Below are 144,179 nucleotides of genomic sequence, written 5' to 3' on the forward strand. Positions count from 1 at the left end.
TCAGGAAGTGATACAACCATAAGAGGCCCAATCTAGCATCACCTCCCAGCAGAAAGAAATCTCCTCTTCACCTCCTTCAAAGCAAATCACCCAATAGCTCTAAACTCAAACCAACAACACTTCCTTACATTCACAAGATTCCAGCCTTCCTAGACCTCATGAGAGAGCTCTATATATAGGAGTTTTGGAGAAAGGATGAGTCAGCTTGAGAGCTGACTAGTGTCCTCTCTCACTTCAGTTATTCTTCAGTTCTTGAGTCCACTTGGAGGTTCTTGCTTCCACTTGGAGATCTAGACCCTCTTACTCATCACCAGTCGAATTCCCTGATCCAAGTGTCATTTTGGAAGCTTCCTGGGCATTGACACCTTGAGGAATGACTGTGCCACTTGTCCAAGTACGCTCAGCGCAGGTGGCCTTCTTTGCAGTTGACATTCAGTGCAGGTACAGAGTGGAGCAGTTGACATTCAGCGCAGATGCTTAGTGGAGCAGTTGACATGATCCAGAATTTGCTTGTTTTTGAGTGTTTTCAGGTGGAGAACTGATATTCAGTGCTGTGGTTTGTTGACCTTGTTCCTCTAGGGGTAGGAACAACATGTTTAGGGACTTTGGATCCCTTAGATTATGGACATTTCATGCTTCATGCTGTAAGGCACAAAAATGTCTATAACACATCCTTGTAACACTGTCATGATTGGAAAATTCCAAGCCTTACCTGGAATCAGTTGCTACCCATTTCATCACTCGTTCCTCAAAAGACGAGTCCTCTTTAAGCTCTTTTCAAAGGACTCGCTAAATATGAAAAGATAGCCGAGCTATTAGCCTCTCCAGCTCGTTAAAGGGACCGGAAGTGCTATCTCTCCTCTAAATTTTAATCTTTTTGGATTTGAGAGATTATTACACAAAAAGATCGAGCGCTTGTTTTGTTCGGCTCGTTAAAAAGATCGAAAATCCATCCCTTCTGTATTGTTTTATACTTTTTCGGACTTAAGGGATTAGATGACGAAAAAGGAATATTGGAGTTTACTTTACGTACCTTTTCATACTCTCTAAAATTGAAAAGGACCGAGTTATCTTTGTCGTTAAACTCATTAAAGAACTAATAGCGACAAACTTGTCTGTGGCAGGCAAGAACGAGTTTCACTATCACTAAGCTCGTTAAAACAAAGCGATGGGTTCGCCCGAAGGGCGGATTATAGAACAAGCATATGTTATCCTCCTCAAGCTTGACAAAAATAAAGAGGTACTGGTCAGCAATGACTGGGGAAAAATTGGGAAGGAAACTTGAAGAAACGTTTTTAGTAGCAAGTCGCTCTTGAACATGACACTTTCATTCCACATCCATGTCGGGTTGGGTTGTTTCATTCACCAGTCACATCACCATGGTCTACTCACACCATCCATATCTGGGTTAATGCTACCAATCCATCATGTCAGTGTCGCCGATATGTTCAAGAGAAGTCATTCAGAGAGTTCGCCCTGATCCACCCACCACAATACACTTATGCTCCATCCATTCATGACCGCCATCCTGAACCTCATATCGTCAGTCAGTTTTCACCTCCATAAAATCATTTGCTCCTTTCCGTGTCACTAATGTGGGATTCATTAAGGCCCTCCTGTGACGGATTGCTTCTTGTCGACATCAGCTCATTATCCAAGAAGTCGATCTAGGAATAGCCCCTTCAGTACTTTGAAGCTTGCATGCCTTAATGGCAAGTTTCTCACTTTCGACGATAGGTTTACATCATTGGCCTTCGACCGAAAGATTTTGCATGGTGTTTGACGCCAAGTCATCTATTCACACCACGTAGATTGTACTGCAGTACCTTGAGGGTCATCATCATTATCGGTGATTCCTCTCGCGCTTGTTAACAACTTACATTATTGGCTGGTAATCAAGCGATGTCTTTCCATGTTCGACTCCAGATCACTTTTCACATGGATCGACTTGTACTTTGAGTGAAGATCGGAAGAGATTGAAGACCCCGGATCTAGTTTCAGCCATCCGGGCTGCGATATATTCAGGAAAATAAAAACATCAGATGTACAGCATTATGGCACAGATAATCATCCAATCAGGATGATGGCTCTACCAGAATCATCAGTCTATTTTCAGACAGTTATCTGTCCTATGTACATGAGTATGAATTTATAACGCTGAGCATGGGAATGCCCGCCTCAGCTAGATCATGAAAATGTTATGAAGATAATGTATTGTGTTGTATCTTATTACAGGTCTCCTCTTGGCTAGTAAAGAACTCTGGATCCTCATTATAAAGCATTTCACCCGACATTTTTGAAAAAGAAGAAGAAAGAAAAATATCGACCTCATGCTTTAGGGGGCAGCTGTTATAGATATTTTTGGGTCCTACAACCCCAAGCGACAAATATCCATAATTCAAGGGATCCTTAGTCCCTAAAAGTGTTGTTTCAACCCCTAAAGGAGAAAGGTCAAAGGATTATAGCTCCTCCCAGAAAGTCCTTCATGAAAAACCACTCAAAACTGGTCAATTCAGGATAAGAGCACTTGCTCCATGGTCTAACTGCGTTTAAGAGCAGGTGGATACACTGTGGACCTGCGTTTAAGAGTAGGTAGCCCTTCTACAGGGTGCGCTGAGCGGGAAAGTGACAAATGGTAGTGTTGGTTTGCAAGGTGGAAAGGCATGGAATCTTCCATAACTCTCTCCTGTGACACTTGCTACTCAGAATTCGACCTTGGATGAGTCATAGATGCTCATTCACCAAGTGGAAGCATGGACTATCAGTGGGAGGACACTAATCAAAAACAAAGAAGCTGACTCATTACCTTGTCAAATGGCTATAAATGGATCCCTTTCCATGAGATCCAGAGGTTGGAATTTGGGCTTATTGCAAGGAAGTGCTGATAGTTTCTTGAGGAGATCTTTGAGCTTGTTGGGTGATTGCTTTTGTATGAGGTTCTAAGGGAACTCTTTCATGTCAAGAGGATGATGCTGGGTCAGAATAGTTGGTTGTAACTCTCTTGACTTATTTGATCAATAAAGCTATTCTTGTTCCTTCCATTTACTTGTGTAATGTGTTTATGTTTATACATGTGAATGGCTAATCTACACTGACCCTAGATTACTTATATGATAGATCTTTGTTCTTGCATAGTATCTGGTTGCTTTGATTTCGCAGGTATTCCTAAAAGCTGGGCATATAAGCGGACAAGAACCGAACGGCTACAAGAAGGAGGAAGAATCAAGTAAGGAGTTCAAGCGGAAGACACAGGTTGGCCCCTTCTTTCTTCTTCTATCTATTCATATAAAAGGAAATCAAGTTAGACTTTATTGTGGTTTTGTTTCTAAGGCCCTACCATACCTTAGTGGGATAGAGTAGATCCGTGTGGACACTAATCCCTGTAACAAGAAAGATTCATAGAAATCTTCTTTGATGCCATTTTCCTGAAAAATAGAAACACATAAATTAGTAAATACCGAAATCATATTAACTTAAATCCACAACGAAAATATATCATAAATTTTTAATTTGTATAATCAGATAATTGAAATTAAAAAGATATTAACACTAAGAAATTCGTCCACCACCGTGAAAGCATGCGGGTCATCAAGGTGGGTGGGCGGGCGGGCGAGCGGACGCGGTGGGTGGGCAGGTGGGTGAGCGTCGGCTGGGCGGGCGAGTGGTGCTAGGTGGGCAGGTGGGCGGGCGGGCAGGTGGGCACCGTGTCAGCGGGCAGGCGAGCGAGCACGGGCACTGGGTGGGTGGGTGAGCAGGTGGTTGTTAGGTGGGTGGCAGGTTGGTGGGCAGGTACCGAGTGGGCAGGAAAGTGGGCACGGGCACCGAGTGGGTGGGCACGGGGGCGGGTGGGCGGGGGCAGGAGGGTGCAGGGGGCGGGCGGGGGGGGGGGGGGGCGCCCGATGGGCGGGTGGGGGGGTGGGCGCCCGGTGGGTAGGTGGGTGTGGGGGTAGGCGCCAGGTGGGCGAGGGGACGGGTGGGCGGGCGGGCAGGTGGGTCGGCGCTCGAGCATCAGGTGGGTGGGTGGGCGCCGGGTGGGTGGGCGAGCGTGCTGGTGGGCCACCAGGGTGGCATGGGGTGGGGTGCTGCCCCTCACCCCGCGCCACCCCGGCGGCCTGCCCGCCCGCCCGGGGTGGTCGGGCAAGCCGTCAGGATGGGTGGAGTGGGGCGTTGCTACCCACCCCACGCCACCCCAGTGGCCCGCCGACCTGCCTGGGGTGGCCTATGATTCTGGGATTCGCCCAGCCACCCCAAGCGGGCGGGCAGGCCGCCGGGGTGGCGCGATATGGGGTGCCGCCCGTCACCCCGTACCACCCTAGCGGCCTGCCCGCCCGCCTGAGGTGGCCGGGCAATTCTCGGAATCGATTGGCCACCCCCGACGGGTGGGCAGGCCGCTGGGGTGGCACAGGGTGGGATACTGCTACCCACCCCGTGCCACCCCAGCAGCCTGTAAGCCCGTCCGGGGTGGCCCGGTGATTCCAAGATTCGCCCAACCACCTCGGGCGAGCAAGTGGGCTGTCGGGGTGGCACGGGGTGGGGGTGTCCAGCTTTACTGGGCCCACCATGCTCACGATGGACGTATTGGTTAATTTGGCTCACAAAAAGTATTAATTAAAAAAAAAAACTACTTCATTAAACTAATTTCATATGAAAATTTTCAAGGAAAAAAATTTAACTAAACTTTTCATTGCGAGAATTCTTTGTTGAATATGTTGTAGATAGTAATGTAGCTGCTCCACAACTTCACTCCAAGTCTTTCAACGAACCTTAGAAAACCTTGATGTAATGTGAGTAATATTGATAATGGACTTTAATATATAGGTGAAATTACGGATATGTTTTACCATGCGGTGAATGCAGGATTAATTAGTTTTAAAAAAAAATTAACATGTTAATTTTTTTATGGCGATGAAGGAAAATATGATAAAGCTAAGGGTGAATGTGGGATTAATTTGTTTCAGAATGTATTAAAAAAAAAAAACATTCAATTGTTTAGTAGATATTATATACTTTGACTATTAAAATAATTTAGGTAGAAGTTGTAGTTTACAATTTTAACTTTAATGATTTATTTCATAAAAAAAATTAGTTTACATTTTTCATTAAATTGTAGAATAAAATAATGAAGAGAAATAAATCTCACAAACTTTTAGGAGGGAAATATTTTTGCGAAACATTTTGTGGGGGGGGGGGGGAATTTTTGGAGGGAAAATTTCATTCTCTAAGCTATATAATATCTTTAGGAGACTCTCCATTTGTATCATTCAACATATTCTATTTGAAAGGGATGGATTGTCCTGATAGTGAAGTTTCGATTTATACAACATCAACATCTTCATCGCATAACAACTCTATTCATATGGATGAATATAGCGGGAAGTCTTCCACTATGAATAGAAAGTCAATTCTTCCACTTAGTCCTGATCCTAAGGACTATGAGAGTAGCACTGATGAAAGAGGGGATGGAGAATTTCAAATAAATAAATAATCACAGATTCCACTTAGTCCGAATTCGAAGGACTATGAAAGCAGCAGTGATGATGAGTTTGATGACAAATTTCAAAAGAATGGAGTGTCACAGTGTCCACTTAGTCCTAATTCTAAGGACTATGAGAGCAACAGTGATGAAGAGCATGATGGTGAAGTTCAAAAGAATGGAGTGTCACAGTGTCCACTTAGTCCTAATTCTAAGGACTATGAGAGCAGCGGTGTTGAAGAGCATGATGACGAATTTCAAAAGAATGGAGTGTCACGATGTCCACTTATTCCTAATTCTAAGGACTATGAGAGCAGCAGTCATGAAGAGCGTGATAACAAATCTCAAAATAATGGAGTGTCAAAGTGTCCACTTAGTCCTAATTCTAAGGACTACGAGAGTAGCAATGATGAAGAGCATGATGATGAATTTCAAAAGTATGGAGTGTCACGGTGTCCAATTAGTCCTAATTCTAAGGACTATGAGGGTAGCAGTGATCAAGAGCGGGATGATGAATTTCAAAAGTATGAAGTGTCACGGAGTCCAGTTAGTCCTAATTCTAAGGACTATGAGAGCAGAAATGATGAAGAGCGTGATGAGGAATTTCAAAAGAATGGAGTGTCATGGTGTCCACTTAGTCCTAATTCTAAGGACTATGAGAGCAATAGTGATGAAGAGCGTGATGATGAATTACAAAAGAATGGAGTGTCACAATGTTCTCTTAGTCCTAATTCTAAGGACTATGAGAGCAGCAGTGATGAAGGATAGGATGACGCACTTAGTCCTAATTATATGGACTATGAGAGAAACAATGAAAATGCAAATGAGGAAGAATATCCAATCAACATTGAGTCAAATTTTCCATTGAGTCTGAATTCTAAGGACTATGACAGTAGCATTGAAGAAGGGGAAGATGAAGAATATCCTCCAAGTCATTATTTGAAAAGCACAGCTGATATTCCTCTTAATAATGATGAAAATCCTTATACAAATGATGATCCAATGATGGAGATGTTGCCAAGAAATATTGTATCGAGGAGTAGAAGCAGACCTTTTCATATCAATGCAAGATGTTCTAGTTATACAAGGGGCAGAGGAGAATATCTGACAAAAAGAAGTTTTATCAGTGCACTCATTTCAAGTGAATGTTGCCAAAAAGATTGCTTGAAACATATGGATTTCAAATTTTCATTAGAGAGTAGGAAGAGATATTTGTCAATGAATAAAAGCATGCAAAATTCATATTTAGTTGGGTGCACGCAATCTACATTGTCAAGTTATGATTATCATATTAAGACTTTATTTATATGTAGAAAAGCTTTCAAAGTGATTCATTTGATTGGGAATTTTCGTCTCTTGAGAATTCAAGAAAATTTGGAAAAGGATCCCACATTTTATTCAGAAGCACGTCATAAAAGACAGTTTGGGCCATTATCAAATACTGCAATGTCTTGGATGAAAGATTTCTTTTCAAAGCATGGAGAGTGTATGCCAAATAGAGAGACAATACATATTCTAGATAATTTTTCAAGACGAGAAATCTACAACTTATACAAAGAATATGTAGAAGGTGCTGAGGGACATGGCTGGTTTATTACATATCAATATTTTGTGAAGGTATGGAAGAAAGAATTCAACAATGTCTGTATCCCTAGGAAGACAAGGATGGGGATTTGCAGTACATGTGCTTCTCTTAAATCAAAAAGAGAAAAATGTGAAGGGTCAGAAAGAGGTAAGCATTCATAACTTTAACTTTTAAAATTGTATATTCATCAAGTATGAACACATATTTCTTAATGGCTTTATTTTGTGTTGTGTAGATTCAGTTGTCAAAGAACTTCAGGAGCGTCACGAACAACAAACAAACGAAAGGAAGAAGTTGTACAAGCTCGTTAAAACAAAGCGATGGGTTCGCCCGAAGGGCGGATTATAGAACAAGCATATGTTATCCTCCTCAAGCTTGACAAAAATAAAGAGGTATTGGTCAGCAATGACTGGGGAAAAATTGGGAAGGAAACTTGAAGAAACGTTTTTAGTAGCAAGTCGCTCTTGAACATGACACTTTCATTCCACATCCATGTCGGGTTGGGTTGTTTCATTCACCGGTCACATCACCATGGTCTCCTCACACCATCCATATCTGGGTTAATGCTACCAATCCATCATGTCAGTGTCGCCGATATGTTCAAGAGAAGTCATTCAGAGAGTTCGCCCTGATCCACCCACCACAATACACTTATGCTCCATCCATTCATGACCGCCATCCTGAACCTCATATCGTCAGTCAGTTTTCACCTCCATAAAATCATTTGCTCCTTTCCGTGTCACTGATGTGGGATTCATTAAGGCCCTCCTGTGACGGATCGCTTCTTGTCGACATCAGCTCATTATCCAAGAAGTCGATCTAGGAATACCCCCTTCAGTACTTTGAAGCTTGCATGCCTTAATGGCAAGTTTCTCACTTTCGGCGATAGGTTTACATCATTGGCCTTCGACCGAAAGATTTTGCGTGGTGTTCGACGCCAAGTCATTTATTCACACCACGTAGATTGTACTGCAGTACCTTGAGGGTCATCATCATTATCGGTGATTCCTCTCGCGCTTGTTAACAACTTACATTATTGGCTGGTAATCAAGCGATGTCTTTCCATGTTCGACTCCAGATCACTTTTCACATGGATCGACTTGTACTTTGAGTGAAGATCGGAAGAGATTGAAGACCCCGGATCTAGTTTCAGCCATCCGGGCTGCGATATATTCAGGAAAATAAAAACATCAGATGTACAGCATTATGGCACAGATAATCATCGAATCAGGACGATGGCTCTACCAGAATCATCAGTCTATTTTTAGACAGTTATCTGTCCTATGTACATGAGTATGAATTTATAACGCTGAGCATGGGAATGCCCGCCTCAGCTAGATCATGAAAATGTTATGAAGATAATGTATTGTGTTTTATCTTATTACAGGTCTCCTCTTGGCTAGTAAAGAACTCTGGATCCTCATTATAAATCGTTTCACCCGACACTTTTGAAAAGGAAGAAGAAAGAAAAATATCGACCTCATGCTTTAGGGGGCAGCTGTTATAGATATTTTTGGGTCCTACAACCCCAAGCGAAAAATATCCATAATTCAAGGGATCCTTAGTCCCTAAAAGTGTTGTTTCAACCCCTAAAGGAGAAAGGTCAAAGGATTACAGCTCCTCCCAGAAAGTCCTTCATGAAAAACCACTCAAAACTGGTCAATTCAGGATAAGAGCACTTGCTCCATGGTCTAACTGTGTTTAAGAGCAGGTGGATACACTGTGGACCTGCGTTTAAGAGCAGGTAGCCCTTCTACAGGGTGCGCTGAGCGGGAAAGTGACAAATGGCAGTGTTGGTTTGCAAGGTGGAAAGGCATGGAATCTTCCATAACTCTCTCCTGTGACACTTGCTACCCAGAATTCGACCTTGGATGAGTCATAGATGCTCATTCACCAAGTGGAAGCATGGACTATCAGTGGGAGGACACTAATCAAAAACAAAGAAGCTGACTCATTACCTTGTCAAATGGCTATAAATGGATCCCTTTCCATGAGATCCAGAGGTTGGAATTTGGGCTTATTGCAAGGAAGTGCTGATAGTTTCTTGAGGAGATCTTTGAGCTTGTTGGGTGATTGCTTTTGTATGAGGTTCTAAGGGAACTCTTTCATGTCAAGAGGATGATGCTGGGTCGGAACAGCTGGTTGTAACTCTCTTGACTTATTTGATCAATAAAGCTATTCTTGTTCCTTCCATTTACTTGTGTAATATGTGTTTATGTTTATACATGTGAATGGCTAATCTACACTGACCCTAGATTACTTATATGATAGATCTTTGTTCTTGCATAGTATCTGGTTGCTTTGATTTCGCAGGTATTCCTAAAAGCTGGGCATATAAGCGGACAAGAACCGAACGGCTACAAGAAGGAGGAAGAATCAAGTAAGGAGTTCAAGCGGAAGACACAGGTTGGCCCATTCTTTCTTCTTCTATCTATTCATATAAAAGGAAATCAAGTTGGACTTTATTGTGGTTTTGTTTCTAAGGCCCTACCATACCCTAGTGGGATAGAGTAGATCCGTGTGGACACTAATCCCTGTAACAAGAAAGATTCATAGAAATCTTCTTTGATGCCATTTTCCTGAAAAATAGAAACACATAAATTAGTAAATACCGAAATCATATTAACTTAAATCCACAACGAAAATATATCATAAATTTTTAATTTGTATAATCAGATAATTGAAATTAAAAAAATATTAACACTAAGAAATTCGTCCACCACTGTGAAAGCATGCGGGTCATCAAGGTGGGTGGGCGGGCGGGCGAGCGGACGCGGTGGGTGGGCAGGTGGGTGGGCGCCGGCTGGGCGGGCGAGTGGTGCCAGGTGGGCAGGTGGGCGGGCGGGCAGGTGGGCACCGTGTCAGCAGGCAGGCGAGCGAGCACGGGCACTGGGTGGGTGGGTGAGCAGGTGGTTGTTAGGTGGGTGGCAGGTTGGTGGGCATGTACCGAGTGGGCAGGCAAGTGGGCACGGGCACCGAGTGGGCGGGCAGGCAGGGGGGTGGGCGGGTGGGTGCCGAGTGGGTAGGCGGGCGGGGCGAGTGGGTGGGTGGGCACGGGGGCGGGTGGGCGGGGGCAGGAGGGTGCGGGGGCGGGCGGGGGGGGGGGGCGCCCGATGGGCGGGTGGGGGGTGGGCGCCCGGTGGGTAGGTGGGTGCGGGGGTAGGCGCCGGGTGGGCGAGGGGACGGGTGGGCGGGCGGGCAGGTGGGTCGGCGCTCGAGCATCAGGTGGGTGGGTGGGCGCCAGGTGGGTGGGCGAGCGGGCTGGTGGGCCACCAGGGTGACATGGGGTGGGGTGCTGCCCCTCACCCCGCGCCACCCCGGCGGCCTGCCCGCCCGCCCGGGGTGGTCGGGCAAGCCGTTGGGATGGGCGGAGTGGGGCGTTGCTACCCACCCCACGCCACCCCGGTGGCCCGCCGACCTGCCTGGGGTGGCCTATGATTCTTGGATTCGCCCAGCCACACCAAGCTGGCGGGCAGGCCGCCGGGGTGGCGCGAGATGGGGTGCCGCCCGTCACCCCGTACCACCCTAGCGGCATGCCCGCCCGCCTGAGGTGGCCGGGCGATTCTCGGAATCGATTGGCCACCCCCGGCGGGTGGGCAGGCCGCTGGGGTGGCACAGGGTGGGGTACTGCTACCCACCCCGTGCCACCCCAGCAGCCCATAAGCCCTTCCGGGGTGGCCCGGTGATTCCAAGATTCGCCCAACCACCCCGGGCGAGCAAGTGGGCTGTCGGGGTGGCACGGGGTGGGGGTGTCCAGCTTTACTGGGCCCACCATGCTCACGATGGACGTATTGGTTAATTTGGCTCACAAAAAGTATTAATTAAAAAAAAAAAAATACTTCATTAAACTAATTTCATATGAAAATTTTCAAGGAAAAAAATTTAACTAAACTTTTCATTGCGAGAATTCTTTGTTGAATATGTTGTAGATAGTAATGTAGCTGCTCCACAAATTCACTCCAAGTCTTTCAACGAACCTTAGAAAACCTTGATGTAATGTGAGTAATATTGATAATGGACTTTAATATATAGGTGAAATTACGGATATGTTTTACCATGCGGTGAATGCAGGATTAATTAGTTTTAAAAAAAAATTAACATGTTAATTTTTTTATGGCGATGAAGGAAAATATGATAAAGCTAAGGGTGAATGTGGGATTAATTTGTTTCAGAATGTATTAAAAAAAAAAAACATTCAATTGTTTAGTAGATATTATATACTTTGACTATTAAAATAATTTAGGTAGAAGTTGTAGTTTACAATTTTAACTTTAATGATTTATTTCGTAAAAAAAATTAGTTTACATTTTTCATTATATTGTAGAATAAAATAATGAAGAGAAATAAATCTCACAAACTTTTAGGAGGGAAATATTTTCGCGAAACATTTTGTTGGGGGGGGGGGGGGGGGGGGGGGGAATTTTTGGAGGGAAAATTTCATTCTCTAAGCTATATAATATCTTTAGGAGACTCTCCATTTGTATCATTCAACATATTCTATTTGAAAGGGATGGATTGTCCTGATAGTGAAGTTTCGATTTATACAACATCAACATCTTCATCGCATAACAACTCTATTCATATGGATGAATATAGCGGGAAGTCTTCCACTATGAATAGAAAGTCAATTCTTCCACTTAGTCCTGATCCTAAGGACTATGAGAGTAGCACTGATGAAAGAGGGGATGGAGAATTTCAAATAAATAAATAATCACAGATTCCACTTAGTCCGAATTCGAAGGACTATGAAAGCAGCAGTGATGATGAGTTTGATGACAAATTTCAAAAGAATGGAGTGTCACAGTGTCCACTTAGTCCTAATTCTAAGGACTATGAGAGCAACAGTGATGAAGAGCATGATGGTGAAGTTCAAAAGAATGGAGTGTCACAGTGTCCACTTAGTCCTAATTCTAAGGACTATGAGAGCAGTGGTGTTGAAGAGCATGATGACGAATTTCAAAAGAATGGAGTGTCACGATGTCCACTTATTCCTAATTCTAAGGACTATGAGAGCAGCAGTCATGAAGAGCGTGATAACAAATCTCAAAATAATGGAGTGTCAAAGTGTCCACTTAGTCCTAATTCTAAGGACTACGAGAGTAGCAATGATGAAGAGCATGATGATGAATTTCAAAAGTATGGAGTGTCACGGTGTCCAATTAGTCCTAATTCTAAGGACTATGAGGGTAGCAGTGATCAAGAGCGGGATGATGAATTTCAAAAGTATGGAGTGTCACGGAGTCCAGTTAGTCCTAATTCTAAGGACTATGAGAGCAGAAATGATGAAGAGCGTGATGAGGAATTTCAAAAGAATGGAGTATCATGGTGTCCACTTAGTCCTAATTCTAAGGACTATGAGAGCAATAGTGATGAAGAGCGTGATGATGAATTACAAAAGAATGGAGTGTCACAATGTTCTCTTAGTCCTAATTCTAAGGACTATGAGAGCAGCATTGATGAAGGATAGGATGACGCACTTAGTCCTAATTATATGGACTATGAGAGAAACAATGAAAATGCAAATGAGGAAGAATATCCAATCAACATTGAGTCAAATTTTCCATTGAGTCTGAATTCTAAGGACTATGACAGTAGCACTGAAGAAGGGGAAGATGAAGAATATCCTCCAAGTCATTATTTGAAAAGCACAGCTGATATTCCTCTTAATAATGATGAAAATCCTTATACAAATGATGATCCAATGATGGAGATGTTGCCAAGAAATATTGTATCGAGGAGTAGAAGCAGACCTTTTCATATCAATGCAAGATGTTCTAGTTATACAAGGGGCAGAGGAGAATATCTGACAAAAAGAAGTTCTATCAGTGCACTCATTTCAAGTGAATGTTGCCAAAAAGATTGCTTGAAACATATGGATTTCAAATTTTCATTAGAGAGTAGGAAGAGATATTTGTCAATGAATAAAAGCATGCAAAATTCATATTTAGTTGGGTGCACGCAATCTACATTGTCAAGTTATGATTATCATATTAAGACTTTATTTATCTGTAGAAAAGCTTTCAAAGTGATTCATTTGATTGGGAATTTTCGTCTCTTGAGAATTCAAGAAAATTTGGAAAAGGATCCCACATTTTATTCAGAAGCACGTCATAAAAGACAGTTTGGGCCATTATCAAATACTGCAATGTCTTGGATGAAAGATTTATTTTCAAAGCATGGAGAGTGTATGCCAAATAGAGAGACAATACATATTCTAGATAATTTTTCAAGACGAGAAATCTACAACTTATACAAAGAATATGTAGAAGGTACTGAGGGACATGGATGGTTTATTACATATCAATATTTTGTGAAGGTATGGAAGAAAGAATTCAACAATGTCTGTATCCCTAGGAAGACAAGGATGGGGATTTGCAGTACATGTGCTTCTCTTAAATCAAAAAGAGAAAAATGTGAAGGTTCAGAAAGAGGTAAGCATTCATAACTTTAACTTTTAAAATTGTATATTCATCAAGTATGAACACATATTTCTTAATGGCTTTCTTTTGTGTTGTGTAGATTCAGTTGTCAAAGAACTTCAGGAGCGTCACGAACAACAAACAAACGAAAGGAAGAAGTTGTACAAGCATAGAAAGAAGTGTTATGATAATCTGAATAAATATTTGGGTTTGATAATTGATGGTATGGACCAGAAGAAAACAGTTTTACCACATTTTGTTCGTACACCCAAAAATTTACAGGAGGAAAAGTTTATTCAATTTCACTTGGTCGATTGTATGGTCTTCAATGGGAAAATGTTGCCAAGGGTGTACTTCACAGCTCCAAATATTCATAATGATGCAAATCTGACCATAACCATAATTCATGATGTGCTTTCTCATTGGTTTGGTAATCTTCTTAAATTTTTGTATCTACAATTGGACAACACTTGCCATGAAAACAAAAATCAGGTTGTTTTTGGATATCTAAACATGCTTGTTGAATTGAGAATTTTTCAAAGGGTAAAGGTTGGTTTCCTTCTTGTTGGGCACACTCATGACCATATTGATCAGATGTTCAGTCGTTTTTCAATCAAATTGAGGAGGAAGGAAGTTGGGAGCTTGCCATCACTAATTGAATGTATTAAGAAATCATACATGCTAGAGCCTACTTTTTATGTGTTGGAAGAAACTGCTAACATGCGAAGGTTTATTCTGGGATCATATGGTGAGGGGAAAAACATTGAACAACTTAATGACATTAGCTTCCAACATCAATTTCATATCAAAAAAATTGATGGGAAAACACTAATATGGGGCAACAAGTATTCAACTACTGTAGAATGGGCACTGTCATCAGGTTTTCAGTTTTTGAAGTTCATTCTAGATCATCCAATATTCGCATCAAAAATATTGTTATTACAATCAGTTGGTGAAGTTCATAATGCATGTAGATAAAATAGAGATATAAATTATTCTGATTGCCTGGAAGAAATTAAAAAATGTATTAGATATACACATGAGTACTTTGATATTGCTGATTCGGTTTGGTGGGAGTCATTTTTCAATAATCAAAGTGATATCGTTTAAACAACAACAAATGAAGATATACCTTTCAAAAATCCATTTATTTGGCCACAAAATGTGTCGAATGAACATGAAGAAATAAACATTGTTGAGCAGCAACAATCTCAAGGTATTACTAATTCTTAACAGGCAAAGGAAAGAGAGATGTATATTGGTTCCAGAAGATCTCGTGCACAACTTGAAACCATGGAAGACCTTTACAAAGGTTCAGTATAGGATATTAAGGAGGGTTGCATGATCACAGTGCTAGCAGATGGAGATCACAATGGCTATCCATTCTGGGTTGCTAAAGTTATAAAGGTCTTTACAGAAAATGAGGATGTTACAAGTGTTGAAGTACATTGGTATGCCACAAATACACACCCATTCAGTGGTGTGTATAAGCCAGAGATGGTAGTTTACAAAAAAAATGGCGAAAAGAGAAAAAGAAAGGGTACAAATATAAATCGCCTCCACACAGACATATTAAAATTGGAGGATGTTGACATACTTGTTTATGACTTCAATTTAACAAAGAGAGGAACTCTTCGCTTCAAGACGATAGAGATTCTGAAAAGGTTGTTACCAGAAGGAACAGTGTTGAGATGGGAGTCTGCTGAAACCAGTCGTAGATCTAGAAGAATTTTGAAACCTGAAATGATGGGCTTGCATGTGGACTAAGATGGAGCACTAGTTGATGAAAGAGAAGAATATGGAACATCTTCATCAGCATCCAGTCACTCATTTGAAGATGTGAATTCTAATGGTGTGCAAGAAAATATGAGTGACTTTGAATAATTGTTTAAGATAGTTTATATAATTGATGTATGCATCGTATCTTGAAATAAAATTTATGATTTCTATATGGTGTTAAATGAGAAGTTATGAGGCATTTTTATTTGTTGGATTATATGTCTTAATTATGATAATTTTTATTGTTTAAAATATCTACAATGCAATGTTAAATTAGAGATATAATGTATGTTTTATTCAATATACAAATAATGACTTTTGAATTCATTTAGTGATGTAATTTGTTCATAATGTCATGGTTTTTTAATTTTATAGTTGAAAAAATTTCAATTTCTTTTGTATCTAGCATGTTATAGTCGAGAACAGGTTGAATTTATACTTAGGAAAGAAAAATGATATTCTACGAAAAACATTAATGTGCTTTTTTCCCTCATAAACAACTTTGTTTGAAACATAAAAATTTGGTTTTACTAGCATTTTTTAAACATTTTAAAGATTGACCCTAAAAAAAATCATCGTTCTAGTATCATCACCTTTTTGTTTTCAAGCTGTATTTTGCACGAAAATTTCGTTTTCACTGCCATTTTTAAAACATGCTCAAAATTGACCCTAAAAAACAAAAATCATCGTTCCAGTATACACACTTTTCATTTTTAGCACTGTTTTTGATGTTTTTTAGGGTTTTTTGACCAGAGTTCCCGTTTTGAGTTTATAGTTCCCATTTCCAATTTTACATTGTTTTCTCCATGAGATTTGACTTAACTAAACAAAGAGTGACTATGCCTGGATTGTTGCCTTGGTAATGTTGAAATGTCCTGCAATCTTTGCCTGTGACAAGATGCAATAACCCTAATTGGACAACACTGAAACTAGCTCAATTCAGTGTTTCACTGCCATGACCAATTCCTTCATTTTCCCATAGCAGCTATGCTGCAATAGTCTCACATGGAGCGAGGGTTAATTTTCACATGGACATCTCTCTTTTGACAATGAAGGCAATGTCCTAGGCTCTCATCTAATATATGTTCCTAAGATATATTAAACTTATGGTGTATGAGTTATCATCATTCTTACTCCTTAGTTATATTATATGTGCTTCCTGTCTTTGTGCTCATGGCTGAAATAAATAACTCTCCATTGAATTTCTATTAGCATCATTCATAAACTCTTGATTGATTGATGCTCTATGAAATGCATCGGTTCTGAGTTACTCATGATCCACTTTCTTGTTGAGTGAGCTAAATTTTTTATTTTTAATATATTTTTGCCTTGTACTATTTCTTATGACAGATGGCATATGATATGTAGGAAGCTTTTCACTCTATAGAAGATATTCATGGCCTTGTGTATGGTCAAGAAGATTCCTAAACCTCAAATGACAACAATCTTCTATTCAAAGTTAACAAAGATATTTTTGATATTAGAAAGTCATTTGTATCATGCTTATGCATGGTACAAGCTCTATTTCCTCCAGAAAAGCTACAATAAATACTTAGCATAAAAGGATTTGTAGTTGATGGCATCATCTAGATTGTTGGTTGCCGTTGTGAAATGGGATGAAGGAAATGTGTAGAAATATCATATTCTAGAAACCATTTATCTTTAGTTGGGAGTTTACCCATATTGCCCATGATGTAAATAGTTATAATGTCATGTTGAGTAGATTTTTTGCACACCTTTAAGAAGGTATCACTATCGAATGGGAGCTAGAAATCTAAAATGTTATCTATTGAATTAGATATAGGATTATATTTGTCCAAATGGGAAGGTTGATATAGTTTTATCTTGTAGGAATTAATTATTGGAGAATACCATATTGCAGAGGAAGCTTTGGGTTGAATGAAATTTCATGAACCTACTATAGAATATGTGAGCTAAATTATTTTTATTTTTAATATATTTTTGCCTTATACTATTTCTTATGACAAATGGCATATGATGTGTAGGAAGCTTTTCACTCTATAGAAGATATTCATGGCCTTGTGTATGGTCAAGAATATTCATAAACCTCAAATGACGACAATCTGCTATTCAAAGTTAACAAAGATATTTTGGATATTAGAAAGTCATTTGTATCATGCTTATGCATGGTACAAGCTCTATATCCTCCAGAAAAGCTACAATAAATACTTAGCATAGAAGGATTTGCAGCTAATGGCATCATCTAGATTGTTGGATGCCATTTCTATGATGCCCTATGATCACAGGCATGGGGCTCACCATTTTGAGCTGGAGAATGAGAAAGAAAGAAGTTCAAGAATGGCTAGTCTTCTAAGTTTTGGGATTTAGTTTGGATTCTAAAATGGATACCAGAGAAGTGGTAAGTTATTTCAATGAAAGGGCTTAAGTTCATCTATCACTGTTTGAGATGTTTGCATTTGTATAGGTTTTTCTAGTATAAGTATTATATTTTATGCTTAGTTCAAGGAGTTTTCTTCCAATATGTCTAATAATAATATGTTTTTTGGGCAGTTCTCACGCTCAACACTTCTATCTGAAGTGGTAAGTAATAGGTACAAAGATCATTAAAGAGTTTATTTTTGAAATTAAGTCTTTCCTTGATGTTGTTGAGAAGTCAGAGCACACATATATTCTTCTAACCACTTTTTATGCTTGTACGTGTTACCTCCCATATGTCTTTCCATATGTACCTTGTACCTTGTTACCTCCCAATGTACCTTGTTACCTCCAAACTTGCAAGTAAATTGTTACCTTCCATATGAAGAATTATCATCCACTGAGACAGAAATCAATGTTTCACCTGCCAAAGGTCCTAATGTTCAATCAAAAGCAGTACCCATAGCAGGAACTCCACCTCCTGTCCTAGATCTTCTTGGTTATTTGATAGGTTTAGGCAATGCACTTGTCCCTAGAGATTAGTGAGCAGTAGGCTCTGGGTGGATATTAGATGGTCAATTCCATTTCATTTTGTAAATAAAAAATGGAAAAAATTGGCTTTATTGTTGTTAGATGTGAATTGTATTTACTATGATAAGCGTCAACCTGATTAAAGCAACTTGTGATATTCAGTTAATGCTTTGTGCAGGGCTCCATTGCTTGTTTTACTTGCAACATCAGTATGTAAAGGCCTTCATATCAATGGGAAATTTATATGGCACGATGGTCAAATTTTTTATAGCTTGAAGCTTTAGAATAACTCTTCTGGTCTTGCAGCTGCTGGACCTCTACACGTACAGTTCATAAAATGTGAAAATAGTTGAGATATTAGTTCTATTTACTGTAAATATTGCTAGTTTAATAGGATGCAGATGCACATCTATTTTGAGTTCTTTTCCTAAGTTTCGTTCCTAGTAAATTAGGTGCCACCATTGCAGCCTGGTAGCTCAGCACACACACTGTTACCAATGGTACTATTTCAAAACATATCTCCTGGACTGGAAAATGATCTTTTCTAGGTGGAAGCAAAAAATAATCAACAACTTGTTTGGTATTTTAATGATAATATTTCATTTGAATTTTTCTTCACTGAGGATGGCAGGATGGAGCATGCAAAATTTTAGGACGTAATAATGAATGATAGGATCTAAATTTTAAGATTTGGAAGTTTTCTTCATTGAGGATGGCAAGATGGAGCGTGCAATGTTTCTGGAGGTAATAATGAATGCTAGGACCATTCCCTCTCTGCCACTCTGCCTGCGCCTTCGACTCTATTGGATTTTTAGGACTTTTGTGTCAGAAGGACTGGGCAGGATGGACAAGTCCAAGAGATCAAAAGGGGAAGAGGAAGAGAAAAAAGCCGGTGAGCTTGTTCTCTCCATTGAAAAGCTGCATGAAATCTAGGATGAGCTTGAGAGGGTAAGTTCTCATGCACTTTGAAAACTGTTTTTTGGGGTTATTTTATTTTATTTATTTATTTTTAAACTGGTTTTTTTCTTATCTTTTTTTTTAGACATTTTTCCCATTCCTTTCACTATGTATTACTTTTTTGATTTATTGGTGCATCTGTGGATTGATTGAATTCCGTAAGCAAGAGGTGAGAATATAATTGCATAGCCTGCCTTATATAGAAGTAGGCGAACTCCAAACTCGGATTTGAAAACCACCTACACTCCCAACCAAGGTCAAGTTTTGAATTTTTCATGTATTAAATTTACAGGAATGACATCATCAATCATGCAAAGACCAGCGCCACGAGGATGACATATTGTGGACAGCCTATTGGGCAGATGAGTTATTCTTTTTAAGATTGAAGTGTTTAATCATAAATGTGATTTTTTTAGTATTTGTGACTGTTCAAAAAATTTAACTTCTATCATGGGACCCACTAACCCTTTAGCATAATCTTGTAAGCAACTTTTTTTCCTAGTGGACTTTTACCATGTGAATTTAGGTATCACATGTCGTTTTATACTTTGGAAGGAAAATCTAGTGTGGTTATATGAAAATCTTGTCTATATGGTATACCTTTTAATTATTATTAATAATAAGGTAATCTTGCATTGAATTTAGGTATCACATGTAGCTCTATACTCCGAAGGAAATATATGTGTGGTATATTTTTTAATTATTATTAATAATGAGGTTTTTTTATGTAAGATAATAATAAGTTTGTTTATGTAAGATAGGTTTTGGTAGTCTTGTCAATAAATGTTTTTTTTTTTTTTTTGAGAATTTATTTCAATAGAATCACTCGATTCATTATTTTCCTAGAAATTTATTTTTGTGGTTAATATTATTAAAAATGTATATAGTTTTTGATACACGTGGTTAATATTATTAAAAATGTATATAGTTTTTGATACACGTGGTTAATAATATTAAAAATGTATATAGTTTTTGATACACGTGGTTAATAATATTAAAAATGTATATAGTTTTATCTAGTATCAAGTGCTTTCATGTAATAATATTAGTTGTGATGAATCTCTCAAATCAATTGTGATGAATCTCTCATACTACTTTATAAACTATTCATTTGAACTTAAGTTGGGATGGTGGAGAACCTATGGCATCCCTCCTTATATTTTGTTTCAAGTTGAAAAGAAGTTTCATAAAGCCTTTCCTTTGACCCCTATGATTTTGTTTTTTAGGAAGGAGTTTGAGATTGTAAGTGTTGTAGTCATTTTTAAAATTTCATGAATAAAGCTAGCCTTGATGATCTCATCCACAAATTAAGGCATTGTGTTATGTAAGCTTATATATGATTTGTAATTATTAGCACAAGACACCATTAAAATCATGTCAATAGTTGGCATCTTCAATATACAAGTCTCAATAAAATCTATTCACATGTTGGAATTAAATCCAAGGATTATAGAAAGAAAAATGTGATGGGATGGATGATCAAATTCATGTATACTTTGCAAAGAAAATATTGCAAGATATTTCAAAGATTAACAAGGTGTCACAATCATAAGATAACCTTGTACTTGTTGAACCACACATTGTATGTTGAAGGAGAATGGTACTTTTAAAAACCATTAGAAAAGCCTCCATGTACCACTCATAAATTGCTATGCTCTTGACCTACGAGAAATTCCAGAATACCAAATATGCAAATAAATACAACCTATAAGATAGAAAAAAATGAGAAAAACAACAAGTATTTTATTATTAAGAGATGAAAGCAGTGTTCACTTGCCTCTTCGAGGGGGCAACCTCCAACATAGCAAAGCTCAATTACAAAATAGGACTTGATATATCTCAATGGGGAGTCTCTATACTTTATATAGGATTCATAAATACAATACCATGGGTCATTACCATGGTTCTCTCAATACCATCTATCTAATACCATGGCCCGTTTGCAACTAACTGTGGTCCCTTTCTTAAATGTAGGTCAACCACTTACAATTATTAATACAAGATTTATTGATTCTTTGACTAACTATAACTATGACTCGACCCTATTACATAAATAAAGGGGTTAGGGTTGGACCCTAACATAAATCCCAATGAAGGTTCTTGCAATCCTTATACAATGGTTGGAAAAGTAATTAGCGATGACTTGATTTTCAACCAAAATAAATAAAAAATGGGAATTTATCTAAATGACAAGGGAGTATTAATCCCAACTAATTATTTCCAATGGAAGTTCAATTTCATGGTTTGAAAATATCATCTAGAAATTTATTATTCATGGAATTCCATTAAAATTTACAAGCATAGAACCTACCCAAATTTGGAGCCCCATTTCAAATATCAAGCATTATCCACTACCCCAAAGTTGTAAAATATTCACATATTCTTGTTTTTCTACTTTCATTTTACATTTTGAATTAGTTTTAGGATTAATAACATTCCCTATGGCTTCCAAAGAAATATGTTGTTCCTTCTAAAAGCCATTTCTCACAACCCAAAAGATGAGAGCCTCGTTCACCATGAACTATATATTTTCACAACCTACATTACTAGGGAAACACCATACAAGATTTTCAATGTAGCGTTTGGAAAATTCTAGGATGCTTGTGATTGAATTCCCACCTAGGATTGTGTCTCTCTATGTGCCAAAATTGATAATCCTTCTCAGCAAGCCATGATGTCCATTGATTATTCTTGAATTACTTTTCCTATAACTACTACATTTATCTATCAGATGTCGATACTATATAAGACTGTTGCACACTTGGACAATGCAAATCCTTCATCGCAATATTTAAAACCATAAAAAAATTCAAGATAAACACTGATTGCCTCATTGCCTCTGAAAAGGAGTCCCTCTTCTTGAAATTATCTTTCCTTTCCAAGCTTTTTCCTTTCCAAATCCTTCTAGGGAAGCAATTTTGGTTCTCTCATACTAGAATATGATGATGATGATATTGTAGATGAAGCTACCTTGGGAATGATGGAAAATATTTTTTGCTAACTCCCCAATTAAAAACACACTATGAGAAACATAAATACCATGCTTATATACATGTTAGGGATTTATTTAGTAGATAAATATAGTGCATAAACACTACCTCTTGGATTTATATCTTGAGCATATCATATTATCCTTAATAGTGGAAGTAATGTTTCTTGAATATTTTACTTAAAAATTGAAATTGCAATGGACACTAATGGTGAGAATACTATCAAAACATTATAGAGTATCTTAAGAAATCCTACTTGCCTTATAGGGCTCTACTAACATGCAAATATTTTATGATTGGATCATTGCTTTCTATTTAGTCTAAGAAGTTTATGATTAAGAGCTTTCCAAGATCTATAAAACCACAAAGTTAAAATAAATTACTCATGAAGATCACAAAGTATGCTAGCCTAATTGAGAATACATATTGTTCACTTTATCTCTTAGCAAATGCAAAGATGTATGTTAATCTGGTTGCTAGAGACAAATCCCTAATTCATAGATCTAATTATAACTAGAATTGTGATACCTTCTCCATAAATTTCTAAAGAATCTTAGCTATGCCTTAAAAATATACCTCCAAGCATTAATTTTGTACAAGATATTACTTATTGATTTTGGGCTTGGGATGAGAGAGATAAAAGAGAGATTGACCATTCTCAAAGTAAACACTCACTTTTCCATACATAATGTCCCTTTTCTACCTCGCACCATGTACCAATTTTTTCTAATAATATTATAAAGCTTGTCATGTGCATAAATAGGGCATATATCAAAAGGTATAATGGACCAATGAGTTAGGAAAGCTTCCATAGGGCATATCTTGGAAAGTATAGAAAATCAATGGATAAAAGTTTTACCTCATGTAACATGAATATCTTACTTTTATCTCCTCAAATTTTCATTGTCTAAAACATCACAAAATGGGAAAATGACTCATTCACTTCCTAAACCAAATTTTTGCTCCACTTTTAAAATGTCAATAGTATTCCCTAGGTTCTTTTGCACACTTTGAATCTCTTTGAGCTTAGATGTTTTTCAATTATACTCAAGTCACCCCTACTTGTAAAATTGGGTGAGCTAACTCATACTACATGGCTTAATCAACTTGACATAATATTATTTCATATGTCCTCATTGTTTTGGAGTTAGCACGAGCAACATATATCAACATATACTGTTGGAAATGTCCAAGAATAATCATTTGAACCATATATCCTATGCTCCCATTTAAACTAGGTATTTAGAGTAAAAATGAATTCAAAGATAAGATATCCAATCTAGGCATCAAAAGCCCAACAACAATATTTCCAACAATTTTCATCTTACAATCTTTATCTTCAACATCTATAGTCTTCCCATATCTTTCACATTAATTAAAATAATATTTCCAGCAATCTTTGTTGGAGAAATGACATGAACCCATGATTTCCACAATTTCTATCTTGAGGACCAGGCTTAAATGGATATCAGGCACATTAATGTCAACTAAAGAGCAACTCCTAAACATGAAATACTTTAGGATAGTTTTTTTGGGATTTTTACCCATAACATTAGGAATTGCCCATGGTAAAAGTAGGTCGTTTGTTTGAGTTGAGCCTAATGTAAAACCATAAATAAGGATGCAATGTTTTATGATAGGTATGGCTAATAAATGGACCATGCGAAATAAACATTCTTGTAGATTAACTCTTTTTGTCAATTTACAACAAGTGCACCAAGGGCCTGGTTTTGTGAAGGCTTCTAAGGTTAACAGTATTGGGGCATTTGGGCCTAATAAAGTATTACAGGTGATTAACATTGAGTGCGTGCTTAAAATTTATATATTAATAATTTGTTTTAATATCAATGTTAAAGATAAAGTGCAATAATTATCATTCTATATAAATTTTCAAATTGAAGTATATAAATTTCTAATATTAAAAATCGCTTAGTCTAACAAGGCCGAGGAGTTGCCCAGAAAGTTATGGAAATTCCGATTATATTTAGAGAAAATACGGCAAGGAATTTTGTAAAGCCAAATTATAATTGTTAAACTTCAAAATGTTTTTGATGGTGTTGAATCCATTTCCACCATCAAAAACACCATTCAAACATTGCCTCTACAAGATTTTTTGAATTTTTTTTGGGTGGATTCAGGCCACTTTTTGCCGCCCGGGCAATTCCTTTGCCTCCTTAGACGACTCCATTAAAAATTCTAAAATATATTGATAAATTATAACTACTAACTTGTATTTTTTTAAATATCTATTAATAGTTTATAGGATTTTAGATAAATAGTGATAGATGTATATGACAATAACATAGCCTCACCATTTCCAAACTTAAAAAAAAAAATCATATAATAGTAAATTAATAAATAATTTTATGAAAATTACTTTAAAAACTTAAATTATATTATCTTAATATTAATATTTTACACTATATTAATATTAATTAATTTAAAATACAAAATTGTATTTTACTCAGTTAAATTTCTAAAATAATTTAAATAAAATATACAAAACACAATCTTAAAATTTATTAATCATTTAATAAATAATTATTTTCTTTTAATATAAAAAATAAAATAATATATATATATATATATATATATATATATATATATATATATAATTATTTTCTTTTAATATAAAAAATAAAATTATATATATATAGATATATAGATATATATATATTATTTAATTTCTATCTAAACTATATAAATAATATGTTTAATAAATAATTATTTTCTTTTAATATAAAATTTATTATATAAATAATGCAGAACAACAATTATATAATACGTGAAATCTGAAATTTTAAAAGATAAAATTAATTAATTATGAAATAAAAAATAAAATAATGAAACTTCGGAAGTGCAAATTTAAACTTATAGTGTGAGTTCTCACTGCTGCAGTAACCGTCAACGGAAAGGATGACATTAATTGGTTGAAGGTTAACTTTCATGTTTTCATGTTTTAATGGGGTGGGTAGACTAGGTGGAGGAGTTGCCTTGGAAAGTTATGGAAATTCCGATTATATTTATAGAAAATATGGCAAGGATTTTTGTAAATCCAAATTATAATTGTTAAACTTCAAAATTTTACGTGTCTTAGATGTTTTTGATGGTGCTGAATCCATTTCCACCATCAAAAACAGTATTCAAACACTATCTCTACAAGATTTTTTGAATTTTTTTTTGGGCGGATTTGGGCCACTTTTGGCCGCCCTGGAAATTCCTCTGCCTCGTTAGACGACTCCATTAAAAATTCTAAAATATGTTGATAAATTATAACTACTAACTTGTATTTTTTAAAATATCTATTAATAGTTTATGGAATTTTATATACACAGTGATGAATGTATATGACAATAATATAATATAGCCTCACCATTTCCAAACTTAAAAACAAAAAAAATCATATAATATTAAATTAATAAATAATTTTATGAAAATTACTTTAAAAACATAAATTATATTATGTTGATATTAATATTTTACACTATATTAATATTAATTAATTTAAAATACAAAATTGTACTTTAGTCAATTAAATTCCTAAAATAATTTAAATAAAATATAAAAAACACAATCTTAAAATTTATTAATCATTTAATAAATAATTATTTATATATAGATATAAAAATTAAATAATATATCTATATATATATAGATATATTATTTAATTTCTATATATATATTATATATATATTATAGTGTGAGTTCTCACAGCTGTAGTAACCATTAACGGAAAGGATCACATCCATTCATTAACCATAATGTGCATTTCACCCCAACCGGGCCACCCCAAAACAACTTATACCACCCAAAACAAGACCTTGTATGTCAGATTTATTTGCACGCGCAATGTGACAGAGGAGTTCTTCTTCTTGGATTTCTTCATGCGCAAAGGGGCAGAGTTATTATGCTTGGGCGGAAAAAATTTTGAAATCTTTATTATTGTTACGGTGAAAAAATTAAATATTTTTAAAAACAATCTTTGTTCTGATTAAAGGGAAAAAAGAATACAAATTATCCTTAATTATGGAAGTAGTGTTGCACATAGACGGTGAGCTTGTTCTCTCCATTGAAAAGTTGCAGGAAATCCAGGATTAGCTTGGGAGGGTAAGTTCTCATGCACTCTGAAAACTGCGTTTTGGGGTTACTTTATTTTATTTATTTATTTTTAAATTAGTTTTTTTCTTATCATTTTTTAAAACAATTTGCCCATTCCTTTCTCTATGTATTATTTTTTTGATTTACTGGTGCATGTGGATTGATTGAATTTTTTCCTTGCCTGTGGATTGATTGAATTTTTTTCTTGTCTGTGGATTGCTTGAGAATGATTGTTACAGTGCTTAAGAGTAAGAGCGAGTTTGAGGAAAAGAGCGGTTTTTTCAGTAAACCCACACTTCATATTCATATTCTTTCAGTCTTTTGGATATGGACATTTTGATTGGTTTACATATATTGTGGACATTTTGATTGGCTTACATATATTGTTTTTCCAATAGTGTCTCGCTCAAATTATTTCAAAGAAAAATTTAAACTAGAACATCAGGTTTTTAACCATATCCATTTATTGTTTGGGCGTGAGTTGGTAAAGCTAGGGGTTCAACAAATGTAATATTTTATGTGATAATTCTTGATCAGTTACAGTCTGCCTGTTTACGATTAGATTCATAATGACCTGGTGCCCTGAGGTTCTCTCAATGTAGTATGACGCACTCCTAAATCCCTTTTGGTCTCAATTACAGTCTGCACGTTTATGATAAGGTCATAGTGGCCTCGTTACCTGGGGTGCTCTTGGCCTCGTCACTGCCCCCAAAGGATCTAACAAGGTTGCTGGACTTAATGGCAAAAGCTCGCAATTCTATTCGGCAGCTGCCGTTAGGGAAGGGTAGACCTGCCTTACCTATATGGTTGTTGACAGTTGGCTTATTCTTGCCCGAGCGGGCCGCCCCAAAACAAGTTATACCACCCAAAAGTTGTATGTCAGTACACCGTGTGGGGATTACGGGGGCGGGCCCAATGCAGACCCGAACCCCACTCATATATTACTGATGTAACTACTCAGATTTATTCACACAGCTGGGCAGACGAGTTATTTCTGCACGCGCAATGTGACAGACGAGTTCTTCTTGGATTTCTTCACGCGCAAAGGGGCAGAGTTATTTTGGTTGGGCGGAAATAAAAATTGAAATCTTTGTTATTATTAGAGTGAAAAATGTAAATATTTTTAAAAATAATCTTTGTTGCGATTATTTTTACTTTAACTATTTTTTTATTTTATTTTCAAAATGTCAATACTTTCTAAAAATACTTAAAAACAATGAAAATCCCTCGTCACAATATTTAAAACTCTAATAGTCTCATTACTTCCTAAAAGCAGTCACTCTTGAAATTGTCTTTCCTTTTGAAGTTTCCGTCCTCTCAAAGCCTTCTAGAGAAGCAATTTTGGTTATTTCTTTCGTACTAGGATATTGTAGATGGAGCTATGTTGGGAATGATGGAATATAGTTTTTGGCTAATCCCCCATTAAAAACGCATTATGAGAAATATAACTACGCTTATATGCATGCATGTTAGCCATTTATTTGGTATAAGCATATTTGGATCTATATTTTGAACTTATACAAATTATCCTTAATTATGGAAGTAGTGTTCATTGACTATTTCATTTAAAAAGAATAAATTCAATGGACCTTAACCCGATTGTCCAATGGTGATAATTTTGTAAAAATATTAGAAAAACCATGAAGAAAGTCTACTTGAATTATAGGGCTCCACTAACATGCAAATATTGCATGATTGAATCCTGTAATATCCCAACATCAAAATTTTAATGAGATATGGTACACTCTAGGTGTTCTAATGAAATTCTTGCACTAAAAACACCTAACACAATAAAGATCTAAGAATGCAGCCTCTTCTTTATGTAAATAAATAGAAACAAAATTACATGCCCACACAAGACCTACTAAAGCCCGTGCCTTGGCATGTATGGCTACCCACAAACAAAGAAATTAAATATATTGAAGCACAATCGTAGATCCTAGATGGATCCACTACACAAATTACTCCCATGGGTTTTCATACCTAGGATCAACTAGAACTAGCTTTGCCAAGTTCACAACAAAAGCCAAATAGGTAAATAACTCTCCTATCCCATTTTATAGGCTTGATTGACTCTTTAGAGACTTTATTTTATTTTTTTCCCTCAAAAAACAAAGGCAAATACAATGGGCCAATGCCATGAGCAACTGGCACATTAAATACCATGGGAAGATTCCATCCACTTTAACCATATCCAAATCTATATATATATATCTATATCTATATATATATATATCTATATATATATATATATATATATATATATATATATATATATATATAGATATATATATATATATATATAGATATATATATATATATATTACAAATCCTCCCGCCCAAAGATTGTTTGCCCTCAGGTAATCCACTTCTATCCACAAAAGAAGCATTTGTATATTGATACCAAGATCCCATACAACCCAATGTGTTATTCCATGCCTCCATTCTAAATGATCATGAATGGATCCTTCGATACCTGAATCCAAAACAATCCTTTGGTCAATCCTACCCCCAATGGATTCTCCTAGATCCCAATGCCACCTAAGTCTTAGGACATGTTGGTTATGACACCACCTCAGCCCTCCATCATTGCTTGTGCTTGAAGGCCCAAGTTGCAATATGCCCTTGGCTAAGAGTATCCTGTCAATAGAGTTCCAACTCATAATCTCTTGTAAATCCATCTCGTGGGAAGTATATAATGCATGAATCACACACGATATAAATCTACCATGCTGATGTTGCCTAAGCACAACTCATCTTGCTCCACCCGATCACCCATCATGATCCATTTGTATAACTCTTCCTTGCTATCCCTAATGTATAATGGCAGGTTGGTAGAGCTGCAAGCCTTATCTATGTGCTCTTGTAGAGGGCTGCTCTGCAACTCTCGAATGTACTTCTCTTCCTGCCTTGTGAGGGACTTGAGTCATTCCTTAACATTAGACAACTAAGTCATTGATTCAACACATACCCCTATGAGGCTCTCAAATTTTCTATTCTCCTGTAAGATAGTGTCTCAGGCTACCCCGACTCTCTACTTCAACATCGTAAGATCTGTCTTGAAATGCATGATCCTTTCCCAAAAGTCCTCTACTAAAAATTCTTGTGCCCTGTAGAATGTCTCTATATTTGATTGCACCGGATCCCCCATGACCACAACTTTAACTTGAACCTTTGTTTGACCCTCCAGAAATGGCTTATCCTGCATACTATATTTGTCATGATACCCTGCATGATCATGCTCATCCTGTTAGTTTATTATTATTGGCTCCTCATTTGGTTCTCCTAGAATATCTTCTTCCTGGCCTTTTTCACATCTGGGGATAAGTTGTCCACCCTCTTTGATTTTCAAACATGGATGTATTCGTGGACTGTTATCTATACCTGATTGCCCATATTCTTTATGGATGTTCTCCTGGATATCTATAAACTCAACTACCTCATCATCAAGAGGAATTCCCTCCTTCCTTTCTCGATTTACTTTGTCAAGTTGATTGATTATCATCCACTTGTCCTGTAAGCTTCTCTGAAAAACATGGTGTTGTTGCTCACCATTTGTACTTGACTCCCTGGATCCTTCATAGGTTCTCTTCTAAAAACCGGTGAAACCGACTATGGATGAATCTTCATGATTTGCCCTTGTTTTCCTCTTATCACCTGGACATGAATGGTTAAGGGCCCAAGGTCCCTTGCAGATAAAGCATAGTCCTCTCATCCTTAGTTCATTCTCGATGCATATTTTTTTCTTGCTTCCTCCATCAATCCTTATCAACTCCTTCATAGTGAGCACCCTTTTGAGTAATTTTATGTTTTTCCTCACAAACTTCTCGACTAGATCATAGGATCCCTGTGGTTCCTTCCTCCAGATGGTCAACAATTTACATCTTAGTATCTTGCAGATGTGAGCATAGCCTTCTAATAATATAGACACAATCTTTTGCATGATTGTTTTGACATGGTCTGAATGAGCTGATGTAATAGTGGTGTAAACGTTATGGAGCAACTAAAAGATCCACTCATCACATTCCAAATTCAGTATGAATGTGCCAAAGTTGAATTTTGCCATGACTGTTAAAAATTCTACATAGGTTCTAAAGGTAGGAAGCATGATGTTATTCAACCCTTTAAGGCCTTCCATTATCAACTACAATATCTCCCTCATAAGATCATTATTATAAGACAATACTGGGGATGTTAAAGCTATGATCTTGCTGAGACAAGAAGCAATTGTGAGCTTGATCTCTTCACAAGGATGCTCTGAGAGTTTAGGTTGTATGCAAGCATATATGGCTTGAGATTCCAACTGAGTTTCCTCCATTCTGGTTGCCACACCTCTAAGAGCCATGTGTCTAATTCCTCCAATTTTTGAAGGTCTATGGTTGACTTTGTTCGTTGCAATTAAGATCCAAGTGCAAAGAACTTAGCTCCTCTTCCTTGTCCTTCCTTCACTTCCCATGGGCATTTTTGTTGCATAATGGCATAGACCATTTTTGAGAAAGACTTACTATTCTATTATAAAGTGGTATTGCTAAGAAAAGGCCCCATGCTTCTTTTATTTTATCTAGAATTTTGTCCAAAATTTTATGAGTGTTTTCTAGGGAAAGTCCCATCTCCCCTCATACCAAAGCATGAATACACTAATTCTTCAATGGATTTCACCCCAAGATAAGGTAAATACAAACTTGATTGGTAATAATAAGATGATTGTACCACCTCCTTCCTTTCCTATTCCTTTTTTTTTTAACACAAAATCTCCTTTCAATCGTCAAACTCCAAAATTTGACAAATCCCTTGTCAAATGTTAAAACCAATCAAAATTTTCAGAACTATAAACATGGTTTAGTCCATAACTCGCCATCTTTCATTCTTCCACACTGAGATTTTTGAGCGAAAAATCTGTCTAGATGGAAAGAGAATCAATTTTCAAGTAAAGACATGGATCTTCATATGCTAATCAAGATTCTGTGGACCCAATAATTATGCCCTTGCGAGTGATCAGTGGATCATGTGCGACATTGAATTTGATGTTAGAGGTTTCAAATGTATAGGCATAAGACTATATTCGACAATGATAAACCTCTACACGAATCCAACCACATAACGCAACATATTATACAACGAAAAAAGACATAGCATTACTTTATTTAATTATGGTGATCCACCACGAAATATTTTGATGAAATATAATTTACTCGATTCCTCAAAAACACGGTGTCTTTGCCTCTATGACTAATGTGTGAGTGATCTTGATGTAGCGAGATCAATTTATCTAATGTAATAAAACAAATACTTTGGCGTGCACCTGAAGAGGACCATGGTTGGCTGCTTGACCGACGTTACGGTAAAAATAATCTTGTCTCTGCTATTAAGAGTGATGACAACTTTGGCTCTCGTAATGAATCGATGGTCAATGCCAGAACTTAAGCCTATGAAACTTGCTCGTCTCCTTCCTGTGCTTTGAGGGTTGTGGTGACAGATATGGGGACACTCAACTCCTTTCTCTGCTCAAACAGTTGTTGTGATAGTGTTTTGGCAATGTGACCAATGCTCAAGCTATATCAACTAATCAACATACAACACTCATACTCCCTTTCGCCTTCCATTGAAATGAATCAGAGGCCGAAACCAATCTAAAGCCTCTACTCATTAGATGTCTTGGTGTTCATTTTAACACACAAAATTACCATCATTGCGACCTCGACTGCTACTGAGAAACATCACCCTTCAGATCAACAATGTGATTGTTTGGTTATGAGTGCCTTGAATTCCCTTCTGTTAGTGGTATAGTCCCATGCGATTGATTTGATGGGTCTACGTGATTTTCGGCTGACCTCCTTGCTTTAGTGATTTGAATACTCCCTTTCGTGGTGAGGTGCCTCCCGGAAGGTGAAATGGTGGAGCAGACCATTCTTGACCTAATCCATAGCTCAGCAATGTCGGTAGACTGTTTTGATGCAATCTATGCCTATGGTTATTGGTTCTATCCTCAATGGCCCTCAGATTCACTTGCTAAAGAAAAAATATTCCGCCCTCTCTCCCTGTTTAACTCGGTCCCCTTTGATGAAAGTGTTATCACCAAAAATTGATCATCTAGCCTAATTTACTAGATGGATCAAAGTACACCATGTAAAGTCAATTTTACCATAGTAAATTTTCTTTCATTGTGAGAAATTACTTAATAAACCACCTTTGTTAATTAATTTATAATGAAACCTATGAAGAATAATTAAATAAATCACTATTTATTTTATTTTCTTCTAGGAATAATTAATTAAACCATTTTTCAATTATTATTCCTTGTCATATTTGACCCAATTATGAAAAATCAAAAGATAAATTATTAATTATCTTATTTTTCTCTAGGAATAATTAATTAATCACTAATAAATTATTATTCCTTATCAAATTTGACTAAATCCCTTACTAATAATTAAATAAATCATTATTTATTTATTATTCCTTAACCAATTTCTTGAGATGATAAATAAATCATTTATTTATTTATTATTTCTAAATTAAATACGTTTTCCCTCCTAACCAAATATAATAAAATATTCCAAGTGGTTATTCCAAGAATGGGGTTAATAATATTTTTATTATTGCTCATTATTCGAGGATAACTCAATATTTTGTTATAAATAGAGGGGTTTTCCATTCATTATTCACTTTCGATTATTTTCATTGTTGCACTCATTATTGTAACTCTTATTATTTTCATTGCCACACACCATTTCTCTGCCATTTGAGTTCCCATTAAGCTCAAACATTTTATTTGTTGGGTTTCCACGTTATAGAGGAGAGAGACTCTACACAAGCTGAAGACATTTTAGGATAGACAAGAACCCATCCCATAGAGGGGGACTGGTAAAATTTATTTGTTCCCTTCACAGGTGTTATAATAAAATATATTCATTGTATATCTAGTTTCCATTGGATGATTGGACTTATTATTGTTTCTTTTTGATGTTTAACTATGATTGTGTCATAGGTCAGGACTTTGCTAGGTTTTGTTTCTATCATTTGCTATAAATCTACAATGTTTAGTAGCCATTTATATTTTTCAGACTGTTTGTCATCCACAGTCTTAAGAGGGTCCTCTTCGTACATCTTTGAGAGGAAAACACTACAACAAAATTGGCAACTCCATTGGTTTTTTACTTCAAATCTAGAAACTTGGGTGACCTTCAATTTTTAGGTTAGGATTTCTTATTTGTTTAGAATCTTAATGTTATTTACTAGCTTTCTAACCCTAGATATGTCAAATTTCTAACTTCTGCAAGTTTTCTGGTCTTTTCTGTAGGTCACGGGAACGAGCTGCGATAAAGACGGTAGTTTTTCTAAGATTTTCCAATCGGGAATCAAGGATCAGAAATCACACTTTTTAGCCCAAAAAGTGCAATCTCGAGTCTAGAGTGCATATTTCACCCCAAAAAATGTGATCGCCCCTAAAAATAGGTTAGTACCTACGATTTTACGGTTTCCGGGTTTTTATCAGATTTGTTTATGGTTTTTGCCGAGAGTTGTGTGTTGTGTTGTTTGACCTCTATCTCATCCTACTTAGGCCTTGATCTACTCTTATTTACTCGTCAAAGTGGAATTTATCCCCTTAGGGCTTCTAGTACGCTTCCACCTTTATAGGAGGAGTTTAGCTGAGTAAGAAGTCTAAGTTTCCCGAGCACTTTCAGCCATATTTTCCAGATCTGTACCCTTTTATTTTAGATCTCCAAAGATAGGTTGTTTCCATCCATGGTTTCATATCAAACCTTGTTTGGTAATTGGCCTTAGGGTCCCATCAGTTTCCCTAGGATTTACACCCATCTCCCTATCTTTTTGTAGCGATCTTCCTCTCTAGTTTTTTGTTGTTGCTGCACCACTTTCCAGTAGCCTAGTGTCATTTCATGCCTATCACCCTGACACTTAGATCCCTTGAACTTTTTAGTTTGTTTTTAGTCGATTTCACCACCAACCAGCACAGTGTTTGCAAATTTAGTTTGGGTGGGGTTTAGTTAATGGTTTTGTTGTTCATTTACTCTTGCTAATTTTAGTTTATTTTCAACAATCTTTTTTCTTTTTGACAAACATAACTTGGGCTTAATCAATAAATACACTTGCACACACAAGCACAACTTAAGTGAAGGGCGGTTGGTTTACACCCCCAAGCCAAGACTGAACATAATAAATTTATCTCCCCTCATCAAGAAAAAGTCATATTGTTGATCTCCCTTCACCATTTTCATGTCATGTGTGTCTTACCACCATTGTGCCACCAAGGCGTTTGTCACGGAGACTCTTATAGCTTCATCTACATTTTCCACTCGGGCATATTACTCCTCCCCACTGGGTTCGAGTTCATAGCCCTCTGAGTCCCCATACCGACTCTTCTCCTAGTTCATCTGATTTCGAGCCTCCTTCACCACATATTGTCACCATGTTTGGACCCACAGCTGGTGTAGGAACCCAACCTAGTGTTGGCTACAGTTCTACCCTAGTGATCACATCTAGAGGAGCAATCTCATGAACCATTAAGAAAACTCCCATACTCCCTTTTATGGCTAGCTTAAGTCTCCTGAATTTTAGCTAGTTGATAAATGACTCAATACACCACGATGCTGGTTGGCATGCTATGCCGACTAAGCTTCCCTCAAATATCCCAAAGTTTGAGGGTAATTCTTGAGAGGATCCTACCGATCATGTTCACTCCTTCCACATGTGGTCTTCATCCAACTCCACTACTGATGACTTCATTCATTTTCGGCTGTTCCAACGCACGCTCACTAGAGACGCTACAAAATGGTATGTAGACTAGCCCGCCACATTTCATTCCATTTTCATGACGCTTGCTAAATTGTTCCTCTCATATTTCTAGCTACCTCTCCGATACGACACTAGTAAAAAGATATTGACCTCATTTCGTCAGTCCTCTGCCACTCACCTTTCCGACCATGTTCAAGACTGGCATAGAAGGAGGAGCACATGTTGTGTCCCACACTTCGAAGACCGTGTCTATGTAGATTGGTTTCTCAGGAGCCTTTTAGCACCCATTCGAAAAGATGTTGTGTCCCATTTTCCTCAGACTCGGGAAGAAGCTCTCCAAACCACTCTGAGATATGACCTGATTTATGTGCAATCTGGTTCTGTCTATACCGTCATTCCAAACCTTCCCCATCCTGGAGGTTCCAATGCACCAGGGGAATCTCACATTGCTTATGGTATCATTGGAACCCTTTCACATCCTTCCCCATATACTCAACAAAGTTATGGCCATCCATAGGGGGGCACCAGTTCCTCCAACACTTATGCCCCTCCTGCTAGCAACATGTTTTCAGGGTCCCAACCTATCTACCAAACCATTGCTCCTCCGTATGAACAATCGAGCACTCCAACCCCTCAAGCATTAACATCGTAGCCTCCCATGCATCCTCAGTCCCTGCAGCTACTGCCCCCTTAGGGTCAAGTGTTTGCACAACAGAGTGCAACCAATCCCCAAAATTTGAAGAAAAATAATAAGGGGAAGGGTAACAATGGTAACAAGGGTAACGAGGGTAATCAAGGTAATCAAGCTAGTGAATCCAAGGGGAACCAGCCTAACACCAACAACCAGCAACAGGGAAGCCAACCCAAGCAAAACAAGGTTATTTGTATGAACAAGCCTTATGCATGCTGTGGTGTACATGGCCATTATACACATGAGTGTGCTATCTTACCCCAAATGTGCCAAATGTGGGAATCTCAAGAAGCTTTTAGAGGCCAACAATTGCCTCGGAATCCCGCACCATCTCAACCGACAGTGCTTACAAATCTTTTCCCTCAATAAGGATTTATTTCTTCTGAACCTCACCCAGGTCAAGCAGCCCACCCTCCCCAACCTTCTGGTCCTGGTGACTACCAGATCCTCATGATGAGCTCTAATGAGGTTAATCCCTCTGATATCAACTTGCAAACTGGATCACGTCAATATGATAAGCCATCAACTTCATCTGCCACTGATTCCAAAGCCAAGGCTTCTACTGAGCCTCTTACAACATCAAATGTTCCATTATAAATCCCTCAACCTAAAGCTAAGGAAATTCCCAAGATCATAAAGGGACCATTACCCCATAACACGACTTCTAATTGAGTTGCCCATACATACAGTATAGTAGATGACTTGGCGCAATCACCTGTCGCCATGTCGACGCTGGATGTACTCCAGTCATGCCCATCTCAAAATAAATCTCTAATAACTTCATTGGGTGTAGTAGATCCTTCTGACGATCATTTGATTGTCTTCCCAGTTGATACATCAGAACGTCCCCCATTGCATTGCTCCGTTGCTTTCTAGGTACTAGTCTGAGTCTGCAATGCCATCATCTCCCGATGCATTACTGACGATGGTGCATCCACCTATGTGATGTCCACTACCCTTTGGAAAATACTTTAGTCACCTAAGTTGTCCCCCTCCACCATCACTTTGCATGCTTGGGACAAACACTCCTTCTAGCCTCTTCGCATGTACTACAACTATCTAGTGACACTTGCGGGAAGACTCTCCAAGTAGATATTGAGGTTATTGATGCCCCTTTAGATTACAACATTCTCTTGGGTCGTAGTTACACATATGCCATGTTAGTTGTCACATCTACGGTTTTCTGCAAGATGTGCTTCCCCGATGAAGGAACGATTGTTACCATAGATCAGTTGAATTACTACGAGCCGAAATCCATGACGTCCCTTGAGTCCATTATCTCATCAGTGTTAGATAAGAAGTCTTCAACTCCTCTCATTGGTGTTTCACCCAGAGTCTATAAAGATTCCTCATTATTGGGTTCCTTCCCTGGTCCTCCCCCTCTCATCTTAGAGCCTAAATCTTTCAAAGTCACGGGTTGTCCTCAAGTAGTTTGGTACATTCGATCCACAACGAGCTCCTCCGCACCGTGCAGTTACCATACCAGTCGAGCCATCCAGATCCACCCCCCAGGACCTCCTCCATTTGTGGGTGCCTTTCCTATCTTCCCCCAGGAACTGTTCCTCCATGTCTCAACCATCCAGGAGTTGTTCCGCTAGGACATTACCTTGCAGGCCAGATACCTTTCTTATTTCCCCCTCCCGCAATATTTTATGTCCCTGTCATGGCTTCGTTCGTCCTTCCTAACATGACTTTAGGGATCCCCGTATGGTACATTGATCACTCTGCAAGCATTCTTCTTGGTCAGCTAAGACCTTATCATGCTCTGACCCTGGTTCAACTGGTCCCTATGGCCCCTACCACTACTTTAGTTCCATCACAACCTCAAGAGAAACCCACTCCTGTTGCGAAAGCATCTGCACAGGGGGAAAAAGCTGAGAGGAAAGAACCCAAGGACAAGGCTCCCCAACCTACTCCAGTCCCCAAGGCCCCAAAGTCGTCACCTCTGTGCGCTTTGTGTAAAGTTGTGGGACACGCGACCAATAATTGTCCTGAGCTTCCTCATCTCAAACCTTTCGTTCATGAAACATTCCCTGAGTCAAATATCCCTAAAGTCCATGTTAACTTGCCGGGTCCAACCAAGAAACTCAGAACGTTATGCAAAAATCACCCTTGTCCCCTGTGTGATCATCATGGTGACTACTCCCATTGTTGCCCTCATCTCAACAAATTTTATGATTTCCTTAAGGCACTTCGCGAATACGAGACCACTCATAATGGATCACCTTCTCCTCTTCCTATGCATTTTTTTATCAATAGTAAACCAGAATAGGGGGAATCTGGTCCCACCATCGTGATCCCTTCCCTAGATGTCAAGATGATAGACACCACGGGCCATATCCTTTACCTGTCATCATCCTTGAGTTCCTCGTAGGCAATCCTTTCTGAGGTTTTTAAGCACGCTTCTATTCAACCTCTTTCATAGAATCCCAGGTCTCAACATACATAGATCTTTCATCTACCATCTCGTCGTCTACCATTCCATATGATACGTATGTGAACCTTCTTTCTCAGGTTGATGCACTAGGTACCACGCCGCATGATGTGGTCAATATTTGTCTCGTCCGCTCATCTTCCATTTTGATGAGGACATCATGGAAGGTATGTCTACCCCTAATTATCCTTGCAATTAGGCAAGGGGGAATATTTTTTGGAGGATTCTAAAGGCCATTTCCTTCCTAATAATCCCAATGCAATCTACCTAAAGAAATTTTTCTCATAGCTTATCTCTTTGATTTGCATGTCTTTATATCTGTCATGAAGTTAGGTAGGATGCATCATCTCATCTGTCGTCTTTTGCACCTTTCAGATGGATCCATCATCCACACCATATATTGGTCATGTTGATGGTGCAAGTCACTACTCTAGGAATATAACCTCGACAGCCTGGGCCATTTTTACCCCCTTGCATACATTAGTGCTTTCGAACAACGTTTGCATTGGATCTCCCACCAATAACCAGGCTGAATATGATGCAGTGATAGGTTTGTTAGTTGATTCCCTTTCTCATCGCGTCCTTCATCTTCATGTTCGTTTATATTCCTTGCTACTTGCCATGCAATTGAATGGTGTGTATCATGTGCATAACCAAGTCATATTTAGAAAATATCTGTGTGTTAAGTTGTTGGTACGTGAATTTGAAACCATTACTTTTAGTCAAGTTCCTAGAGCCCAAAATAACTATGTAGATACCATTGCAAATAACTTTCTAGATTGGCATTTATCACATGTATACCACAGAAGACAACCATAAAAAAAACACATGGCGAACCATCATCATCATATAAAAATGCATAATCATATTATGTATCATATAAGTGTTCGGAGCCCATAGCTCTAAATACATCCGACATGCCCATAACATGTTACAAAAATAAAAATCAAAGGGACCCACATGTCCCCATATCTAGTCACTATTCGAAGGATCACGCACCAAAGGCTCTACCCCACCTGCACGTAGATCACATACTGCATGACCAACCATCGCCATGCACCGCATGATACCTCGCCACTCTAAGGGAAGGCCGTTACACTCATATATGTATCGATCATCTAGCTCATGCCATCCGTGCTCAGAAACTATGGTCAAGAGTACCCCACATCTACGGTGTAGATAAACGAGTAGCACACTATCCTCTGGACCCTGAGATGATGACAATGTTCCCCAATCTGCAGCCACATGCGCTGTGGCTCGTCCTACATTTCTTGCCGGTTTTACCGATGCTATGTCTGCATACCACGTATTTTACACTTAGTACCATATACATGTGATAAAAATATGAAATGCACCATAAAAATAGCAACTTAACAATTACTGTTTGGTCCCCATGCTTGCCTGAGCGAAAGTGGCAAGTAGGAATCTCCCTGATAGTTCATCTCACTATAAGGATAATCATCAATCTATAGGGGCATCTAATCCCAATATGCAAAAAATACAGGATGGAACACCCATCCGACTCCCCGTCCTCCTCTCCGTAGTAACTTCCCCCAGTGGTGGATCCTGGGCTCCTGTGGGCCCCCATATTGGATCTATACATGAGGAAGGATGGTGGGTATCTTCTCAAAGAAGAATGCACACAATACTGTAGCAGAAACATAGTCATGGCTCACCTGCAAAGACTTAACCATCATTTCACCAACGACAGCATCATCTCAGCCCACCCATAGTAGGTCCCAGCCAAAACACTCTCAACCAGCATCATTCGCCCACCAGTGATGTGGTGGAACACATTGCTGCCCAAGACCCATAGCACAGCTCAATATCCTATATTGTGAGCTCAATATTGTGCCCCTGCACAACAAATACCTCATGGTCTAGATCCCAATAGCTCACAATTCTCAATAGCAAGGGCTCACGTACCCTCATCAATGGGTTCTCTACCAACTTGAGAACCCCATAGTGAGCCAATGCCCCTCGAACCCCCTGATCCATCTGAATCTCAGATCGGAGGGTATCCAAGTCTCACTCACACCAGTTGATTTTTAGCTCTGCCATGCCTACAAAACACCACATTTCTTGTTAGTTGAGAGAAGAAAACACTGGTCTACACTAATCAACCTACAACCCCCACCAAGCGAACAAACCACCCCTCTTTTCAGCCCCAAATCACAGTTTTATGCCTAGAATGTGTGAGCTCGCAAGTTTTCACTTGTTTCCTGTCATCCAAATTGCACTTCTAGGCACAAAATGTGTGATTAGACTGTGAAGAGGAGCAAGGGTCTCCCAGGAGCCAAAAATCATGAAATAAATAACTGAAATTGAAGAGAGGAGTAAGGCCACTAACTGAAAGTCGCAGATCCTAATTCTGATGGCCGGTTTGTCCACTATGATCTCCACAAGATTTACGGCCTTTTCCTCCTCTCCAAATTTACCAGAACTCAAATAAAAAATGAATTCCAATTGGAGGGAAAATGTCCTTTCATAGAAAAATCCACAATTTTTCTGTTGCCCGCTTTGACCAAACGGTAGCTCAGCTTGACGAACCATCAACATCATTGGAAATCTCTCGTCGAGTACTATAATGAGTCTTTCTCAATTTTGGATGATTTGAAACTTCACTAGGAAGCCATTTTTCCAAGAAGGGTCACTTTGTCGCCTCTCAAAATCAGATTTCTTCATATGCGACGCTTGTACTTTGGGGACTGCCTTCCCTTGGAACTTGTCATCTCATGTGTCAATTTTCATCACGTCTAACCATCATTTACTCATTTTTTCATGGTCCACATCGGGCCTATTCTGTGTGGCAGCATCATCGAGTCACCCTTGTTCAGAGCATCAGCGACGAGTCACCCTTGCATCCATGGAGTCTATTTCGTATCACATTATATCATATCACAGTATTCCATCCATATTTTGATACCGTTCATCCCATCTTGCCCATTTTAGCCTCCAGTCATACTATCCTCATCCCATCCGAAGTTGAGTTAGTTGCTGCCAAGTCAACCATGCACTTTATGCTCTAACAAGGGAAGCTGTCTATTTGTCCCTCAATCCCTCATTTTCCATTATACCTAGGGTGAGTCCATCAGTCACATTACTATTTTCCCTCATACCTTAGTTGAGGATCCTCATTGCCTCACCTATCGTGGGCCCTATTCTGTCGACATTAGCTCATTTATTCCATAAGAACGACCTAGAGGGCGGTGTATCTTGGTTCCAGCTTCCGCTCTTGTTTGGTACTTTGGATTGAGTAGAGGGACTCATTATTGCCCTTTGACTTGGTTGTTTCATGTTCGTGATCCATACACTCGATGGTTGAGTGATGCAGCAGATTGTACCAGTGGTTCCTAGGTGTGCGTAAGATGTTTGAGACCTCATGAGGGGGTGGCCCTTCATGTAGCCCCCCACATGCTTGGATGCATTCCTATTATGCTACAGCCTTAGATGCAATTCCGCAAATATAATGGGTTTGGTTCCTACGAATCACAGTGTTCATAGCATGCACATCTCCTTCAGATGATCCATTTAGTTTTCCAGATCCCTTCCTTGTTCAACAGGGCTTCTTCAGTTGTTCTACCCTCCCTCCAACCCATTTTTTGAGGGAAGGGCCATTATATCTCATGTAATTAGTTCATATTATATTTAATCCTGGCTTATATTTTTCCAGGTGCATTATATATATGGGACACATTGTATTATTTTCTGAATCAGTTATTCCAACATATCATGTACCATTCAGCGTGTACTTCATTGCACAGTTTGATGTTTCTCAGCACACCATTATTTTTGTACTAAATTATCTCAGTGGGTATATGTATGCTTCCCCCGCCTCATTGAGGTCTGGTAGCACAACATAAAAGGTGACTTTCATTGGTCTTTCCCCCTTTGTCCCTATCCTCTTGCTTTAGTTGTATTAGTCTCTCTCTCTCTCTCTCTCTCTCTCTCTCTCTCTCTCTCTCTCTCTCTCTCTCTCTCTCTCTCCACTTTGTTGTGTAGTGGTTGTGTCTTTACAACACAGTTCGGTCACATGTTTTCCTCCTAACACTCGTACGTTGGGGGGAAATATGTTATCACTAAAATATTGATCATCTAGCCTAATTTAATAGATGGATCAGACTACACGATGTAAAGTGAATTTTACAATAGTAAAATTTCTTTCACTGTGAAAAATTACTTAATAAACCACCTTTGTTAAGTAATTTATAATTAAACTCATGCAAAATAATTAAATAAATCACTATTTATTTGATTTCCTTCTAGATATAATTAATTAAACCATTGTTCAATTATTATTCTGTGTCATATTTGACCCAATTATGAAAAATCAAAAGATAAATTATTAATTATCTTATTTTTCTCTAGGAATAATTAATTATTATTCCTTGTCAAATTTGAAAAGTTCCTTGGGAATAATTAAATAAATCATTATTTCTTTATTATTCCTTAACCAATTTTTTGAGATGATAAATAAATCATTTATTTATTTATTATTTCTAAATAAAAGTTTAAATATTTTTTCCCTCCTAATCAAATACAATAAAATATTCCAAGTGGTTATTCCAAGAATAGGGTTAATAATATTTTATTATTGCTCATTATTCGAGGATAACTCAATATTTTGTTATAAATAGAATGGTTTTCCATTCATTATTCACTTTTTACTATTTTCAATCTCCAAGTTTGGCTATGGGTTCAACCTCAATCCTAGGATGAGCTTCATTAAACAATTTATTTTCTTCCTTGGGATCAAGTTTAGAAACTCGACCTTCCAACCTTTGCAATTTGACCTCTTTTACCTCTAATGAAATCAATCCACAATTATTTCAAGAAGACAACTTAGATCTATGAGCAAGTTAAAAATGGCATCGAAAGGCAGGTTCTCCTCCTTAGATTTAAATGATCCAGCCTCTTTCCAATATAGATTACAAAAATATATTCATACCATTGATCTTGAAATGAAACGGATATAATCCGATATGATACTTGAGCTCAGAATTTAGCCTTTGAACCCTTGGTGTTTGACCCACTAGAAGGTGATGAACTCTTCCATTGGATTTATATAGACCTGTAATCAAATTATAGTCAAGATGGTAGTACTTCCTACAACAAATCTCACAACCTTGCAATACAATTGAAAAGAGAACCTCAAATCTGATAGGGGTTCGATCTCGATCCCTTAAACTTGAATGGATAAATATGGTAAAGTAGACCCAAGTCTAATCTAAAAATTTGGAAAAGTAATGTTTTCTCTTTTGTTTGCAATAAAATAATAACTCTCAAAACAATGCAGAAAATTCTCCTTCCAATCAACCGAAAAATAGAACCAACTAGGATGATACGAAATTCCATCGAAGATGGAAATGTTGGCTAGGATGAGCATAAATTCCGCCAACGTTCCCTGCATGAAACCTCCAAATAGCCTTGCAAATAATTTATAATTTTCCAATGAAACCCTTAGGCTTGTGGGATGCACAGCTCTGATACCACTGTAATTTCCCAATCATCAAAATTTTAATCAGTTCTGGTACATCGTAGGTGTTCTAATAAAATTCTTGCAGTAAAAACACCGAACACAATAAATATCTAAGAATGCAACATCTTATTTATGTAAATAAATATAAACAAAATTACATGCGCATAGAGGCACTACTAAAGCTCGTGCCTTGGCATGTATGGCTGCCCATCAATAGAGAAATTAAAGATGCTAAAGCACAATCTTAGATCCTCGATGGATCCACTAGAGAAATTACTCCCATGGGGTTTTCATGCTTGGGATCAACTAGAACTTGCCTTGACAAGCTCTCAACAAAAGAAAAATAGATAAATAACTCTCGATGATTACATTGTTAGGCTCCTATCCCCTTTTATATGCTTCGTTGAATCTCTAGAGACTTTATTTTATTATTTTCACTCGAAAAACGAAGGCAAATACCATGGGTCAATGCCATGGGCAACTACCATAGTAAATACCATGGGTAGATTTCGTCCACTTCAACCATATCCACAAAAAAAAGAATATTACAAATCGATCTTTTCTTATTTAGTCTAAGAAGTTTATGTTTAGGAATTCCCCAAGATCCATAAAAGCAGAAACTTAATAGAAATTACTCATCAACACCACAAAGTATGTTATTTTTATTGAGAATATTGAGCACATGGAAAGATGCTTGTTAAAGTGGATGTTAGAGAAATCCCTAATGCATAGGTCTAACAATAACAAGAATTGTGTTACCTTTGGGTAATTTTCTTAAGAATCCTAACTATGTCCTAAAAATGTAGCTCAGGGCATTAAATTTAAACGATATTCCTTATTGATTTTGGGATTGGGATGATAGAGAGATAGGAGATATTGTCTATTCTAAAAATAAACATCTTTTCACTTGTATCTTTTCCATACGTAATGTATCTTTTTCATAAATTAAATGGACAACCTTCTTTCCTTAATTCTTCATGAGAAACCATCCTTCCAAGAGGCATTAAGGCCATTCCTAGACATGTAAGGCCACTTACTAAGTCAGAGATTCGAAATCCAATGACTCTACTACGAGCTCACCAAGATTTAGTACCTCTTACTCTTCTCTAAATTCTCCAACAAATCAATGTACAAATGAATTGGAATTGGGGGCAAGAAGCCCTTTTATAGGAAAAACTCTAGTTTTTTTTGCCATTAAGAGTAAATGGTAGCTCAGTTTGAAAAACTGTCAGCACTGTTGGAATTCTCTCACTGATCTCTACAATGGGTCTCCATGTTTCTCGTAATTTGAAACTTCACCAAAAAGCCATTTTTTCCATGAGGTCTCACTTTGGCACATTAAATCAAATCTCTTAATATGAGTCACATGTATTCTCGTACCACTTTTCCTTTGAAATTTTAGAATTATGAGTTGTTGTCACAAGTAATCACTATTTACTCATTCTATTATGGTGCACTGCAGGCCTTTCCCATGTGGAAGCATCATATAGTCACCTTTCTTCAAAGAATTAGAGATGAGTCACCCCTACATCTATGGAGTCTGTTCAAAGTCCCATTGAGTCATGTTACAATATATTATCCATCTATGTGTCACATTCATCCCATTTTTCTTATATTTGACCTCCATCTATCCTGACATGCCTTTGAAAATCCTTCGTCTGAGTAATTGACCATCCCTTGAGAAGACCTTAGGAGGAGCAATGGGTGAAGCCTTGGATTCATAGTTTGACCTTGACTTTACCCTTATTGCATGCATGCCCAACATAGTGATGGGGAGCGTGTGGTACTAGGACTCAGGTGCATTGTTCCACATGACAGGGTGTAGAGACTTTTCAGTGACTTGGAGGGGAAAGATCTCCATATGTAATTCAAGCTAGGGGACGACGGAAGGTACAACATGACCAGTATTGGTACAGTCAACTTTCAGAGGGACTTAGGCTCCCCTCTCAGGCTCAAGGATGTCATGTTTTTTGTAGGCCTAAGGAAAAATCTCATCTCTATTTCCGTTTTGGAAGACCGTGGTTATGACGTGATCTTCAACAAAGGAAAAACATTCCTGAGACACATAGCCACGAGATATGTGAAGAAGATCAAGGTTTGTGTGAAGAATCTATATAAGTTAGATGTGGAAGATTGTGTTACATTAAAAACTAAGGAAGAGAAAGTGCAGGGCCATGATGTATGTGAACTTTAGCGCATAAGCCTTGGCCATTTGCATCATGGCACCTCAAATAGTATACAACAAATATCCACTAGCCTCCCTAAAGGAGCACTTGAGCATCATGATGTATGCAAAGGATGTACCTTGGTGAAGTACATAAAATCTGAATTTCATGATCGGGACAACAAAGCGCATGCAGTCCAAGAAAGGATCCACTTTGATGTCTGTGGACCTTTCTTTATAGCCTCCACTGCCCGAGACAAATATTTTGTCCTTTTTATTGATGACTTCTCACGTAAGTGTTGGATCTCCTCATGTGGAAGAAAGATGGGACATTTTCCAAGTTCATAGAATTCAAGGCACTATTTGAGAAAGAAACCAACAAGAAGGTGAAGGCTCTCTGGAGCAATAATGGAGGTGAGTATGTGTTGAATGAATTTAAAACTTTATGTGCAAAAGAAGGCGTTCGATGAGAGTTGACAACACCCCACAACCCACATCAGACTGGGGCGGTTGAGAGAAATATCCATAGCATTTAGGGAGCAACAAGGGTGACGTTGCATGACCAAGGCCTACCTTTGCATTTGTGGGTTGGGGCATGCAATACAACAGTTTGTTTGCAGAACTGAAGTTCTCATCGGATTCTTGACATGATATTACACCAGAGGAGGCTTTCTCGGGAAGAAAGCCAGATGTGTCGCACTTCAAGATTTTTGGAGCCTCTGTTTATTGCCATGTCTCCAAAGAATCAAGGAAGAAGCTTTAGTCAACAACAAAATTCAGGGTATTTGTAGGTTACACAAAAACTCCCCACAACTAACATGTGTACTTGCCATCACTCATAATGATAGTTATGTGAAGGGATGTAAATTTTGATGAGGAGAAATCTATGTGGTGCTCCCTTGAGAGGGAGCTTTAGATGCCACCAAAAGATGAGATTTTAGCTCAAAAAGAGGAACCTCAAGAAATTGTAGAGAGGGAGTCTTAAAAAATGTAGCAAGAAATTCTCAATTTGATTTTTCCTTGCTTAAATTGAGAAAAATTGAATTTCCACATCAATAGATAGCTTGGATGCAGTTAACTTGTGTGACATGGCTTGTGTCACCTGGTTTACACAGTAAATTCGATTTGGAGGAGTTATAGTTCAGTTAAACATGTATGATTGTTAATTTGTAGCAATCAAAGTCAGTTATCTCAAGTTATTTTCAGTTAAACTAGTTCCAACTGCTTGAGGAACTAGTGGAAGGCCAATTGTGCAGTGGGACTTCAGTCAAACTCAGTGATCATCTAGTTAACTAATCAATCAATCCAAAATAGCTAATGCATGGAGAATTCAAGTTCCCCAGCTGTGGTGGAGATTCCAAGGTAATGTAACATCAACTGTAGACAAGCCTTGAGTGTACAGGTGTTGCTTATAGTCAGATGATCAACCTTGGGAATTTCGCAATCCATTTTGTAAAAATTCCTAAATAATAGGGGCCTAATTTCTCAAGGAATTGCGCAAGGAAATATGGGCTCAAGTAGAGGTAGAAATTTACTAAGTCTGGCTTACAGCTTCTTAGTGAGAAAAGATACAGGTTATTCACTTGTAGGTTGTGCTCAATTGAGAAAATAAATTGCAATACATTTCTATTGATCATATAAGTGCAAACAGACATTGGGGTTTCTAGCATATTGTTTTCCTTAGGAAAAATTTTGTGTGCATGTGTGTTATTTCTTATTGCATGTATGAAATTTTGGTTCTAAATTGTGAATTAACTTCTGGGGAGTAGTAGAGTAGGCTTGTGTCTTATGATTTTGATTAAAACTTCATGAGTAGTTGCAAGTCTACACCATAATTTCTCCAAGGATGGTGGAGGCAAATTACAGAATATTCGTTAGTAGACAATATGCCTACTTCAAAATATCAATGACAACTTTTGCGAGAAGAAGACGCTGAGAATAAAATATTGGATTTTCAAACAATTAGTCACAAAATTCACAAGGGTGGTAATTTTGGTTGCAGGTGTGGAGGTAGATGGATTAAACGTAATTTTGGCTACATGTGTGTAGGTAGAAAAGTCATAGTTACTCCTTTCATTTTTGTCGATGATGTGTTACTGATGAGCCCCAATTTTGGTACAATTTGGGCTCATTTTGGCCTATTCTACTTGCTCAAACCATTCATTTTTATTGCTTATGCATGCATTTCTTAGTATATTCATGTTGTTTGTAGGAAGAAGGGTAGGCACTCTATCTACGTGACTAATGCATTATGATTCCAGGTTTTGGCATTAAAAGGGAGCAAAAGACAACGAAAAAGGAGACAAGGAGACAATGAGGTGGCAGTACTGGTTTTTAGGAGTGGATGTCCACGGTCTTAGGGACATTCCTCGTGATTCCCACCAAGAACTCCAAGCTCCAATCCATCTCCCCTCTGAGCTTAGAAGCAGCCTGCTGTTCTACAGGAACAACAGTTATAAACTGCTCTACAGGAACAGCAGTTATGACCGTCCTACAGGATCAGTAGTTCAACTCTAGTTGGACAGCCGAGCTCCTAAAATCAAGGACACTTGTTGGATCATCGTTTTTGTATAAGTATAGAGGCCTTAGCCTTGGATAGGTTGTTGAAACTCTCGTATTGCTATTGTAATTTTGGAGCACCGCTCAGTTTTTGTTCCTTTTTGTAAGCCAATTTGGCATGATATCAGATTATGAATAAAGAAGGCAGATTCTGATCTAGTTCTGAGTTTTCTTAAGGAGACTATAGCTCTCAGGTTAGGGCCCAACCTGAGAGCCATAGATCCCCTCTGCTGTAGTGTTGTTTCCTTTTCATTTCAACACTTTGAGCTTTTCATTTGCACATGCAATTCGAATTACAGGTTGTTAAGTTGGTCTTTTTCATGAGTTAGATAGGAGTTGCTTATGGTGAATTTGTTTCCACTTGCTTAGTGTAGCAGAGGATAGATATAATCGATTGGAGCTCCAACAAAAAGGTTGTTAAGGCTCACTACCATCTCGTCTGGGATTGGAGTGCAGTCCATGACTAACCACCAAAAATACGCATTTCTTTATTTCATGATTGCTGCAAACACAGTCACGTTATGTTAGATGCTTCCACATGATTCACACCTGCACCACACTCCTTTACCACAGCTTCATGCACATTGTCCTTCGCATTTTGGATTGCTGTTCATTGAATTTACAAGCACAGGTAGTTTAGGTTGATGCATTTTCGGTTTGGTGACAGTCATAAGCATTTGTTTCACTTACACTGCTTTCTCTCGTTCCATCACTTCGTCCTCCATCTTGATCACGCATGCAAACACATCTTTTACCCCTGCTCCGCTCCGTTATCTCCCAAAGTCTTTCACTCCTCACGTACTTCCATTCTCTAGCCCTTTCGTTGACCTAGCCCTCTATCTTCCAACCTACTCCCTACATTCACTCCCTATCCCCATTCCTCCACTTCTACAACCATCACCAGCCTCATTCCTACCTTACACATCTCCCCCTACCATTTCATCACTCCTCCATCACGCCAAACACTCATGGTAGGTCATCCTGTAGCCATTTGTAGACATCCTGTAGAAACCAGAGTATCCTGTAGGATCCCCTGCAGACATCCTGTAGGAGGCCACTCTCTCGGCTGCTGAGCATCTGAATGCGAGGAACCTCTATGGATGGATGCTAAGGATCCCTAGGGACCTCTCCTAGCCTCCCCAACCTGTCCCACGCTTTCCTTCCTTCTCCATCCCATCTGCACAACCAAACCCTAGTTAGCACAAAATCACAATCATTCCATTCACTTAAAGGAAAAATACAAAAACATGTCTTTTATGATGCAAGCAGCTTAGATCCATGCATTTTCACTTATTAGAGGTAACAACAGCATTGGTAGAGGTTTCATTCATGTTCTTTGCATTGTAGAGGTTAGACTAGTTAAATTAGGGTTTCCTAGGTTTACATGCTTTGACTTGCTTTCAGTCCATTTTTTCAAGTAGAGTAGTTTTCCTTTGAGAATAACTTTCGTCCATCAATTAGCAAGCTTCTTCTGAGAGCCTATAGAAGTTGGCTTGAGCCCTAGCGGACTTGTGCCAGCTGACCAAGTGACAGCTGCGACAAGAGCTAGTACTTGTGCATATAGCACCGTTGCTTCCAAGTTTGTACGAACTACCGGGTTGATAAAATGAGAGTCAGGAAGCCCCAGGAGTTGTAGCATTATTGCTACAATACTGGAGCTCACCATCTTTTTGGCGCCGTTGCCGGGGAAGCGTTAGAGTATTAGTAATTGTTTCTTTTCTTCTACTTTCGTACTCTTACTTCTGCTCGTTAGTTTATTTCATTTCCATTCTGCAAAAGTAGCTTAGCATTTCCTGCTTTCCTAGATTAGCATTTCCTGCTTTCCTAGATTAGCATTTCCTGCTTGCATAGATTAGCATTTCCTGCTTTCCTAGATTAATATTTCTTGCTTTCCTAGATTAGCTTTCCAATTCTGCAATTTCATTTGAGCAATATAGTTAGTTGTAGATCACTTTGTTTCAGTTTTGCAGGTACCAAAGAAAAAGCAAAAGCACTCAAAAAAGAAAAGCCCTTTCCATTTCATGCCTCGTAGGAACCGAGATAGATCAGGCAAATTCCTACCAAACACCCCCACCACATCACTGAGTCACCCTTCACTCTTCTTTGGTGACAGTGACCCAGAGGAACCTATAGGTGAACATCCTGAGATATACCAAGACCCTATAGAAGAAGAAGAGTTAGAGACCACTCCATCTGAAGCCATGGTTGATAATAGGAGAGAAGATGAGAGAATAGAAGGAGCTTTCCCCATCCGAGAGACCAATGGAGATATGAAAATGAAAAACATTAGCCCCTCCGCCTTGCCTCACTTCCATGGACTGACCACTGAGGATCCTGATACCTTCTTGTTTGAGTTTGTTGTCCTTTGTAGAACCTATGACTATACTGAAGATGAGCAAAAGCTGAAGCTTTTCCCTTCCACTCTTAAGGATGCAGCACTACGCTGGTTCATGGGATTACCTAGGAATAGCATCGCTACTTGGGCTCAGATGCAGCAAGCCTTCAATACCAGGTATAGGGATTATTGTAGGTCCAAGGAAACCAACGGAGAGATCTTTCGAATGACCATGGGGAATGATGAGTCTTTAGAGGATTATCAGGAGAGGTTCCAACTTAGCTATAAACGGGCCAGGTGCACACTTGACCCTGAATCCCTCAAGTTGGTTCTACTCCGAGGAGTCCCTGAAGATCTCCTAGACACCCTTCACATGTTAGCTGGGGGGGACATTTACCAACTGCCTTATGAGGACATCAAGACTGTGTTTCGAAATCATTCCAGGGAAGCTAGAAAACGAGGTAGAGGAAGTCTCCTCTCCACTGGTGTCCCTTTCTCCAAACATGAGTTTACAAATCAATTAGAAGATCTTAAGAGTGAGGTGAGACAGATCATTGCTATGCAGCTGGACACATTCAGGATCCAGCAGAAGAAAGAAGAAGCTGAGAGAGCCTTGGCTGTCTTCTGTCCTAGGTGCACCAGAAGACACCCTAAGAACGAATGTCCATTGCATTCGGTTGAAGTGTGTTTCATTTGTGAGGAGGACCACCCAACAAATCAGTGTCCAACCTTACCTTGGTTTAAAGCCATGTACCAAGGAACCGAAGCCCCCACTGAACCTCTCTACTTCATCAACCAAAGGAGGCCTCAAGGATCTAGACCTTATCAGCAGGGGATGCAAGGGGCATCTCAATCTTATTACAACCCCAACCACTCGACTCCCATGCCTTCCTAGGGTCCCCCTGCTCATCCTTCTTGGTCCATGCCTCCTCCATGGTCTTATCCACCTCAGTACCCTACTCAACCTACTTCTCATCCATATCACTCACATACCCAGTCGCAGCCTCAATGGAGTGCTCCTCAGTCGGGGTGGAGGCCCCAATACAACACTCCTCCTGCCATTTTGCCTCCACCACCAGCTCAACCTCAGCCTTTACCTCCTGCTCCTCCAAGGAAACCTCAGTTGCCTGCTCAACCGAACCCGAACCCCAACAATAGACAGGCTCAACAGGTATATACTGGGGAGACCTCATGCCCTACCTATGCTGTGGAGATCCAGGAGATCAATCTTAGATCTGGAAAGACTCTTCCAGATCGCCAACCTCCTCCCCCAGAGGATGAGTAAAACCATCAGGAGAGTGAACGAAAGCCTATTCCACCCTTTCCTGAGAGACTAACAGCCACCACACAACCTAACCCAGAAGAAGATGAGCTTTTGGGTGAGCTCAAGCAGTTGTGTGTAAAAATCCCACTTCTCCAAGCCATCAAGGATGTGCCAATATATAACAAGCTGGTTAAGGAGAAGTGTTTCAAACACCCAGGCAGACGGAAGAAAGATGCCTCAACTATCAATGTCATAGGACAACTGTCTGACCTTATGCTAGGACAAGTCATTTGCCCAAAGTACCTAGATCCTGGAAGTCCTGTAGTAGATGTTCACATCAATGGCACCATTATCCTCCACACCTTGATTGATCTGGGGGCAACCATCAATGTGATGACCAGGGATACCATGCTTAAACTCAATCTTCAGGGTTCCTTGAGGAAGACCTCGACAGTACTGCAATTAGCAGATCGCTCCACCATGACTCCCGAAGGGATTATGGAGGATGTCTTGGTCTCTATTGATTCTTGGGAATACCCTGCAGACTTCCTGGTTCTGCAACCAAAGGCCAAGCTTACTGGATATCCTCTCATCTTGGGAAGGCCTTGGTTAGCTACTGCAGATGCTTACATAATTTGTCGGGCAGGAAACATGACCATAAAAAATGGTCCCATGTCCAAGCAGCTAGTCCTATACCCTCCTGCCCAACCTTCTTTAGAGCATGATTTACCACTCTGGTTGGAGGAAGGAGAGGAAGACGAGGTGTACTCTGCACCTCTGTGCACCCTAGATACCACTAGAAGAGACCCTCCTACCGAGGATGATTTGATTGAGACCCTGATCCAGAATCCACCTTCCAGTGCACTATCTTTAGAGAAGTTGGTGGAGGATGCCCAAGCTAGCACCTTAGTGGACCTTTGTAAAACCAGCCCTGTCACTCCCAGAGTCAAAAGTGTGGAGTTCGGCCCTGAGAGAGCATTAAAGATCAGCTCCTCCCTATCTCCTTCCCAGGAGAAGGAGTTGTGTAGCCTATTGGCCAGCCACTTAGATGCTTTTGCTTGGAGCTATAAGGAGATGAAAGGAGTCCATCCCTCGGTCTGTACCCATCATATATACATCAAAGAGGATTGTAAACCAGTTAGGTAACCCCAGAGGAGAATGAATCCAGCCCTTAAGGACATTGTCAAGGAAGAGTTGCAAAAACTGTTGGATGCCGGATTCATCTACCCCATCTCAGATAGTGAATGGGTGTCCCCTCTAGTGTTGGTTCCCAAGAAGAATGGGAAGTGGAGGATCTATGTAGATTACCGTGAGCTGAACAAAGCTACCAAGAAAGACCATTTCCCTCTACCTTTCATAGATCAAGTGTTGGATGGACTGGCAGGAAAGAAGTTCTTCTCTTTCCTGGATGGGTTTAGTGGGTACAATCAAATCCAAATCAGCCCGGAAGACCAAGATAAGACCACCTTCACTTGTCCTTGGGGTACCTTTGCCTACCGAGTCCTTCCCTTTGGGCTATGCAATGCTCCTGCTACTTTTTAGAGAGCTGTCTTGAGCATCTTCTCGGAGTTGGTCCATGATGCAGTGGAAATATACATGGATGACTTTACTCCTTATGGGGCCAACTTCCAGGAAGCATTGTCCAACCTGGGGAAAGTCCTAACCAAATGCACCGAGATGAACTTGTCCCTTAGCCCTAAGAAATGTGAATTCCTAATGACTGAAGGGACCGTGCTAGGCCATACCATTTCTTCCCAAGGATTGCAGGTGGATCCTAACAAAATTGCTCTCATCAAGAGGGTTCCACCTCCTCAAAAAGTAGGGGATGTCCGGAGTTTCTTGGGATTAGCAGGATACTACCGGAGATTCATTAAAGATTTCAGCAAGTTAGCCTCACCATTGTTTGGTCTATTGGCAAAAGATGTGGAGTTTAAGTGGACTGACGATTGTCAGAGGAGTTTGAATGAGTTAAAGGACAAGTTGGTGTCAGCACCAATCTTGAGAGGTCCAAACTGGGCCCTACCTTTCCACATACACACTGATGCCTCGAACAAAGCCATAGGTGCAGCCTTAGGACAAGTTGAGCAAAAACTTCCATATGCCATTTACTTCGTTAGCAAAAACTTGTCCAAAGCAGAGTTGAATTACACTGTAACCGAGAAGGAATTCTTAGCTGTGGTCCATGCACTGAACAAGTTCCGGCATTATATTACTAGTTACCAGACTTTTGTACACACTGACCATGCTGCTATTAGATATTTGATGAATAAACCAGATGTGAATGCTCGTATTATTAGATGGTTACTTTTATTGCAGCAGTTTGATCTAACCATTGTTGATAAACGAGGGAGAGAAAATGTTGTTGCTGACTTCTTGTCTAGATTGGATTTGTCTGCAGATGAAGATGGGACGGTGGATGACCAGATGCCTGATGAGCATCTGTTTGCTATCTCAGTACTCTCTCCATGGTTTGCTGATATAGCAAACTACCTTGTTTCAGCTCAGTTCCCTCCGCACCTCTCTTCAAAAGAGAAGAGCAAAATCATCAGAAAGAGTGCCTCATTTACATGGATTGGGGGCAATCTGTTCAAGCTTGGCCCCGATCAGATCTTAAGGCATTGTGTAAGGGAAGAGGAAGTCTTTGACATCCTCCTCACCTGTCATGATGGGCCTTGTGGAGGACATTTTGCAGCAAAGAGGACTGCCTTCAAGATCCTGCAGGAAGGCTACTATTGGCCCACACTTCATCAATATGTCAGAAGATATGTCAGCCAGTGTGACCAATGCCAAAGAATGGGGAAACCGACCCAAAAGGATGAGATGCCTCTCCAACCTCAAGTGACTCTTGAACCATTTGAGAAGTGGGGCATGGAATTTGTGGGTCCAATCAATCCCTCTTCGAGGCAAAGATCCTACATCATTGTGTGCACTGACTACCTGACGAAGTGGGCAGAGACCAAAGCAATCAAAGCAGCAACAGAAGAAAAAGTGGCCGAGTTCCTAAGAGAGAACATCTTCTATAAGTTTGGCTATCCAAGAGAACTGGTCACTGATCAAGGGAGCCAGTTCACCTCCCACCTGGTTGAAGATCTCCTAGCTCATCACAAGATCAAGCATAGAACCTCCACTCCCTATCATCCTCAAGCAAATGGGTAGGTGGAGGTCACCAATAGAGCATTAGAAGGGATCTTGACTAAAGTGGTGAGCAGCAGCAGAAAGGACTGGGCAGATCGCCTGGTTGAAGCCACATGGGCTTACAACACCACTTGGAAGACCACCACCGGCTTCACACCTTATGAGCTAGTCTATGGGAAGAAAGCTTTGCTGTCCATTGAGTTTGAGTATAACACTTTGAGGATGGCAGCTCAGCTGGACCTAGATCTCAGCCATGCACAACAAGAAAGGTTATTGCAGCTGAATGGACTGGATGAGCACCGCATGCAGGCCCTCCTTCACTCAGAAGTGGTTCAACTTCAGAGGAAGGTGTGGCATGACCAACATCTCCATGACAAGCAATTTCAGCCGGGAGATTGGGCTTTGTTGTATGATTCTAGATACAAAGATTTCAAGGGGAAGTTGAGAACCAGATGGCTAGGACCATATTTAGTGGAAAAGTGTCATGACAATGGATCCGTCCTCATTCGAACCATTGATGAGGAATCCATTCCCATGCTTGTCAATGGGCATCGATTGAAGATCTACAGGAAACCTCCCTCAAGACAGGAGTTCATCAAAACAATGGAGAAGGCAGTATTGGTCATAGAGAAGGGTCCTGCCCCTGCTTTGGGCACACCCTGAAGCATCTAAAAAAATAAAAAATAAAAAAAAAATTAATAAATAAATAATAAAGATCCTTGGGTGAAAACCTCTCCGAGGCGCCCAAGGCAGGTGGTAGGGGTGAAAACCTCATTGAGGCGCCCCTGCTATCTTTCAAAAAAAAAAAAAAAAAAAGAGATAAAGATCCTTGACTGAAAACCTCTCTGAGGCACTTAAGGCAGGTGGTAGGGGTGAAAACCTCATTGAGGCACCCCTGCTATCTTTCAAAAAAATAAAAAAATAAAAAAGAGAAAAAAAAAGAAAAAAAACAAAATCAATAAGTCATTTCGTGAAATTTTCATGCAGATTGCAGGTGTTCTATGGAGGAGAGGAACCCTCTCAACTCAAAGCCAGAAGTCCTTATCATGCAGCCAGGACACCTCACCAACACCTCCTCCAAGAATGCCTATGTTCTTCAAGGTATGTGCACTTTTATTATAAACTGAGTCTTACAGGAAGACACAGATTTTCTACAGGAAGGTGCGATTTTCTACAGGAAGGTGTAAATTTCTACAGGAAGAGTTTCCTGTCTACAGGAAGCTCTGTACTTCTACAGGAAACTTCCTGTAGAAGCTCAGAACGAGCAGAATGCGTTTCATGAGCAGATCTTTTGGGCCCATGCACGACGCTGATACCTTGCTCCACCATCCTCGTCACCATGCAACTAAGATCCCTGCACCAGCAAACCAGATCAATGAGTTCTCGTGGAAAAATCAGTTGTCAGAGAAAAATGAACACCGAGAACTCATACCATGTCCATGTCGAGCATCAAAAGCTTCGGGAGCGCGATTAGTAGGTCATCTCCATTATCAAGTAGCATGCACCCAAGGAGGTGAGACTGTTACAAGGCACCCCGCGGGAATCCTGTAGCAGTCAAACCTGCAGGAGCGGATACCATTCATCGCCCAGCCATCTGCAAGCAACACTCGGGCGCATGAAACCAGAGCGTCCACTACAGCGCCAGCATCATGTAACCACGAGCCTCCGGGACTGTGTAAGCCACATGCAGCAGGTAGATCCGTCGTCCAAAAAACTGAAAATCATGTGCAGACGCGCGCAAGTAAGTGTTCTAATCCTTCCTTCCATCAAATCGCATGAGTATTACTTTGATTTGTTTGCATGGCGTAGAAATGAATGGTTGAGCGTCCGTAAGGCCAGTTGACTGGCCACGTTGGCTAGTGAAGGGATAGTCAGATGATGGGGTGGTAGCCACGACAAAGGGAACACGCAGCACACACGTGAAGATCAGTCCCGTCAACCGAGAAACGAGTTTAATCGAAAAGGGCGGTAGCAAATCTGTGGGAATGAATGCGGCAGCAAGTGAATGTGCAGGCGGATGATGGGTGTCGTCACCCAACGGTCCGGCGGGGACAGCTCACCCTCCGCGCCACGAGCTGCGCCGATTCAAAATCTAATCGGCTAGATTGTGCGCGTATATCCATCCACCTCCACTTCAAAACTTGAGTAACTCTTCTGAATACCTCTGCATGTTGATACGCCAAGCTTTCGGCCGACTGAACACCAGTGAAGCACACCTCAACCGCAGTCCAATTGCAGTCCTCCCCGAAGTTTGCACACTGCTCCTACAGGAACAGTTTCTACAGGAACGCAGTCCTACAGGACGCAGTCTTCTACAGGAACGCGGGCGTTCACGAAAAAAGGTGGCCGAGTAACGAGGTAACCCTGGACTTCTCATGCAATTGCTCATTTAAGGTGGTAGGATTGTCAGTTACTGTCAGGGTAAATGAGAAAGTAGACCAATTGCTGTCTGTGTGCCCATACTGCAATTCTACAGGATTGTTGCGTGGTTAGACTGTGTTGTAAAAATTTTGTGGGTTATACGCATTATTTTGCACTCTGTCACCAACACTAAACTCTCTTCCACCATCACCACCTCCGGTTAAGAAAATTGTGCATCATGCCGGGTGGATTTATCAGGCGAGAACCCACAGATTCCACCAAATTAAGGAGAAATCCAGCAGTGGTAGATCTCTTTACCAGGGCACAATGGATGCCTTTTTGTGATAAGCTACAGGGCTACGATGATGAAGTAGCCGAGGAATTCTTGCAGGCATTGAAGCCTAAATCCCAGACACTGGCCACAGTAAGCTTCAGAGGTCTCAGCCTCCAACTCACCCCAGAGCATATAAGTCGAATCACAGAACTGCCCATGGGTCTGCCGTGGGATAAAGAAGAGCGGAAGCAGAGCCAGCAAGCAAAGAAGGAGTTCTTCCCACCTGAGGAAGAATTCTCTGAGGATAAAAACGGGGTGAGGAGGACCAGCCTGTCACCACCATGGAACGAAGTTAGTTTGCACATTATGAAATATATTACTTGTGAAGGATGGTTCAGTATCGTGTATGCATATCACTTTCGGCTCCTCACTGAGTTAAGGCATGGAATTGACCTTCCTGTAGAGCAAAAACTAAGCATCCCTTATTATCTCCTGCAGTCCCTAATGGAGTGTGCTACAAAGCTAAGACAGGGCATCCCTGATCAGATAGCCCATCATGGGTTAATAAAATTTCTTGTGGAGGATGCACTGCACTCATATAAATTTCCCCTCTCCTAGGAGTCATTTAGGAATCTAACACGAGATGGGGACATTAAAATGTTGATCGAAGATAGTGGCTCCTCCAGCACTGAAGACAAGGAAGCGGTGGCTGAGGAAAAGGAGGCTGAAGAAAAAGCTGACTCCCCCATCCTGTCAGCAAGAGAAATAAGGTCAAAAAGCAGAAGAGACAAAGTTGGGGCAGACCATGTCATCCCAATTACCTCTTCAGCACTCACAAGCAAACAAAAGGATCAAACCCCTGCAGCAAAGCAAGTAAAAGTAAAGACACCTGCCACTACAGGAAAGAAGAAGCGAGCTTCTACAGGAAGCCCAAAAGCAAAGACCAAGGCTTCTACAGGAAGCCCGATAACAGCTTCTACAGGAAGCACAAAAGTGCAAAAACAGGCTTCTACAGGAAGCCATGCAAAACCAAAATCTGAGAAGCAGAAGGTGGATGTTTTAGCCCGAGAGGCAGCGGCTGTATTAGCTGGCCTCAGTACGCCACCTAAGCCAAAAGGAAAGAGGAAGAGGGACCCCCCTCTCTACTTCAAAGCACGGAGAAGTGTTCGGATAAAAACAGGGAAGCCACAGCAGCAGTCCAGCAGCCCAATTGTCATTAAGGACACCCCTGCTTCTCCCAAAGAAAAATCCCCCTCAAAGGTCACAGTTACCTACGAAAAGGGAAGCCCGAAGAAGAGCACATGGCAAGACCGAGTGGACCTGTTGGACGAGAAAACCAGGCTACAGGAAGCTGAAAACGTCCTACAGGATACCTTGGCTCGACTACAGGAAACCGAACAAAGAGAAGAAGGAGGACCCTCATCACCAAGGCCGGATGAGGCAGAACTACCTGAAGAAACAGCAAGAGAACATATACCCGAACCTAGCCCTTCGCCCAATCTGAATTCATATTATACCTTCTTGGAGGCGGGCAAGATCATCCCACAAAAATTTACTGTACCCCTATTCTTTGAATTAGAGAAAGAAATAGTTCGCTCCCATACATGGATGCAAATTGCCAAATCAAAGGGGGTGGGGGACATAGGCCCTCTACAAGATCAGCTCAGGGAGGTCAGGAGCGAGTTCACCATGGCCAAACATGTGGCTAGTTGCCAGCAGGCACTTCTACAGGAAGAAAACCAGAAGTTAAGGTTGCAGCTACAAGAACTCAAGGCAAGGGGAAAAAACATCCTCCAAGGGCATCACAAATGAACACGAGGGCAAGAAGGAGCTGACCACCAATCTTGAAGGGCCAAAAACACTTCTACAGGAAGAAGAACATCAGATAAGAATTGAAGTGCAAGCCTTAAAGGAACATCTGCAACAAAAGGAAACACAATTGGCTTGCATGGCCAGTTGGGCCATGGAGGCCTTGCAGTGCAGACATCCTGCAAAGTCTTATGGGTTGTACTTAAAGGATTAGTGGCTACAGTTCCAGATAAACACACTAGCATAAAGAGGTATTGAGCAAATCCATAACCCACAGCAATTTGCTGAAATATGTAATACTAGCTCAGCAGAGGACAAAGCCAAGCTAGCAGAATTCTACATCCACAATCTGGTTTTGCCCAATGAAGTCTCTTGGGATCCCAATATCGCCTTGGGCGATCTGCAGTTGATGGCCTTTGCTTCATGGCTGAATCATGAGGATCAGAGAGCCACTGAAGAAAAATCGGTCATGAGCCGAGAAGTGAGTGAGCCACTGTACATTCGGGCAGAACCAGAGGATCCGGTTGCCCTCATCTCAGCCCGCCAACAGTTATCCAATGATCCCACAGCTTCCTTGAAATTTATGGACCAGCAAGCCTATGCAATAGCCCACTTTGAATACATGGACAGATTATTGGGAGAAATTGCTGCCCAGGCTTGTGCACGTAGGTGGCATGCCTTGGCACATAGTTTGAAGATCCAGGAATACCATACCCCGACCAGAATGAGGGAAGCATTGGCAAGAGTGGACCTTTACAAGAAATCCGTGCAAAGACTTCAGGCCAGCTGGATTGGCCTTAAACTCAGCCCTCCATTGCTGCTAGGATTGGTTGAACGAAGTACAGGAAAGGATGACCAGGCACAATGGGAAAAAGTGGAAAACACAGCAGGGTTTCATATCGACCAAGAAGACATCACCACAGAAGCCTGGGATGTAAGGGGAGCAGTGAAAGCCATGAAGGATGAGGATCTTGACTAAGTTGCTCAAGGATGAGCAAATGGTTCAGCTGGGGGGTGATGATGAGCCCCAATTTTGGTACAATTTGGGCTCATTTTGGCCTATTCTACTTGCTCAAACCATTCATTTTTATTGCTCATGCATGCATTTCTTAGTTTATTCATGTTGTTTGTAGGAAGAAGGGTAGGCACTCTATCTACGTGACTAATGCATTATGATTCCAGGTTTTGGCATTAAAAGGGAGCAAAAGACAACGAAAAAGGAGACAAGGAGACAATGAGGTGGCACTGCTGGTTTTTAGGAGAGGATGTCCACGGTCTTAGGGACATTCCTCGTGATTCCCACCAAGAACTTCGAGCTCCAATCCATCTCCCCTCCGAGCTTAGAAGCAGCCAGCTGTTCTACAGGAACAACAGTTATAAACTTCTCTATAGGAACAGCAGTTATGACCGTCCTACAGGATCAGCAGTTAAACTCTAGTTGGACAGCCGAGCTCCTAAAATCAAGGACACTTGTTGGATCATCGTTTTTGTATAAGTATAGAGGCCTTAGCCTTGGATAGGTTGTTGAAACTCTCGTATTGCTATTGTAATTTTGGAGCACCGCTCAGTTTTTGTTCCTTTTTGTAAGCCAATTTGGCATGATATCAGATTATGAATAAAGAAGGCAGATTCTGATCTAGTTCTGAGTTTTCTTAAGGAGACTATAGCTCTCAGGTTAGGGCCCAACCTGAGAGCCATAGATCCCCTCTGCTGTAGTGTTGTTTCCTTTTCATTTCAGCACTTTGAGCTTTTCATTTGCACATGCAATTCGAATTACAAGTTGTTAAGTTGGTCTTTTTCATGAGTTAGATAGGAGTTGCTTATGGTGAATTTGTTTCCACTTGCTTAGTGTAGCAGAGGATAGATATAATCGATTGGAGCTCCAACAAAAAGGTTGTTAAGGCTCACTGCCATCTCGTCTAGGATTGGAGTGCAGTCCATGACTAACCACCAAAAATACGCATTTCTTTATTTCATGATTGCTGCAAACACAGTCACGTTATGTTAGATGCTTCCACATGATTCACACATGCACCACACTCCTTTATCACAGCTTCATGCACATTCTCCTTCGCGTTTTGGATTGTTGTTCATTGAATTTACAAGCACGGGTAGTTTAGGTTGATGCATTTTCGGTTTGGTGACAATCATAAGCATTTGTTTCACTTACACTGCTTTCTCTCATTCCATCACTTCGTCCTCCATCTTGATCACGCATGCAAACACATCTTTGACCCCTGCTTCGCTCCATTATCTCCTAAAGTCTTTCACTCCTCACGTACTTCCATTCTCTAGCCCTTTCGTTGATCTAGCCCTCTATCTTCCAACCTACTCCCTACATTCACTCCCTATCCCCATTCCTCCACTTCTACAGCCATCACCAGCCTCATTCCTACCTTACACATCTCCCCCTACCATTTCATCACTCCTCCATCATGCCAAACACTCACGGTAGGTCATCCTGTAGCCATTTGTAGACATCCTGTAGAAACCAGAGTATCCTGTAGGATCCCCTGCAGACATCCTGTAGGAGGCCACTCTCTCGGTTGCTGAGCATCTGAATGTGAGGAACCTCTGTCGATGGATGCTAAGGATCCCTAGGGACCTCTCCTAGCCTCCCCAACCTGTCCCACGCTTTCCTTCCTTCTCCATCCCATCTGCACAACCAAACCCTAGTTAGCACAAAATCACAATCATTCCATTCACTTAAAGGAAAAATACAAAAACATGTCTTTTACGATGCAAGCAGCTTAGATCCATGCATTTTCACTTATTAGAGGTAACACCAACATTGGTAGAGGTTTCATTCATGTTCTTTGCATTGTAGAGGTTAGACTAGTTAAATTAGGGTTTCCTAGGTTTACATGCTTTGACTTGCTTTCAGTCCATTTTGTCAAGTAGAGTAGTTTTCCTTTGAGAATAGCTTTCGTCCATCAATTAGCAAGCTTCTTCTGAGAGCCTATAGAAGTTGGCTTGAGCCCTAGCGGACTTGTGCCAGCTGACCAAGTGACAGCTGCGACAAGAGCTAGTACTTGTGCATATAGCACCGTCGCTTCCAAGTTTGTACGAACTATCGGGTTGATAAAATGAGAGACAGGAAGCCCCAGGAGTTGTAGCATTATTGCTACAATACTGGAGCTCACCAGTTACTATTTGGTAGATTGATCTCTTTTGATCAGTCTTTGGACTCCTTATGAATAATATTAAATCTCATATGATTTATTCTTACTCAAATGATGCATTGGTACTAGAGATTTATCATATTTTTGGTGTTATCTCCACTGCATTGGATGCAATTTTAAATATCTTAGATTTTTGCTCCAACCTAATTGTTATGGAATTAAGGATTGGAGCTTAATTATAGAGAAAATCCACTATAAATTTTATCATGGGCACACAAGAGGCTCTCCCTATGAGGCAAGTTGACTCTAGTTCGAGCAGTCCTTCAGAGCATCGCTGTATATTGGCTTCATATTTTCGCTCTGCCTAAGAATATCAGTAAATGTATCTTTTCAGCTTCGTCTTGGCATGGGACAGTTTGTGTCGTAAAGGATAGAGTGGGCCTGGTTGTCTAAAAACATCATGGAAAAAGGTTTCCAAAAATTTAAGAATGATTCCATTTTATTGAATCACTACTACAAGAGACTATCACCTCTTCCCCCTTTGAAAAAGGTGAAAATATCTAGAAAAAATACATATATCTCAAAACATCGTGAAAAAAAGTTTCCAAAGCATTTAAAAATGATTCCATTCCATTGAATCACTACTACATGAATTCATCTTAAAATTTCATTTTATTTATTAAATTTATCATAATCAAAACTCCCCATGGAAGACATTGAGAGGCATTAGAAGATATATATATATCTTTCATAAGAGCTTGTTAAAACATAACATTTTGTCTCCTGCGTACCAGTCACCAAATAAAATTTCAAGGTGGGAGATGCCATTTTTGTTCAAACCCTGAAGGAGCACCCTTGAGGAGCTTTCAAGAATGGAATAAGAACAATGGGCAACAGAATTTTGTTCATACCCTGGATTTTTTAATTTTGGAGAAGGTTTCAGCAATTTTGTTCAAGCCATGAATTTTTGAATTCTGGAGGAGGTTTCAGCAATGGAGACCAAAGTTTTGCTACAAGTATCCTTTTTTTCCCTTCTAGTTTGATAGAGGCAGGCGATTGTTGGGGTTTTATGTAGGGAATGGGACACCTAACTGGAACTTGTGCAGCTCCTTGATTTCGCTATGGAACCCCAGACCCACATAAGGTTCAAATAGGGCTTTTCCTTTCCACCGTCACCCAAAAAATTCCCCTCTCTCTTTATAGGTTGTCCCCTTCTCCTCCAAGGCAGTGAAAGAGGTTGATAGACCTATTCCAGAAATTCTGGAGTGGAGTGACTGATGAAAAAGCTTCAGTTGTTGGACATCCCCTTCGGAATCATACATTTTCCCTAGCATAGGCAACAAAAACCCCTTTGAGGCTGCTGCAACAAAGGCTGTTGATAAATTTGGGGAAGAGGGAAAAAATTCATGGAGCCCGTCAACCCACCAAACCTTGGGAAAGAACTTTCAACTGTATCCATTTCTCGCAGCGGTAAGTCTCTATCTGAATCCAGTTCTATTATCAAATTTCTGTCTTTGGAAGTTTTGATGGTTATTGAAACCAGAGTAAATTAAAGGAAAGGAAAAGCCATAGTAAATTAAATTCAGTTTGAATCCATCAAATAAAATAGACTTTTTTGACTAAGACTAATTCTATCCTAGCTTTAACTGATGGAACGCAAATTTGGCAGCTCTGAAAAATAATGTGTAGCATGCACCGAGCATGGGTACTAGAAATTACTAATTAGAGTATATAAAGGTTTTTTAAGCCCAAGATGTAAAAATCATATAAAAAGTGATGGCTCTAGGCTAAACCCAATAACAGTCATACCTATTTAAATGAGATTTTAGAACATTGTGTTTCAGATTTCAAGATCCTTGAAATGATCTTTATTTGTCATGAACCCCCTTTCCTTTGATACTAGAATCTCAAAGACGCACAAAGGTTGATCCTTTACCTTCAATAAGCATCTACCCAATGGAAAATCATGAACACTATTTTTCAAACCCTCTTGATTGATGTCCAAGGGCCGAGGATACTTCACCTTTTGTAGCCTTTTATACTTCTCTGTGATATAGACAAAGCCATAATACAAGGCCGAAGGCATGTCAATGAGCTCAAGAATAATATTATATATATTAGCTTAGATGCTAGGAACTTTATAGCTTTAGATATGATTTTATATAAACCTGCAACAGAGAAAGAATTCTGAGTGAGACACTATCTCCAAACCAAATTCAATTCAAGGGTGATTTCATAATAGAATATTTGACCCTAAAGCAACCAAATCTTCCTGGCTATAGTCATGAAAAAAGGCCTTAGATATAGATCATTTGACCAACAACTTGACAGAGAGCTCTATCTTAGAGATGCTTGATTGATGGGGCCTTGATCTCATTTTCTTTCTGGGATCTGCAACCTAGAATTTTGCAGTAGGAGTTTCAGTGCTTCACGATGACTGATCTTTGAAGAGGAAGGAGGTCATTGTTGTCAGAAAACTTCTTGTGATTTCTTTCTTCCTTTCTTGGGCTTGCCCTCACCTTAGCTCTAATACCTTGCCCTCACCTTAACTTTGATACCATTCTGGCGGGGCAAGCTAAACATGACAACAATAGAGGTAAGAAGTTGTAGATTCCTGTGTTGTCTGTCTTTTAGCTTCTAGAACATCATATGTTTTATTGCCAATTTCTGCTAAATTTAAAATTGACATACTGATTTGAGAAGGGGGTTTGCAATGCTAATAACCTCTTCTTCAGTGCATGTTGGCACACTCGAGTCTTGTTAAAGGACCAACTGTTTCTTGTGCAAAATTCGAAGAAGACACCAACATAAAACATGTTTTTTGAGAATCAAAACAACTTCTAGAAGTGCTATGACATTAATCCAACACTATGTTTATAAACCGGTTCGTACTAATGGACACAGGATGTGTAAAATGTATTCTTTAACAAAAAAAAATTTTGTCGGCTAGTTTAAAGCTTACAGCCTTACTCCTATCTTGAAGAAAAGGTACTTTCTTCCCTCTCACTTCGTAGGTATATGAAAACCCAGTTTTGTAAGCACCCATAACCATGAATATTATACCAACTCCCTATGGTTAGTGCATCAATAATGTAAGTGTAAAACTCATGCATGTGGCAGTCATAAGGAATTTAGGTAAGGTTTTACTAAGACTGGCATCCCAGACCATTAAGATCTATCCATGGCCTCAAAATGATGTATTTCCTTTACTCAGTAGAACACTCATCATTTCTCTCCCCCAATCATCAAATTTTTTCTCTTCATTCTGAATGAGAAATCAATCAACAAGTCACCATTTTAAATGTTAGATCACAAGATGTTTAGCTTCTCTCTTGTGCCTACACTCTAGTATTCTCGCAGCTTTAGAATTGTGAATCTTAAACACAGTCTCATGATGTGCTTTCAGGGAGGCATAATTCACCCTTGCTTTGCATCAAATTACCCCCCTAGCATTCCCTTTACCTTTACATGCCTCAATGCAAGGCATGCCAAGTTGGTACCTGCTCAATTAAATTAGTAAGTTGAGGGGCATCATATATACCCAACGCTGCCTGCCTATTCTTCCTCTTCCTATGTCGTAGTGTATGAACAGTCAGCTAGACTGGTGAGGATCCCCATTAATAATAACATCTATGTTGGCATCTGAATTCGAATGACGTGTTTCCCTTAATTATATGTTTTGATTTTTTAACCAAAAAGGCTAACAGAAATAGAGACCCTCAAATCTGTCTACTTCCGGCCCTTATGCCCATTTTCATCTAGGTTTTTACCATGTCAGTGTCCCTTTATTTCTCAAAACTGCATGGAATCAGTTGATCTATCCATTTCGTAATTCCTTTGGTGATTTTTTCTATCAAATGCTCTAAAGTGTATATGAGATCTAAGGGTTTTTTTGTTTGTTGCTGACTTCATATATTTTTGCTAACCAAGATATGCTTTTGATGTAGAGGATTATGATTGAGTAAGGGTTGCATTGCTCGATATCTGTTTAGGAGGAGGAGAAGGAGAAAAGTGGTGTTAGGGTTGAGAGCTAAAGATGCCTGTGAAAAGAGGAGGTGTGTGGAATGGAGGGTGGTAGGGCTACTAGCGTGGTAGAAATGGAGGATAGGGAGGTCTGGGTTCTCATCATTGAATAGCTATGGTGGGCTTCCTTGTTATCTTTGTGGTCATGCCATTGGTTTTTTTGGTAGCTAGGTTTCGTCACTCCGCATCTACATCTGCAACTGGTAAGCTTCTTCCTTCCCTCCTCCCTCGCTGGTAAGCTTCTTCCTACCCTGCTCCCTCGCTGGTAAGCTTCTTCCTGCGCTCCTCCCTCATCAAGCTACTTTTGTCTCTTTTTTTGGGGTGTTTCAACATTTAATTTATCTTTATTGGCAAGCATGCCTTTTCTTAATCAGGTAGTATTACAATGAAGTGTATACTTCTTACAACATTCAAGTAAGATCTCCATTACAATGAAGTGTAGTCGTCTTATACTATTTTAGAAAGATACCTTTCATTGAGAACCCATTGAACAATGTATTTATGTGATTTGAGCCTTGGCGGGGAATTATCGTCACCCCCGGTTAACCATTGAACCAAGACCCCATGGACCTGCTTCGAAATTTGATTTGCCTTCACCACCCTCGGTTAACCATTGAACCAAAACCCCATGGACCTACTTTGGAATTTGATTTTCCTTTTAGCTTTTCTCGCAGGATCTGAAGGTGTAGATGTTATCAAACGTACTTTCCTCACTTATTGTCAAAATTTTAGCACCTCTAGCATTTTTCCTGACATTTTGTGAGTTTTCTTTATAGGTTTCCTTTCATTTGATCTGTGTGAAGCTGTGAACTCCATCTCTGCATTAACACGGTACAATACCTACCAAGAGAAAGATTCAAAGTTTGTACCTCTCTCATGCAAGAGAAAAGGCTTTACCAACTGCCCCTAGGTTAATTTCCTTTGCCAAAGATAATGAAACCATTCATCCCGATAGCAAGAAATAACAATGATCTTTCCATCTTTTAACAAAGGGAAATGCATATGACTGGTAAACTCACTGGACAACTGCTCGGTGAATTTGCTGGGCACTCCTCATTCTGAGTAGGATGGTACTAAGTGTGCGCAGGATTCTGCATAAGCTGGATGGGTATTATAAAAATATATTTGTTAAGAGTTCATTTCAACATCTTACTCATGGGAATTGAATCTTGTGGGAATTGAATCTGGGTGGGAAGGGTAACAATCATTCTTCCCGTCCACTCATTATCCAAGCTAGACCCACTTTCCATCCATAAAGATAAATCCAATTCTCATCAGTCAAGCTAAAACCAGTTCTGATCCACCCAACCTAGACCCAATTCACAATGACAATCTTGTTCACCAGCTACTTTCTGCTATACATATCATTTTCACACTATTCCCACAGTGTTCAGAGCACATTGGCCAAAAAAAATGATAGATATTATACACACCATTTTATTATTGATGTGTAATGAAATCTCGATCTTAGCATATGCATGATATCAAAGCAACCCCCTTTTTAGTGTTTCGGTATTTTTATAGATATTCTTCTCCATCAAGTCTTTCTACTTGACCGTTTATGCGTTTTTTTGTTATTTAAAATAGCAGGGCACAACTTCTCACGAGATGGATCTGTTAGAATGGTATTCTCTTTCCACATCTTGAAAACCAATTCTATTTTTCTATGGCCATTTTGTTCTTTTTCAGGATCTGGGCAAGGCACTTGAACCTATGTTAGTCTAATCCCAGAAAATAAATAGTGTCCCTAGAATGAAATTTAATCGACCTGAGTGGATTAAAATAGAGAGGAATTATTGAGGATACCTGTCATATGTTTAAAATCACTCTTATCTATTTATCTGTGGGGTTCACAGGAACAAGCAGATGATTGGAGAAAGCAGAGTTTAACAGAGAGCATTGACTCTCTCTTCCCAAAGGAGGCAAGTATAAGAAACTTGCTGCATTTGGATATCTTAAATTTGATTTCTCCCCTATTGAGCAGAGAATTGAAAATAAATTTTATTTACTGGGCAGGTGATTGATGTCATAATAGCTAACACAGAGGACTCGGGAACTCTAAACTTAAATATTGTTGGAAGGAATGATTTATCTTCCTCATGGGTATTAGAAAAGCCCTCTGAAGTAAACCAAACGGATATTACTAACTCTGAGGTACGATTGGTGAAGATTTTGGTTATTTTCTCTATTGAACATGTAAGGAAACATATGTGATGATGATCTATGTAGTTGAGTAGGGTTGTATTAAGCAAGAAGTGAAAACTGACATTGGCAGGGGTGCTTCTCTATTTCTAACGGTGTACATCAAACAAAGGCAAATAACTTCTGGAGATAGCTCAGAAAAGTTACATTCACAACAAGATGGTGTGATCTTCAACGAAGAAGGAAAGGAAAATCTTCAGGAGGGTAAAATGAATGATGAGGTGTAGAAAAAAACTTCCAATGACGAAGAACTTCTTACAAGGTTTCAAGAGTATGACACAGGATGTGAACATCGAGACTTCAAAGAGAATGCTCTTGAGGGTAAGTTTTGATTTTCCCTAGTTATCTGGTCTATGATGTTGGTAGCCTACTGTAAGGTAATGTCTAGTCAAACTCCCAGGACAATGGTTGTTATAATGCAGACCATTTGCAGCTTGGAGAAAGTCCAACAAAAGTTTCACAGAGGGTAAAATTCTTTGCTGCACTAGATCGCTACTTTTTGTTCTCATGGAAAAGGGAATTGTTATATTATTTTCCAAAATCCTTTTTGAATGTTACTTCTCCAATAGAAAAATTTTATATTTCTTAGATTTTAGCATAGTATGCTTTAATTTATAGTAGTTTAATGCTTACATAAATTGAGACAAAAGAGGAGGGAGACAAAAGAGGAGGGAGAAAAGGTCAACAAAGCTGATTCAACAGAATGAAGGAAAACGAGTTGAGCTTGAAAACGCAACAATTAAATGTTCCAACGGGGTAGATTATGTTGTCGTGGGAAAATACAGCATTTGGAGGTGGGAGAATGAGAACGAAAATTCTGACTCCATTGTTAGATTGATGTGAGACCAACTGATCATGGCTAGGGTGTATTCAAGCATTTCCCAGGCTAGGAATAATCTTGATTTATACCATGAATTGATGCTTCGTACTAAAGAATGTTAGCGCACATTGGGTGAGTCTAATGCAGATTTTGATCTACCTCAAAGGTAGTAGTTTTCGCATTGGCTGCTTCTAAATCAAGAGTAGTAAGTGCTTCCATTTTCGTTTGGTGTTCATATCCTTTGTTTCTTTTAAAGTTGCAGTCTGTGTGTCAATCTTTCTGCTTTTCATTCTCTTTTTCATGGCCGATAATTGATATGAATGTTTCAGTGCACCTGAGAAGATCAAGGCTATGGGTCATGTCCTATCCAAGGCTAGAGAACAATTTTATGATTGTGCGATAGTAACAAAGAAGTTGCGAGCCATGCTTCAGTCTACAGACGAGCAAGTAAGGACCTTGAAAAAGAAAAGTACATTTTTAAGTCAGCTGGCAGCAAAGACTGTTCCCAAGGGCCTACACTGTCTGTCCATGTGATTCACCATGGATTATTACTTCCTTCCCCTTGAAAAGCAAAATTTCATAAAATGGGCAAGTTGGAGGATCCAACTCTTTGTCACTATGCATTATTTTTTGACAATGTATTGGCTGCATCTGTGGTTGTGAATTCAACTATCATGAATGCTAAGGTGAAGTGTTATTAATTTAAAATACTCTAAATTTTGGAAGTCCAACAGTTTTGCTGCATTTTACATTTAATATTTGGATCTCATTGTAGGTGATTTACTTGTGTTTGGAGGAACCTCAGAAACATGTATTCATCTCGTCACAGACAAGTTAAATTTTGGGGCCACGAAATTGTGGTTTTTGCTTAATCCCCCAAGGAAAGCTGCGATACACGTAGAAAATGTTGATGATTTTAAATGGCTCAATTCCTCCTATTGCCCTGTGCTTCGCCAACTTGAATCCACAGCTATGAAAGAGTATTATTTCAAGGTAGATCACTCGACTACACTCTAAGCACGTTCCTCCAATTTGAAATATATAAATCCAAAATATTTATCCATGCTAAATCATCTTCGTTTCTATATTCCATAAGTTTATCCCAAACTAGACAAGATCCTTTTCTGGGATGATGATATTGTGGTGCAGAAAGATTTGACACCCTTGTGGTCAGTAGATCTTCATGGAAAGGTTAATGGTTCAGTGGAAACTTGTGGAAAAATCTTTCGCCAGTTTGACAAATACCTTAATTTTTCCAATCCGCACATAGCCAGGCACTTTGATCCTAATGCTTGTGGTTGGGCATATGGGATGAATGTATTTGATCTCAAAGAATGGAAGAAACAAGATATAATTGGAATATATCACAAGTGGCAGAACATGGTAAGTGTGTAGTGTGGTTTATTTATGTGAATTCCTGTGATGCTTAATTTAAAGTATTTGAAGTAAATCTGAAGTAATCTGTTCGATTTCTAAGTTTTTATTTTATTGTATATTAGAATGATGATAGAGTGTTGTGGAAGCTTGGAACACTACCCCTGGATTTTAGCGTTGGCTACTTCTAAATCAAGAGTAGTAAGTGCTTCCATTTGCATTTGGTGTTCATATTCTTTGTTTCTTTTAAAGTTGCAGTCTGTGTGTTAATCTTTCTGCTTTTCATTCTCTTTTTCATGACCAATAATTGATATGAATGTTTCAGTGCACCTGAGAAGATCAAGGCTATGGGTCATGTCCTATCCAAGGCTAGAGAAAAATTTTATGGGTGTGTGACAGTAACAAAGAAGTTGCAAGCCATGCTTCAGTCTGTAGATGAGCAAGTAAGGACCTTGGAAAAGCAAAGTAAATTTTTAATTCAGGTGCCAAAAAAGTCTGTTCCCAAGGGCCTGCACTGTCTATCCATGTGATTGACCATAGATTATTACTTTATTACTCTTGAAATGCGTAATTTCCTAAAAAGGACAAGTTGGAGGATCCGACTCTTTATCACTATGCATTATTTTTTGACAATGTATTGCCTACATCTGCGGTTGTGAATTCAACTGTCATGAATGCTAAGGTGAAGTGTTATTAATTTAAATTAATCTAAAGTTTGGAAGTCCAACAGTTTTGCTGCATTTTACATTTAATATTTGGATCTCATGGTAGGTGATTTACATGTGTTTGCAGGAATCTGAGAAACATGTATTTCATCTCATCACAGACAAGTTAAATTTTGGGGCCATGAAAATGTGGTTTTTACTTAATCAGTCCAAGGATAATTTTAGGGGCGAATGTTCGCCCTTTGGCGAAATTAAGGGGTTTTAAATTTTTAGTGGGCGAATATTTTGTATCATAGTACATTTTTACAAATCACCTCAAATAGCCCACCTTATTTTAAGGGAGAGGGTAAAAAAGGTAAATTTAGCCCTTGAAATTAGGAATAGGTTTTATTTAAATGAATCCATTCGCCCATTTTCAAGAATAGGTTTTATTTACGTGAATCCTATGGGCCAAATACAATATTTATAAAAGAGGTATGGTAAATTAATAAAAATATAAATAAATGAGAGGTATGGTAAATAAATAAAACATTTTTTATATTTACTCCATAAGTCACCTTATATACATGTAAGGGTGTAAACAAATAAAAATATAAGTAAAGTGGAGGTATGGTAAATAAATAAAACGTCTTTTTATACTTACTCAACAGGTATGGTAAATAAATAAAAATATAAATAAACTAGACGTATCGTAAATAAATAAAACCTCTTTTTATATTTAGTCCATAACCCTCGTTCTATTTATGAAGGCTCAAGAAAGAGGTTTTATTTAAGTGAATCCTATGGGCAAAATACCATATTTGTAAAAGAGGTATGGTAGATTAATAAAAATATAAATAAACCAGAGGTATGGTAAACAAATAAAACATTATATTTACTCCATAAGTCACCTTATATTTACGAACACTCAAAAAATGGGTTATATTTAGGTGAAACCTATAGCCAAAATACTATGGGACAAATACCATGGACTAGATTGTTATTAATACCATGCAAAAAACCATTATTAACCCTAATATTGGAATTAATAAAAATAAAAATGGCACATGGTATTGACCCATCGTATTCACCAAAATGGCACATGGTATTGACCCATCGTATTCACTTGGAATGTAGCCTATTTAAATGGGGGAATTAAACCATCATGTAGCCTATGCTAAGATTCACTAGGACTTTACAAAGTTTTATTATTTAGTGAAAGACTCGCCAAGATCTTACAAGATTTTATAATTGAGTAAAATATTCGCCATGCCTGGTGAGAGATTCGCCAAAAAATTATATATACATATTATATTATTGATAAAATCGCCTTCCATTTTTCCTATATACCATGGAGATTCGCCCATTTATTATATTTATAAATTTAAGGGGGGTTCTTAAAATTTTCCCTGTTAATCACCTAGGGAAAGCTACGATACATGTAGAAAATGTTGATGATTTTAAATGGCCAATTCCTCCTATTTCCCTATGCTTCGCCAACTTGAATCCGCAACTATGAAAGAGTATTATTTCAAGGCAGATCACTCGACTACACTCTCAGCACATTCCTCCAATTTGAAATATATAAATCCAAAATATTTATCCATGCTAAATCATCTTCATTTCTATCTTCCACAAGTTTATCCGAAAATGTAGAAGATCCTTTTATTGAATGATGATATTGTGGTGCAGATAGATTTGATGCCCTTGTGGTCAGTAGATCTTCATGGAAAGGTTAATGGTTCAGTGGAAACTTGTGGAGAAAGCTTTCGCTGGTTTGACAAATACCTTAATTTTTCCAATACGCACATAGCCAGGCACTTTGATCCTAATGCTTGTGGTTGGGCATATGGGATGAATGTATTTGATCTCAAAGAATGGGAGAAACAAGATATAACTGGAATATATCACAAGTGGAAAAACACAGTAAGTGTGTAGTGTGGTTTATTTCTGTTAATTCTTGTGATTCTTACTTTAAAGTATTTGAAGTAAATCCAAAGTAATTAGCTAGAAAACTTAATGGGTTTTTCTTTGTTCGATTTCTAAGTTTTTCTTTTATTGTATGTCAGAATGAGGATAGAATGTTGTGGAAGCTTGGAAAACTACCCCCTGGATTGAACGTTTTATGGCTTGACCCATCCTTTGGACAAGTCTTGGCATGTGCTAGGTTTAGGATATAATCCTAGCGTGGACTGTTCCGAGATTGGTAATGCAGCTGTTGTTCATTACAATGGGAACATGAAACCTTGGTTAGAGCTGGCAATGATGAAGTGCGGGCCTTACTAGAGAAAACATATAAAATATGATCATCCTTTCTTACAACAGTGCAATATAAATGAATAGTTGTGACCTCAATATTCATACTGCAATAGATTGTCAAATGTAAAGCGTAAAGGCCCTTGATTATGGTTGATAATTCATTCTAATTCATTTGTTTTTGGAGTTCCACAGAAGGTTTCTAGTTTATGGCTTAATGAGTCAAGTTTTTGGAGGTGCAGTGGCCTAGCCAAGTTTAAGATTTACAAATTTTATGTCGTCATTGTATTCCTTCATAGTTGGATGTAAACTCCTATATAAGTATTCTTTTCTTTGTTAGTTAATATTTCTCTTTCATCAAGTAATTACACAAATTGTTCTTCCAAGAAAACAAAGAAGTACAAGACACAAAGATTTAGGCTTTCAAGGTAGGGAAAAACCTCTCAACAGGGGAAAACCCAAAAATCCTCCTCTTATTGAATTTATTCAAAATGAGATATCCAACACAAGACCAAAGAGTCCCTCCAAGTCAACCCTCCTCTTTAAGTCAAGGTTAATAGTTGAGTCTCTACCTAGTCAAAGTCAGAAGCAGCTTCTGAATTTCTTTCCTTATTGCGGGTTTAGTCTCTTAGTATAACACACTGACTTCCAATTACAGACTCTTTGCCTTCTATTACTGATCTTCAGCTACTATAGCAAACCCTTGACTCTTTACCACAGATATTTAGATCCTACTACAAATAGATAGCTTTAGATTGAGATTCGGCTTAGTCACAAACTTCAGCTTCTTCAAGTTTTGTAGACTTCTTTTTATCCTCAGTTTTTCTTCTCTCGTTGGATTACATACTTCGAGCTTTTTCACTTTCTTGGTTGCTACCCAAAAGAGGTCGAATATAGGCTAAAACACCTAGATATCATTCTCCATGAGCTTTGACTTAACTAAACAAAGAGTGACTATGCCTGGATTGTTGCCTTTGTAATGTTGAAATGTCCTACAATCTTTGCCTGTGACAAGATGCAATAGCCCTAATTGGACAACACTGAAACTAGCTCAATTCAGTGTTTAACTGCCATGACCAATTCCTTCATTTTCCCATAGAAGCTATGCTGCAATAGTCTCACATGGAGCAAGGGTTAATTTGCACATGGACACCTCTCTTTTGATAATGAAGGCAATGTGCTAGGCTCTCATCTAATATATGTTCCTAAGATATAATAAACTTATGGTGTATGAGTTATCATCATTCTTACTCCTTAGTTATATTATATGTGCTCCTGTCTTTGTGCTCATGGCTGAAATAAATAACTCTCCATTGAATTTCTATTAGCATCATTCATAAACTCTTGATTGATTGACGCTCTACTAAATGCATCAGCTCTTAGTTACTCATAATCCACTTTCTTGTTGAGTTAGAGATCAACTGCCAGGGTTCTGGAGATGTTGCATTTCCTCAAGGAGTTTCTAATTTGGTTTTTGTATGACTATTAAGAATTTCTCTCTCCTTACCTAAAGTGTTCTTAAGCATTCTTGGGTGGATTTCTACTTACTAGAGTCGTTTTCGTCTCCCCTGAGCATTATTTTAATTTGCTGGGGTGAGTTTGAGCTCAATCTTGGTTGTCTAAGAGGCCATAGGTACTAGACAAGGCCATACATAACTGTAGGAGATCATTGGCTTTCCAATTTCCCTTCATTCCCATAAATCCATCGAATACATGGGTGTTGAAATCTACAAGGCAAAGCATTCTTGATGTCTATTTATGGTAGAATGTAATTATATTATAATGTTTTTAAATTGAGATTCATTACTTGAGTGATTCAAATTATATGTTGTTCCAATGGTATTGGGAATCATTACATGAGAACCCATTAACTACAATTATTCACCAATAATATCCAGAGGTTGTTTTGTATTAGTATGATGATTGTCCAGTATGATGTATAATGAGGATAAGGTTGAAGAAATGAATGAGGAAAAATCGCATTCAAGGGGCAGTGTGGATGAAAGTTGTACTGTAGAAAAAGAAAATACAACAGTATGGACAAATTCTGATGAAGAACATGCAATATCAGCCAACTTCGATGAAAACACAAAGTATGAACAGTTTGAGCTGTCCAATTTCGCACTTATTGCATATTCAACTGGTGGATCTGTATCTTCTTGTATTGATAATATGGAAGATCAAGATTACATACAACAATGTATACACACTTTTACCTTAAGTCAAAGTGGTGGGAAAAAGACCCTCAAGGAGAACTCCCCTGAGACAAGTATCAATTCAGTGAGCAAAAACTGTTGTAAAGATACTAGTAGTCAATTGTCCAAGGGTGATTTTTGGATGCCTTCACAAGAACTAAAGATTGTATCCCACTATCCAAAGGATCTTCTCTCTACTAAAAAGGGTATGCTAATAAATTATTATGGGAAAAAGGCATAACACATTTATATTTGGTTGGGAGTTTATCCATATTGTCCATGATGTAAATAGTTATAATGTCATGTTGAGTAGATTTTTGGCACAACTTTAAGAAGGTATCATTATCGAATGGGGGCTAGAAATCTAAAATGTTATCCATTGAATTAGATATAGGATTATATTTGTCTAGATGGGAAGGTTGATATAGTTTGAGCTTGTAGGAATTAATTATTGGAGAATACCCTATTGCAAAGGAAGATTTGGGTTGAATGAAATTTGATGAACCTACTGTAGTATATGTGAGCTAAATTTTTTAACCTACTTGTCCCTAGAGATTAGTGAGTAGTAGGCTCTGGGTGGGTATTAGATAGTCAATTCCATTTCATTTTGTAAATAACAAATGGAAAAAATTAGCTTTATTGTTGTTATATGTGAACTGTATTTACTATGATAAGCGTCAACCTGATTAAAGCAACTTGTGATATTTGGTTAATGCTTTGTGCAGGCCTCCATTGCATGTTTTACTTGCAACATCAATATGTCAAGGTGTCACACGGAATCAGTCAATAGTGCAGACACAACCGACCTTCCTAGAAGTCTAAGACATTCTAATGACAAACAAGACAAAAAAGAACTATCCTTCTCTAAACATGCATTATGATATGAGAAATCAAGTGTTTTGTTCTTACCTTTGTCCAAACGCTGTTGTAGTAGCTTAGCTCCGTTGATCCGGATGAGCTCCTCCTTCTCTTCGAAACCTGCAATCACCAACAGTCAAACCATTAAATAGCACCTGATTATAACATAAAACAAAGCATATTCAACATATAGACCAAGGAGTATATGAAACAACTCATAAACAACAAGTTATTGAGAAGAATGGACTAATTTGCATTAAAGGTAACAAAAGGAACCATTACAACCTGAGCCTTGGTGTTGTGCAAGCTCCTTCCAGGGTCCACAAGAGTTCTCCATTACTTTGACAAAGCTCACCCACCTCCCAATGAAAACAAGTAAAGATGACAATCTCTCCTCACAAGTTCTCACAAGGAAGTCCTAATTCCAGCAGCATCTACCCTTAGGAATGTTTAGCTTTCAGCCTCCCCTCCCTCTGGCCCAATGCCTGTATTTATAGTGCTCTAAAGGAAGTTATTCAGGTCCACCATCAATGGGATAACCCCCTCTTTGGATGGGATAACTCCCTTATTGATGGGATAAGTTCCTCTTTGATAGGGGTACATGAACCATCTGGAGGCGCTTCATACACGTCGAACAACCTTCTAGAATGCTCTAGAAATGACCACAAGTAACTTTTTAAAGATGAAACTTGTGCATTTTGACCTTTACAGGGGGACGCACCTGCCCCTTTAGATACAGAGCGTCTTTGGACGCAGACATTGTGAACATTGGGTGCGTACCCGTAGGTAAGGTTTGAGAGAACCTGCGTACCCAGAGATAAATACATTTGTAAAGACTTTCTCTCTTCTTGGAGTTTGACATGGATAGCAGAGGCACAAGACTTGCTTAAGAGGGTAGCATGACTGTTGATAGAGCCATACTAACTGTAAATAGCCATGGTGACATTTTTTAGTGTAACAGATTGCCCCCTAAAGTGCGAAGCCTGTAGTAGATTAGGGTTTCATAAGATCTAGGAAGGGTGAAGCGCTTTATCATTTCAAGGGTTATCTCGTGGAGAGCCTGGTCAGAACCTGCAATTTTCAACACAAAATACATGTATAAGATTATATCATCATTGAGGTAGGCATTCCCATACTCAGATCAAAACTTTAACTAACAGACTAACTACTCTGATACAGGAATGATCTTGCAGTACATCATAATCATAGACTTTTGTAGACACAGTATGGGCGCAGCCATCTATTTATGATTAGTCTACTTAGATAATGAATACAAAACTCCTCGCAGCCTGGATGGTGGAAACTAGATCCATGGTCTTCATTTCTACTTCTCGAATTGGTACGATTCTAACCATGCGAATAAATGAGTTGATGTCGAGCACGGTAGAAACCACTTGATTACGAGTCGATGATGTAAACTGTTAACAAGTGTGAGAGGGACCACCAGTGATGTCAATGGTTCTCAAAGTACCCAGTACAATCCATGAGATGTGAATGAATGAGTTGATGTCGAACATTTCACGGAATCCTTTGATCGAAAGTCAATGATGTAAACTGACGTCAAAGGCGAGAAACCTGCCATTGATGCATGCAGACTTCAAGGTACTGACGATTTCTAAGTCATCTTTCTAGATAATGTGCTGATGTCGATAGAAAGCGACCCGTTGCAGGCAAGCCCACAACACGAAATCATTGATCAAGTTGAAGAAATGTTGCTGTAAGGACTGACTCAGGGATGGTCAAACGGATGACAAGTATTTTGCAGATGAAAGTTTTGTTTGCAGACCTCTTGAACACATAACGAAACGACAGATGGCTTGGTGATAAACGACTCAAAGTTAATCCCCGGAACCCAGCTTGAAGACTTTCAAAGTAGTTTGATCAACTGTGAGGTAAAAGAATTTCCCAACCCAGGTGAATGAAAAGTGTCGTGTTCAAGAGTGGTGATAAGGTTCTTCTGTAGCAAAGGATAACAAATAGGTTCATTCTTCTCTCTTTTCCCCCACCATTTCTGGAAAGTACCTCTTTATTTTTAACAAGCTTGAGGAGGATAACATATGCTTGATTATAAGCTCATCCTTCGGATGAGTCCAACCTAGTTTTGATTCGAACCCTAGGAAGGAGTGGTTCGTTCCTATTTGTAATTGAACAGGTCCTTTACTGTAAAATGTTTAACGAGCCCAGTATAGGAGAAACCCAGCGTTTTTCAATTTTAGAGAGTCTGAAAAAACTAAAGAAGACTCCAGGTGAACTTTTTCGTAAGTTTGTGTCCCTCAAGCCCGAAAAAGTATAAAATAATACATGGGGGAACCGCTTGATCTTGCGACCAAGGAGTACTTTCATGTTTAGTGTCGTTGACCTGAAAAGTAAAAAGCGATCAAGGACATGTCGTTTTATTTCCAGTATCGAGTTTGAAACGACAAAAACCCGGCAATCTTTTCCTGATTTTACGGTCAGAAAAGGGCTATAAGGGGACCGTCTTTTAATTCCGTTTTAACGAGTGTAAAGGAAATGCTCGGCAATCTTTTCATGTTTTAGGAGTCAAAAAAGGGCTTAAAAGATGACTCTGATATTTTTGTTCGTGAAAAATGACAATTTTCCCTCTAAATCCCTTTTTCCTGCACAAAAACGACACATTACTCATACCTATTTAAGATAGGCAAAAATACATTGAAAAACATCCTTCCATGGTGAAAAATAAACACACCTAGCATTCATTCATCCAAAAAACCTATAAAAAGACTTTTTACCATGTCATTTTTACCATTTTACTGTTGAGGTTGAGAAAAGGACTTTTGGCAAGATACTTCCTGTGGTCATTGCGGAGAATCCAACCGTCAGAATCGAACGCCGTCTCTTCCAGGTATTTCACGACATCCTCTTCTTCAATTTCATCCGATTAAAATTTCATTTTAGGTTTTAGTTTTGATTTTTGGGGTGTTTTAGGTTTTGAAAACCACTCCGCGGGGTACACAGGTGCCCTAAAGGGTGACCTGCGTCCCTCGACTTTTTCCTACACAGGAAAAAGGTCGGGGGATGCAGCCTACCTTCAGGCCACCTGCGTCCCGGCGCTCTGTGTGCTAAACGCGGGGTTCGTCCCCCGCGAAATGCGGAATTTGAAACCCCAAACTCCAAAATAAACCATTCAAATTTCCTAAAATTAATTCTAATGTCTATTTGTTGGTGTGTAGGGCACTTACCATGCTGGATTGGAGAGAAAGAGAGCACGAGGAGGTTGATGAAGCTGCAATTGGTCACCAACCTTCCATTGATGCCCTAAGAGCATGCGGATTATACAAATACTGGGCCATACCTGGCATGAGGGCTCAGGTGAGATTCTTGGAGTGGCTGGTCGAGAGATGGAACATTAATGAGCAATGCTTTTACATCAGAGAGCACTAGCTCCAGATAGAGCCCTCCGACATATACTTTCTCACTGGCTTGCCGAATAGGGGCGAGCAACTCAATCTAGCCGGGACTAGGCCGGGTGGCCAATCCCTTGCTAGTCTCCGGGCAGATTGGTGCATACCCAATCAACACCATGCGAAAGGCATAGAGATCAAATACATCTCTCGGCGTGAACTCATGGTCATATCTTTCACTGTTACCAGAATTTGCGGCTCAGCCACTTTACATATTGCCACCGGGTCCCAAATGCGGATGGCAATTGACTGTTTCCGAGGCACCATCTTCAACTGGTGCGATGTTGTGTCGGCCAACTTGAAGGGCCAACTGACTAGGGCAAAGAACGGACAACTAAAGACCTTTGGATATGGGCCTCTAGTTGTGAGCTTTGCCTTAGAGAGAGTTCCGATGCTGATCCCTCAGCATCTCACTGTTGATATCTTGGGTCCTCGGGAGCCAAAGCTGATACGATGGGTTATGGTGATGGCCCGGCATCCTGACGAGGGTGCGGCAGTTGTTCGATTCACTGATAGTTATTTTCACTGGTTAGAGGACCAGGTTTTTGCGATCCAGGACTTTCCGTATGCCGGAGTAGATTTTCAAGGTGATCCAGACATGGTTCTTCCACAGGGAGAACAATGGGATGACAGAGGTACTTTATTTTCCACAAGTTTTTAAGTTATGTATTTTTTGTTTTTTATATATATCGCCTCAAACTGACAGTAAAAATGCTCAAAATGCAGATGTAGGCCCACGGCGTCCAACCAATCTCCAGGCTTTCGAGAGGAGACACCCACCTACACCACCACCGGCCCCACAGGATGCGGCCGCAAAGATGCTAGTTGAGTTGGAGCATGATCTAGAGCGTCTGACGGTGGACATACCAGAGATGACCATAGATGACATTCCTATCAAACTGCAGCGCCATGTAGTCGCGGTCCCGGGGCCTATTAGGAGGTTTTTATGTAAGGTGGCCCGGGCAGTAGTGTCTTACAGAGATCATCACCAGTGACTGGATGGTCACCTTTTGTAGTCACATGTGACATTTTGACTTTTTGTACTTATCATTTTGCCGATCATAAGGTGTTTTAAACCTATGATCGAAGACGATGTATATTTTTTGACACACTCCTATCTATATATATATCATTATTACCGGCTTATTTTGTTTAACATGTATGATGAAATGTTTATAAATTTGCATTTATGATTGTTTACAAATGTCTATTTAACATTCGAGACGCCATTGCATCTGCTAATGTGTTTAAAGACCTTGGAATATGTTGATATTCAATGTAATCAAATTCACGTTCCAAGAGACGCACCCTCAAAAACAATCTCAATAACACAGGATTTCTAATGGCATAAACTCTATTAAGCTGTAATACAACGAGTTCAGAATCCAACCTCACTATCAAACTCCGAATCCCAAATGAAATAGACTCAAATAATAATTCAATCACTGCATTGTATTCTGCAATGTTGTTTGTTGTTTGACCGAGGCTCACCCCATGCATAGAAACTAACTCGTCAGAGGGCGAATAGATAACCCAAGCTCCGGAAGAGATATTCCGTGTACTACGACAAGCACTATCAGCAAATCCAATGTACGTTTGGAGAGGCGTCGACATCTGCAATATCAAGAGCAAAACCAAGATAAGCCAGAATAATGACGAAAACACACTCTTCTAAACTAAGCACACTGACTAAACTAACAAACATACTAGCTAGAAAAGTAAACCTAACTAACTAAAACTTCTCCATACCCACCATTTAAGCATAATACCTCTTTAGGTAAAGTCCATTTCTGGGTTTGCCCAAAGAGTCCCCATCAAAATCTACCAGCTCATAGGCCCCTTTTGCTAGCTTTCGCTTTACAATGTAGGGCCCATGCCACATAGGAACGAATTTTCCAGCACCTAGCTTATCGTTAGCTTGATCATATAATATCACTAGGTCTCCTTCCGAAAAACTGCGAGGGGTCACTTTCCTATCATACTGAGCTTTCATTCGCTTTGCATGAGTCTCGATTGCTAAAGCAACTTCACGTCGAGTCTCATCTAATTTGGCTAAGTATAACAAACGTTTCTCCTCTTCGGAAGTAGCTGGGAGTAATTCGACGGCCATTTGAAGTGATGGGATTTCGCATTCAATGGGTAACACGACTTCCAAGCCATAAACTAGCTGGAAAGGAGTGAACCCTGTTGAAGTTTTTACTGAGGTTCGGTATGCCCATAGCGCTGAAAATAACATGTTGTGCCAATTCGACCGATGGATACCAATGATCCGTCGGATCATGATGACTAGAACTTTGTTGATAGATTCAACCAAACCGTTGGCTTGTGGATAATAAGGAGTAGAGCTATCGTGGCGCAAACCAAGCTGGCTTGTAAGCTCCGTCATCATGATGTTTCGAAAATGACTCCCATGGTCAGTAATGATTGCTTGTGGGACACCAAACCTAGTTATAATATGATTGAATACGAAAACTGCAGCTGTTTTGCCGCTTGCGTCGAATGTAGGCATCGCCTCGGCCCATTTAGTAAAATAATCAACCGCGAGGATGATATACGCATGCCCCCCGGCCGAGTGAGGGTTACAAGTAATAAAATCGATACCCCATTTGGCAAATGGACCAACGACAATTATAGGGTGGAGAGGAGCAGGTGGTGCGCGCATCTTGCGATCAAACACTTGACAGTTGTGGCATTTCCGGACCGCAATGATACAATCTTTAAACATGAACGGCCAGAAATAGCCAGCGCGCAACACCTTCTGAGCTGTGGCATACCCAGACATATGACCGCCACATGCTCCAGAGTGACAATCATTCAAAACCCTCTCAGCCTCTTCGTGAGTTAAACAACGTTGAAAAACTAAGTCTGCCCCCCGGCGATAAAGTGTATCTCCAATAATCTTATATCGTTGGGATTGAAACCGAATTGTTCGACGTTCCGACTTTGAAGCTTCAGGCCGAAAGGTTTGGGTTTGGAGATAGATGATTATATCCCCGTACCACGGATCTAAAGTACTGATATGAAACAAAGGTTCGTCCGCAATGGGCTCCTCTGCCACAGTCTCTGTATCACTATACGGGAAATCACACATCAACTCAGCAAAAACTAAGGATTTCTTAGACTTGGATTTCTCGAACTCCAAATCGAACTCCTGCAGGATAACGATCCATTTGGAGTACTTGCCCCCTAGCAATTGTTTTGTCAAAATATAGGTCATAGGGTTGCAATCCGAAATCACTATAGTTTTGCGGAGAAGAATGTAGTGACGAAAACGCTGGACATCTTGAACGGCTGCCAGAGCCAACTTTTCCACATGTGAGTATTTTAACTCGATTGGATTTAAGATCCGACTAAGATAATATATCACATGTTCCGTTCTGAATTCATCTTCCTGAACTAAAACCATTCCAATGGTGGAGTGGGAGGCGGCGAGATACAAAAAGTAATCCTGGTTGTAGTTGGGAGGATGCAGCAACGGTGCATGGGTTAACGCGTGCTTAAGCGCATCAAAAGATTTCTGAGCTATCTCATCCCAAAAGAATTGAGCGTTTTGTTTCAACAACCAGGTGAAACCCTTTGTAATCTCGACGTAGTTAGGAATGAATCGACGTAAAAAGTTTGCTTTCCCTTGCAAACTTTGGAGTTGGCGTAAACTCGAAGGAGGAGGCAATTTGACGATAGCTTATACCTTCGAGGGATCGACGCGGATACCGGCTTTTGAAACAACGAAACCTAGCAATCGTCCCACTTCTATGCAGAAGACACATTTGTGTGGATTCAAACGAATTTGATAATGCCGACACCTCATGAAAATAGCTCGTAAGTGAACAGGGTGATCAGCTCGACGTAAAGAGTGAGCAGGCAAATCATCGAGATACGGTTGCACAATGTGTTTGATGTCGTGAAACGCGTAAGACATTGCCCGTTGGAAAGTGGCTCCGGCGTTCTTAAGTCCAAAAGGTAATTTGCAGTAAGCAAACGTCCCCCAAGGGAAAATGAAAGCCGTTTTTGGTTGATCGGCAGGTAGAATATTGATTTGGTTGTATCCGGAAAAACCGTCCATGAAGGAAAATATTTCACTGCCGGCACAATCATCAATGATTTGATCGATATAGGGCGTGGGATAGTTGTCTTTTGGACAAGCACGATTTATATCCCTATAGTCGATACAGATTCTTATTGTTCCTTGTTTCTTGTTGACCGGAACAATATTCGAAACCCAATCCGTTAACGGGATTGGATAAATGAAACCTGCTTTCAATAGCTTTTCAACTTCTGCTTTAATCGCAGCTGCTTTCCTAGGGTGTATCTGACGCAGACGTTGCCGAACGGGTTTAGCGTCCGGGTAAGTTTTAATCTCATGAACAACAATAGAGGGATCAATTCCTGGCATCTCCTCGTAAGACCACGCAAACACGTCGCGGAACTCTTGGAATAGGGCCTTGTAGCTTTGAATTTCATCATCTGTACACGAGGCACCTATATGAATGTTCTCAATAGTTCCAGTTTTAACTGAAATGTCAATGGCAATAGTATGGGAAATATTTGCCAAATTCAACTCTGAATCAGGATGTTTCATTGGATTCTGAGCGTCCTTGACATATTCAGCGGTAAAGATAGATGAGAAATCATAAAAGCATCACCCTCAGGTAAAAACGAAGATCTATGATGGAGATCTTCCCGCGGTAGATCGTCTACACTTAGGATTTCGCGAAGTTGTTCGTCAGATGACACAACTTCAGGAAACGTTATCCATTCTGAGGTTGATGTGAAAAGTGACTCTTCACCGACCACATTCATTTGGTCAATTTGGGTTGAACTCGTGTCGGAAAAAGACTGCACTGCTTCATAAGCAATCTCATATGGACTCAAAGGCATAGCATCACCGAATGAGTCTATTTCAGTTTCAGATGGGATAATCCAAGGATCATCATAAATAATGGTATCTAAAGTAATCATATGAATATAAGCGAATGAAGGGTCTGCATTGAGTGGGGGAAAAGGAAAAGTTCCCAGTAAACCGTAATCTTTAACTAAACCTACACCAATATCCTTGTAAGCGATAGTCGTTTTACCGACATGCTGAATACTCTCAGAAGAGGCTGGGTCAGATGAAAAATAAGCCAGCTGGTCTATGGTCATGATCTTACCATTGTGTGGAAATTTTATAACTCTGAAGACCGATGACACGACCGCTGTCATAGCGTAAGACCAACTTCGACCCAAAAGAAGGTTGTAGTCTAGAGGGGCATCAACCCTAACGGTTTTTCCATCAACCCCTATAGGCAAATCCTGTAGAATGCCAAACGGATGGAACCCACGGCCATCGAAGGCCTTAAGAATCGTCGGGGACTGGTTCAATGTAGGAGAGCCAAGCGATCTCCAACATTGAATCGACATAATACACGTAGAAGCTCCTTCATCAATTACAGTCCGATGAATGGGCCTGTTTTTGACTATCACTGGGATCTGGAAAGCCATTTGATGAGGGAGACGCGATGTACTATTTTCTAGATCGAAGATTATCAGGTTCGAATCCTGAATATCAACAGCTCCTATAGCCGACAACAGTAATTTGCGTTGTGCTGGACATGATTGCAGCACTTCCAAAGCCGACATTGCTGAGGGTGAAACAACTAAGTCCTCAACAATGTTATAATTCTGAGATGCTCTCGCATGTGGATTGAAAGCAGATTTTCGAAGTATACCCTTGGCGGGCGGTTTGATTACTAAGTCTGGGTTAGGTTTCTCGATCTGTAGTGGATCGGAACAAGGAGCTCAGGTTGATGGATTAGAATGAGAAGATTCTGCTTCTTTACCATCAACAGGATTCTTACTACCATAATCATGCGACCGAGTCGCAATCCGTACGTGAGACATCATTAATATGGGTTCTTCACTAGCATTCAAGGAAGAGCCTATCATCTTACTCTCCTGCTTTGGAAATGGATCTTTCAAAACAGCAGGAGTTGGGGAACCTTTAACGATTTTCACAACCTCTGCCTGATGAGGGCAATCTCTTGTGAAATGATCTTCTTCACAAATTAAACAAGGATATCGAGGTTTGCGCTTCTCGTCAGTAGATTCCGACTTCTCTTTTTTCTCCTTTGGAGCCTTATCTGCTTTCTCTTTCTTCTTACCTTTCTTTTTACTACCGTTTTTGGATTTAGCTGTAGATGACTCTACAGCGTGAATGTCGACAGTAATTTCAGGAGAAGACTCTCCTGTCGGGGAGTATGGTAAGGTTATAATTGGAGAAGAATTCTGGGAGGATTTCTTCTTGCTCTTTGTATTTACCGTACCAATCATGCCATCAGCAGCATGAGACCCCGAAGGAGCAGCAGCGATTTGATTCGACTTAGGAAGATCTGGGATCTTCTCGTGCAACATACCCGACTGAGTATAAACTAGGTCAAGGTACTGGGCTTGAGCAATGACTTGCTCCTCAGTAACTACTCCAACCTTAGCTACATCTTCAGTAATCTTCGGTAATAATGATTTTACAAACCATTCAGCTAAGATTTGGTCTGGGATAAAAACTTTCACCAAACGTCTACGACGTCACCATTCATGAATATGGTCAGAAATATAAGTGGATGTCGATTGTTTTAGTGAAGTTAATAACTCAGTACCGTTATCGTATCTGACCGACAACTGAAAATGAGTGAGGAAAGAGCTAGCTAACTGGCTGAAATTGTAAAAGAGGCCCGTGGTAACTCAATGTACCACTTGGCCGCGAGACCAATGAGCGTACGCTGGAAAAGACGTAAATGGATTGAATCATCCGAGATCGAATTTGAAGCACACCAGAGGTGGTAAGTCATCACATGATTTGACGGATCCTCTCCAGGCTTACCTTCGAACTTAGGTATATCACTGGGCAACTTATTTGGCATTGGCGGCCAGAACGGAAGATAGTTGATTGGATCGTTCATTAGGCACGTCAAGTCGGGTAAATCCAAAGTTGCAATAAACAGAAATTGCCGGTTAGGATCTCTAAAACTCTGGGTCACAATACCAGTTCCAGGAGGAGGATATCCAGGATAACTAGGAATGGGAATCGCATTCGGTATATTATATCCTCCTGGAAAACCAGGATTAACCGGACCGTACTGGGGCTGTTGAGGTTGTTGATAAGTATACCCAGTATACGGTTGATACTGGTAAACTGGTTGTTGGACAGCAGGACCAAGTTGATACTGCCCCTGGTACTGTTGGTACGTAAATTGAGGTTGACTTGTTACAACAGTACTCAAACCAGGCTGCCCTACAGGCATCTGAACTGTGGTTTGGATCATAGATCCAGACAACGGTAAAGATGTATGAGGGGTGGTTGCAGAGGCGGTAGAAACCGGAGCTGTCGATACTCCAGAAGTAAGTGCGGTAGACTGGACAGATGGTGTGGTAGTTGCAGCAGTCATTTGAGATGGAGTACTAGGTGCAATGGGCGACTGAGTAACTACCGAAGTTACAGGAGTTTGAATAGTTGATTGGACAGGTTGTGGTTGCTGGGGTGTACCAGAAACTACAGGTTGCCCAGTTTGAGGTAACAACTGTATACTTGGCTGCATCACCTGTTGACCTTGTGATGGATCCCACACTATCATTCCGAGGTATTGACTTGTAACAGGTTGAGAATACTGAGATCCGTAACCAGGTTGAGGGTAGGATTGATAATTGACAGCTACATTTCCTACATTTTGAACATAAGTTTGACCTTGAGGTGGTAGATAACCTTGAGTTGAATATTGACCCTAGGGTTGATACCCTTGAGGTAAATACTGATACTGGGGTTGACCTTGACTCGAGTATTGACCTTGGGGATGATACCCCTGAGGTAAATACTGATACTGGGGTTGACCTTGGGGTACATATTGAGGTTAGGGTTGACCTTGAGGTAAGTATTGTACCACAGGTATATACTGCCCTTGAGGTTGCCCCCCAGACACAATTTGTGTACCCTGAGGTTGCCCCCCAGGCGCTACTTGAGGTTGCCCCCCACGCGGTAACTGCCCACCTTGAGGTTGAGAACTAGGGGTTGAACCTGACATCATATAGATATCCCCTACACCCAACGGCCTTTACCATTGTTTCCAGCTAATAACCCATGTTCAATGGGTTGAGGAGATGCTCCTGCAAAAATACCAGAAAGTGACTGATATCCAGCAGGAACAGAAGGACCGCCATGTAAAAATGATTCAGGTGATTGAGAAAACATGGACGACTGACCAGACATATTTACAGGACTATAGATACCTCTAGATGGAAAAGGAGTATGAGGTGGAGAAAAACCGGTACTTAAGTTGTCTAGATAATTAGTTAACGAAAGATACCAAGTAGTACTTCTAGGAGGGCTGTAAAAGATAGATTCACGTTCTCTTAGATCAATGGTAGGTTGATCTTCAAGAAAAGGGCCTACTTCTTCTTCTGGAGCAAGTTCTTCAATAGCAATTAATCCAGAAGGAAGATTTTCGGTTATGACTCTTTCAACCCTAGGTGAATCAGGAACACTAGAAGTTGGAGTAACAGGTTCAGATATTTCAGGTTCTTCGCCTGTGTCACTAGTAGACGAAAAACTACCAACAAGCTCAGAAACTGTAACAGCTTCGGGATTATAACCTGTCTCTAGACTTTGGTAATCTGGATGACATACCAAGGAAGATTCTCCTTCTTCAGGTGAACCTACTCTACTGCAACTAGGAGGAGTTACAAGGACCTTCAAACCTTCGTACTGACCTGGATCGTCTTCAGGAGGTCCACCCCGCGTTCTATGAAGTTTCCTTAACAAATCAGTTCCGGTAACAATCTCAGGTGACTTGCCCCGAAGTCTATGGGACTGTCTCGGTAATTCCGCCACAGTTAAAGACTTTTAACTACTACACACGAAAACAAAGTAAAATCTCAAATCAAACCACCTAAAGTCTCTAAATAACCAAACAAATTTGAAGCACACGCCTAAAGAATCTAGGGCGTCAAACCAAGCACAAACAGTAGTCTTCCAGACCGAAAGCGCTAGTTGGTGATGAAGTCCAACCTCGCCAGATTCAGTACAGAAATGGCGGGTGGAACAGTTACCCCGGAAACCTGCTTAATGAATAGACCGGCACAAGTTCCTCCACTTTAACCGTCTCGAGTGAAGTGAACCCCCCGTAAAATCCAAGAGAGTGTAGCCGACGTCTGCTCCAGGTACAGTGGGATCTTCCCTCCACCGTCACCTCGGTAGAATCCTAAAGATTATGGTCACTAAGGTTACCAACAGCAACAAGTACACCTGGGGGAACAGTCTAAACTCTGACAGCACGTAAGGGCAGAGTATCAAGCTCAATCCCCTTGCCGGCTCCTTGAAAATAATCCAAGGTTTACCGACAAGTGACCCCTGGCTCCTCGACAATGGTTAATCCGAGGTTTACCGTTTGTAATACGTGCGTGTCTGGCGTCGTTCCCAACGAGGGAGGATTGATCCCCTCACTGGTTCGGACATGAGCTCGTGCTTCTCCTTTAAGAGGAGCTTTCCCAGAGTGTAAATGAAACATTTGGATTTATTCTATCACAAGATAAACTACTTGTTTGGTTTTGTTGTCTTGGAGAGTTTATTACTCTCCTACTCCAAGACACTGGCCTGATCTATATTGGTGTTTCAGAGCCCCAGTAAATAAAAATTACTACGTCAATTTTACTTTAAGCGTTAATTTTTATGGCTTCCTTAAGACAAAAGGTAGTGGAGATGAAACTGGTGGTGTGTAGACTTGACTCGCAACCACTACAAAAATGCACCTAAGATGATTTACACTACTTTGCTTTTCAATGAAAATTCTTAGCTAAGAGAGTTGAGAGAATGTAATTTTATAGAAAACAACTTTCTTAACAAAGACAATCAAAGAAACAATTTTCTTTTATCTTTTCCAAAACATGCACTCATAACCTCTAATTACTCACGAGAGTTTCTTTTCTTCAAAAGACTACAAACACTACTAAAGCAAATTCGATTCCAAAAGAATTTTGTATTTTGCCTATATTAACCAAGCAAATAAAACTATTTATCAAAAATCAATTTTAACAAATCTAAGGAAATCAACTCAAAATCAATCAAAAGCAAACTAAAGGGAAATTTATCAACAAGCAAAACTAACGAGGACAAAAGCTTACAAGGATGATTCCCGGATGTTTTACTTGACCAAAATCAAGTCAAGGACCAGCTAATGCAGAATCAAAAACCAGTCAAAACAAAACTCAAATCTTTTTGTTCTTTTTATAAAATGGAATTCAATACTCAATCAAAAAGTACTTCGAAATTTGCCAAAGAGACCACTCAAAGGTAAGTTGCTCTCACAGGCAGACTTTATGACAGGTCTGACTTCTAAGAATGCTGACAAAACCAGAGAGATCTAAGGCTTGACAGCTTCTACCGCCAAAGTCACTACAAGACCTACTCAAAAATCAAACCCTATGGCTTAAACTCCTATGAATCCACTAAAACACTCAATGCTATCGAAACAAGTTCAGGGGAAGATCTTTGACAAGAGAGCTATGGATCTAGGCAGTAAAAACTAAGATAAAGCAAAATCTTAGAGAAAAAATGCAAAAAATGGAATTTTCTCAAATTTTAGCAGGGGACGCAGGCAACCTGTTAAGACAGGTGCGGGCCCGCTCTGTGCACACAGCGACAGTGCGTCCAGGGACGCACTATGCAATACTCAGAGGGTGCGTCCTACTGGAAAACTCAAGAAAAACTAAATCTAATTTAATCCTAAGCTAATCCACACAAATACAAGTTCACACAATCAAAAACCAGAAAAATAAACCAATTTTCTCAGAGCAAAGTTCATTCAAAGGAAAAGACTTTGACATCAATGGATCCCCAGTGGAGTCGCCATTTTGTCACACGGAATCAGTGAATAGTGCAGACACAACCGACCTTCCTAGAAGTCTAAGACATTCTAATGACAAACAAGACAAAAAAGAACTATCCTTCTCTAAACATGCATTATGATATGAGAAATCAAGTGTTTTGTTCTTACCTTTGTCCAAACGCTATTGTAGTAGCTTAGCTCCGTTGATCCGGATGAGCTCCTCCTTCTCTTCGAAACCTGCAATCACCAACAGTCAAACCATTAAATAGCACCTGATTATAACATAAAACAAAGCATATTCAACATATAGACCAAGGAGTATGTGAAACAACTCATAAACAACAAGTTATTGAGAAGAATGGACTAATTTGCATTAAAGGTAACAAAAGGAACTATTACAACCTGAGCCTTGGTGTTGTGCAAGCTCCTTCCAGGGTCCACAAGAGTTCTCCTTTACTTTGACAAAGCTCACCCACCTCCCAATGGAAACAAGTAAAGATGACAATCTCTCCTCACAAGTTCTCACAAGGAAGTCCTAATTCCAGCAACATCTACCCTTAGGAATGTTTAGCTTTCAGCCTCCCCTCCCTCTGGCCCAATGCCTGTATTTATAGTGCTCAAAAGGAAATTATTCAGGTCCACCATCAATGGGATAACCCCCTCTTTCGATGGGATAACTCCCTTATTGATGGGATAAGTTCCTCTTTGATAGGGGTACATGAACCATTTGGAGGCGCTTCATACACGTCGAACAACCTTCTAGAATGCTCTAGAAATGACCACAAGTAACTTTTTAAAGATGAAACTTGTGCATTTTGACCTTTACAGGGGGACGCACCTGCCCCTTTAGAAACATAGCGTCTTTGGATGCAGACATTGTGAACATTGGGTGCGTACCCGCAGGTAAGGTTTGAGAGAACCTGCGTACCCAGAGATAAATACATTTGTAAAGACTTTCTCTCTTCTTGGAGTTTGACATGGATAGCAAAGGCACAAGACTTGCTTAAGAGGGTAGCATGACTGTTGATAGAGCCATACTAACTGTAAATAGCCATGGTGACATTTTTTAGTGTAACACAAGGCCTTCAGATCAATGGGAAACTTATATGGTGCAATGGTCAAATTTTTTACAGCTTGGAGCTTTAGAATAACTCTTTTGGTCTTGCAACTGCTGGACCTCTACAGGTACAGTTCATAAAATATGAAAATAGTTGAGATATTAGTTCTATTTACTGTAAATATTGCTATTTTAATCGGATGTAGATGCACATCTATTTTGAGTCCTTTTCCTAAGTTTAGTTCTTGGTAAATTAGGTGCCACCATTGCAGCCTGGTAGCTCAACACACACACTGCTACCAATGGTACTATTTCAAAACATATCTCTTGGCCTCGCAAATGCTCTTTTGTAGGTGGAAGTAAAAAATAATCAACAACTTGTTTGTTATTTTAATGATAATATTTCATTTGAAGTTTTCTTCACTGAGGATGACAGGATGGAGCGTGCAACATTTATGGACGTCATAATGAATGATAGGATCTAAATTTTAAGATTTGGAAGTTTTCTTCATTGAGGATGGCAAGATGGAGCGTGCAATGTTTCTGGAGGTAATAATGAATGCTAGGACCATTCCCCCTTCGCCACTCTGCCTACGCCTTCAACTCCGTTGGATTTTTAGGACTTTTGGGTTAGAAGGACTGGGTAGGATGGACAAGCCCAAGAGATCAAAAGGGGAAGAGGAAGAGCACATAGACGGCAAGCTTGTTCTCTCCATTGAAAAGTTGCAGGAAATCCAGGATGAGCTTGAGAGGCTAAGTTCTCAAGCACTCTGAAAACTGCTTTTTGGGGTTATTTTATTTTATTTATTTATTTTTAAATTGGTTTTTTTTTCTTATATTTTTTTAAAAAAAAATTCCCCTTCCTTTCTCTATGTATTATTTTTTGGATTTATTGGTGCATCTATGGATTGATTGAATTTTTTCTTGTCCGTGCGATGCTTGAGAATGATTTGTTACAGCCCTTAAGAGCGGGTTTGAGGAAAAGAGAGGTTTTTTCAGTAAACCCACACTTCATCTTCATATTCTTTCAGTCTTTTGGATATGGACATTTTGATTGGTTTACATATATTGTTTTTCCAATAGTGTAGGTCAAATTATTTCAAGGAAAAATTGAAGCTAGAACATCCTCAAATTAGTTATTTCAGTTTTTTTTCCATATCCATTTATTGTTTGTGCGTGAGTTGGTAAAGCTCGGGGTTCGACAAATGTAATATTTTATGCGACAATTCTTGATCAGTTACAGTCTGCTTGTTTACGATTAGGTTCATAATGACCTGGTGACCTGAGGCTCCCTCAATGTAGTATGTTGTACTCCTAAATCCCTTTTAGTCTCAATTACAGTCTGCACGTTTATGATAAGGTCATAGTGTCCTGGTTACCTGGGGTACTCTCAGCCTAGTCACTGCCCCCAAAGAATCTAACAAGGTTGCTGGACTTAATGGAAAAAGCTCGCAATTCTATTCCACACCTGCCCTTAAGGAAGGGTAGACCTGCCTTACCTAAATGGTTGTTGACAGTTGGCTTATTCTTACATTCATCTTTTTATTAGTTGCTAGAAAGCTTTCTTGGAGGAATTAGTGGATAGAGTTTAAGTTGGATTCTAGATGAGAATAAGAGTATTCCTACATTACATATTTGTAATTTCATAGTTTCATTCAATTGAGGAAGAACCAGATTCATTGTATCACTTTTGTTTTCCCTTTCCCCACTTATATAGCGATGTTGCAGCTCTGGATTTTGTTTTTTCCTTCTACTTTTTCTCTCTGAGATTGAATCTAAAGTTTCCAGTACCTAGCAGAGCCTTTTTCTCTTCTATCATAAGATGCATATGTGTGTAAACCTATGTAGTTGATGAAATAAGTTTGGAGTGGATTGAAATAGTGAGATTTTGTTGTGGCGCTGGTGATGAATCATTTTTTCAATTGAGCATAACATGTCTATATGATATAATGGAGAAAAATGGAAAGCAAAGTGAAAATTTTAAAGGGTGCATTGAGCTACTCTCTTTTGGCTATTCATCTCCAGTTATGTTGAATGTTAGAAATGGGGGCCAGATGCAAAACATTTTTTCTTTCATGAGACTGCAAAAATAAGTCTCCAAATGAATTGAAAATGTCCTGGTGCACTCTGGGTTGTTCTATCACTAGTCTTACATGGGATGTTTGTATTCAAGTCATTCAGGTTATTATTGTTTTTAGTTATTATATGATGTCCAACTATGTGGGGCTTCTACAAGGGTAAATTGCACTTGGGTATTACGGACAATTGAGTCCACAATTATTTTTCTTGCTTTGCCTTTCACTACAGGGTCTTTAACATTCATTATTGTTTGATACGCTGAGCATTAAATATCATCTACCCTTCTTTATGCTTTGCCTTTCACTACAGGGTCTTTAACATTCAATACTGTTTGATACGCTAAGAATTAAATATCATCTTCTCTTCACCATAAACCATAAAAAATAAAGCTTTCTTTATATATAATTTATTTGAATGAAGAAAATGGAGAGAGCTGTTGTTTCAATTTCTCTAACGTGGCATACACCAAACCGTGAAACACATCATTTCTATTTTAACAGAATAAGCATGTAGTTAATCGAATTATATCAAAGCTAATTAGAACACCCATTTTTAAAAATCCCCCTATCAGGGAACAACATGGAAATATGCTTATTTCCATTAGAATTGAGTGTCAAGGCTATGATACGCAGCTTAATGTTATGAACATTGCAGCCTGTTTACATGAGATTGCCATTGTGAACTAATGGAATTCTAGGAAGGGGTGTCTTCCTTGTGTACAATCTGAAACAAGTTCTTCGTTAGATATATCAAGTTTTCTGATAATACAAAATTCAATAATCATGTGATTCTGGATCGTATGAGTAGTAATAATGGGATACATAGGACTGAGAATTGACCATGGTTGGAAATGTCTAATCTCAGTAATTAGGCAGGGAAGATTGCAATTGAAGAAGGTGATGATAGAAATCTACAGCAGAAGGCCTCTGATTTGGGTCTTGTTCCAAGCATCTATTCTGTAAATTCCTCAAAAACTCAGACACATTCAGCCCACTTGTCCTGATAAGGTGTCCAGTACTCCACACATCAACTTTAACCCCGTGAACACCCCTAGACATCTCAGGAGCATGATTCAAGCCACTAAGATTATGAGGGTAAATCTTAGGTGCACCAATGGCATCCTCAAAATCTATTATAAACCACTCATCTAATTCAATGTTTTTCATCACGTTATCCCACCTGAGATCCTGTGCATAAACAAAAGGTTGTGTAAAGACACCAGTGCCTTGGTCACAAATTTCAGAGCTTCCACAGCCTGTTTGGGTTTGTTCATAGTTTTTAATTTTTATCTTTTTTCTTTAGTTTAAAATCAATGACTATAAATGTTATTTTAAGGATTTCCATAACTCTTCACTTGGTTTGGTGTTTGGGTTTGTTCATAGTTTTTAATTTTTATCTTTTAACCTTTTTCTTTAATTTAAAATCAATGATTATAAATGTAATTTTAAGGATAAGCATAACTCATGAATTAATCAATGATTTTGTAGTTCGTTTCTAATTAAATATTTTTTATATCGATTTATTTCAATGGTGAGATATTTTTGGATTCATTGTTTTATATTGTCTATAAAGAGACAAAAGTGATCTTTAAATAAAAAATTTATCGTCTCTAGAGAGACAATAGCTAGTATTAAAGACATATTGTCTCTAATCCAAGTGTTGTCTTTGGAGAGACAAAAATGAAATTGTCTCCTTAGAGACAATAATGGTTGTGTTATATACTCCCTTTATAGAGACAATATTTTTTAAGACAATAATCTTTAAAACAATATACTTTAAGATAATATGCTTTTAAGGCAATAATATTTAAGACTATTTTTTAAGACAATAATTTTTGAGACACCCGTTTAAAGACAATATTTAAGACAATACACAATTTTTTTTGTCTTAAGTTAAGACAATTTACCCAAAAATTGTCTCAAATATTGTCTTAAAACCCTCCTTTATGTGGTAGTGTAAACTAACTGTATATCAACACATAGTTAGTCCTAGATAAATTTATAATCTTGCACTACATTTATTCTTTCCCATACCTGCCATGCAATAATAATGTACTTAACCAAAACCAAAAGAAAAGAAATCGATGACACCTTTGTGTAGACCAAAAAGAAAGCGAAATCATGAACCATGACATATTTGTGCATATACTACACTGAAGAAATATTTAATTGCATGTACTGCACTAAAGAAATATGAAGCAAGATATCACATAAATATCTATAAATATGTAACAATAGGTACACTTAAATTTAATTAGATACATTTAAATGAATATATACATTAAATTTAATTTTGATTGATAATTTTTTATTTAATTTGTTTATTTAATTAATTATTCAATTAACTACTTATTAGGAGATATCACGACCCGACCATAAAATCATTAAAACAAAGTAACCAGGCAGGTAGGTTTTGCTCATACATAAATCAGAATTACAATATACCAGTGTCATCGTCTTCTATTTATAAGTAAATATAGTGTTGAAAAGTGTGCAACAAGAAATGCTTGTTGAGAATGCAACAAGATGATGGAGCTTAGTGTAAAGGAGTCACCTTCACTAAGTGGGCCCACTGGCTATTTTTGGCGCAAAGTCTATTTTTAGACTATGTCTATTTTTAGACATATGGATCATGGTCTATGAGTTGCAGGATGCTATTTATGGATGATTGGTCATGTTGGGAAAAATACATGGACTTCCATTTTTAGACTACAACGGAGGTACTACAGCGGAGGTACTGTCAAGCTACAGATGTGGCACATGTGGCTGACAGAAGGAATCACGTGGTTACTTATGGGTTTACTGAGCTATTGCATGAAGGGCTTCAGTTAGAACTCAGGTGATTGAGTTCTGTGGAGTTGGATGAGCAGTTAATGGAGTTGTGTTCAGTTTGACTTTCTTAAACTAGTTGTATTTAGTCTAACTGGCCAATAGACTAAGTGATGAGTTGTGTGAATTAGTTATTAATTAATTCACTAATTATTAACTCATAAAGCAACTGAAGAATACATCAGTTAACTCAGTGCATGGATAGTTCAGTGGAGACAGGTGTTAGAGGTAAGTGGAAGGGTTGAGTTGTGACTATCAGTTGTGCATGAGATTTGCACATGCAAGTGGACTGAGTATGCCAATGAGGATTGCGTGGTATAACCAAGGGAAATACGAGTTTGGAGAATTCATTCTCATCCATTCTCAGCAGGGATTGCAGGTATTCTCTTGCAGGATTGCGCAGTGGAGGCAGGCAAGTAGCGAGGGAGATTTGGAGAGCAGATCTGAGCTGTATTGTGTGTAACAGGTGGAGATAGTACTGAGTACTTGTGAGGAGTATTGTACTATGTATTGTTACATGTTCTCAATCAATATAATATACAGAAATTTGGGGTTTTTAGTTGTATGCTTTCCCCGGGTACATACTGTGTTGATATGTGTGATTGATGCCTCAATGTGCGCATGTGCTTGTGTTTTGATTCCGCAAAATTGATGATCAACGTAGAGGAGGTTATGTATTATTCATGCATTCTGCAATAGTGTGTAATCAGGATAATCTCTGCGAATATGTGTCATATTATTCAAAATTTCTACATGGTATCAGAGCTCTCTGATTTGTAGAAAAAGTTCTACATGGTATCGGAGCTGTATTGATCATCGGATCTATTATTTAGGAAGTGTTTACATTTTATTTCTTCAGGCAGAGTCTGTAATCGGGCCAGGTAGCCTCTGGATTCATCCTTCTTTTGGAAGGTGAGATATCCGGTGAATGCCCATACAGTCGATCTCTGTACGAGAAATACTTTGTTCTCATGAATTTTAGATTAGAAGCGGTTGAGTTTTGAGCCGGTGGAGACCAGAGGAAGTTGGCGCTCAAGGATAAAACTTAGAAACATTAGGTGTGAGAATGGAGACAGTATGCTCGAGTATCTCACGAAGTTCACCCAATGCCAGGATGAGCTGGGAAGTGTGGGGTTGACTGTCGGATGAGGAGATGGTGAGTCTAGCACTCCTTGACCTTCCTAAGAGTTGGCATAGCTACCAAGACTCGGTGAATGGAAGGGAGAAACTGCCAGATTGGGAATGACTATGGTCAGATTTGATGCAGGAGGAGATTAGATGGAGCACCAGAGACATTTCTTCATCTATGCATGATGAGGAGAACTGTGCCTTAACGAGTAAGGTGAAGAAGGGGAAGGAGAAGGTTTCTCTTTCCGAATCCAGTTCTTACTATGATGGGAAGAATGTTGACAAATCGAAAGTGCGATGCTTTCGTTGTCATGAGGTGGGCCATTTTGCTTCAAATTGTCCACGGAGGAAATCCAAGAAGGGATTTGGGGAAGGATCTGAAGGTTAGGCCCTTGCTTCACAGTTTGAGTTGGATTTCACACTCTTTGCATGCATGGTTTCATCCATGGTGAGAAGTGGTTGGTTTCTTGACAGTGGAGCTTCTTTCCACATGACTGGTGACAAAATTTTGTTCAGTACTTTGGAGGAGAAAGATTTCCAGATACTCATAGCGATGGGTAATTATGAGAAGTATAGTGTCTCAGGTGTAGGCACGATTATTTTTCAGAGGGAGCATGGAGCTCGCCTTACCTTGACCGATGTCAAGTATGTAACAGGACTGAAGAGAAACTTGGTGTCAATCACGATGCTAGAAGACAGAGGCTATGATGTAGTCTTCAGTAAGGGAAAGGTTTTCCTTAGACACATCATCACTAGACAGGTGAAGCAGATTGGTTCACGGGTCAAGAACCTGTATGCTCTTGAGGTTCAAGATGCATGCAAAGCCTTGAGTAGCGAGGAAAATGATGGAGACTTGGTGGTTGAGAGGGAGCATATATTACCTCTCAACATGCAGAGCCAGAAGAAGTCTCAGACGATTGTGAAGGAGCCACGATTGGTGCAGCAGTTTCAAGAGGTTGTGGAGCAGCCACAACAAGGGAAGCTGAGAGGAGATCAAGTAGAGACATCTACTCATGCAGAGACCTCCAGTAGGGGGAAACTTCGAGCCAGGTGGGCTGAGGGATCACATGTAGCCATACCTCTAGGCAGGAGGTGGGGCGATATAGAGTGATCATCCCAAGGAGGAGGGGCAGGATCCTTGAGGTACCCAACCTCTTGGATGAGACCTTGCTACGCGAGCCCCAATGTGTAGTAGCAGGAATTGATTGATTGGGTAGAGACAGATGCGGATGGAGCGGCAGAGAGAGTGACAGTGTAGGGAATCCCAGGACAGTGCATAGCTAGCAGGCTACAGCAATGTGAGAGGCACAAGTGTTTTGCACAGTGCTAGGTGGCACAGAGAGGTGTGCAATGGTGCGAGATGCATGGAGATGTTGCAGTAGCGCAGACATTAGAGAGGGAGCACTTGTCAGCAGCAGGTAGAGCTTCAGCATCAGAGTATGTTCCTAGCCCAACAGAGTGGTCAATTGGCAGCATTTTTGTTCCAAGTGTTGTTGGAGCAAATGGACCGGGCAAATGTGTTGCATGTAGAACATTCCAGAGTTACAAGATCAGGTTTGAGAGGAAGCCTTTCTTGTTGAGAGGGAGTGTTCAAAAGTGTGCAACAAGAAATGCTTGTTGAGAATGCAACAAGATGATGGAGCTTAGTGGAAAGGAGTCTCCTTCACTAAGTGGGCCCGCAAGCTATTTTTGGTGCAAAGTCTATTTTTAGACTATGTCTATTTTTAGAAATATGGATCATGGTCTATGAGTTGCAGGATGCTATTTATGGATGATTGGTCATGTTGGGAAAAATAGATGGACTTCTATTTTTAGACTACAGCGGAGGTACTGTCAAGTCTAAATATAGAACAGTCGAATATTATTAGCCCTTAATAATATTTGGACTATAAACATTATCTTATTCTCTTGGAGCACTTCAGTTCGAGCTACAGATGTGGCACATGCAGCTGACAGAAGGAATCACGTGGTTACCTATGGGTTGACTGAGCTATTGCATGAAGGACTTCAGTTAGAACTAAGGTGATTGAGTTCTGTGGAGTTGGATGAGCAGTTAATGGAGTTGTGTTCAGTTTGACTTTCTTAAACTAGTTGTATTTAGTCTAACTGGAAAATAGACTAAGTGATGAGTTGTGTGAATTAGTTATTAATTAATTCACTAATTATTAACTCATAAAGCAACTGAAGAATACATTAGTTAACTCAGTGCATGGACAGTTCAGTGGAGACAGGTGTTAGAGGTAAGTGAAAGGGTTGAGTTGTGACTATTAGTTGTGCATGAGATTTGCACATGCAAGTGGATTGATTATGCCAATGAGGATTGCGTGGTATAACCAAGGGAAATACGAGTTTGGAGAATTCATTCTCATCCATTCTCAGCAGGGATTGCAGGTATTCTCTTGCAGGATTGCGCAGTGGAGGCAGGCAAGCAGCGAGGGAGATTTGGAGAGCAGATCTGAGCTATATTGTGTGTAACAGGTGGAGATAGTACTGAGTACTTGTGAGGAGTATTGTACAATGTATTGTTACATGTTCTCAATCAATATAATATACATATAGCTGGGGTTTTTAGCTGTATTCTTTCCCCAGGTACATACTGTGTTGATATGTGTGATTGATGCCTCAATCTGCACATGTGATTGTGTTTTGATTCCGCAAAATTGATGATCAATGTAGAGGAGGTTATGTATTATGCATGCATTCTGCAATAGTGTATAATCAGGATAATATCTGTGAATATGTGTCATATTATTCAAAATTTCTACATATAATATTTGGCTCTAAACTAACTATATATCAACACATAGTCAGTCTTAGATAAACAGATAATCTTCAACTGCATTTATTTTTTCCCATACCTGGCATGCAATAATAATGTACTTAACCAAAACCTTGAATTGATATGAGAATGCCTTATAAGTAGACTATTTGGCTCTAAATTAGCTATATATCAACACATAGTCAGTCTTAGATAAACAGATAATCTTCGACTGCATTTATTCTTTCCCATACCTGCCATGCAATGACAATGTAATTAACCCTAAGGAAAAGAAATTCATGACATATTTAATGCCAAAATTATTAACGATGACATATTTGTGCATATAGTGCAGTAGTGAAGCAAAAGCGAAGCATAAATTTCAGAGAGGAAAACAAAAGCCACTTAGTATAAGTTGGTCTAGTTAAGTTGCCATTACCTGGTGTCATAAGTTGCTCTACAAATTTATCGGGCTGTTGTTGCTGCCACCTTTGTTGTTGTTGTTCGTGCCGTTGTTACTCTTGGTGTTGTTATTGTTGCCGACAACGTTATTGTTGCCGACGACTTTATTTTTTCCGCTGTTGTCGCCGTGGATGGGATTCCCATGAATCTGGGTGTTGGGGCCAACGACGTTACGCCCTGCTTGTAGCATGTTGTTCTTGTTGACCTTGTTGTTATCGCCGCTGACGTTATGCTCTGCTTGTGGCAAATTGTTCATGTTGTTGGCCGCTAACATTATTGAAACTGGAATGGCAACAAGATTCTGCAAAAAAACGGCTTCAGTTGAACAATACATAACGTGGACATTGATAAGTTACTGTGAATCAACGCTTAACGTGGACATAGAATATGAGAAAATCAATGATATCTCACAGATTAGAAATATACAACCATACCTGGAACTGGAGTAGGGCAAATTCCGTAAGCAAGAGGTGAGAAATACAATTTCATAGCCTGCCTTATATAGAAGTATGCAAACTCCAAACTCGGATTTGAAAACCATCTACACTCCCAACCAGGGTCAAGTTTTGAAGTTTTCATGTATTAAATTTCCATGAATGACATCATCAATCATGCAAAGACCAGTGTCACGAGGATGACATATTGTGGATGCCCTGTTCGGCAGACGAGTTATTCTTTTTGAGATTGAAGTGTTTAATCATAAATGTGATTTCTTTAGTATTTGTGACTGTTCAAAAACTTTTACTTTTATCATGGGACCCACTGACCTTTTAGGAAAATCTTGCAAGCAACCCTTTTTTTTGTGGACTTTTACCATATGAATTTAGGTATCACATGTCGCTTTATACTTCGGAAGGAAACTCTAGTGTGGTTATATGAAAATCTTGTCTATGTGGTATACTTTTTAATTATTAATAATAATAAGGTAATATTGCATTGAATTTAGGTATCACATGTAGCTCTATACTCCGAAGGAAATATATGTGTGGTATATTTCTTAATTATTATTAATAATGAGGTTTTTTTTATGTAAGATAATAATAAGTTTGTTTATGTAAGATAGGTTTTGGTAGTCTAGTTAATAAATGTTTTTTTTTATTTTTATTTTTTTACTTTATTTATTTTTTTATTTATGACTTTTTTAGAATTTATTTCAATAGAATCACTCGATTTATTATTCTCCTAGAAATGTATTTTTGTGGTTAATATTATTAAAAATGTATATAGTTTTTGATACACGTGGTTAATATTATTAAAAATGTATATAGTTTTATCTAGTATCAAGTGCTTTCATGTAATAATATTAGTTGGATTCATAATAAGATTACTATTATAGATATTCGGTGGTTATTGAAGATATCTTTAAGGAGAAATAATTGAGTTGAAAATTGGAGGATTTACCTCTCAAATCAGTTGTGATGAATCTCTTATGCTACTTTATAAACCATTCATTTGAACTTAAGTTGGGGCGGTGGAGAACCTATGGCCTGCCTCCTTATATTCTGTTTCAAGTTGAAAAGAGGTTTCATAAAGCCTTTCCTTTGACCCCCTACGATTTTGGTTTTTGGGAAGGAGTTGGAGATTGTAAGTGTTGTAGTCATTTTTAAAATTTCATGAATAAAGCTAGCCTTGATGATCTCATCTACAAATTAAGGCATTGTGTTATGTAAGCTTATCTATGATTTGTAATTATTAGCACAAGACACCATTAAAATCATGTCAATAGTTGGCATCTTCAATATACAAGTCTCAATAAAATCTATTCACATGTTGGAAGTAAATCCAAGGATTATAGAAAGACAAATGTGGTGGGATGGATGATCAAATTCATGTATACTTTGCAAAGAAAAGGTTGTAAGATATTTCAAAGATTAACAAGGTGTCACAATCATAATATAGCCTTGCACTTGTTGAACCACACATGGTATGTCGAAGGAGAATGGTAGTTTTAAAAACCATTGGAAAAGCCTCCATGTACCACTCATAAATTGTTATGCTCTTGACCTGCGAGAAATTCCAGAATACCAAATATGCAAAGAAATACAACGTAGAATGTAGAATAAAATGAGAAAAACAACAAGTATTTTATTATTAAGAGATGAAAGCAGTGTTCACTTGCCTCTTCGAGGGGGCAACCTCCAACATAGCAGAGCTCAATTACAAAATAAGACTCAATATATCTCAATGGGGAGTCTCTATCCTTTATATAGGATTCATAAATACAATACCATGGGTCATTACCATGGTTCTCTCAATACCATCTATCTAATACCATGGCCCGTTTCCAACTAACTGTGGTCCCTTTCATAAATGCAGGTCAACCACTTACAATTATTAATACGAGCTTTATTGACTCTTTGACTAACTATAACTGTGACTCGGCCCTATTACATAAATAAAGGGGTTAGGGTTGGACCCTAATATAAATCCCAATGAGGTTTCTTGCAATCCTTATACAATGGTTGAAAAAGTAATTAGTGATGACTTGATTTTCAACCAAAATAAATAAAAAAGGGGAATTTATCTAAATGACAAGGGAGTATTAATCCCAACTAATTATGTCCAATGGAAGTTCAAGTTCATGGTTTGAAAATATCATCTAGAAAGTTATTATTCATGGAATTCCATTAAAAATTTACAAGCACAGAACTTGCCAAAATTTGGAGCCCCATTTCAAATATCAAGAATTATCCACTACCCCAAAGTTGTAAAATATTCACATATGCTTGTTTTTCTACTTTCATTTTACATTTTGAATTAGTTGTAGGATTAATAACATTTCCTATGGCTTCCAAAGAAATATGTTGTTCCTTCTAAAAACCATTTCTCACAACCCTAAATATGAGAGCCTAATTCACCATGAGCTATATATTTTCACAACCTACGTTACTAGGGAAACACCATACAAGATTTTCAATGTAACATTTGGAAAATTCTAGGATGCTTGTGATTGAATTCCCACCTAGGATTGTGTCTCTCTATGTGCCAAAATTGATAATCTTTCTCAGCAAGCCATGATGTCCATTGATTATTCTTAAATTACTTTTCCTATAACTACTACATTTATTTATCAGATGTCAATACTATATAAGAATGTTGCACACTTGGACAATGAAAATCCTTCATCGCAATATTTAAAACCATAAAAAAAATTCAAGTAAAACACCTATTGCCTCACTGCCTCTAAAAAGGAGTCCCTCTTCTTGAAATTATCTTTCCTTTCCAAGCTTTTTCCTTTCCAAATCCTTCTAGAGAAGCAATTCTGGTGATTTCTCTCATACTAGAATAAGATGATGATACTATAGATGAAGCTACCTTGGGAATGATGGAAAATATTATTTTCTAACTCCCCAATTAAAAACACACTATGAGAAACATAAATATCATGCTTATATACATGTTAGGGATTTATTTAGTAGATAAATATAGTGCATAAACACTACCTCTTGGATTTATATCTTGAGCATATCATATTATCCTTAATAGTGGAAGTAATGTTTCTTGAATATTTTACTTAAAAAATGAAATTGAAATGGACACCAATGGTGATAATTCTATCAAAACATTATAGAGTATCTTAAGAAATCCTACTTGGCTTATAGGGCTCTACTTACAAGCAAATATTTTATGATTGGATCACTGATTTCTATTTAGTCTAAGAAGTTTATGATTAAGAGCTTTCCAAGATCTATAAAACCACAAAGTTAAAATAAATTACTCATGAAGATCACAAAGTATGCTACCCTAATTGAGAATATAGATTGTTCACTTTATCTCTTAGCAAATGAAAATATGTATGTTAATCTGGTTGCTAGAGACAAATCCCTAATTCATAGATCTAATTATAACTAAAATTGTGATACCTTCTCCATAAATTTCTAAAGAATCTTAACTATGCCTTAAAAATGTATCTCCAATCATTAATGTTGTACAAGATATTACTTATTGATTTTGGGCTTGGGATGAGAGAGATAAAAGAGAGATTGACCATTCTCAAAGTAAACACTTACTTTTCCATACATAATGTCCCTTTTTTACCTCGCACCATGTACAAATGTTTTCTAATAATATTATAAAGCTTGTCATGTGCATAAATAGGGCATATATCAAAAGGTATAATGGACCAATGAGTTAGGAAAGCTTCCATAGGGCATATCTTTGGAAAGTATAGAAAATCAATGGATAAAAGTTTTACCTCATGTAACATGAATATCTTACTTTTATCTCCTCAAATTTTCACTGTCTAAAACATCACAAAATGGAAAAATGACTCATTCACTTCCTAAACCAAATTTTTGCTCCACTTTTAAAATGTCAATAGTATTCCCTAGGTTCTTTTGCACACTTTGAATCTCTTTGAGCTTAGATGTTTTTCAATTATACTCAAGTCACCCCTACTTGTAAAATTGGGTGAGCTAACTCATACTACATGGCTTAGTCAACTGGACATAATCTTATTTCATATGTCCTCATTGTGTTGGAGTTAGCACGAGCAACATATATCAACATATATGATTGGAAATGTCCAAGAATAATCATTTGATCCATATATCCTATGCTCCCATTTAAACTAGTTATTTAGAGTAAAAATGAATTGAAAGATAAGATATCCAATCTAGGCATCAAAATCCCAACAACAATATTTCCAACAATCTTCATTTTAAAATATGTATCTTCAACATCTATATTCTTCCCATATCTTTCACATTAATTAAAATAATATTTCCAACCATCTTTGTTGGAGAAATGACATGAAGCCACGATTTCCACAATTTCTATCTTGAGGACCGGGCTTAAATGGATATCGGGCACATTAATGTCAACTAAAGAGCAACCCCTAAACATGAAATAATTTAGGATAGTTTTTTTGGGATTTTTACCCATAACATTAGGAATTGCCCATGGTAAAAGTAGGTTGTTTGTTTGAGTTGAGCCTAATGTAAAACTATAAATAAGTATGCAATGTTCTATGATAGGTATGCCTAATAAATGGACCATGGGAAACAAACATCCTTGTAGATTAACTCTTTTTTTCAATTTACAACAAGTGCACCAAGGGCCTGGTTTTGTGAAGGCTTCTAAGGTTAATAGTATTGGGGCATTTCGGCCTAATAAAGTATTACAGGTGCTTAACATTGAGTTCGTGCTTAAAATTTATATATTAATAATTTATTTTAATATCAATGTTAAAGATAAAAGTGCAATAATTATCATTTTATATAAATTTTCAAATTGAAGTATATAAATTTCTAATATTAAAAATCATGTAGTCTAACAAGGTGGAGGAGTTGCCTGGAAAGTTATGCAAATTCCGATTATATTTAGAGAAAATGCAACACGGATTTTTGTAAATCCAAATTATAATTGTTAAACTTCAAAATGTTTTTGATGGTGCTGAATCCATATCCACCATCAAAAACACGATTCAAACATTGCCTCTACAAGATTTTTTGAATTTTTTTTGGGTGGATTCCGGCCACTTTTGGCCACCCGGGAAATTCCTTCGCCTCCTTAGGCGACTCCATTAAAAGTTCTAAAATATGTTGATAAATTATAACTACTAACTTGTATTTTTTAAAATATCTATTAATAGTTTATGGGATTTTAGATAAATAGTGATAGATGTATATGACAATAATATAGCCTCACCATTTCCAAACTAAAAAAAAAATCATATAATCGGGTGGGCGGTCCACCGACGGTGGACCTGGCCCACACCCCAATGTCCTCCACCATGTCATATTACGCGTTGTTACATTTGATACAGTACTGGTGGCCCACGTGGCCAGCCCCAGGCGGGCCGCCCCAAAACAAGTTATACCACCCAAAACAAGACCTTGTATGGTAGAACACCGTGTGGGGATTACGGGGGCAGGCCCAATGCGGACCCGACCCCCACTCATGTATTTTTTTGCATTGTTTACTGATGTAACTACTCAGATTTATTCGCACAGCTGGGAAAACGAGTTATTTCTGCACGCACAATGTGACAGAGGATTTTTTCTTGGATTTCTTCACGTGCAAAGGGGCAGAGTTATTTTGCTTGGGCGGAAAAAAAAAATTGAAACCTTTGTTACTATTAGAGTGAAAATTGTAAATATTTTGAAAAACAATCTTTGTTCTGATTATTTTTACTCTAACTAGATCTCTATTTTTATTTTCATGATGTCAATACTTTGTAAAAATACTTAAAAACAATGAAAATCCCTCGTCACAATATTTAAAACTCTAATTGTCTCATTACTTCCTAAAAGCAGTCACTCCTCTTGAAATTGTCTTTCCTTTCGAAATTTCCGTCTTCTCAAAGCCTTCTAGAGAAGCAATTTTGGTTATTTCTTTCATACTAGGATATTGTAGATGAAGCTATGTTGGGAATGATGGAATATATTTTTTGGCTAATCCCCCATTAAAAACGCATTATGAGAAAAATAACTACTACGCTTATATGCATGCATGTTAGCCATTTATTTGGTATACGCATATTTGGATCTATATTTTGAACTTATACAAACTATCCTTAATTATGGAAGTAGTGTTCATTGACTATTTCATTTAAAAAGAATAAATTGCAATGGACCTTAACCCCATTGTTGAATGGTGATAATTTTGTCAAAATATTAGAAAAACCATGAAGAAAGTCTACTTGGTGTATAGGGCTCCACTAAATGCAAATATTGCATGATTGAATCCTGTAATATCCCAACATCAAAATTTTAATGAGATATGGTACACTCTAGGTGTTCTATTGAAATTCTTGTACTAAGAACACCTAACACAATAAAGATCTAAGAATGCAGCCTCTTCTTTATGCAAATAAATAGAAACAAAATTACATGCCCACACAAGACCTACTAAAGCCCGTGCCTTGGCATGTATGGCTACCCATCAACAAATAAATTAAATATATTGAAGCACAATCGTAGATCCTAGACGGATCGACTACAAAAATTACTCCCATGGGTTTTCATACCTAGGATCAACTAGAACTAGCCTTGTCAAGTTCACAACAAAAGCCAAATAGATAAATAACTCTCCAATCCCCTTTAGAGGCTTGATTGACTCTTTAGAGACTTTATTCTATTGTTTTCCCTCGAAAAACAAAGGAAAATACAATGGGCCAATGCCATGGGCAACTGCCACATTAAATACCATGGGAAGATTTCATCCACTTTGACCATATCCAAATATATATATATATATATATATATATATATATATATATATATTACAAATCCTCCCGCCCAAAGATTGTTTGCCCTCAGGTAATCCACTTCTATCCACAAAAGAAGCATTTGTATATTGATACCAAGATCCCATACAACCCAATGTGTTATTCCATGCCTCCATTCTAAATGATCATGAATGGATCCTTTGATACCTGAATCCAAAACAATCCTTTGGTCAATCCTACCCCCAATGGATTCTCCTAGATCCCAATGCCACCTAAGTCCTAGGACATGTTGGTTATGACATCACCTCAGCCCTCCATCATTGCTTGTGCTTGAAGGCCCAAGTTGCAATATACCCTTGGCTAAGAGTATCATGTCAATAGAGTTCCAACTCATAATCTCTCGTAAATCCATCTCGTGGGAAGTATATAATGCATGAATCCCTGCACATGCCCAACTCATGTTGCTCCACCCGATCACCCATCATGATCCATTTGTATAACTCTTCCTTGCTATCCCCAATGTATACTGGCAGGTTGGTAGAGCTGCAAGCCGTATCTATATACTCTTGTAGAGGGATGCTCTGCGACTCCCAAATGTACTCCTCTTCCTACCTTGTGAGGGACTTGAGTCGTTCCTCAACACTAGACAACTGGGTCATTGATTCAATGCATACCCCTATGAGGTCCCCAAATTTTCTATTCTCCTCTAAGGCAATGTCTCAGGCTGCCCCAACTCTCTATTTCAACATCATAAGATCTATCTTGAAATGCATGATCCTTTCACAAAAGTCCTCTACTAGAAATTCTCGTGCCCTGTAGAATGTCTCATTATTTGACTGCACAGGATTCCCCATGACCACAACTTTAACTTGAACCTTTGTTTGACCCTCCAGAAATGGCTTATCCTGCATACTATATTTGTCATGATACCTTGCATGATCATGCTCATCATGTCGTTTTATTATTATTGGCTCCTCATTTGGTTCTGCTAGAATGTCTTCTTCCTGGCCTTTTTCACATGTGGGGATAAGTTGTCCACCCTCTTTGATTGTCAAACATGGATGTATTGGTGGACTGTTATCTATACCTGATTATCCATACTCTTTATGGATGTTCTCCTAGATATCTATAAACTCAACTACCTCATCATCAGGAGGAATTCCCTCCTTCCTTTCCTGATTTACTTTGTCAAGTTGATTTATTATCATCGACCTGTCCTATAAGTTTCTCTGAAAAACATGGTTTTGTTGCTCACCATTTTTACTTGACTGCTTGAATCCTTCATAGGTTCTCTTCTAAAAACTGGTGAAACCAACTGTGGATGAATCTTCATGATCTGCCCTTGTTTCATCTTATCACCTGGACATGAATGGTTAAGGGCCCAAGTTCCCTTGCAGATAAATCATAGTGCTCTCATCCTTAGTTCATTATTGATTCATATTTTGTTCTTGCTTCCTCCATCAATCCTTATCAACTCCTTCGTAGTGAGCACCATTTTGAGTAATTTTATGTTTTTCCTGACAAACTTCTTGACTACATCATAGGATCTCTGTGGTCCTTCCTCCAAATGGTCAACAATTTACATCTTAGTATCTTGCATATGTGAGCATGGCCTTCTAATAATAGAGACACAATCTTTTGCATGCTTGTTTTGACATGGTCTGAATGAGATGATGTAATACTGGTGTAAAAGTTATGGAGCAACTAAAAGATCAACTCATCACATTCCAAATTCAGTATGAATGTGCCAAAGTTGAATTCTTCCATGACTGTTAAAAATTTCTACATCGGTTCTAAAAGGTAGGAAGCATGATGTTATTCAACCCTTTAAGGCCTTACACTATCAACTTCAATATCTCCCTCATAAGATCATTATTGTTAGACAATACTCAGGATGTTAAAGCTATGATCCTGCTGAGACAACAAGAAATTCTGAGCTTGACCTCTTCACAAGGATGCTCCGAGAGTTTGGGTTGTATTAATGCAAGCATAGATGGCTTGAGATTCCAACTGAGTTTCCTCCATTCTAGTTGCCCCACCTCTAAGAGCCATGTGTCTAATTCCTCTAATTTCTGAAGGTCTATGGTTGACTTTGTTCGTTGCAATTAAGATCCAAATGCGAAGAACTTATCTCCTCTTCCTTGTCCTTCCTTCACTTTCCATGGGTATTTTTGTTGCATAATGGCATAGACCATTTTGGAGAAAGACTTGCTATTCTATTATAAATTGGTATTGCTAAGAAAATTCCCCATGCTTCTTTTATTTTATCTAGAATTTTTTGCAAAATTTTATGAGTGTTTTCTAGGGAAAGTCCCATCTCCCCTCATACCAAAGCATGAATACACTAATTCTTCAATGGATTTCGCCCCAAGATAAGGTAAATAAAAACTTGATTGGTAATAGTAAGATGATTGTACCACCTCCTTCCTTTTCTATTCCCTTTTTTTTTAACACAAAATCTCCTTTCTATCGTCAAAATCCAAAATTTGACAAACCCCTTGTCAAATGCTAAAACCAATCAAAAATTTCAAAACTATAAACATGGTTTAGTCCATAACCCGCCATCTTTCATGCTTCCACATTGAGATTTTTGAGCGGAAAATCTGTCTAGATGGAAATAGAATTAGTTTTCAGGTAAAGACTTAGATCTTCATACACTAATCAAGAGTCTGTGGACCCAATAATTATGCCCTTGCGACTGATCAATGGATCATGTGCGACATTGAATTTGGTGTTAGAGGTTTCAAATGTATAGGCATAAGACTATATTCGACAATGATAAACCTCTACACCAATCCAACCACATAATGCAACATACTATATAATGAAAAAAGACATAACATTACTTTATTTAATTATGGTGACCCACCACGAAATCTTTTGATGAAATATAATTTACTCAATTCCACAAAAACATGGTGTCTTTTCCTCTATGACTAATGTGTGAGTGATCTTGATGTAGTGAGATCAATTTATCTAATGTAATAAAACGAACACTTTGGTGTGCACCTGAAGAGGACCATGGTTGGCTCCTTGACCTATGCTACGGTAAAAATAATCTTGGCTCTGCTATTAAGAGTGATGACAACTTTGGCTCCCGTAATGAATCATTGGTCAATGCCAAAACCAAAGCCTATGAAACTTGCTCAGCTCCTTCCTACGCTTAGAGGGTTGTGGTGACAGTGCATGCCCAGGCTATGTCCACTTCCTTTCACCTTGAATAGATATGGGGATGCTCAACTCCTTTCTCTGCTCATACAGTTGTTGTGATAGTGTTTTGGCAATGCGACCAATGCTTAGGCTATATCAACTAATCAACATTCAACCCTCATACTCCCTTTCACCTTCCATTGAAACGAAATAGAGGCTGAAACCAATCTAACACCTCTACTCATTAGACTGCTCGGTGTTCATTTTAACACACAAAATTACCCTCCTCGCGACCTCGATTGCTCCTGAGAAACATCACCCTTCAGATCAACAATGCAACTATTTGATTATGAGTGCCTCGAATTCCCTTCTGTCAGTGGTATAGTCCCATGTGATTTATTCGATGGGTCTGTGTGATTTTTGGCTAACCTCCTTGCTCTAGAGATTTGAATACTCCCTTTCGTGGTGAGGTGCCTCCCGGAAGGTGAAATGTTGGATCAAACCATTGTTGACCTGATCGACGGCTCAGCAATGTTGGTAAAGTGTTTTGATGCAATCTATGCCTATGGCTATTGGTTCTATCCTCAACGACCCTCAGCTTCACTTGCTAAACAAAAAATATTCAACCCTCTCTCCCTGTTTAACTCAGTCCCCTTTGATGAAAGTGTTATCACTAAAAATTGAACATCTAGCGTAATTTACTAGATGGATCAAAGTGAACTATGTAAAGTCAATTTTACCATAGTAAAATTGCTTTCATTGTGAGAAATTACTTAACAAACCACCTTTGTTAAGTAATTTGTAATTAAACCCATGAAGAATAGTTAAATAAATCACTATTTATTTTATTTTCTTCTAGGAATAATTAATTAAACCATTGTTCAATTATGATTCCTTGTCATATTTGACCCAATTATGAAAAATTAAAAGATAAATTATTAATTATCTTATTTTTCTCTAGGAATAATTAATTAATCACTAATTAATTATTATTCCTTGTCAAATTTGACTAAATCCCTTAGGAATAATTAAATAAATCATTATTTATTTATTATTCCTTAACCAATTTCTTGAGGTGATAAATAAATCATTTATTTATTTATTATTTCTAAATAAAAGTCTAAATACGTTTTCCCTCCTAACCAAATATAATAAAATATTCCAAGAGGTTATTCCAAGAATGGGGTTAATAATATTTTATTATTGGTCATTACTTGAAGATAACTCAATATTTTGTTATAAATAGAGGGGTTTTCCATTCATTATTCACTTTCGATTATTTTCGTTGTTGCACTCATTGCTGTAACTCTTATTATTTTCATTGTCGCACACCATTTCTCTGCCATTTGAGTTCCCATTAAGCTCAAACATTTTATTTGTTGGGTTTTCACATTATAGAGGAGAGAGACTCTACACAAGCTGAAGATGTTTTAGGATTGACAAGAACCCATCCCATAGAGGGGGACTAGTAAAATTTATTTGTTCCCTTCACAAGTGTTATAATAAAATATATTCTTTGTATATCTAGTTTCCATTGGATGATTGGAGTTATTACTGTTTCTTTTTGCTGTTTAACTATGACTGTGTCATAAGTCAGGATTTTGCTACGTTTTGTTTCTATCATTTGCTGCAAATCTACAATGTTTAGTAGCCATTTATATTGTTCAGACTGTTTGTCATCCGCAGTCTTAAGTGGGTTATTTTCGTACATCTTTGAGACAAAAACACTACAAGAAAATTGGCAACTCCATTGGTTTTTTACTTCAGATCCAGAAACTTGGGTGACCTTCAGTTTTCAGGTTAGGGTTTCTTATTTGTTCAGACTCTTAATGTTATTTACTAGCTTTCTAACCCTAGATATGTCAAATTGCTAACTTCTGCAAGTTTTCTGGTCTTTTCTGCAAGTCACAGGAACGAGCTGCGACAGAGACGGTAGTTTTTTTGAGATTTTCTGACCGGGAATCAAGGATCAGAAATCACACTTTTTAGCCCAAAAAGTTCGATCTTGAGTCTATAGTGCATATTTCACCCCAAAAACTATGATCCCCCCTAAAAATAGGTTGGTACTTGCGATTTTACGGTTTCTGGGTTTTTACCAGATCTGTTTCTGGGTTTTGCCGAGACCTGTGCGTTGGGTTGTTTGACCTCTATCTCATCCTGCTTAGGCCTTGATCTACTCCGATTTACTTGTCAAAGTGGAATTTATCCCCTTAGGGATTCTAGTACGCTTCCACCTTTATAGGAGGAGTTTAGCTGAGTAAGAAGTCTAAGTTTCTCCAGCACTTTCAGCCATATTTTCCAGATCTATACCCTTTTCTTTCAGATCTCCAAAGATGGGTTGTTTCCATCCATGGTTTCATATTAAACCTTGTTTGGTCATTGGCCTTAGGGTCCCATCGGTTGCCCTAGGATTTACACCCATCTACCTATCCTTTTGTAGCGATCTTCCTCTCTGGTTTTTTGTTGTTGCTGCACCACATTCCAGTAGCCTAGTGTTATTTCATCCCAGTCACACCGACACTTAGATCCCTTGAACTTTTTAGTGTGTTTTCAGTCGATTTCACCACCATCCAGCACAATGTTTGCAAATTCAGTTTGGGTGGGGTTTAGTTAATGGTTTTGTTGTTCATTTACTCTTGTTAATTTTAGTTTATTTTCAACAATATTTTTTCTTTTTTACAAACACGATTTGGGCTTAATCAATAAATACACTTGCACACACAAGAACACCTTAAGCGAAGGGTGGTTGGTTTACACCCCCAAGCCAAGACTAAACATAATGATGATGATGATGATGATAGTGGTTAATGTCCACTAAGACCAAATTGGTCTATCAGACCTATAATTTTCTTAAGTTTTAATTGTCTGGCTCCTCGTCTTTCTTGGCGAGATTGATGTTGTAGCTTTCTTTTTTTTCTCTACGGTCATCCAACTTCCTTTATGTTGCATCTCCTTCATCTCTTCTGGTTCTTGGGACATTGGTATCTTAGCTTCGCGATCTATTGTGTTCGGCCTCTTGAAGATAGACGGAGAAGAATTTTGGTCTAGGAGATCTGCTTTGCTATTAAATGAAGATTTATTTTGTGCGGTATTCGAATCCTCATAACTGTTGATGCTTGAGGGGTTGTCGAGTGCACTTTTTGTTGCTGGGCAAGGCTTTCTCCCTGCTTGTCTTGAGAGTTGTTTCTTTCTTGCCCGATTTCTTGTGATTCAGAGTTTTCTCTAGAGTATTCTTCTTTGATAACAGTGTAGTGTTCTTTTTGTGCTCCTTCCCACCATGTAGATCTATGGTGGTTTTTTCTAACAGAATTTTTCTGGGAGGCTTTTGGGCAACTTTTGTTTAGATGGCCCGTCTCAAAGCAAGATCGACATCTGAAGAGGACACTTTCATAATCGAGTTTTTGGTTCCAAACATAATCTTTGCTTGTTAGGTTTATTTCAGCTGGGAATCTGACGCTGAAGTCCAATTCCACACAGATGCATGGATAGGTGGTCCTGGCATATTCCTCTATTTCTAGGCACCTGCAATAAAATTTCCCAATTGCATTTCCAATGGCTTTTAGCGAGGAGAGATTCCAGAGATGCAAGGGTAGGCTTGGCAATCTCAGCCAAACTGGTGTTGAGGTTATGAATGCTGTTGAGGGATCGAATGATGGGTTCCATGGCTTCATGAATAGGCATGAGTTTCCCCAAAACCAAGGGCCAGAATCTAGAATACATTGTCTGCTTTCGATATTTTCAAAATCTACTACAGAGAAACCCCTAGCATAGGGGTAGATATTAATTTCATCAGAAATTACAGGCTTCCATACCTCCAAGATCCAATTGTGGAGAGCTGTCAGCCGCAGCCAAAAACCATTGAACTAGCAGATTAGGGCACATTCGAAAAGCTTCAAAGCCTCATTGAGCGGGGCCTGGACCACTTGGACAGTGGGAGCTGGGGCTTCACTGACAATATGGGTAGGAGTTTCCCTCTAGAAGCGGACGGAACTGATCCAGTAGCTATTTTCGCAAAGCTAGGAGCCATATTTGCCAGTACAAAGCCGAGACCCAACCACAAAGAAATAAGGCAGAAGATTAGATGTAGATCTAGCCATAGAAGATTAGATCTAGAACCCAGCCGCAAAGAAATAAGGCATAAGATTATATCTAGATCTAGATCTAGCCGCAAAAGATTAGATCTAGAACGGAGCAACAGAGTCTCAGTAAGCCTTTTAATCTGCAAGAAACCCTAGTAGGAAAAATCTTGCTTTTAGTACCGAGAATCAAATCCTGCTCCAGATAAAAATAAATCACCAACTTTTGCTTCATAAACCACTCGATCCGGAGATGCCCATGTAAAATAACAATGAACCAAAAAACAAGATCTCTGCATTCGAATTTCGCGACCGTCCTCTTAAACCACGACACCTCTTACCATTAACGATTCTGTTAGGTTGCAAGCATTCAAGCTCAATCAACAAGAAACCTTACGAGGAGCACCACATAAAATATGATTCGTTAAGGAATGGTGTACGTATGGACAGTGCCACAGAGAGACCTCGAGCCGCAGCCACAGAAAGACCTGGAGCCGCAGAGACTTGGAGCCATAGAAAGACCTGGAGCCACAGTCACAGAAAGACCTAGAGCCGCATCAAGACACCTAGTCACAACCACAGAAAGACCTGGAGCCTCCTTCGAGACAAAGTCATGTTGTTGATCTCCCTTCACCATTTTCATGTCACATGTGTCTTACCACCATTGTGCCACCAAGGCGTTTGTCACAAAGACTCTTATAGCTTCATCCCCCTTTTCCACTCGGGCATATTACTCCTCCCCACTGGGTTCGAGTTCATAGCCCTCTGAGTCCCCATATTGACTCTTCTCCTGGTTCATCTAATTCCGAGCCTCCTTCACCACCTATTGTCACCATGTTTAGACCCACAGTTGGTGTAGGAACCCTCTCCAATATGACACTGGTAAAAAGATATTGACCTCATTTCGTTAGTCCTCTTCCACTCACCTTTCTGACCATGTTCAAGAGTGGCATAAGAGGAGGAGCACATGTCATGCCCCACACCTTGAAGATTGTGCCTATCTAGATTGGTTTCTTAGAGCCTTTTAGCACCCATTGGAAAAGATGTCGCATCCCATTTTCCTTAGACTAAGGAAGAAGCTCTCCAAACAGCTCTCAGATATGACTTGATTTATGTGCAATCCGATTCTGTCTATACCTTCATTCCAAACCTTCCCCGTCCTGGAGGTTCTGATGCACCGAGGGAATCTCACGTTGCCGACGGTATCGTTGGGACCCTTTCACATCCTTCCCCATATAATCAACAAAGTTATGGCCATCCACAGGGGGGCACCAGTTCCTCCAACACTAATGCCCCTCCTGCTAGCAACATGTTTTCAGGGCCCCAACCTATCTACCAAACCATTGCTCCTCCTTATGAACAATCGAGCACTCTAGCCCCTCAAGCATTAACACTGCAGCCTCCCATGCATCCTCAGCCCCCGCAACTACTTCCCCCTTAGGGTTATGTGTTTGCACAAAAAAGTGCAACCAATCCCCAAAATTTGAAGAAAAATAATAAGGGGAAGGGTAACAATGGTAACAAGGGTAACCATGGTAATCAAGGTAATCAACCTAATGTATCCCAGGGGAACTAGCCTAACACTAACAACCAGTAATAGGGAAGCCAACCCAAGAAAAACAAGGTTATTCTTACGAACAAGCCTTGTGCCTATTGTTATGTACATGGCCATTATACACATGAGTGTGCTATCTTACCCTAGATGCGTCAAATGTGGGAAGCTCAATCAGCTTCTAGAGGCCAACAATTGCCTTAGAATCCTGCACCATCTCAATCGATAGTGCTTACAAATCCTTTCCCTCAACAAGGATTTCTTTCTTCTCAACCTCACCCATGTCAAGCAGCCCACCCTCCCCAACCTTCTGGTCCTAGTGACTACCAGGTCCTCATGATGAGCTCTGATGATGATAATCCCTCTGATATCAAATTGCAAACTCGATCGCGTCAATATGATAAGCCATCAACTTCGTCCGCCACTGATTCCAAAGCCAAAGCTTCTACTGAGCCTCTTATGACATCAAATGTTCCATTACAGATCCCCCAACCTAAAGCTGAGGCAATTCCCAAGATCCCAAAGGAACCATTACACCATAACATGGCTTCTAACCGAGTTGCCCATACATACAGTATAGTAGATGACTTGGTACAATCACCTACCACCATGTCGATGCTGGATGTACTCTAGTCATGCCCATCTCAAAAGAAAGCTCGAATAACTTCTTTGGGTGTAGTAGATCCTTCTGATGATCGTTTGATTGTCTTCCAAGTTGATACATCAGAACATCCCCCATTGCCTTGCTCCGTTGCTTTCTAGGTACCAGTCTAAGTCCGTATTGTCATCATCTCCCGATGCATTACTGACGATGGTGCATCCACCTGTGTGATGTCCACTACCATTTGGAAAAAAATTTAGTCACCTAAGTTGTCACCCTCCACCATCCTTTGCATGCTTGGGATAGACACTCCTCCTATCCTCTTAGCATGTACTGCAACTATCCAGTGACCCTTGTGGGAAAGACTCTACGATTTTCTGCAAGATGTGCTTCCCCCATGAAGGGAAGATTGTTACCATAGATCAGTTGACTTACTACGAGCTGGCATCCATGACGTCCCCCGAGTCCATTATCTCATCAGTGTTATATAAGAAGTATTCAACTCCTCTCACTGGTGTTTCACCCAGATTCTATAAAGATTCCTCATTGTTGGGTTCTTTCCTTGGTCCTCCCCCTCTCATCTTAGAGCCTAAATCTTTTAGCATCATGGGTTGTCCTCAAGCAGTCTGGTACATTCGATCAATAATAATCTCCTCCGCACCATGCAGTTACCATCCTAGGCGAGCCATATAGATCCACCCCCCAGGACCTTCTCCATTTGTGGGTGCCTCTCCTATCTTCCCCCAGGAACTGTTCCTCCAGGTCTCAACTATCCAAGAGTTGTTCCGCTAAGACATTACCTTCCAAGCCAGATACCTTTCATATTTCCCCCTCCCACAATATTTTATGTCCCTATCATGGCTTCGTTGGTCCTTCCTAACATGACTTTAGGGATCCCCATATGGTACATTGATCCCCCTGCAAGCATTCTTCCTGGTTAGCTAAGACCTTATCGTGCTTTGACCCTAGTTCAACTGGTCCCTATGGCCCCTACCACTACTTTAGTTCCATCACAACCTCAAGAGAAACCCACTCCTGTTGTGAAATCATCTGGACAAGGGGGCAAAGCTAAGAGGAAAGAACCTAAGGACAAGGCTCCCCAACCTCCTCCAGTCCCCAAGGCCCCAAAGTCATCACCTCTGTGCGCTTTATGTAAAGTTGTGGGGCACGTGACCAATAATTGTCCTAAGCTTCCTCATCTCAAACCTTTGGTTTATGAAACATTCCCTGAGTCAAATATCCCTAAAGTCCATGTTAACTTTCCTGGTCCACCCAATAAAATCAGAATATTGCGCAAAAATCACCCTTGTGCCCTGTGTGATCATCACGGTGACTACTCCCATTATCACCCTCATCTCAACAAATTTTGTGATTTCCTTAAGGAACTTCGCGAATACGAGACCACTCATAATGGATCACCTTCTCCTCTTCCTGTGGATTTTTGTACCAATAGTAAACAAGAATTGGGGGAATCAGGTCCCACCATTGTGATCCCTTCCCTAGATGTCGAGATGATGGACACCACAGACCATGTCCTTTACCTGTCGTCATTTTTTAGTTCCTCGTAGGCAATCCTTTCTGAGGTTTCTAAGCACGCTTCTATTCAACCTCTTTCGACAGAATCCTAGGTCTCAACATATATAGATCCTTCATCTACTATCTCATCGTGTACCATTCCATATGATGCGTATGTGAACCTTCTTTCTTAGGTTGATGCACTAGGTATTGCGCCGCATGATGTAGTCAATATTCGTCTCGTCTGCTCATCTTCCATTTGGATGAGGACATCATGGAAGCTATGTCTACCCCTAATTACCCTTGCACTTAGGTAAGGGGGAATATTTTTTGGAGGATTCTAAAGGCCATTTCCTTCCTAATAATCCCAATGAAATCTACCTAAAGAAATTTTTCTCATAGCTTATCTCTTTGATTTGCATGTCTTTATTTTTGTCATGAAGTTAGGTAGGATGCATCATCTCATCTGTTGTCTTTTGCACCTTTCAGATGGATCCATCATCCACACCATATATCGGTCATGTTGATGGTGCAAATCGCTTCTCCAGGAATATAGCCTCGACAACCTGGGCCATTTTTACCCCCTTGCATACATTAGTGCTTTCAAACGATGTGTGCATTGGATCTGCCACCAATAACCAGGCCAAATATGATGCAGTGATAGGTTTTTTAGTCGATTCAATTTCTCATCGCATCTTTCATCTTCATGTTCATTTATATTTCTTGCTACTTGTCATTCAATTGAATGGTGTGTATCATGTACATAACCAAGTCATATTTAGAAAATATCTGCATGTTAAGTTGTTGGTACGTGAATTACAAACCATTACTATTAGTCAAGTTCCTACAGCCCAAAATAACTATGTAGATACCATTGCAAATAACATTCTAGATTGGCATTTATCACATGTATACCACAGAAGACAACCATAAACAAAACACATGGCGAACCATCATCATCATATAAAAATGCATAATCATATTATGTATCATATAAGTGTTCGGAACCCATAGCTCTAAATACATCCGACATGCCCAAAACATGTTACAAAAATCAAAATCAAAGGGACCCACATGTCCCCATACCTAGTCACTATCCGAAGGATCACACACCAAAGGCTCTGCCCCACTTGCACATAGATCATGTACTGCATGACCATCCATCGCCATGCACCGCATGATACCTGACTACTCTAAGGGAAGGTCGTTACACTCATATATGTATCGATCGTCTTGCTCATGCCATCCGCGCTCAGAAACTATGGTCAAGCGTACCCCACATCTACAGTGTAGATAAACGAGTAGCACACTATCCTCTGGACCTTGACAAGATGACGATGTTCCCCAATCTGCAGCCACAAGCACTGCGGCTCGTCCTACATTTCTTGCCAGTTTTACCAGTGCTATGTCTGCATAACACATATTTTACACTTAGTACCATATACATGTGATAAAAATATGAAATGCACCATAAAAATAGCAAATTAACAATTACCGTTTGGTCCCCATGCTTGCCTGAGCAAAAGTGGCAAGTCAGGATCTCCCTGATAGTTCATCCCACTATAAGGATAATCGTCAATCTATAGGGGCATCTGATCCCAATGTGCAAAAAACGTGGGTTGGAACACCCGTCTGACTCCTCGTCCTCCTCTCCATAGTAGCTGCCCCCAGTGGCGGATCCTAGGCTCCTGTGGGCCCCCATATCGGATCTATACATGAGGAAGGATGGTGGGTATCTTCTCAAAGAAGAATGCACACAGTACTGTACCAAAAACATAGTCATGGCTCACCTGTATAGACTTAACTATTGTTTCACCAACGACAGCATCATCTTGGCCCACCCTTAGTAGGTCCTAGCCAAAACACTCTCAACTAGCATCATTTGCCCACCAGTCGGGATAGTCGTGCCCTTCACATGCACATCCTATGGACAATGGTGTTCCACAAGCTTTGTAATGTTCCTCCCACAAGGAAACACAAGATGTATATCCCCCACCACTCTGAGGGGAGGGAGTCCAGTGAAGAAATAAATATCCTGTAATGTGAGCTCAATATTGTGCCCTTGCATGACAAATACCTCATGGTCTAGATCCCAGTAGCTCACAATTCTCAATAGCAAGGGCTCACCTACCCTCATCAATGGGTTCTCTACCAACTTGAGAACTCCATTGCGAGCCAATGCCCCTCGAACCCCCTGATTCATCAGAATCTCGGATCAGAGTGTATCCAAGTCTCACTCGCACTAGTTGATTTTTAGCTCTGCCATGCCTGCAAAACACCACATCTCCTGTCAGTTGAGAGAAGAAAACACTAGTCCACACTAATCAACCTACAACCACCATCAAGCGAGCAAACCACCCCTCTTTTCAACCCCAAATCATAGTTTTATGCCCAGAAAGTGTGAGCTCACAGGTTTTCACCTGTTTCCTGTGATCCAAATTGCACTTCTAGGCACAAAACGTATGATTAGACCATGAAGAGGAGCAAGGGTCTCCCAGGGAACTGTCAGGAGCCAAAAATCACGAAATAAATAACTGAAATTGAAGAGATGAGTAAGGCCACTACTTGAAAGTCACAGATCCTGATTCTGATGGTCGGTTTGTCCACTATGATCTCCATAAGGTTTAGGGCCTTTTCCTCCTCTCCAAATTTACCACAACTCACATAATAAATGAATTCCAATTGGAGGGAAAATGTCCTTTCATAGAGAAATCCACAATGATTCTGTCACCCGCTTTGACCAAATGGTAGCTCAGCTCGATGAACCATCAACATCATTGGAAATCTCTCATCGAGTGCTATAATGAGTCTTTCTCAGTTTTGGATGATTTGAAACTTCACTAGGAAGCCATTTTTCCAAGAAGGGTCACTTCGTCGCCTCTCAAAATCGGATTTCTTCATATGCGACGCTTGTAATTTGGGGACCACCTTCCCTTGGAACTTGTCATCTCACGTGTCAATTTTCATCATGTGTAACCATCATTTACTCATTTTTTCATGGTCCCCACTGGGCCTATTCTGTGTGGCAGCCTCATCGAGTCACCCTTGTTCAGAGCATCCGCAATGAGTCACCCTTGAATCCATGGAGTCTGTTTCGTATCCCATTATATCATATCACATTATTCCATCCATATTTTGATACCGTTCATCCCTTCTTTCCAATTTTAGCCTCTAGTCATACTGTCCACATCCCATCCGGAGTTGAGTTAATTGCTGCCAGGTCAACCATGCACTTTATGCTCTGACAAGGGAAGTTGTCTATTTGTCCCTCAATCCCTCATTTTCCATTATACCTAGTGTGATTCCATCAGTCACATTACTATTTTCCCTCATACCTTAGTTGAGGATCCTCATTGCCTCACCTATCGTGGGCCCTACTCTGTCGACATCAGCTCATTTATTCCATAAGAACAACCTAGAGGGCGGTGTATCTTGGTTCCAACTTCCATTCTTGTTTGGTACTTTGGATCGAGTAGAGGGACTCATTATTGCCCTTTGACTTGGTTGTTTCATGTTCGTGATCCATACACTCGATGGTTGAGTGATGCAGCAGATTGTACCAGTGGTTCCTAGGTGTGCATGAGATGTTTGAGACCTCATGAGGGGGTGGCCCTTCAGGTAGCCCACCACATGCTCAGATGCATTCCAATTATGCTACAAACTTAGATGCAGTTCCACAAATATAATGGGTTCGGTTCCTACGAATCACAGTGTTCATAGCATGCACATCTCCTTTAGATGATCCATTTAGTTTTGTTGATCCCCTCCTTGTTCAACAGGGCTTCTTCGGTTGTTCTACCCTCCCTCCAACACATTTTTTGAGGGAAGGGCCATTATATCTCATGTAATCAGTTCATATTATATTCAACCCTAGCTCATATTTTTCCAGGTGCATTATATATACGGGACACATTGTATTATTTTTTGACTCAGTTATGCCAACATGTCATGTACCATTCAACATGTATTTCATTGCACAGTTTGATGTTTCTCAGCACACCATTATTTTTGTACTAAGTTATCACGACGGGTATATGTATGCTTCCCCTGCCTCATTGACGTTCGGTACCACAACATAAGAGGTGACTTGCATTGGACTTGCCCCCTCTGTTCCTATCCTCCTGCTTCAGTTGTATTGGTCTCTCTCTCTCTCTCTCTCACTCCACTTTGTTGTGTAGTGATTGTGTCTTTACAACACAGTTCGGTCATATGCTTTCCTCCTAACACTCGTACGTTGGGGGGAAATATGTTATCACCAAAATATTGATCATCTAGCCTAATTTACTAGATGGATCAAACTACACCATGTAAAGCGAATTTTACAATAGTAAAATTTCTTTCACTATGAAAAATTACTTAATAAACCACCTTTGTTAAGTAATTTATAATTAAACTCATGTAGAATAATTAAATAAAGCACTATTTATTTGATTTCCTTCTAGATGTAATTAATTAAACCATTGTTCAATTATTATTCCATGTCATATTTGACCCAGTTATGAAAAATCAACAAATAAATTATTAATTATCTTATTTTTCTCTAGGAATAATTAATTATTATTCCTTGTCAAATTTGAAAAATACCTTGGGAATAATTAAATAAATCATTATTTCTTTATTATTCCTTAACCAATTTGTTGAGATGATAAATAAATCATTTATTATTTCTAAATAAAACTTTAAATATTTTTTCCCTCCTAACCAAATACAATAAAATATTCCAAGTGGTTATTCCAAGAATGGGGTTAATAATATTTTATTATTGCTCATTATTTGAGGATAACTCAATATTTTGTTATAAATATAAGGTTTTTCCATTCATTATTCACTTTTGACTATTTTCATTGTTGCACTCACTACTGTAACTCTGATTATTTTCATTAATGCACTCCATTTCTTTTCCATTTGAGTTCCCATTAAGCTCAAACATTTTATTTGTTGGGTTTTCACATTATAGAGGAGAGAGACTCTAAAGAAGATGAAGACATGTGAGGATAGCCAAGAACCCATCCCATAGAGTGAGACAGCTAACATTTATTTGTTCCCTTCACAGGTGTTATAATAAAATCTATTCTTTGTATATATAGCTTCCATTGGATTATTTGAGTTATTACTGTTTATTTTTTTTGTTTAACTATGACTGTGGCATAGATTAGGACTTTCACAGGTTTTGATTCTATCATTTGTTGCAGATCTACAATTTTTAGCAGCCATTTATATTGTTGATATTGTTTATCATCCACAATCTTAAGTGGGTTCTTTTCATACATCTTTGAGAAGAAAACACTACAAGAGAAAGAATTCTGGAAAATGCATGGAGAAAGGACCCTTGAAACCCTCAGTGTTTGGAAAAGAAATGTGGCCTCCAAGTGATCAATCTCCAAGTTTGGCTATGGGTTCAACCTCAATCCTAGGATGAGCTTGATTAAACGATTTATATTCTTCCTTGGGATCAAGTTTAGAAACTCGACCTTCCAACCTTTGCAATTTGACCTCTTTTACCTCCATTGAAATCAATCCACAATTATTTCAAGGAGACACTTTAGATCTATGAGAAAGTTACAAATGGCATCGAAAGGCAGGGTCTCCTCCTTAGATTTAAATGATCCAACCTCTTTCCAATATAAATTACAAAAATATATTCATACCATTGACCTTGAAATGAAACGGATATAATCCGATATGATACTTCTGCTTAGAATTTAGCCTTTGAACCCTTGGTGTTTGACCCACTAGAAGGAGATGAACTCTTCCGTTGGATTTCTATAGACCTGTAATCAAATTATAGTCAAGATGGTAGTACTTCTTGATGAGCCCCAATTTTTGGTACAATTTGGGCTCATTTTGGCCTATTTTACTTGATCAACCATTCATCTTTTACTGCTTATGAATTCATTTCTTAGTATATTCGTGTGTTTGTAGGAAGAAGGGCAGAAATTATATTTGTGTGGCTAATACATGTTGATTTCAGGTTTTTGGCATTAAAGAGAGCAAAAGACCACGTAAATGGAGACAAGGAGACAGCAAGGAGGACATTGCAGGTTTATAGGGAGGTTTTCTACGGCCTTAAATGACTTTCCTCGTAATTATCACCTCAACTCCGAGCTCCAACAACTCTCCCCACCGAGCTCAAAGGCAGCCAACTCGTTCTACAGGATCAGCAGTTTGACTTCAGTTGGATAGCCAAGCCCCACGAATGAAGGAAGCCAGCCTAATCATCATTTTGTATAAATATGCAAGCCGTAGCCTATGTTAGGAGCTTTTTTAACTTTGGGATTACATTTGTAATTGCTGTGCACAAGTTGCAAGCGTGGTTTTTGTTTTTGCGTAAGCCAGTTTTGGCATGACATTAGCTTTTTGATATGAATAAAGGCAACCATATTTGAATCTAGTTCTGAGCTTTTAAGGGAGCTATAGCTCTCAGGTTAGGGCCCAACCTAAGAGCAATAGACCTCCTCTGTTCTGTAATGTTAATTACTTTTCATTCCAGCACTTTATTTCATTGCTTTACCATGCAATTCGAAATTACAGTTGGCTGAGTTAGTTTTTATGAGATTCAACGAGTTTAGCTTATGGTTGAATTGCTTTCGGTTGTTTAGTTAGACTAGCAGGTTGACAATACATTGGAGCTCCAAGGAAAAAGGTTGAGAAAGCCTCCACTGCCATCTTTGTTTGGAGATTGGAGTGCAGCCTACACCAACCACAAAAATACGCAGTCCTTCACTTTATACATGCTGCAACATAGTCTCGGTTATGATAGATTCTTCCATGCACTTCACTCTTGCACCATACACCTTCATCACAGCTTCATGTACCTTTCTCTTCACACTTTATATTGTTGTTCATTGAGTTCATAGTACAGGTAGCATAGGTTAATGAATTTTCGGCTTGGTGACAGTCATAAGCCATTTGTTTCATTTACACTGCTCTTCATCGTTCTATTACCTTCTTCTTCGTCTTGATCACGCATACAACCACATCCTTGACCTCTGCTCCGCTCTGTTATCTCCCAAACTCCTCCACTCCTCACGTAACTTCATTCTCTTAACCTTTCGTTGTTCTAGCCCTCCATCTTCCAACCTACTCCATACACTCGTTCCCCATCCTACTTCTCCACTCCTGAGCCATCACCAGCTTTATCCCTACCTTACATATCTCCCCCTACCATTCCATCACTCCACCATCACTTCAAACACCCACGGTAGGTCATCCTGTAGCAATTTGTAGACTTCCTGTAGAAACCCCTGCGTTTCCTGTAGGATCCCCTGCAGACATCCTGTAGGAGGCCACTCACTCGGTTGCTGAGCCTCTGAGCGTGAGGAACCTCTATGGACGGATGCTAAGGATCCTTGGGGACCTCTCCTAGCCTCCCCAACCTTTCCCATGCTTTCCTTGCTTTTGCATCACATTTTCACAACCAAACCCTAATAAACACAAAATCACAATCACTCCATCCACTTAAAGAAAAAATACAAAAACATGTCTTTTAAGATGCAAGTAGCTTAGGTTCATGCATTTTCACTTACTAGAGGTAATGGCAGCACTGGTAGAAGTTTCATTCACATTCTTTGCATCATAGAGGTTAGACTAGTCAAGTTAGGGTTTCCATTGCTTTGATTTACTTTCAGTCCATTTTTTCCAAATAGATCAGTTTTCTTTGAGCTAGCTTTCGTCCATCATTTAGCAAGCTTCTTCTGAGAGCCTATAGAAGTTGGCTTGAGCCCTAGCGGACTTGTGCCAGCTGACCAAGTGACAACTGCGACAAGAGCTAGTACTTGTGCATACAACACCGTCGCTTCCAAGTTTGTACGAACTACCAGGTTGATAAAATGAGAGACAGGAAGCCCCAGGAGTTGTAGAATTATTACTACAATATTGGAGCTCACCATCTTTTTGGCGCCGTTGCCGGGGAAGCGTCAGAGTATTAGTAATTGTTGCTTTTCTTCTACTTTCTTACTCTTGCTTCTGCTCAGTAGTTTATTTCATTTCCATTCTGCAAAAGTAACATAGACATTTCCTGCTTTCATAGATTAGCATTTCCTGCTTTCATAGATTAGCATTTCCTACTTTCATAGATTAGTATTTCCTGCTTTCATAGATTAGTATTTCCTTCTTTCCTAGATTAGCCTTTCAATTCCGCAATTTCATTTGAGCAAGATAGTTAGTTGTAGATCACTCTGTTTCAGTTTTGCAGGTACCAAAAGAAAAAAAGCAAAAGCAATCAAAAAAAGAAAAGTCTTTTCCATTTCATGCCTCGTAGGAACCGAGATAAATCAGGAAAATTCCTACCCAACACCCCCACCACATCACTAAGTCACCCTTCTCTCTTCTTTGGTGATAGTGACCCAGAGGAACCTATAGGTGAACATCCTAAGATATACCAAGATCCGATAGAAGAAGAAGAGTTAGAGACCACTCCATCTGAAGCCATGGCTGATAATAGAAGAGAATATGAGAGAATAGAAGGTGCCTTCCCCATCTGAGAGACCAATGGAGAGATGAAAATGAAGAACATTAGCCCCTCCGCCTTGCCTCACTTCCATGGACTGACCACTGAGGATCCTGATACCTTCTTGTTTGAGTTTGTTGTCCTTTGTAGAACCTATGACTATACTGAAGATGAGCAAAAGCTGAAGCTTTTCCCTTCAACTCTTAAGGATGCAGCATTACATTGGTTCATGGGATTACCTGGGAATAGTATCACTACTTGGGCTCAGATGCAGCAAGCCTTCAATACCAAGTATAGGGATTACTGTAGGTCTAAGGAAACCAAGGGAGAAATCTTTCGGATGACCATGGGAAATGATGAGTCCTTAGAGGATTATGAGGAGAGGTTTCAACTTAGCTATAAGCGGGCCAGGTGCACACTTGACCCTCAATCCCTCAAGTTGGTCGTACTCCGAGGAGTCCCTGAAGATCTCTTAGATACCCTTCACATGTTAGCTGGGGGGGACATTTACCAAATGCCTTATGAGGACATCAAGACTGTGTTTAGAAATCACTCCAGGGTAGCTAGTAAACGAGGAAGAGGAAATCTCCTCTCCACTGGTGTCCCTTTCTCCAAACATGAGTTTACAAACCAATTAGAAGATCTTAATAGTGAGGTGAGACAGACCATTGCCATGCAGCTGGACACATTCAGGATCTAGCAGAAGAAAGAAGAAGCTGAGAGAGCCTTGGCTGTCTTCTGCCCTAGGTGCACCAGAAGACACCCTAATAACGAATGCCCATTGCATTTGGTTGAAGTGTGTTTCGTTTGTGAGGAGGACCATCCAACAAATCAGTGTCCAACCTTACCTGGGTTTAAAGCCATGTACCAAGGGACCGAAGCCCCCACTGAACCTCTCTACTTCATCAACCAAAGGAGGCCACAAGGATCTAGACCTTATCAGCAGGGAATGCAAGGGGCACCACAAGCTTATTACAACCCCAACCAATCGACTCCCATGCCTTCTTGGGGTCCCCCTGCTCGTCCTTCCTGGTCCATGCCTCCTCCATGGTATTATACACCTCAGTACCCTACTCAACCTACTTCTCATTCATATCATTCACATGCCCAGTCACAGCCTCAGTGGAGTGCACCTCAGTTGGGGTGGAGGCCCCAATACAACACTCCTCCTGCCATTTTGCCTCCACCACTAGTTCAACCTCAGCCTTTACCTCCTGCTCCTCCAAGGCAACCTCAAATGCCTGCTCAACCGAACCCGAACCCCAACAATAGACAGGCTCAGCAGGTATACACTGGGGAAACATCATGTCCTACCTATGCTGTGGAGATTCAGGAGATCAATCTTCGATCTGGGAAGACCCTTCCAGATCGCCAACCTCCTCCCCCAGAGGATGAGGAAGATCAACAGGAAAGTGAACCAAAGGCTATTCCACCCTTTCCTGAGAGACTAACAGCCACCACACAACCCAACCCAGAGGAGGATGAGCTTCTGGGAGAACTCCAAAAGTTGTGTGTGATACCACTTCTCCAAGCCATCAAGGATGTTCCCATATACAACAAACTGGTTAAGGAAAAGTGCTTCAAACACCCACGGTAGGTCATCCTGTAGCAATTGTAGACTTCCTGTAGAAACCCCTGCGTTTCCTGTAGGATCCCCTGCAGACATCCTGTAGGAGGCCACTCACTCGGTTGCTGAGCCTCTCAGTGTAAGGAACCTCTATGGACGGATGCTAAGGATCCTTGGGGACCTCTCATAGCCTCCCCAACCTTTCCCACGCTTTCCTTCCTTCTACATCACATCTGCACAACCAAACCCTAATAAACACAAAATCACAATCACTCCATCCACTTAAAGAAAAAATACAAAAACATGTCTTTTAAGATGCAAGTAGCTTAGATTCATGCATTTTCAGTTACTAGAGGTAATGGCAGCATTGGTAGAAGTTTCATTCACATTCTTTGCATCATAGAGGTTAGACTAGTCAAATTAGGGTTTCCTAGGGTTTCCATTGCTTTGATTTACTTTCAGTCCATTTTTGCCAAATAGATCAGTTTTCTTTGAGCTAGCTTTCGTCCATCATTTAGAAAGCTTCTTCTGAGAGCCTATAGAAGTTGGCTTGAGCCCTAGCGGACTTGTGCCAGCTGACCAAGTGATAGCTGCGACAAGAGCTAGTACTTGTGCATACAGCACCGTCGCTTCCAAGTTTGTACGAACTACCGTGTTGATAAAATGAGAGACAGGAAGCCCCAGGAGTTGTAGCATTATTGCTACAATACTGGAGCTCACCATCTTTTTGGCGCCGTTGCCGGGGATCGAACCCGGGTCACCCGCGTGACAGGCCTTAAGGACATTGTCAAGGAAGAATTGCAGAAACTGTTGGATGCCGGATTCATCTACCCCATCTCAGATAGTGAATGGGTGTCCCCTCTGGTCTTGGTTCCCAAGAAAAATGGGAAATGGAGAATCTGTGTGGACTACCGAGAACTGAACAAAGCTACCAAGAAAGACCATTTCCCTCTACCTTTCATAGATCAAGTGTTGGATGGACTGGCAGGAAAGAAGTTCTTCTCTTTCTTGGATGGGTTTAGCGGGTACAACCAGATTCAAATCAGCCCGGAAGACCAAGATAAGACCACCTTCACTTGTCCTTGGGGTACCTTTGCCTAACGTGTCCTTCCCTTTGGGCTATGCAATGCTCCTGATACCTTCCAGAGAGCTGTCTTAAGCATCTTCTCGGAGTTGGTCCATGATGCAGTAGAAATCTATATGGATGACTTTACCCCTTACGGGGCAAACTTCCAGGAAACATTGTCCAATTTGGCAAAAGTCCTAACCAAGTGCATCGAGATGAACTTGTCCCTTAGTCCTGAAAAATGTGAATTCCTAATGACTGAAGGGACCGTGCTAGGCCATACCATCTCTCGCCAAGGGTTACAGGTGGATCCTAACAAAATTGCTCTAATCAAGAAGGTTCCACCTCCACAAAAGGTAAGGGATGTTAGGAGTTTCTTGGGATTAGCAGGATATTACCGAAGATTCATTAAAGACTTCAGCAAGCTAGCCTCGCCATTGTTTGGCCTGTTGGCAAAAGATGTGGAGTTTAATTGGACTGACGATTGTCAGAAGAGTTTGAATGAATTAAAAGACAAGTTAGTGTCAGCCCCAATCCTGAGAGGTCCAAACTGGGCCCTACCTTTCCACATCCACACTGATGCCTCGAACAAAGCCATAGGTGCAGCCTTAGGACAAGTTGAGCAAAAACTTCCATATGCCATTTACTTTGTTAGCAAAAAATTGTCCAAAGCTGAGCTGAATTACACTGTAACCGAGAAAGAATTCTTAGCTGTGGTCCATGCACTAAACAAGTTCTGACATTACATCACTGGCTATCAAACATTTGTACATATTGACCATGCTGCAATCCGATATTTAATGAATAAACCAGATGTGAATGCTCGTATTATTAGATGGTTACTTTTATTGCAGCAGTTTGACTTAACCATTGTTGACAAACCAAGTAGAGAAAATGTTGTTGTTGACTTTTTATCTAGATTGGATTTATCTGCAGGTGAGGATGGAACAGTGGATCACCAGATGCCCAATGAACATCTGTTTGCTATCTCAGTACTCTCTCCATGGTTTGCTGATATAGCAAACTACCTTGTTTCAGCACAGTTCCCTCTGCATCTCTCTTCGATAGAGAAGAGCAGAATCATCAGAAAGAGTGCCTCAATTACCTAGATCGGGGGCAATCTGTTCAAGCTTGGCCCCGATCAGATCTTAAGGCGTTGTGTAAGGGAGGAGGAAGTCTTTGACATCCTCCTCACCTATCATGATGGGCCTTGTGGAGGACATTTTGCAGCAAAGAGAACTGCCTTCAAAATCCTGCAGGCAGGCTACTATTGGCCCACACTTCATCAAGATGTCAGAAGATATGTCAGCCAGTGTGACCAATGCCAAAGAATGGGGAAACCGACCCAAAGGGATGAGATGCCTCTCCCACCTCAAGTGACTCTTGAGCCATTTGAGAAGTGGGGTATGGACTTTGTGGGCCCAATCAACCCTCCTTCGAGGCAAAGGTCTTACATCATTGTCTGCACTGACTACCTGACGAAGTGGGCAGAGACCAAAGCCATCAAAGCAGCAACAGAAGAAAAAGTGGCCGAGTTCTTAAGAGAAAACATCTTCTATAAGTTTGGATATCCAAGAGAGCTGGTCACCGATCAAGGGAGCTAGTTCACCTCCAACCTGGTTGAAGATCTACTAGCTCATCACAAGATCAAGCATAGGACTTCCACCCCCTATCATCCTCAAGCAAATGGGCAGGTGAAAGTCACCAATAGAGCATTAGAAGGGATCTTGACCAAGGTGGTGAGCAGCAGCAGAAAGGACTGGGCAGATCGCCTGGTTGAAGCCACATGGGCTTACAACACCACTTGGAAGACCACCACCGGCTTCACACCTTATGAGCTGGTCTATGGGAAGAAAGCTTTGCTGTCCATTGAGTTCGAATACAACACTTTGAGGATGGCAGCTCAGCTGGATCTAGATCTTAGCCATGCACAACAAGAAAGGCTATTGTAGCTGAATGGACTGGATGAGTACCGCATGCAGGCCCTCCTTCACTCAGAAGTGGTTCAACTTCAAAGAAAGGTGTGGCATGACCAACATCTCCATGACAAGCAATTTCAGCCAGGAGATTGGGCTTTGTTGTATGACTCCAGATACAAATATTTCAAGGGGAAGCTGAGAACCAGATGGGTCGGGCCATATTCAGTGGAAAAATGTCATGACAATGGATCTGTTCTTATTCGGACCATTGATGAGGAAGCCATCCCCATGCTTGTCAATGGGCATCGATTGAAGATCTACAGGAAGTCTCCCTCAAGACAAGAGTTCATCAAAACTATGGAGAAGGCAGTATTGGTCATAGAGAAGGGTTCTGCCCCTGCTTTGGGCACACCCTGAAGAATCTAAAAAATAAAAAAATAATAAAGATCCTTGGGTGAAAACCTTTCTGAGGCGCCCAAGGTAGGTGGTAGGGGTGAAAACCTCATTGAGGCGCCCCTGCTATCTTTCAAAAAAAAAAAAACAAAACAGAGAAAAGAGATAAAGATCCTTGAGTGAAAACCTCTTTGAGGCGCTTAAGGCAGGTGGTAGGGGTGAAAACCTCATTGAGGCGCCCTTGCTATCTTTCAAAAAAAAAAAAAAGAAAAAAAAAAAAAAAAGAGAAAAAAACAAAAAGAAAAATACAAGATCAGCAAGTTTATCATGTGAAAGTTGCATGCAGATTGCAGGTGTTATATGGAGAAGAGGAAGCCTCTCAACTCAAGGCCAAGGGTCCTTATCATGCAGCCAGGACACCTCACCAGCACCTTCTCCAAGAATGCTCATTTCCTTCAAGGTATGTGCACTTCCATTACAGCTTGAGTCTTCTACAGGAAGATGCAGATTTTCTACAGGAAGACGCAGATTTTCTACAGGAAGACACGGATTTTCTACAGGAAGGTGCAGACTTTCTACAGGAAGAGCTGCCTTTCTACAGGAAGCTCTGTATTTCTACAGGAAACTTCCTGTAGAAGCTCAGAACGGCCCAGAATGCATTTCATGAACAGATCTGGCAGTTAAGGGTGGGTTTGGATGCATGCATGCCACCACTGTCAACCATGCACATTTCTACAACATTATTCCACCACCCTTGTCGCCATGCAACATAGTACCTGCATCAGCAAAGCAGATCGATGAGTTCTCGGAAAAAGTAAACTGTAAATGAAGAAAACGCTGGAGATCTCACCTCTTGTTCATCACATTCGTTCAGAAGCACCAAGAGCATGATCGTGAGGCCATCTATCATCATGCAGCATGCACCCGAGGAGGAATAACGGTGCCAAGACATCCCGCGGGAGTCCTCTAACCGTTAAACCTGCTAGAGTGGATACCGTTCACCGTACAGGCCTCTGAAGTGAAACGTGGGCGCATGCAACCAAAGCATGCCATCCATCATCGGCAGCTCGTGAACATAAACCTCCGGGACTGTGTAAGATCACCAGCAACAGGTAAATCGATTCCTCAGCATCCCAAAGAGCCGAAACACCGTGTACAACCACGCAGGTAAGTGTCTCAACCCTTCTTCCCTTCAGACTGCATGAATGTTACTTTGATTGATTGCTAAGCATAAAGGTGAATGGTTGAGCGTCGGTGTGGCCATTTGGCTAGCCACGTCAGTCAGTGAATGGTCCAGTTGGATGTGTGAGTGGCGGCCAGGACAAAACGTATGGGCAACATGCACGTGGGAAATCCCGTCGGGGAAAGAACGACTAATAGAAAAAGGCAGCGGTAGATCCGCGGGAATTGATGCGGCAGCAAGGGAACGCACGGGTGAATGATGGGGATGACGTCACCCAACGGTCCGGCGGGGACAACTCACCCCCCGCGCCACGAGTTTCGCCGAATTCAAAATCTAATCGGCTAGATCACATTCATGCATGCACCAACCACCAGTTTGAACTCGAGCGGCGATCCTGATCCTTCTGCAGTGTGACGCCGAGTCTTTGGCTATCAGAGCGGTCGAAGAAGCACACCCAAGGCGCAGACCGACTATAGACTCTCCCAAAAAATCGCGCGCTGCATTCTACAGGAACACTGCATTCTACAGGAACGTTGTCATCCTACAGGAACACAGTCTTCTACAGGAAAGCGGGTGCCTCACGTAAAAAGGTGGTCGAGTAACGAGGTAACCCTGGATTTTTCATGCAACTGGTCATTAAAGGTGGTAGGATTGTCATTCACCATCTGGTCATAGGAAAGTGGTGAAATTGCTGTCTGTTGTGCCTATACTGCATTCTACAGGATTGTTGAGTAATTAGACTGTGTCATAAAATTTTGTGGGTTATGTGCATTATCCTACACTCTGTCTCCGAAACTAAACTCTCTTCCACCATCACCACCTCCGGTTAAGAAAACTGTGCCATCATGCCGGGTGGGTTTATTAGGCGAGAACCCACTGATTCAGATAAATTGAGGAGAAATCAGGAAGTGGTGGAGCTCTTCACCCGAGCACAATGGATATCATTTTGTGATAAGCTGCAGGGTTACGATGATGAAGTGGCCGAGGAATTCTTGCAGGCCCTGAGGCCGAAATCCAAAACGCTGGCCACAGTGAATTTCAGAGGCCTAAGCCTCAAGCTCACCCCGCAATCTATCAGTATAATCACTGAACTTCCTATGGGTCTGCCGTGGGATAGAGAAGAACGAAAACTAAGCCAGTAGGCCAAGAAAGAGTTCTTCCCACTTGAGGAAGAATTCACGGAGGACAAAAATGGGGTGAGAAGGACAAGCTTGTTGCCACCGTGGAACGAAGTCAGCTTGCAAATCATGAAGTATATAACCTATGAAGGTTGGTATAGCATCGTGTATGCATATCACTTCAGGCTGCTCACTGAATTAAGACACCGGATCAATCTTCCTGTAGAGCAGAAATTGAGCATTCCTTATTTCCTGTTACAATCCTTGATTGAGTGCGCTACAAAGCTCAAAGACGGCATACCAGAACAAGTCGCGCACCATGGGTTGATCAAGCTTCTTGTGGAGGACGCGCTCCACTCACATAAGGTTCCCCTCTCATGGGAATCATTTAGAAATTTAACGAGAGAGGGGGACATAAAGATGTTGATTGAAGAAACGGGTTCCTCTAGCAGTGAGGAAGAAGAGGCAGTAGCCGAGAGTAAGAGAGGGAAAGGCCAAAAGATCCCGACTCCAGCACAGAAGAAAGAACGAAAAGAGAAGCATGAGGGAAAGGATGACAGAGCAAAAGAGGACACCCCCATCCTGTCAGCAAGAGAAAAGAGGTTGAAGAGTAGGACGGACAGAGCTGAGGTGGTCCCCGTCAGCCCAAGCACCTCATCAGCACCTGCAGCCAAAGCCAAAAGCGAAATCCATGCAGCCAAGCAAGAAAAGGTGGTGACATCTACAGGAACGCAAAAACAGGCTTCTACAGGAAACCCGAAAGCAGTCCCTACAGGAAAACAGAAGCAGGCTTCTACAGGAAACCCAAGAACAACGCCTACAGGAAAACAGAAGCAGGCTTCTACAGGAAGCCCAAGAACAACGCCTACAGGAAAGCAGCAGTAGGCTTCTACAGGAAGCCCAAAAACTCAGACGCAGGCTTCTACAGGAAGCCCAAAAACAGAGAAGGGGTCTTCCACAGGAAGCCCGGCAGTGGTCAAAACCGGGTCTTCTACAGGAAGCCCAAAGCTCGTAAAGAAAGGGTCTTCTACAGGAGGGCTGAAAGTGGATAAAGCAGGGTCTTCTACAGGAAGCCCGAAAACAGAAAGGGAAGGGCCTTCCACAAGGAGCACTGGGAAAGTAAAAATCAAGGAAGAGAAGGCTGGTATTCTCGAGAAGGAGGCAGCAGCTGCGCTGGCCGCCCTCAGCACACCTGCAAAGCCAAAGGAGAAGAGAGAGAGGGAGATCCCTCTACCTTTCGAAGCCAGGAGAAGTCAGAGAATGAAAATGGACAAGTCGTAGCCTCCACCCAGCAGCCAAACCACTTTAGGGAGTGTTCCTACTTCACCCAGTGAGAAATCTCCCTCTAAAACACCGGCCACCCCTGAGAAGGGCAGCCCGAAAGTCACCTCCTGGACACGAAAGATAGGCCAATCGCCTTCCGAAGCTCGGCTCAAAGAAACAGGAAAGAGGGAAGAAGCTCCACCCTCGTCACCATCAGGGGCAGAGAAGGCGGGGCCATCAAAAGCGGGAAAGAAAGAGCCTGTTCCGGTCCCTAGTCCTCGGCCAAGGACAAGGAGCAGGAGCAAGGTTGCTCAAGGATGAGCAAATGGTTTAGCTGGGGGGTGATGATGAGCCCCAATTTTTGGTACAATTTGGGCTCATTTTGGCCTATTTTACTTGCTCAACAATTCATCTTTTACTGCTTATGCATTCATTTCTTAGTATATTCGTGTGTTTGTAGGAAGAAGGGCAGACATTATATTTGTGTGGCTAATACATGTTGATTCCAGGTTTTCGGCATTAAAGAGAGCAAAAGACCACGTAAATGGAGACAACGAGATAGCAAGGAGGACATTGCAGGTTTATAGGGAGGTTGTCTATGGCCTTAAATGACTTTCCTCGTAATTATCACCTCAACTCCGAGCTCCAACAGCTCTCCCCACCGAGCTCAAAGGCAGCCAGCTCGTTCTACAAGATCAGCAGTTTTACAGCAATTTGACTTCAGTTGGATAGCCAAGCCCCACGAATGAAGGAAGACAGCCTAATCATCATTTTGTATAAATATGCAAGTCGTAGCCTATGTTAGGAGCTTTTTTAACTTTGGGATTACATTTGTAATTGCTGTGCACAAGTTGCAAGCGTGGTTTTTCTTTTTGTGTAAGCCAGTTTTGGCATGACATTATCTTTTTGATATGAATAAAGGAAACCAGATTTGAATCTAGTTCTGAGATTTTAAGGGAGCTATAGCTCTCAGGTTAGGGCCCAACCTGAGAGTAATAGACCTCCTCTGTTTTGTAATGTTAATTACTTTTCATTCCAGCACTTTATTTCATTGCTTTACCATGCAATTCGAAATTACAGTTGGCTGAGTTAGTTTTTATGAGATTGAATGAGTTTAGCTTATGGTTGAATTGCTTTCGGTTGTTTAGTTAGACTAGAAGGTTGACAATACATTGGAGCTCCAAGGAAAAAGGTTGAGAAAGCCTCCACTGCCATCTCTGTTTGGAGATTGGAATGCAGCCTACAACAACCACAAAAATACGTAGTCCTTCACTTTATACATGCTGCAACATAGTCTCGGTTATGATAGATTCTTCCATGCACTTCACTCTTGCACCATACACCTTCATCACAGCTTCATGCACCTTTCTCTTCACACTTTATATTTTTGTTCATTGAGTTCATAGTACAGGTAGCATAGGTTAATGAATTTTCGTCTTGGTGACAGTCATAAGCCATATGTTTTATTTACACTGCTCTTCATCGTTCTATTACCTTCTTCTTCATCTTGATCATGCATACAACCACATCCTTGACCTCTGCTCTGCTCTGTTATCTCCCAAACTCCTCACTCCTCACGTAACTACATTCTCTTAACCTTTCGTTGTTCTAGCCCTCCATCTTCCAACCTACTCCATACACTCTTTCCCCATCCTACTTCTCCACTCTTGAGCCATCACCAGCTTTATCCCTACCTTACATATCTCCCCCTACCATTCCATCACTCCACCATCACTTCAAACACCGACGGTAGGTCATGCTGTAGCAATTTGTAGACTTCCTGTAGAAACCCCTGCGTTTCCTGTAGGATCCCCTACAGACATCCTGTAGGAGGCCACTCACTCGGTTGCTGAGCCTCTGAGCGTGAGGAACCTCTATGGACGGATGCTAAGGATCCTTGGGAACCTCTCCTAGCCTCCCCAACCTTTCCCACACTTTCCTTCCTTCTGCATCACATCTGCACAACCAAACCCTAATAAACACAAAATCACAATCACTCCATCCACTTAAAGAAAAAATACAAAAACATGTCTTTTAAGATGCAAGTAGCTTAGATTCATGCATTTTCAGTTACTAGAGGTAATGGCAGCATTGGTAGAAGTTTCATTCACATTCTTTGCATCATAGAGGTTAGACTAGTCAAATTAGGGTTTCCTAGGGTTTCCATTGCTTTGATTTACTTTCAGTCCATTTTTTCCAAATAGATCAGTTTTCTTTGAGCTAGCTTTCGTCCATCATTTAGCAAGCTTTTTCTGAGAGCCTATAGAAGTTGGCTTGAGCCCTCGCGGACTTGTGTCAGTTGACCAAGTGACAGCTGCGACAAGAGCTAGTACTTGTGCATACAACACCGTCGCCTACAAGTTTGTACGAACTACCGGGTTGATAAAATGAGAGACAGGAAGCCCCAGGAGTTGTAGCATTATTGCTACAATACTGGAGCTCACCACTTCCTACAACAAATCTCAAGCCTTGCAATACAATTAAAAAGAGACCCTCAAATTTGAAAGGGGTTCGATCTTGACCCTGTAAACTTGAATGGATAAATATGGTAAAGTAGACCTAGGTCCAATCTAAAAATTTGGCAGTGTAATGTTTTCTCTTTTGTTTGCAATGAAAAAATAACTCTCAAAATAATGCAGAAAATTCTCCTTCCAATCAACCGAAAAATAGAACCAACTAGGATGATACGAAATTCCATCGAAGATGGAAATGTTGGCTAGGGTGAGAATAAATTCCGCCAAAGTTCCCTGCATGAAACCTCCAAATAACCCTGCAAATAATTTAGAATTTTCCAATAAAACCCTCAGGCTGGTGGGATGCACAACTCTAATAACACTGTAATTTCCCAATCATCAAAATTTTAATCAGTTCTGGTACATTGTAGGTGTTCTAATAAAATTCTTGCAGTAAAAACACCGAACACAATAAATATCTAAGAATGCAACATCTTATTTATGTAAATAAATATAAACAAAATTACATGCCCATAGAAGCACTACTAAAGCTCGTGCCTTAGCATGTATGGCTTCCCATCAATAGAGAAATTAAAGATGTTGAAGCACAATCTTAGATCCTCGATGGATCCACCAGAGAAATTACTCCCATGGGGTTTTCGTCCTTGGGATCAACTAGAACTCACCTTGACAAGCTCTCAACAAAATAAAAATAGATAAATAACTCTCGATGATTACATTGTTAGGCTCCTATCCCCTTTTATATGCTTCATTGAATCTCTAAAGACTTTATTTTATTGTTTTCACTCGAAAAATGAAGGCAAATACCATGGGTCAATGCCATGGGTAGATTCTGTCCACTTTAACCATATCCACAAAAAAAGTATATTACAAATCGATCGCTTCTTATTTAGTCTAAGAAGTTTATGTTTAGGAATTCCCCAAGATCCATAAAAGCATAAACTTAACAGAAATTATTGATCAACACCACAAAGTATGTTATTTTTATTGAGAATATTGAGCACATGGAAAGATGCTTGTTAAAGTGGATGTTAGAGAAATCCCTAATGCATAGGTCTAACAATAACAAGAATTGTGTTACCTTTGGGTAATTTTCTTAAGAATCCTAACTATGTCTTAAAAATGTAGCTCGGGGCATTAAATTTAAATGATATTCCTTATTGATTTTTGGATTGGGATGAGAGAGAGATAGGAGATATTGTCTATTCTAAAAATAAACATCTTTTCACTTGTATCTTTTCCATACATAATGTCTCTTTTTCATAAATTAAATGGACAACCTTCTTTCCTTAATTCTTCATGAGAAACCATCCTTCCAAGAGGCATTAAGGCCATTTCTAGACAAGTAAGGCCACCTACTAAGTCATAGATTCAAAATCCAATTACTCTACTATGAGCTCACCAAGATTTAGTACCTCTTACTCTTCTCTAAATTCTCCAACAGATCAATGTATAAATGAATTGGAATTTGGGGCAAGAAGCCCTTTTATAGGAAAAACTCTAGTTTTTTTTGGCCATTAGGAGTAAATGGTAGCTCGGTTTGACAAACTGTCAGGACTGTTGGAATTCTCTCACCGATCTCTACAATGGGTCTCTATATTTCTCGTAATTTGAACTTCGCCACAAAGCCGTTTTTTCCATGAAGTCTCACTTTGGTGCATTAAATCAAATCTCTTAATATGAGTCACATGTACTCTTGTACCACTTTTCCTTTGAACTTTTAGAATTATGAGTTGTTGTCATAAGTAATCACTATTTACTCATTCTATTATGGCGCATTGTGAGCCTTTCCCATGTGGAAGCATCATATGGTCACCTTTCTTCAAAGCATTAGAGATGAGTCACCCCTACATCTATGGAGTCTGTTCAAAGTCCCATTGAGTCCTGTTACAATATATTATCCATCTATGTGTCGCATTCATTCCATTTTACTTATATTTGACGTCCATCTATCCTCATGTGCCTTTGAAAATCCTCTGTCTGAGTAATTGATCATCCCTTATGGAATTGTGTCAATCACTACGAGGTCAACCTCGCATGTTATGCTCTGACGAGGTAAATCATAACTCCAAGAGTCCCCATATCTTCCAATTATCATCCCCAATGTTAGTCGTTATTAGCCATAATACTATGATCCTTGTGCCTTTGTTGAGGATTCATAATTGCGTAAACTTTGGTGGGCTTGCTTTCGTTAACATCAACACATTTATTCCAAAAGAGTAGTTTAGAGGATGGTGTACCTTGGTTTCATCTTTCATCCTTTCTTGGTGCCTCTAATCAAGCAAAGTGAATCATTATTTCCCTTTTACTTGGTTTTTTCTCGCATGCTCAAATTCAACTCATTATCGCACGATCAAGAAACAAACACTTGGTGGTTTAGTGATCTAGCATATTTTCCTAGATTTTCTGAGGTGTGTGTGAGATGTTCTAGACCTCATGAGGGGATGTCCCTTTAGGTAGCCCCTCACATACCTAGATGTTAGAAAATTATGATCTAGCCTCAGAAGAAGTTATTTTTATTTTAATGGCTTTGTTTTTGCTGATTGCATAACTCACAACGTGAACCTCTATTTAAAATGGTCCATTGAGATATCTAAATACCTCTCCTATTCATCTGGGCTTCTTTGGTTGTGATCTCCCCCCCCCCCCCCTTCACCACACCAACGTGGGGAAATTATGTCTCATGTCCTAAAATCAACATACTTAATTGTATCAATCCTGGCCACTGTATTCGAGGAAATTATGTATATGGGGATCATTATCTCATTGTATCATTTTTTGCCCCATTGATGCCAGCATATCATGTATCGTATACTATGTACCTCAGACCTAGATTGTTAGGCACACCATTATCATTTGTACTTGGTTATCGCGTAGGTATGGGTATATCTCCCTCGCCTTATTGAGATCTTGTACTCATCAATAAAGGAAACTTTTATCTCATAGGTAGGTTTCACAGCCTCCAACTTCACTCCTTCCTATTACTTGAGTGATCTCTCTCTCTCTCCCTATCACTTCCCTTCGATGTTTTGCGAAAGAGTGATCGAGGTTGAAAACAACTAATGGGATTTAGGGTGATGGAGGCTGAAAACAGAGGTGTGCGTCGTGAGAGGAGTAATGGAGGCACTTTCGAAGAACGTTAATGGGTGGTAACATAGTTGGAGTACTTTTCGTGGTCTCCATCGATTGTGTTTTAATATGTTTTTTTTACCATTTTATTTATTTTGAACGCTACTTATATACATTGCTTGTTGTTATTAGAAAATTGTCATGCTAGATTGGCAACATGGATTAGATTCACTTGAAGGATTGTTGAAAAATGTGGCAAGAAATTCTCAATTTAATTTTGCCTTGATTAAATTGAGAAAATTTGAATTTCCACATCAGCAGACAACTTGGATGCAATTAGCTTGTATGACATGGTTTGTGTCACCCATTTTACTCAATCAATTCGAGTTGGAGGAGTTAGAGTTCAATTACCACTCCTCAAACCATCAAGATAGAAGGACAAATCAAGAAGAAAAAGGTAATAGTGTTGATCGATTTAGGAAGTACCCACAATTTTATTCATTGTAAGGTAGAAAAAGAATTGAATATCTTCCTATATCCAGCACTAGAGTGTCAAGTGATGATTTCAAATGGAGGAACGATAAATTGCTCTGGAAAGTGCCATAATATCAAGCTATCCATGGGATAATATGTATTGACTAGCCCAATGCTTTCCATTCCAATGGGAGGTGCTGATGTTGTACTAGGAGTCCAATGGCTACAATCCTTGGGTACAATAGCTTTTAATTTTCAAGAACTTTTCATGAAATTTTCTGCGGAAGCAAAGGAAGTTGAATTAAGGGTTATTACAGGGAAACTAGGAAAGATAATCAGCTCTAACAATATGACAAAGCTTCTAAAAAAGGAACAAAGAGGTGTAATTGCACAATTATGTTTGCTAGATGTTTCCACATCGGAATCATCTATTTCTCCAGATCTCCAAAAAGTCTTGGACATCATTCCAAGGTATTTGAGACTCCCAAAGCTCTCCAACATATTCATGATCATGATCATGCTATTCATCTGATTGTAGGAAGTGTTCCTCCAAACATCAGGCCATACAGATATCCCTATGCCCAAAAGAGTGAAATTGAACGTATGGTTGCAGAAATGCTAGAGGCTGGTATAATTCAACCTAGTCAAAGTTCTTTCTCTGCTCCAGTAGTATTGGTGCACAAGAAGGATGGATCATGGCGCATGTGTTCGGACTATAGGGAGCTCAACAAGATCACTATTAAAGATAAGTTTCCCATTCCTATCATTGATGAATTATTGGATGAATTGCATGGATCAATTTACTTCACCAAGTTGGATCTTCGTTCAGGATATCATCAAATCGGAATGAAGACTGAAGACATTCCAAAAACAGCATTTAGAACTCATGAGGGTCATTATAAATTTTTGGTCATGCCTTTTGGCCTTACCAATGCACCTTCTACATTTCAAGGTTTGATGAATTCCATTTTCAAACCCTTCCTTAGAAAATTTGTGTTAGTATTTTTTTATGATATACTAATCTACAACAAGTCTTGGAAGGATCATGTTGAACATGTTGACAGGGTGCTACAACTATTGGAGGAGAAATAATTATATGCAAAAGGATCCAAATGTTTCTTTGGAGTACAAGAGGTGGAATATCTAGGTCATATTGTATCTCATGAAGGAGTTAAGGTAGACCCTAGCAAAATTAAAGCAATTAAGGAATGGAAAATCTCCACATCCATAAAGCATCTGCGAGGATTTCTCGGGTTGATAGGGTATTATCGCAAGTTTGTTAAGAATTATGGGAGAATAGCAACACCTCTAACAACATTATTAAAGAAAGATGCATTTTCATGGACTCTAGAAGCAACAAAGGCCTTCGAACATCTTAAAGAGGCAATGTGCCAAGCACCAGTCTTAGCTACACTGGACTTCACAAAAACCTTTATTCTAGAATGTGATGCTTCAGGAAATGGAATTGGCTCTGTTTTAATGCAAGATGAAAGACCCATTGCTTTTGAAAGTCATCCAATCAAGGGAGAGTTTTTACACAAAGCTATTTATGAGAAGGAAATGTTGGCAATAC

At 39.6% G+C, this 144,179-nt stretch overlaps 1 pseudogene; it reads left to right on the forward strand.

Annotated features, from left to right (window-relative positions):
* Window positions 1-10,171: 10,171 nt before the first annotated feature.
* LOC149212966 (polygalacturonate 4-alpha-galacturonosyltransferase-like) lies at window positions 10,172-74,016 on the forward strand (annotated as a pseudogene).
* Window positions 74,017-144,179: the final 70,163 nt, after the last annotated feature.

Source organism: Pinus tabuliformis, chromosome 1_1 (genome assembly GCF_031772625.1).
Source record: "Pinus tabuliformis cultivar Carrire ecotype Pingquan chromosome 1_1, CPIR1, whole genome shotgun sequence".
NCBI lineage: Eukaryota > Viridiplantae > Streptophyta > Pinopsida > Pinales > Pinaceae > Pinus > Pinus tabuliformis.